The sequence below is a fragment of the Stegostoma tigrinum genome, chromosome 17 (assembly GCF_030684315.1).
Source record: "Stegostoma tigrinum isolate sSteTig4 chromosome 17, sSteTig4.hap1, whole genome shotgun sequence".
NCBI lineage: Eukaryota > Metazoa > Chordata > Chondrichthyes > Orectolobiformes > Stegostomatidae > Stegostoma > Stegostoma tigrinum.
This window is the reverse complement of record NC_081370.1, coordinates 25267113-25411093: the sequence shown is the minus strand read 5'-3', so window position 1 is coordinate 25411093 and position 143981 is coordinate 25267113. Positions and strand designations below refer to the sequence as shown.

Sequence of the window (143981 nt, the reverse complement as noted above, 5' to 3'; positions counted from 1 at the left end):
TCTCGAATATCTGCTTCTACTACCTCCTCTGGCAGCAAGTTCCAGGGACCCACCACCCTCTTTTTTTTAAAAAAATCACTGCCTTGTACATTCCCTTTAAACCTTGCCCTTTGCATTTTAAACCCATGGTCTTGATAACGGACTCTTCCATCGTGGGAAAAAGCTTCTAACTGTCCAGTCTGTTCATGTCATTCATAATCTGTAGACATCTCAGGTTCCCCCCTCAACTTCCATTGTTCCAGTGCAAATAACCCAACTTTCTGCAACCCGTCCTCTAATGATTTTTGTGGTACCGATAGGAAATAGGGGCATGAGTTTTAAGGGGCCAGTAGAGCTGTAGATATTGGTTAAAATTCCTGGAACATGTCAGATTGGAAATACATGAGACCTGGATGATTTTTGGAAGGGAGCAAGAGAAACTCAGTATAGCTACTGAGAAGCTATCTACATGGATTCTTGACACCAGCAATATAGAATTCCAAAAATTACTGAATGATTAAATTCCTGTAAGACTGAAAAGTCTTCAACATTGGTCTGAGAATTTTTTCCCATGCACTAATGCAAGTTAATATCTGCTGCATTTACCCTATTAAATAAAAGTTTCTTCTACATCCCACTCTACCCATGAATTTTGGCATTATAAACCTGGTGGATGAGTTCTGTAAATCTGCATCTTGATGGGTTGCAGCAAGTGGCTGCACTGTATGCAGTGTTTAAGTGATTTTTGAAGACTGAAGTTGTTAAGCTAGTTGTTAACCAATGAAAGGCCAATGCTGAACAGGATCACTGAAAAGTGCGATGCCTTGGTACAAAGAGACTGGGCAGACAGCTGAGGCTTCAAGGATGAACTCAGCCCAGCAGAAGGTTAAGAGTGCACTTCCTGAAGTTGTCAGATTAATAGTGCATTGAAGTAGTATTCTGGAAGCAGGCTTCCTCACATCCAGCCAGTTTTGCATGGTCCATATCAACTTTATTCACCCATATCTCCAGTGAATCTCCTGTCGATACTATGTCCAGGATATCATGAGAATGTTACCCAGGTCATCAGTGCCTGATTTGCTATTGTCAAGACCCTCCATGGAAGAGTACTGTGCACAATTGCTAGATATCCATGGCTTCAGCAGATGATTACATAGAGGGGGAAATCATATCTACCAATTAATACATTCATGGGTCAGAAACACTTTCACTTCCTTAATGTGCAGCTATTCTGTGATGATCCTGCATGTAGGTGTCAGGAAACCAGGAATTTCCATGCTGATGCATTTCTTTTACAATTAGACTTTCCACTGGTGTTTTCTCCAAAGAAGACTGTGTCCTGGGAGACAACATGAATGACCCCAGGAATTAACACCAACACTGAGCCACAGGAACCTTCTTCCCAGGCTGATGACACACTTAACATAGAATTCGAGTGACTGACTTGCTAATTGTCAAGAAGGAAATGTTTGCATATTGCTTTCCAAAAGCATGAGACAGGTCGTGTTTTACAGTCAATGGACTACATGTTATCACCGCTGTAATGCAGCAGCCAATTTATAAAGCAATACCCCTGCAACAGCAATCTTGTAATAAACAGAACCTTCTTCCTGATGTTAATTTAGGGATAAACTTTAGCCTGGACACCAGGAATATGTCTTCTGCACTGTTAAATAGTGGTTAGCATTGCAGCCTCACAGCGCCAGGGACCCGGGTTCGATTCCAGCCTCGGGTGACTGTGTGGAGTTTGCACATTCTCCCCGTGTCTGCGTGGGTTTCCTCCGGGTGCTCCGGTTTCCTCCCACAATCCAAAGATGTGCAGGCTAGGTGGATTGGACATGCTAAATTGCCCGCAGTGTTCAGGGCTGTGTGGGTTATAGGGGGATGGGTCTGGGTGGGATGCTTCAAGGGGCGGTGTGGACTTGTTGGGCAGAAGGGCCTGTTTCCACACTGTAGGGAATCTAAAAAATAGTACCCCTGAGCTATTTCTATTCGTTTGCACGAGCTTTGGTTTGATATCTCATCCAAAAGACAAGGGGGTGAATAGTTGGGTCCCAGTGATCAGATTTTTTCTACCAGTTGAATTTTGCTGCTGCTTAGGTCTTCACCACCATTAAAGACAAAGGTCCTCCTCAGAAACCCAATCAGAGGGCAGGTGGCTTTGAAGTCAGGAAAGGGCCAATCAGGCAGGCTATGATTCGTGGGAGGCAGCTGATGTCATTGGTACAGGAGAAGGCATGGTCACTGCTGGCCCTTTGTCTGGGCACCTTCTGGTCTATGAAGAGACTCTACTCCAGCCTGAAGCCTGCTGGAAGGAAGCTGATGGTGGTCTCCTCACATGGCACTGAGTCCTGATCCAAGCATTATACCCCTGTATAAGCAAGAGACCTGTGGGTAATCACCTGAGAGGTTTAGTTGAATTCTCGGCAGGTAGACTGTAAGCCACCTTCCCTGCCACTGGCAAAGTGGACTGGTGATGAGATTAGAGGCCTGATCGTCCATTGTGTGCTACATACAGCCTCCAAGCCTGTCCCTAAAAGGTTTGTAAAATGCAATCTTCCTCTGTACAGCTTTGGGGTTTCAGCCTTGAGTTTGTGTGTTCAAGCTCCAAAGAGGAACATCTGAAATGAGATTCAACATTGAGCACGACCAAATGAGTCACAGCTCACGATCTGAGTTCCAGAGAAGGGTCTATAATGAACAACAGATCCTCTTTCTGATTGCCTTCCTCTGACTTCTACATGGCATTACCCCTTTAGCTTCAGTTGGAAGGAGGCACTCTGATGGGTTGAGACAACCATGATGGACAACTTTCAATTTAGGATCTCTTTAAGGGCCCTCCCAATTTCTGCTCCAATTGTTTTATAAAGATTCATTATGCCTTTATTCATAAAGACCTGCAAAAGCCCAGGTTTCAATATTAAACACATTAATAACCACAGCTTTGACAAACAATTGCTCATAACTTGCTTGATCATATTATGTAAACAGCTCCATTTCTTTGAATTTGGAAAAATGTCAAAATTATTTTAGGGCCCCTAAGATTTTTCTCAGTGAGTAACGTTTCGAATTGCAGTGGCTCTTTCTCCAATTCCATCAACTTTTTTATTACATCATACAGATACATAGTAACAATCGTTCGTATTTTGTGATGTACTGAATTCAGAAACAGAATTAGAAGAATTCATCAACAGTAGAAAGTGCAGTATTTAAATAGCTATAAGACAACAGGCATAAGTCAGCAACAAAATGATTTCTCAAAATAACTGGCACACACTTCTGCATCAAAAATTGTACCATTCTCAACATATCTGCAGGCAAGCTGTAGCAATATGCATAAGCTAGAACTTGTTAATCAGACAGCCACTACTATTTTTGCTGCAACTCTGATCTCAATCTCAGATTCAAATTTGCCAAATGATACATTGTTTTGTGAAAACAGCATCCACCTTTTCTGCATCCCCTGCTCCACCCCACCCCCCAATTTGTTAGATACTGAACATAGGCAGCCTCAAGCTCAAGAATCAACATTCATTTGCTAGGAATTCATTACCTCAGTAATTTTGAGTGCTCTTGGTTTCCACTTAGTTGAGCATTCACTTAGAACATAGAACATAGAAAAGTACAGCACAGTACAGGCCCTTCGGCCCACGATGTTGTGCTGTGGAATAATCTCAATCCAAAAATAAAATAACCTAACCTACATTCCCCTCAATTCACTGCTGTCCATGTGCATGTCCAGCAGTCGCTTAAATGTCACTAATGACTCTGCTTTCACGACTACCATTGGCAAACTATTCCATGCGCTCACAATTCTCTGGGTGAAGAACGTCCCTCTGACATCTCCTCTTTACCTTCCTCCTAACACCTTAAAACTATGACCACTTGTGGCAGTCAATCCTGCCCAGGGGAAAAGTCTCTGGCTATCGACTATATCCATGCCTCTCATTACCTTGTACACCTCGATCAGGCCACTTCTCTTCCTCCTTCTCTCCAGAGAGAAAAGCCCAAGCTCAGTCAACCTCTCCTCATAAGACAAGCCCTCCAGTCCAGGCAGCATCCTGGTAAACCTCCTTTGCACCCTCTCCAAAGTCTCCACATCTTTCCTATAATAGGGTGACCAGAACTGGACACAATATTCCAAGTGTGGTCTCACCAGGGTTTTGTAGAGCTGCAGCATAACCTCACGGCTCTCAAACTCGATCCCCCTGTTAATGAAAGCCAAAACATCATATGTTTTCTTAACAACTTTATCCACCTGGGTGGCAACTTTGAGGGAGCTATGCACTTGAACACCAAGATCATGCTGCTCCTCCACACTGCCAAGAATCCTGCCTTTAATCCTATATTCAGCATTTAAGTTCGACCTTCCAAAATGCATCACTTCGCATTTATCCAGGTTGAACTCCATCTGCCATTTCTCAGCCCAACTCTGCATACTGTCAATGTCTCGCTGAAGCCTGCAATAGCCCTCGATACTATCAAGGGCACTTCCAACCTTTGTGTCATCAGCAAACATACTTACCCACCCCTCAACAGCCTCCTGCAAGAATGTGATCGCCTACTCCTAATTGCTCCACCTCCGCCATGTCTGCTCCCAAGATGGAGCCTTCCATTCCCAAACATTCCAGATGCCCTCTTATTTCAAGGACTATAACTTGCCCCCATTCCGTTCACTCCACACTCGCCACTAACTCCACTGCCCTGGGCACCTTTCCCTGCAACTGCAGGAAGTAATATACCTGCCCCTACACCTCCGCCCTCACCCCCCTCCAAGGCCCAAAACAAACCTTCCACATTAGGAAGGGTTCACCTGCACATCCATCAGCTTGGCCTATTGTATCTGCTGTTCTCAATGTGGCTTCCTCGACATCGGTGAGACCAAGTGTAAACTTAGAAACCGTTTCGTAGAGCATCTAAACTTTGTATGTGACAAACAATACCTTTCAGTTGCCAACCATTTCGACTCCCCCTTCCACTCTCTTGATGACATTTCCATCCTGGGCCTCCCTAGTGTCACAGCGACACCACCCACAAACTAAAGGAGCAGCACCTTATATTCCACCTTGGGAGCCTAAGCCCAATGGCCAAAACATGGAATTCACCAGTTTTAAAATCTCCCCACCCCTGGCCTCATCCCATGTCCAACCCGCCCCATCATCCTCACCTCCTTGACCTGACACAACCTGTCTATCTTGTCTCCCACCTATCCGCCCCTCCCTCCTCACTGACCAATCCCCACCACTCCCTACCTGCACTCGCCTATCGCCATCCCATCTACCTTCCCCAGCCCCACCCCTCCTCTCTATTCATTTCCCAGCTGCCTTTTACCTCTGTATTTTGGAACAAGGGTCCTGACCTGAAATGTTAACATTGTTGCTCTTCTGATGCTGCCTGGCCTGCTGTGTTCTTCCAGCTCAATACTGTGTTGTCTTTGACTCAAGCATCTGCATTCTTGCTATTTCCAAGGATATAAAAAGATGGATTTTTTTTAAGAGATAATGGGAACTGCAGATGCCAGAGAATTCCAAGATAACAAAATGTGAGGCTGGATGAACACAGCAGGACAAGCAGCATCTCGGGAGCACAAAAGCTGACGTTTCGGGCCTAGACCCTTCATCAGAGAGGGGGATGGGGAGAGGGAACTGGAATAAATAGGGAGAGAGGGGGAGGCGGACCGAAGATGGAGAGAAAAGAAGATAGGTGGAGAGGTGAGTATAGGTGGGGAGGTAGGGGCGGGTAGGTCAGTCCAGGGAAGACGGACAGGTCAAGGAGGTGGGATGAGGTTAGTAGGTCGGAAATGGAAGGTGCGGCTTGGGGTGGGAGGAAGGGATGGTTGAGAGGAAGAACAGGTTAGGGAGGCAGAGACAGGTTGGACTGGTTTTGGGATGCAGTGGGGGGAGGGGAAGAGCTGGGCTGGTCCCCACCTATACTCTCCTCTCCACCTATCTTCTTTTCTCTCCATCTTCGGTCCTCCTCCCCCTCTCTCCCTATTTATTCCAGAACCCAAACCCCATCCCCCTCTCTGATGAAGGGTCAAGGCCCAATCCATCAGCTTTTGTGCTCCTGAGATGCTGCTTGGCCTGCTGTGTTCATCAGCCTCACATTTTATTATCATGGTTTTTTTTAAATTCAGCTCAAACAGCAGTCTCTTAGCATTATGAGAGCTATGGATCTCTGTAAGGCCTACAGGATGGAGGAATGGTTGACTTGTGCCACAAGAAGTTTTCCTTTCTCTTACCTAGATGCTGAATCTTGCTGGGACACCCCCTCTAATATTGGACCAATAGATGCTTCCACTCTTACAAAAGTCATTTGGCTCAGGTACATTTTTGATGTTCCTATTTGGCATTTTAAGAGATTTTAAGACATTTTAAGAGATCAGTGTTTGGAGCTTGTAATGTGTGTTATGACTACTTTTACGGGCATTAATGCATGTGAGATCCTTGTTTAAAGCCAAGGGTTGCTGGAATGCTGCCTTGTGCTGCATAGGAGATCTGCTTGAAATTGGCAATGAAGTTCATTGTATATGCACATTGGCCTGGCAGCTTTGGTTGCATATATAAATCTTGCCTAATCTCATCGTAATAGCTGGGGGAAAGGCAATTACGATGAGATTAGGCAAGATTTAGGGAGCATAGAATGGGGAAGGAAACTGCAGGGGATGGGCACATTAGAAATGTGGAGCTTATTCAAGGAAAAGTTCCTGTGTGTCCTAGATAAGTACGTACCTGTCAGGCAGGGAGGAAGCTGTAGAGTGCGGGAGCCGTGGTTTACGAAGGAGGTGGAATCTCTGGTCCAGAGGAAGAAGAAGACTTATGTTAGGATGAGATGTGAAGGCTCGGTTAGGGCACTTGAGGGCTGCGAGGTAGCCAGGAAAGACCTCAAGAGAGAGCTCAGAAGAGCCAGGAGGAGACATGAGAAGTTGTTGGCGGATAGGATCAAGGTAAACCCTAAGGCTTTCTATAGGTATTTAAGGAATAAAAGAATGACGAAAGTAAGATTAGGCCCAATCAAGGATAGTAGTAGTAAGTTGTGTGTGGAGTCAGATGAGATATGGGAAGCGCTAAATGAATATTTTTCAACAGTATTCACTCTAGAAAGTGACAATGTTGTTGAGGAGAATACTGAGATACAGGCTACTAGACTAGGTGGGATTGAGGTTCACACGGAAGAGGTATTAGAAATCCTTCAGAAGGTGAAGATAGATAAGTCCCCTGGGCCGGATGGGATTTATCCTCGGATCCTCTGGGAAGCCAGGGAGGAGATTGCCGAGCCTTTGGCATTGATCTTTAACTCGTCATTGTCTACAGGAGTAGTGCCAGATGACTGGAGGATAGCAAATGTGGTTCCCCTGTTCAAGAAGGGGAGTAGAGACAACCCTGGTAATTATAGACCAGTGAGCCTTACCTCAGTTGTTGGTAAAGTGTTGGAAAAGGTTATAAGGGATAGGATTTATAATCATCTAGAAAAGAATAAATTGACTAGGGATAGTCAGCACGGTTTTGTGAAGGGAAGGTCGTGCCTCACAAACCTTATTGAGTTCTTTAAGAAGGTGACCAAACAGGTAGATGAGAGTAAACCGGTCGATGTGGTGTATATGGATTTCAGCAAGGCGTTCGATAAGGTTCCCCACAATAGGCTATTGTACAAAATGCGGAGGAATGGAATTGTGGGAGATATAGCAGTTTGGATCGGAAATTGGCTTGCTGAAAGAAGACAGAGGGTGGTAGTTGATGGGAAATGTTCATCCTGGAGACCAATTACTAGTGGTGTACCGCAAGGGTCGGTGTTGGGTCCACTGCTGTTTGTCATTTTTATAAACGACCTGGATGAGGGCGTAGAAGGATGGGTAAGTAAATTTGCAGACGACACTAAGGTCGGTGGAGTTGTAGATAGTGACGAAGGATGCTATAGGTTGCAGAGAGACATAGATAAGCTGCAGAGCTGGGCTGAGAGGTGGCAAATGGAGTTTAATGCAGACAAGTGTGAGGTGATGCACTTTGGTAGGAGTAACCGGAAGGCAAAGTACTGGGCTAATGGTAAGATTCTTAGCAGTGTAGATGAACAGAGAGAACTCGGTGTCCATGTACACAGATCCTTGAAAGTTGCCACCCAGGTTGACAGGGCTGGTTAAGGCAGCATACAGTGTTTTAGCTTTTATTAATAGAGGGATCGAGTTCCGGAACCAAAACGTTACGCTGCAGCTGTACAAAACTCTGGTGCGGCCGCACTTGGAGTATTGCGTACAGTTCTGGTCACTGCTTTATAAGGATGTGGAAGCTTTGGAAAGGGTGCAGAAGAGATTTACTAGGATGTTGCCTGGTATGGTCTTACGAGGAAAGGCTGAGGGACTTGAGGCTGTTTTCATTAGAGAGAAGAACGTTGAGAGGTGACTTAATTGAAACATATAAAATAATCAGAGGGTTAGATAGGGTGGATAGGGAGAGCCTTTTCCTAGGATGGTGATGGCGAGCACGAGGGGGCACAGCTTTAAATTGAGGGGTGAAAGATATAGGACAGATGTCAGAGGTAGTTTCTTTACTCAGAGAGTAGTAAGGGAATGGAACGCTTTGCCTGCAACGGTAGTAGATTCGCCAACTTTAGGTACATTTAAGTCGTCATTGGACAAGCATATGGACGTACATGGAATAGTGTAGGTTAGATGGGCTTAAGATCGGTATGCAGGTCGGCACAACATCGAGGGCTGAAGGGCCTGTACTGTGCTGTAATGTTCTATGTTCTATATTCCTGGAGGTTCCATTATATCACTTGCTTCTTCCCACAGTCCACTTCTATGCACCTTCTCTCAGTCATCCAGTGTGGACAACTCAATACTTTTAAGCAGACTTTTTGCCAACTCTTTATATATTTCAAACTAATTAACAAGTGTATTCAAAGAGAATTTTATCAATATTCCTTTTTATTTAACATTTGTGAAGCTTCCACCAGCTGGTGGAAGCTATGTTAAATTCATGAAGACTTCAGGATAATCATGGAGGACTCACGAACCAAGCTTCATGTACCTTTTTTATAAAATGAGTTGTGAATAACCACTGCATGATGCTTTCTGCATATAATTCAGGCCAGTACTTTAGTAAGGTACTGAGGAGAGTTTAACAGCTGGAGATGTCTTCCAGATTAAATTGTGGTCCGGTCTGCCTTGTCAGATGAACATAAGACTTCACAGCCCTTCAGGAAGAGGAGCAATGGATTGCTCGTGGCATCCCAGCCAACAGACTCATTCAGCCGCTAACAAAGGTGATATAGCTATTTATGCCATGAACAAACTGTGTACAAACTGGCTGCTAAGGATTTGTTCCTCTACAGCAGTAACTACTCTTCAATAATTGGCTGTAAGGTACTTTGGATGTCCTGATATTATGTGAGATACTCCATAAATGTAATGATTTTATGAACTATACTTCTTCTTTCAAGTGTGAAGTAGTCAAACTACTAGTTCCTAAATAATTTTAGATGTGGAACCTAGCCAGAGAGAGGTTTTTTTTTCCTTTTAATTTGTTCAAGGGATTTGGGCAATTCTGGCTAGGCCAGTATTTATGGGGGAAGTTAAGAGCCAGCCATATGCTGGGCCTGATTCATGTGTGAATCAGGCCAGGTATGGATGTAAGGATTCCCTAAAGAACATCAGTGAAACAAATCAGTTTCATGACAACTGACAATGGTTTGCCATTAGCCTGATTTTTTTAAAAATTCCAGATGTTTGTCAGATTCAAATTTAACCATGTCTCCAGAATATTAACTTCATTCTGGATTACAAGTCTAGCCGTAGTGTCTCCATAGTACCTCCCCCAGGAGAAACTACCTGCTGATTCACATTGAAGACAAGGCTGCTCTTGGCCACTGCTCACCTCCCCCTCACTGCTCACCCCCAACTACAGATAACAGTGTTAGTCATTGTAAGAGACTGGCCTACTTTATGGCTTCACATTACTCATTAACAAGTTTGTTGTACATATTGTCCGTGCTCCGTTTCTACATTCTAGAAGTATTTGGACATGGGTAAACTGTAGTTTAACGTCACAGGATCAATAATCTAAAGGCCCAAGCTAATCAAAGCATAGGTTCAAATCTCACAACAGCAACTGATGGGAGTTGGTTTATAAGTCTGGAATACAAAGTCATCGGTGATTGTAGCCATGAAATGGTCAGAAATTGTCAAAGCCCGTCTGGTTTCATTAATGTATTTTGTAACAGGAAATCTATTGTCCTCATCTGATCTGGCCTATATGTGACTCACATCAATGTGGTTAACTCAAATGAACTCTGGAATAACGTGGCAAGCATTCTGTTCAAAGGCAACTGGGGATGGTCTGACCTTGCCATTGATACCCACATCCCATGAAAGAACGCCATATTCCTGATTATGAAACAATGGTGTTAAAATAGCGCTGAGGACTCTGATGAAATAAAGGTATGGAGAGTTTGCAGGTTTCTACTGTTTCTCCTTCTGGGAAACTTGTGAAACTCTTAGGAAAAATGAAACTCTTGTGGTAGCAATAGGGCCAGGGTGAAAAATTCATGGTGAAAATATCTGCCAGTTTGCAACAGTTAAGGCATAAAGCTGAATATCAACCCTAAAAAGACTTCTAAAAAGTGGAAATTCAAAACAATTTTTTAAAAATACTAAATGACTGGATTTAACACTAGCTCATTGGGAGTTTGGAGACAAAAGGCACTTTAAGTCCAGCAGGTACTCACCATGCCACCTATTCCTACTCCACAGTAGTTTTACCTGTTTGAGGTAGGCAGTCCACTGACAGAATGAATTGAGGCCTTCATACCCCCATAAGGGCCCGATTCCCACAAAAATATCCTGGGATTTCAGGCGAGGCCTATCACAAGAAGTCAGCCAGGCAGTTGGTGGTGAGAAGGAGTGATTCCTTCTGAATGAGGCACCCAAGGCCATTAGTAGCTCTCCCTTTGCCCTGAAAAATGCACACACTATCCCCAGATTCACCTCCGCCCTCCCAAACCCCTTGACATTTCCAATCACCCCCACAACCCAATACCTGTGTTTGAGGGAAGGAATTCCAATCTTCACTCAATTAATGGCTAATCAGCTATTTTATGCTTCAAGAGGGATATATGGAGATGGAATGGGAGAAGGTGATCTCCATCATCGAAGTTTCAGTCCAACTGGGGAATACAGAGTCAAAGTAAACCTAGCCTGCAGAGTAAATTTGTCCCAGTCTAAAAGGAAAAAAATGTTAACGGACTGTGTGGAAGAACCTTTCATCACCGCACTCATAAAACTTACACATGAATGAAAACTTTGGGTCATTGAACAACTCCTGACAGTTAGCTCAACTCAGAAGGCTGCCAGGAATTCAGCCAATGTGACCTTTGCAAACGTTTCCTTTCCACAGCCTTCTCTCTTCCCATTCCAAGCAGACTCCTCCTTCCCCGCCACCACCCTGCCATCTTACAGCCTCCTTTCTCCTGCTGCCCCTCCCCCACGCCAACCCCAACCCTGCAGCCTCTGCTTTCCCACCATCCTTGCAGGCTGCTGTTTGTTCCACTATTCAATCAGCAATCTGATTACTTCACCTTCCTGCCTAACCCTGAACCTTTCACCTTGTTGCTTATCAAGAATCGATCTACCTTTGCCTTAAAAATATTCAAGGTTTCTGCTTTCGCCACCTTTTTCAAGAAAAGAATTCCGAAAAGTCGTGAGCCTTTCTGAGGAAAACATTCTCCTTACTTGTGTCTTAAATGTGTGACCCCTTCTTTTGAAATGGTGACTCCTGGTTTTAGAATCTCCTAGAAGTTCAATGTTTTCCATATTCACTTTGTCAAAACCTCCCAGGATGTTTTTATGGTTCAATCAAGTAATCTCTTATTCTTCTAAATTACAATGGATACAAGCCCAGCCCCTCAAATTTTCATCATGAGGCAACATGCCCATTAGTGCGGTAAAACTACCTGGAACTGTTTTCAGTGCATTTACAGCTCTCCTTAGATGAGATCAATACTATGTTTGGTTATGGTTTCACCAACACCCTGTTTAAGTGAAGTATAACCTCCCTGTTGTATTCAGTTTCCCTCACAGTAACAGGCTATTCGCTTTCCTTACAACTTAATGTACCTGTAAGTTAGCCTTCTGAATTCATGCACTAGAACACCCAGATCTCTGCATCTGTAAGCGCTGTAACCTCTCACCGTTTAGATAATGCTTCTTTTTATTCTTTCTGTCAAAATGTGCCATTTGACTTTTCATACATTATATTCCACTTGCCAGATTTTTGTTCACCCACTTAACCTATGTCCCTTTGTAGCCTCGTTATGTTCTTTTCACAACTTCCTTTCAACTGCCTTTGTGTCATCAGCAAATTTGGTAATCACACTGCCCATCCATTCATCAAGTTATTTATATACATTGTAAGAAGTTGAGACCCCTGTATCATACCTCCCGTTATATCTTGTCAACCAGGAAATTACCCAATTATGCCTACTTTCTGTTTCCCATTGTCTGACCAATCTTCTATCTATGCCAATATATTACTTCCTACACAAAGATCTTTTATATCAAAAGTTCTTGTGAAAAACAAACTTTATCAAATTCTCTTTGGGAAACCACGAACAGTGTGCCTTTATTCACAACACATGTTACTACTTCGAAGAATTCTAATAAATTGCTTAAACATTATTCCTCTCTCCCTCAACCATGTTGACTTTGTCTGATCACCTTAAATCTAAGTACACTGCTTTAATGACAACTTCTAATATTGTCTCTGATAGATGAAAAGCACAATGGGTCATAGCGTCCTGCTTTCTGTCTCCTTCCCTTTTTGAATAAAGGAGTCACACCATTGTTTTCCAACCTAATTAAATCTTCCCTGAATCTGGGGAATTTTGGAAAATTAAAATCAAGCATCAAATATTTCACTGGCATTTTTTTCAGCATTCTAAAATGACAAGTCAGCCCACAGCTTCAAAATTTGCTCAGAAGCATGTCCCTGGTTATTGGAATTTTCTTGATTTCCTTCCTCCTTTCCATTTCCTAATTTACAGCCATTTCTGAGATATCACTTATATTCTCTATAGTGAAGACTGATACAACTTACCTGCTTGATTCATCTACATTCTCATTATTTTCCACAATTAATTCACCAGGCCCACTTTCTAAAGGACCAATACTCACTTTGTTAATCCTTTTCTTCTCTAAATAACTCTTCCTGTTTTTATATTTCTTGACGTGTACTCTTATCTTTATTTCCTTCATTATTTATTGTTAAGTCATCTTTGCTGGTTTTATACTTTGACCAATCTTCTGACCAGCCGTCTATCTTTCCACCAGGCCAAAGGTTAGAAACTCTAATGTGAGTAACATACGTTATCAGTCAAAAACCCTGTCAACAATCCACAAATCAGGAGTGTGATAGACAATTATCTTTGATGTATGCAGCTTCCAACAACTTTGGCAGGTCAACCATCTAGTTCAAAGTAACCTATTGGGTCAGTTCTCCTACATCATCTGAAACATTCATTCTGTTTACCACTGATGTACAGTGGCAGCACTGTGTACCGTAGCCAAAATGCACAGCAGCAACTTACCAAGAATCCCTCAAAAGGATCTGCCAGACCAGCAACTTCTACCAATGACAAGGGTGATGCTTAGGGTGAAAAACTTGCAAGTGCTCCACCAAGGCTCACACCATTCTGACTTTGAACTGCAACGCCGTTCTTTTATTGTTGTGGGTTGACCCATGACTTCCAGGATTATTACAGAAATATTAGCATATTTTCATCAGCATGGATAACATTTTGAAATATGGAAGCAAAGTTTAAACCAAGCTGGACTCTGCAATTCACAAGCTGCAAAGCTAGAACAGACACAGCATTCTTGTAGTAATAATGGGAACTGCAGATGCTGGAGAATCCAAGATAACAAAGTGTGGAGCTGGATGAACACAGCAGGCCAAGCAGCATCTCAGGAGCACAAAAGCTGACGTTTCGGGCCTAGACCCTTCACCAGAGAGGGGAATGGGGAGAGGGAACTGAAATAAACAGGGAGAGAGGGTGAGGCAGACCGAAGATGGAGAGAAGAGAAGATAGGTAGAGAGGAGATCCACCCCTGAGCACCAAACCATCATCTCTAACACCATCCATGACCTCATCACCTCAGGGGACCTCCCACCCACAGCCTCCAGCCTCATTGTTCCCCAACCCCGCATGGCCCGTTTCGATCTCCTTCCCAAAATCCACAAACCTGCCTGCCCTCGTCGTCCCATTGTCTCAGCCTGTTCCTGCCCCACCGAACTCATCTCCACCTATCTGGACTCCATTTTCTCCCCTTTGGTCCAGGAACTCCCTACCTACATCCATGACACCACCCACGTCCTCCACCTCCTCCAGAACTTCCAATTCCCTGGTCCCCAACACCTCATTTTCACCATGGACGTCCAGTCCCTATACACCTGTATTCCTCATGCAGATGGCCTCCAGGCCCTCCACTTCTTCCTGTCCCGCAGGCCCAAACAGTCCCCCTCCACCAACACCCTCATTCGCCTAGCCAAACTCATCCTCACCCTCAACAACTTCTCTTTCGATTCCTCCCACTTCCTACAGACAAAGGGGGTGACCATGGGTACCCACATGGGCCAAGCTATGCCTGCCTCTTTGTAGGTTACGTGGAACAGTCCCTCTTCCGCACCTACACAGGCCCCAAACCCCACCTCTTCCTCCGGTACATTGATGACTGTATCGGCGCCGCCTAATGCTCCCCAGAGGAGCTCGAACAGTTCATCCACTTCACCAACACCTTCCACCCCAACCCCAAGTTCACCTGGGCCATCTCCAACACATCCCTCACCTTCCTGGACCTCTCAGTCTCCATCTCAGGTAACCAGCTAGAAACTGATGTCCATTTCAAGCCCATCGACTCCCACAGCTACCTAGAATACACCTCCTCCCACCCACCCTCCTGCAAAAATTCCATCCCCATTCCCAATTCCTCCCCCTCTGCCGCATCTGCTCCCAGGATGAGGCATTCCACTCCCACACATCCCAGATGTCCACTTTCTTCCAGGACCGCAACGTTCCCCCCGCAGTGGTCGAGAACGCCCTTGGCCGCGTCTCCCGTATTTCCCGCAACACATCCCTCACACCCCGCCCCTGCCACAACCGCCCCCAGAGGATCCCCCTCGTTCTCACATACCACCCACCAACCTCCGGATACAACGCATCATCCTCCAACACTTCCGCCATCTACAATCTGACCCCACCACCCAAGACATTTTTCCATCCCCACCCTTGTCTGCTTTCCGGAGAGACCACTCTCTCCATGACTCCCTTGTTCGCGCCACACTCCCCTCCAAGCCCACCACACCCGGCACCTTCCCCTGCAACCGCAAGAAGTGCTACACTTGCCCCCACACCTCCTCCCTCACCCCCATCCCAGGCCCCAAGATGATTTTCCATATCAAGCAGATGTTCACCTGCACATCTGCCAATGTGGTATACTGTATCCATTGTACCCGGTGTGGCTTCCTCTACATTGGGCACCAAGCGGAGGCTTGGGGACCGCTTTGCAGAACACCTCTGCTCGGTTCGCAACAAACAACTGCACCTCCCAGTCATGAACCATTTTAACTCCCCCTTTCATTCCTCAGACGACATGTTCATCATGGGCCTCCTGCAGTGCCACAATGATGCCACCTGAAGGTTGCAAGAACAGCAACTCATATTCCGCTAGGGAACCCTGCAGCCTAATGGTATCAATGTGGACTTCACAAGCTTCAAAATCTCCCCCTCCCCCGCTGCATCCCAAAACCAGCCCAGCTTGACCCCTCCCCCCACTGCATCCCAAAACCAGCCCAGCCTGTCTCTGCTTCCCTAACCTGTTCTTCCTCTCACCCATCCCTTCCTCCCACCTCAAGCCGCACCTCCATTTCCTACCTACCACCTCATCCCGCCTCCTTGACCTGTCCGTCTTCCCTGGATTGACCTATCCCCTCCCTACCTCCCCACCTACACTCTCTCCACCTATCTTCTTTTCTCTCCATCTTCGGTCCGCCTCCCCCTCTCTCCCTATTTATTTCAGAACCCTCGCCCCATCCCCCTCTCTGATGAAGGGTCTAGGCCCGAAACGTCAGCTTTTGTGCTCCTGAGATGCTGCTTGGCCTGCCGTGTTCATCCAGCCTCACATTTTATTATCTATACAGCATTCGTGTTGCCAGGCCTTGGACAACAAACTTGCCATCAAAATCAGACAGGCTGGAACTGCCTGGCCAGGTATTAACCGTGTTTCTACCTCCAGTGAAGCTGCTTTGTTAGAATGCTATGCAGATTTGGTGGCACCCAGCTTAGTAGAAGGCCAGGAGCATAGCGTGACAAGGTCAGCACTTGACAAGGTTCAAAACCATGTTCTGTGACCTCAAAGTGAGAATCAATCACCTCATTGGATCTTCCTGCCCTGTTCAATGCTAGTTTTGGACACTGGCTACAGAATCTTCGAGAAGGTCACAAAGTGGGGGATAACAGGGGGCGACCTGGAGTCCCAGCTCTCTCTACATTTTCCACCATCGCCAATGGCATCTTCAGAGAGATTACTTTGGTGAGTCGATGCGAAGACCAGAAACAGTCCCACAGGAGAAGCCCAAATCAACAACTCCAGATCCTGAAAGATCAACCAACCCTCACAGACTGAGGAATGGCACGTTTCAGTCTTAATAAAAGAGCATTAGTGGTCTTTTTGAAACAAAGTTCCAATGCAGTGGTAGAAGCCAGTGGATAGGGTGTAGCAAATCCTCAGAAGCACACATCAGAAGCAGGTAATTAGTGTAGATTTGAGACTTTGTTTAGTTACTAAAGAGTTCTGTGGTGATTGATAGTATTTGATAGAGTTTAATTAAAGTACAATTGTAGAGTTGTTTAAATATTGTTTTTCCCTGATAGTGATCAACAATGATGTCTTGAAACTTGCCCTGAATCTTGTCCCCTTTGTCTATCTCATCATGTAATGCCCTGAGTTAAAAAGGGTCACTGAATTAGTCAAGATTAGTCAGGCTACATTTACCCACACCTTTTTTTTGCTTTACTACACCTGGAACTCCCATCCTAACAAAACTGCATGTGTACCCACCATCATATTTTTGTAGTGATTCAAATCCAATTAGGGATGGGCAACAAATTCTGACCTTGTCAGTGATTTTTCACATCCTATTAAGGAATTAAGAAAACTTATAAAAATCCTTGATAATGGGAACTGCAGATGCTGGAGAATCCAAGATAACAAAGTGTGGAGCTGGATGAACATAGCACACCAAGCAGCATCTCAGGAGCACAAAAGCTGACGTTTTGGGCCTAGACCCCTCATCAGAGATTATAAAAATCCTTGGGTGGGTTAGGGAACACCAATGATTATGTTGCTGGAGTGGGAAAAGAAACTACTGCAGGTGAATCTCTAACCACAATTTGGTAGGTAAAATTTGAAGCAGGTAAGTGCAGACCCATTAGGCTGGATGACATTGAAGAACCTCTGGAGATTGACAGCAGTCAACTGTGTCCAGCCTGCAGATGAAAGGAGAATTTACTTTGCCACAGCCTTGCTATGCTAATATTATGGTCAATTAACAATGTAATAAACGCAGTATTAATATTTCACCCTGTGTGACGGTCTCAAACATTCCTTAATTGAGTAGCACCTGGTAATATTGTTTTTGAAGAATAAACATTGTCTGTTTTACAGTGTTCAATGAATATTAAAAACATGAAGGATCATCAAGGTCGAGTAATTTGGTGAAATGTTTAGTGATGCCAATTGGTAATCATGTGACATTGAAATAATTCTGTAGTAAGTAGTCTATTAGATCAGTGGATCAAAAAGATATGATAAAATAGTAGCTTAGTAGCTACATCACTTACACGATATGTTATCAAATAATAACTCGGAAAGGTATAAATACCTGCACGCATATCATATTGACATTCTTCAGATAGAAAAAGTGAGAAAAGTCACATCATTATCTATCTTGTCACTTTTCACTACTACCCAAACAGAGAAAGCAAATTAATCAACTTTCCTACTGCAGGGCAGTTCTGGTGAAAGCTCATTGAACTGAAACATTCATTCTGTTTTTCTTGTTGGCCTAATTAAGTGAAACAGGAAATGCTGGAAATATTAAGTTTCTAACATCTACAGAATTTTGCTTTTGTATCAGTGAAATCTAGATTGTGCACTCTATCAACACACCGCAGTCTTTGCTCTACATTCAGTCAATGATTCTTCAAACACCTGACTTCGATCAAATGAAATTCCGGTCTAAAATATTAACACAGGGGCAAAAAAATTGTTCGTCATTTTTGCGAGCAAGGATTGAAACTTGCAATCTACCCACATCCATTGAGATGGAGATAGGCACTAAACCAGTTTAGTGCTGCCACCTCACTTATTCATTTATAATGTATGTCTTGGTGTCCAGAGCACATGTACTCTGTGCTAATAGTGTAGGAAGCCTTCAGTTCTGAAAGACAATCTATCCTTCCTAAAGAGAAGTTGCATGGAGTTAAAAAATGTTGCTGCTGAATGCAGTTGCAAAGAAGGAAATTAACACCAAGGTAGATAAAGGGTTGGAGGTTTATGAATCCATTTTGGTGGGGTGGAGAGGAGAGAAGTGTTGTTTTTACTTATGGAGCTAGGGGGCCCTATGGACCACCCTCAGAAAAGACTGGGAGCAGGGAGCAGGAGCTTTAATTCTTTATCTGATCTAAAGAATCAGATAACGTAATGTCATAAGAAAACCAAGAACCTCAAGCTGGTAATCAAGGTCAGTGAAGGTATGTTCTCAAATATTCTACCCATCATTCCAACTCACTGAATGTACCATATCTCCAGCTACCAGCAGTCGCTCAAACCTCACGCCTAACAACCAGATAGCCCAACTCGCCCAGGTGTGGATTCTTTTATTACCAGCCTCAAATCCAGCTTCCTTTACTTCCGTACGCCTCCACCTATTCATCTTTGTCGGGCTTATCACCAAACATGTTGCAATAACTGCCTTGTGCAACAAAGAGATAATAAAGCAATTCAAATTCAAAGTGATTAGACAGGCTGGGATTGTTATCCTTGATGCAGAGGAAACTGAGGAGTGATTTGATTTGGATGTATAACATGAAGGTCATAATAGTTGACCTGACCATAGGGCTGCGCTCTCATTAGAGAGTGAGACAGCCAACTGGTGGTAGTTTAACCTGAGGGTCACCAAACTTCAAAAATTAATGAGAATCTTTCACGGTAACCTCAGCCAACGCAGGAATTGAGTCCGTGCTATTGCCGTCACTCTGCATCACAGACCAGCTAACCATTCGACTGAGCTAAACTAACAGTTTGTATAAAGTAATGAGGGGCATGGATAAGGCAGACAGGAAGGAACATTTCCTCTTGTAGAGGGATCAATTACTAGGGGCATACGTTTAAGGGAAGGGGCAGGAGGTTGAGAAGGGATATGAGGAACCATTTTCCTACCCAGAGGGTGAAGGGAACCTATTGTCTTTCAGGGTGGTAGAAACAGAAACCTTCATAACATTTAAGAAGTCTTTAGATGTGCACTTGCCAAGTATTGGAAAATGGGATTAGAATAGTTAGGTAGTTGCTTTTGACCAGCATGGACTTGATGGCCGAAGTCCCTGTTCCTATGACGTAGACCTCTAAGACTTGAAAGTGGGATACAATAGAAATGAGCAAAACAAGAGTAGTGGGATCAAAATGTCTGAAATCTGTGCACCTTACAGAGGAGATGGTTCCCCACATTGTGGGGCAGCTGTGACAATTTTTAAAATTATTCACAGGATAAGAGCCTTGGTCAGCCAGCATTTATTGCCCATCCCTAATTGCTCACAGGGCAGTTAAGAGTCAACCATGTTGCTGTAGGTCTGCAGTCACATGTAGGCTAGACCAGGTGAGGATGGCAGTTTCCTTCCCTGAAGGAAAGGACTGAACCAGATGGGTTTATCCAAAATTTACCAATGGATTCATGGCCATCATTCAACTCTTAATTCCAGATTTTTACTCAATTCTAATTCCACCATCTGCCATGGCAGGATTTGAACCCAGGTCCTGAGAACCGTACCTGGGTCTCTGGATTAACACTCTGGCGATAATATCACAAATTGAAATTAATAACCACAGTTTAAGATACACAGCTGTTATGTATTCAACATGGGTGCATTTAAAAATAACATTCATACTTTATGTTTACAACAGAAATTCTTAATATTACAACAGGGTCGAAGACATGAACTGTCACTCTAGTTTCACTCACTACTCCATGGGTTAAAACATAAAACAATGATTTTTTTCAGTTACCAGATGACCAATTAAATATTTTCTCCATATCAGGCTTTAAACAGTAAAGCTATTAATCTGGCTTTTAATGAACATAGTTACTGGTTTATTATCAGAACAAAGCTCTGAGCTGGTTCTTTGCCAGCTTCCCCGCAACTGAATCAGTTAAAACAAAAATCTTCTCAAGCCATGATAATAAAATGTGAGGCTGGATGAACACAGCAGGCCCAGCAGCATCTCAGGAGCACAAAAGCTGACGTTTCGGGCCTAGACCCTTCATCCTCTGATGAAGGGTCTAGGCCCGAAACGTCAGCTTTTGTGCTCCTGAGATGCTGCTGGGCCTGCTGTGTTCAGCCAGCCTCACATTTTATTATCTTGGATTCTCCAGCATCTGCAATTCCCATTATCACATGTTCTCAAGCCATCATTGTTCCAAACAGCCCCAGCAATTATCACCAGTCATCTGATTTACAGAATGCAAAAAATCCAATGTCAGAGTGAACATTCAATTACACCTTTCAAAGAAACCACTGTAGGTGTTTTCACAAACCTTAAAAATCCATTTCCCACTACTCTTCAAAACTTACATCCACCAACCATTATATTTAATAAATATAAAGTTTCTTCATAGCACTAAGAATATATTTCAGTGTAAGGTGGGAAAAGGACCCATCTTCCATTCCCTGTTATTATTATTCAATTTTCACAGATCAGAATAGTTTTTAGGATTCTTCTCTGAAAGTTTAAATTGATTAAGAATTCTTCCATTTCCCACACTAAATTGCATACTCAAACTAAGCTTGGTGCATTGAATCTACATCACAGAAACAGGCCATTTGACCCAACCTGTCAGACCCTAGTAACAGATCAGCCTATTATTTGCTATCAGATAATATCTAACTCCCTCTTAAATCTATCCATGCAATTTGCATTGACCACTCTGCACTTACAGGAGCAAATTCCACATTCTTTCCCACTTCTATGTAAAAGATTTTTCTTTTGCTTTGCTTCTTGAATTTACTAATTACCATATTTATGATTTATCTTCCTTGGTTTTTGGATTTCACACAAACTGCAACAATCCTATTGAACTGCCCTTGTCATTTTGAAGATTTGTGTCAGGTGATCTGCCAGGCTTCTGACTTCTAAAGAGCCATTGCTGACAGTTTTAATCTCTCAGTTCTGCTAATGTTATTTGCACTTTCCCTAGCTTTTCTGTTATCCTTTCAGTGATATAACAACATTCTACTCATGTATGTGAAGACTTCACAGCACCATCCAAACCAGAAAGGAGGGAAGTAAAAGGTCAGACACAGAGGCTCTGACAATTCTCTTTGTTTAATTTCTGTATGAAGTCAGAAGGAAAAATGAGATTGAAAGGAGAGCAGGAATGTGAGCAGGGTGAGGAATGAGGTGAGGGAGATGCAAGGAGGAAATGCAGTGACGGACAGAACAGACAGGAAAGGCAGAAAGAAGAAATAATAACCCTGGGCATGGATAAAAGAATGGGAGGAAGCAGTATGGGGAGCAGATGAAAAATAAATACCTATTATTTACTGATTTCAACTTTATTTAAAATACATTCTCAGTAGAAACACTTGGTCCCACAATTTTGAATCAAACAGTCAAGAACTTCTTTGAGATAACACGGTGTGAGGCTGGATGAACACAGCGGGCCAAGCAGCATCAGAGGAGCAGGAAAGCTTGACGCTTCTGGTCGGGACTCTTCTTCAGAAACCATTTCTGAAGACGGGTCCCGACCCGAAACATCAAGCTTTCCTGCTCCTCTGATGCTGCTTGGCCTGCTGTGTTCATCCACGCTCACACCATGTTATCTCAGATTCTCCAGCATCAGCAGTTCCTACTATCTCAAGAATTTCTTTGAAATCTTTTGGGAAGCCTTTGTCCACTACATCATAGGGGCTTTCCCATACCACTCAGCATATCATGTTGGTCAGTCAGGATCTTGCCCTTTACATATCCACTCCACAAAATCTCAGGATTTGCACCTTGGAATAGACTCTTCCCATCTACAAGTACTGCCTTATACTAAGTGCAGTCTTTCCTTGCAAGCAGGTATAAAAGGCAGACTTGTTGGAATGTGGGGGAAGAAAATGTATATCATCCAAATGCATAGGATAGTAATTACCTTTATATGTTTGTGTCAACATGAAACGCCAAAGAACCTGTTTGGAAAGATCTGTTACAATAAATTCCCACCCACTTTTGGATCAGTCTGAATTTTACTCCAATTTTTGTCTGTTCAGGAAACATCTGGCAGTTTGTGGCCAGATGATGTAGATAAAGCTAAAATTATACCATGACACTCTACAAATGACTTTCTTTTACTTCCAGTACATTAGCAGTGCTCACTCACTCATGGGTTACTAGATACTGAGTTTTTAAAGTAATAAGTTCAAGGAGCATAGTTAAACAATTGTCACATTGTAAAGCAATTTATCAGAAGTTTAGAGATAGTAGGAACTGCAAATGCTAGAGAATCTGAGATAACAAGCTGTAAAGCTGGATGAACACAGCAGGCCAAACAGCAACAGAGGAGCAGGAAGGCTGACGTTTCGGGCCTAGACCCTTCTTGCTTGGGTGTATTGACGAAGGATTCTATGATAGGTTCGTTTGCATTCACCAAACAGAACTGGAGCAATACTGCTGCAAAGGGTCATGCTGCAAGTCATTCCATCAAGGTCACAACTGCCCTGAGCTTTTGTGCTTTAGGGTATTTTTAATCTTTCAATGAGGATGTCAGCAATATAAGCCAATCGATAGATGTTACAAACAACTGCACGGTTGACTAAACAGAACATGGACATATGTTCTGATCAAGAACTTCATGCAGTTTTATAGAATTACCAGGACTTCCAAAGGTTGAAAGAGTTTAAAGACTGGGTCGTTTGGTCCTATATATTGTCGAGTCAAACCCACAACCACTACTATTTGGAACACACAATGGCAGCAGATACACCATCACCTGCAAGTTCCCTTCCAGCTGACCACCATCCTCACCTGGAAATAAATCACTCTTCCTTCAGTGTAACCCACATCCTTTGAATGATGGTTTAAAAAGTGACATAATCTGCGTGGCTATTTGTTTGACAAAAGCAAATTTCTTGTTGACAGATGGTCATCATAATTCACAACCCATGGCACCTTTACAATATCCCAGGACACAAGTTGAGCACAAGAATAATGTCATTATTGTGACCATCATGCCTATTCACTGGCATATTCAAGCTGTGCACCGTATCTGAGAAAATTCTACAATACTCGTTGACAAAGGTTTCAAAGATTGTTGCTAACTGCTGTACAATTTTATCTTGCAAGGAAAATCAAGATGTGGAGGTCACCCAGCACATCAGGGAGATAGAGAAATGAAAATATAAAGAATAGTAGGTGGACATACAGCATTGGTATCTAATTTAAAATTAATTGCTATAACCTAATGTTTATATTTTCTCACTCATTGCAGACAAGAGCCAGCTTGGGGAAAAAAGTGATGTATAATCACTTTAAGAGTGATGACGTTTAAGAAGCTTAACATACTAATGAACCAATTACTTGAAATGTATTCACATTATTGGAGGCTACAGCCACTTCACACTGTAACATTCTAGACAATGTTTTGGCCTCAGTTGCTCTCTCTGTCAAAGAATTCCAAAGGCTCACTATTCTCTGACTGAGGAAATTTCTCCACATTATCAGTCCCAAATGGCCTATTCAGTTTCCTTAGGCTGAGTGTCCTGGTTTTTGACTCCCCAGTCATCAGGAGCATAATTTCTTTGTTTACCCTGTCTAGTCCTGTTAGAAAATAACAGTTTACATTCACTCCAGTGAATGTAACCCTAATGAACATATCTCTTTCCATATATCAGTCTGACCATCCCAGAAATCAGTCTGGTAAAACTTCATTGCATTCCCTACATAACCAATTTATCCTTCCTCAGATAAGGAGACCAAATCAGTATACAATACTCCAGCTGTAGTCTCATCATGCCTTTTACAATTGCAGCAAGAATCCCCTGTCTTGTGCTCAAATCCTCTCACTATAAGGTCAACAGACCATTTGCCTTCATCTTCACCTGCTACGTAGACCTGTTTACCTTTAATGACTGGTATACAAGGACACCCAGGTCTCACTGCACCTCCCTTTTCTCAATCTATCACCATTCAGATAATAATCTGCCTTCCTTGTTTTGCTCCTAAAGTGGATAACCTCACATTTATCTGCATTATACTTCATCTGCTATGTAATTGCCCAAACTCTAAACATGTCTAAATCACATTGCATTCAAAACATTTCTGCATCCTCCTCAGTGTTCACCCTCCCGCCAAGCTTTGTGTGATCCACATTTTGAAATATATTACATTTAGTTCCCTCATCTAAATCATTAACATATATTGTGAATAGCAGGTGTCCAATCACCGATTTCCGTGTTACCCCCCCAAGTCACTGCTTGTCGCTCAGAAGAAGACAAGTTTATTCTTAATCTTGCTTCCTGTCTGCCAACCCAGCTCTCTATGCATGTCAGCATGCTATCCCCAATTCCACGTGCTTTCATTTTACATGCCAACCTTTTATGTGGGACCTAATTGAAACTTCCTGATAGACAAAATAAACCACGTCTACCACCTCCCCCTCATCAACTCAGCTAGTTACATTTTTGAAAAATTCCAGTAGATTTGCCATGTAGAATGGACTAGGTCATGGACTGGACTTCATAGATTTAAAGGATTGTCACAATGTAGGAAAAAATTGATGGACCAAGTGTAATGAAAGCCCCACAGGAACACCATCAGTTTCTTTAATAGTAACCATTAATGACTATCAAGCCGAAATGTGTTGCTATTTATCTTATCATTCATGTTATTACCTCTGCACTGGGAAACTGTTTTTTCCACAGGTTTTGATGACTCAGACTGTATATCAGGATTGTTTATTTGGTGATCAGTATGCCCTTGTTGTCATGGACTATGATTCCAATAAAATATTTATAGAGGAAAGGAGGGAGAACAATTATAATGAGGCCCATGGGACTAGTAGAATTTTAATAGAACAGGGTCACAATTATTTTTAAATCAGCCAAAGGTAACAAATTCAACGTGTAATCCAAGAAGATTAGTGAAACATACACATCGAACTATTTAACCTTTTTATTTTTGTCATCAATGTGGTTACTTTAGCATGATCTTCCCAATAATTAAGTAATAGAAATGAATCACACCCAGCAAAAATAATTTTTCTGTTGCCAAATAGTTAAGAAAAATGTCCATTTAAGTGGCTAAAATTGGAAACTACTATTGGGGAATAATTTGAAAGCATGTCAAAAATGGAAAATCACAGCATTTCTTGGATTGATTTTTAACAGACTTATATTGTAAGAATGTGCTATTTATTACCTTCAGCAAACCTGTTGCACAAAAATACGGTTTAATGTTTAACAAACTACATTAGCAGTGGTCAATACTGAGGCAACAACTCAAGCTTGTGTAGCGTCTTTAATGTTAATAAGTCTCAAGGTTTTCCTGGGACAGAAAAATTAGATGCTGAGCTAGTAACAGAGGGGGAACAAGAAGGGGAGTTTAAAACCTTGGTTAGATAAATGAACACTTAGAAGATTTTTAAAGATGGGCACAGGTTTACATAGCACATAGAACATAGAATAATACAGCGCAGAACAGGCCCTTCGGCCCTCGATGTTGCGCCAACATGCGAACTAATCTAAAGCCCTCCCGCTACACTATCCTGTCATCATCCACATGCTTATCCAAGGACTGTTTAAATGCCCCTAATGTGGCTGAGTTAACTACATTGGCAGGCAGGGCGTTCCAAACCCTTACCAATCTCTGAGTAAAGAACCTGCCTCTGACATCTGTCTTAAATCTATCACCTCTCAATTTGTAGCTATGCCCCCTCATACAAGCTGAAGTCATCATTCTCGGAAGAAGACTCTCACTGTCCACCCTACCTAATCCTCTGATCATCTTGTATGTCTCTATTAAATCCCCTCTTAGCCTTCTTCTCTCCAAAGAGAACAGACCCCAGTCCCTCAGTCTTTCTTCATAGGGCCTGCACTCCAGACCAGGCAACATCCTGGTAAATCTCCTCTGCACCTTTTCCAATGCTTCCACATCCTTCCTGTAATGGGGCGACCAGAACTGCAGGCAATACTCCAAATGAGGCTGCACTAGTATTTTGTACAGTTCCAGCATGACATCAAGGCTCCGGAACTCAATCCCTCTACCAATAAAACCTAACACACCGGAAGCCTCCTTAACAGGACTATCAACCTGGGTGGCAACTTTCAGGGATCTATGTACATGGACACCAAGATCCCTCTGCACATCCACACTACCAAGAATCTTTCCACTGACCCAGTATTCTGCCTTCCTATTATTCCTCCCAAAGTGAATCACCTCACATTTATCCGCATTGTACTCCATTTGCCACCTTTCAGCCCAATTCAGCAGTTTATCCAAGTCTCCCTGCAACCTGCAACATTCTTCCACACTGTCCACCACTCCACCGACTTTAGTGTCATCTGCAAACTTACTAACCCATCCAACTATGCCTGCGTCCAAGTCATTTATAAAAATGACAAACAGCAGTGGTCCCAAAACAGATCCTTGAGGCACACCACTAGTGACCTGACTCCAGGCTGAATAGTTTCCATCAACCATCACTCATTGCCTTCTTACAGAAGCCAGTTTCTAATCCCAACTGCTAAATCTCCCTCAATCCCGTGCCTCTGTATTTTCTCCAATAGCCTACCATGTGGAACCTTATCAAAGGCTTTACTGAAGTCCATGTACACCACGTCAACTGCCCTTCCCTCATCCACATGCTTGGTCACCTTCTCAAAAAACTCAATGAGGTTTGTGAGACACGGCCTGCCTTTGACAAATCCATGCTAACTATCTCCAATCAAATTGTTGCTTGCTAGATGACTATAAATCCTATGTCTTATAATCCTTGAGAGTTGTCGAGAACCGGAATGAAAAGAGGGGGAAAGATGAAGATTCCAATGTCAGAGGTATTGCAGAGAGACAGCTGAGAGAGGCAACACACAATTACCTCATTACTGGTACATTTCAGGCAGACAGCACACAAAAGTAATGCTGGATGGTAAGTGTAAATGTAGCATGTAGCCCACTGCAGTGCATGCTGCTGACTAGCTTTATGATCAGCAAAGAATCCTGGTGCAAGTGTACACAGTGAGCATGATGTACAGGTAACCCATACTTGTTAAAGGGACAGGTGCCTGGTGAATTCCTGCAGTTGTTGTAACAATTTCGGAAAGTCATTGGCAGAAAGAAAAAGACCAGGAATGGAGTAAGAGGCCAGAGAGAGGTCTCCAAGTCTCTCTGATGGGTTCAATAACCTCACACAAATGATTGAAGTCCATGAATAGATCCACAAGTGCTATCTCTTATCACAACAACAGTAAGCTCCCAGCAATCACTCAATACACCACAGCATCATTACTCACCCATTATCTATCAGGATGTTCAGATCTTTCACCTCAACATTACACAGGTGCCATTGCTTCAATTTTTGCACCCACCTCTAAAACGTAATCTTTGAGACAAGTATATAGTATTGGCAGGATCAACCAGGTAACCTCTCCAGCTTACACTTACCTCCACTATGCATTTTTGGCAGATGCAACATTCAAACACATTTGAACACAAACATTGAGATCTTCCTACTTGTTCAGGACAGTGTTGTACATGGAGAGAGCAGCAAAAAACAGGAGGAGGAGATAGATGTACCTACACCTCCTGAACTCTTTGGAGATGATGGTGTGCTGCATTAAAGTGTTGGCATTGACTGAAATTGATTGTTGTATCTGATGTTGCCAAGAACATTCAGTACAATGGAGTGTTCCTGCCTTATGCACTTCTCATATTCATTTCAGTTCCATCCTGCTATGTGGTGTGAAGTTCACACTGCATATAATGTCAGTGTCCTTCCTGTTGCTTAATGCCACCAGAATACACTGCTGGCACCATGTCAATGTAGTACAATCCAACATCAGGCCCTCAAGGCATAGCCACCAGTCACGCAGCAACCACTGGGGTAGCACTGTATCAGAGCCCTAAGCCAAGTAATGGCATTCACATGACAGGAAATGCACAGTTTGAGGATAATCTGTATAGTGAGATAAAGGTAGAAATAAGCAACAAGTGCAGAGATCAAAGAAGGCAGTCTTGGTGCTGGGTGAAGTGTGAACTTAAAGTAAAAATGGGAAAAATTGAACAGGATACAAAGGTACCTATGCACTGGCTTAGCTTCAGAAATTGGGTGTTCAGGAGAGGCACTATGAGGGGTGAAAGCCAGAATGTTGTGGGAGGTAAAAAAGACAGTGGTTTTGGTCTGATTGATCTTAGACTAAAGGAGGTTATACATCCTGACCCAACATTAGTCAAGCAGTCAAACTACACAGAAGCAGTCAGTAGGTGGGTGCGCAGAAGGGAAATAACAGAATTGGTGCAGAGATAGCATTGGAAGCATTTGCCGTACATATGAAAGCTGGCTTTATATCTTGAGATTGTTATCTAGCTGCAGTAGGTAACCAAAGAGAAAGTCAAAGAAACTTATGAAACAAGTGCAATAAAGGAAAATTTTGTACATTCTCTGGGTGAGTTTGGAAAGGAATGAATGACACCATGGGAATAGAATCCCAAGGTTCAGGATCACAGAGAGCGGATACAAGAGGAGAATGTCATAATTAACCAACTCTTGGCAGTGTGGAAGAGGAGACAGATCTTGGGGTTCATGTCCACAATTCCCTGAAAGCTGCCACCCAGGTGGATAGAGTTGCTAAGAAGCTGTGTGTGATGTGTTAGCTTTCATTAATAGAGGGATTGAGTTTAAGAGCCGTGAAGTTATGCTCCAGCTATACAAAACCCTGGTTCAGCCACATCTGGAATATTGTGTCCAGTTCTGGTCACCTCATTACAGGAAAGATGTGGAAGCATTGGAAAAGGTGCAGAGGAGATTTACCAGGATGTTGCCTGGAATGGACGGAAGGCCACACGAGGAAAGGTTGAGAGAGCTCAGGATTTTCTCTTTAGAACGAAGAAGGATGAGCACTGACTTGATAGAGGTGGACAAAATGATCTGAAGTATAGGTAGAGTGGACAGCCAGAGACTGTCTAGGGTAGAGATAGCTATTACATGAGGGCATAGTTTTAAAGTGAGTGGAGGTAGATATAGGGGAGACGTCAGAGATAGGTTCTTTACTCAGAGAGTGGTAGGGGCATGGAGTTGCTAGAGAGGGCAGTGAAGTTGGCCTCAAAAGGGGCATTTAAGTGGCTATTAGATAGGCATAAGGATGACAGTATAAGGTAGGGGTGGAGGTTAGATCGACCTTAGGTTTAGGGTAAAAGTTTGGCACAACATTGTGGGCCGAAGGGCCTCTACTGTGCTGTACCGTTCTATGTTCTTTGCAACTAGGAGGCATAATGCAGCAGGATTACTTGATAACCTACTTACATTGGCAATTGCTGTATGTGACCAGCAAATGCCTGATGAGATAAGCACAAAGTGAGGTGATAAACTGGATTAGAAATGGCCCAGGAATTGATTCAAATGAATTCTCAAAAATGACTGCTAGAAAACAAAACTGCTGACCCAAACCAAACTCTGAAGGTTAACGAAACTGTAACATTCCTTACCAGGACTCAAAGCCCTCAGGCTGGGAGATAGCACATTAGGCAAGCACAAGTACTTCTTGCCTTAACTGATTTAAACTGCTACCTGTGGAGCCCTTTCATGAGCAAAGGCTTGGGAAGCTAGGAAGTAAACAAGGTCAGAAGTCAGATGACACCAGGTTATGGTCCAACAGGTTTATCCGTAATTTCAAACCTGATATCGTCTGGCTTCCGACCTTGTCCATCCCAGTCTACCTTCAGCACTTCCACATCAGGGAGTAAACAAGCTGTGATAATTATTTGGGTAGAAAGAGCTGTGAAACAGCTTTGTTTAACCTAGGTAAAAAGAAGTTGCGGTAAAATAAAAATTGCACTTTTGACCAAAAGGTTATGAACGCTAATTCCATAGAAGTTCTCAGTTTCTCTGAGATCAAGGGAGTGAAGATTCAAGACAGCTAGTCCAGATGCAGCCGTTGCTGTCGGAGGTGAACTTACCTCAAGCAGAGGATCTGGAAGAAACTTGGATTATCTTTGAAAGAGCATTGGAGGTTGAGAGGCGATTGACAGAAGTCTATTTAATTATGAGAGGCAAGGATAGGGTGGATAGTTGGAGTATTTTTTATCCCCAGCATGAAGAGGTCAAATAACTGAAAGAACTGTGGATGCTGGAAATCAGGAACAAAAACAGGAATTGCTGGAAAAACTCAACAGATCTGGCAGCATCCATGGAGAGAAAGTGGAATTAACATTTTGAGTGCAGTGACCTTTTTCAGAACTGTCAAAAGTCAAACATTAGATTTAAGATAAGGGAGGAAAAGCTGAAGTGAAATGTGTGAGTAAAGTATTTCACCCTGAAGATGACAGGTGCATGGTACACGCTCGCAGGTTAGGTGGTAGAAGCAGATAGAATAGCAAAGTTTAAAAGTCATTTAGTGAGACACGCAGGCAGGGAATAGAGAGATACAGACCATGTACAGGCTGGTGGGATTAGTTTAGAACAGCATCATGGTCAGCGCAGACATGATGGGCCAAGGGGCCTGTTCTTCTGCTGTATTGTTCTATGTTCTATCACATATTAAATACGTTGGAATATATTTTGTGCAGTTTTATGCAAGATGACAACAGATAACATAAGTATCTTAAGCAATATAACTTCTTCTTGAAATAGTTAAAAAGAATTGTAGTACATCCTGTAATATAGGATTCAATTTCCTTGACCCTTCCTGTTGTGCAATAGCACAGAGTGCAGAATGTCTCAAAATGAGTCATGTCCCACGAGGTACGCAAGTTTGTAATACAAATAGAATTTCAAACATAATATCTACACAAGCTCTGTAGGAAACAACATGTCAAACGAATTTTTAATGCTCCACTTTTCTGTCAAACGTGTTCAAAAAGGTTTTGAGTTACTACAAGAACTCGTGGCAGCTTTGGGATAAATTACCTCTAGCAGAGATTTATTTAGAGAAACTCTCAGCTAATAAACCCTGATAATCATTTGGTTTGATTATATGGGCACTTTAACATTTTACGTTCAGAAAATACTTCAAAAGCTAATTGGAATTTCTGCAGTTGTTAAGAATATAATTTTAAAAGTCAGTGGGAACCTTTCTCGACCTATTCTGAAGAAATGCTCGAATGGTTACATGGGTTATCAAATCACTTCGATAATGTGATTTCAATTGAGATGAAAATGGATTAAAATTGAGAGGGTGAAACAAACGTCCAGCTGTCGAATTGGAGGGGGCGGGGAAGAGTCCTAAATAAATTGAGTTAAAATTGTTGTTGTTAAATTGTTTGTTTAGAAACAAGAGCCTGCAATGCAGTCGCAGTAGCATTGACCTTCCTAGTGCCTGAAAAAGAGATAAAAGCTGAAAATGGCTCTTTCACAATACTTCAACAGCTTCCAAATCTCCCCTTCCCCCACCGCATCCCCAAACCAGCCCAGTTTGTCCCCTCCCCCCACTGCACCACACAACCAGCCCAGCTCTTCCCCTCCACCCACTGCATCCCAAAACCAGTCCAACCTGTCTCTGCCTCCCTAACCTGTTCTTCCTCTCACCCATCCCTTCCTCCCACCCCAAGCTGCACCTCCATCTCCTACCTACTAACCTCATCCCACCTCCTTGACCTGTCTGTCTTCCCTGGACTGACCTATCCCCTCCCCACCTAAACTCTCCTCTCCACCTAAGATAATAAAATGTGAGGCTGGATGAACACAGCAGGCCCAGCAGCATCTCAGGAGCACAAAAGCTGACGTTTCGGGCCTAGACCCTTCATCAGAGAGGGGGATGGGGTGAGGGTTCTGGAATAAATAGGGAGAGAGGGGGAGGCGGACCGAAGATGGAGAGAAAAGAAGATAGGTGGAGAGAGTTTAGGTGGGGAGGTAGGGAGGGGATAGGTCAGTCCAGGGAAGACGGACAGGTCAAGGAGGTGGGATGAGGTTATAGGTAGATGGGGGTGCGGCTTGGGGTGGGAGGAAGGGATGGGTGAGAGGAAGAACAGGTTAGGGAGGCAGAGACAGGTTGGACTGGTTTTGGGATGCAGTGGGTGGAGGGGAAGAGCTGGGCTGGTTGTGTGGTGCAGTGGGGGGAGGGGACGAACTGGGCTGGTTTAGGGATGCGGTGGGGGAAGGGGAGATTTTGAAGCTGGTGAAGTCCACATTGATACCATTAGGCTGCAGGGTTCCCAAGCGGAATATGAGTTGCTGTTCCTGCAACCTTTGGGTGGCATCATTGTGGCACTGCTGGAGGCCCATGATGGACATGTCATCTAAAGAATGGGAGGGGGAGTGGAAATGATTTGCGACTGGGAGGTGCAGTTGTTTGTTGCGAACTGAGCGGAGGTGTTCTGCAAAGTGGTCCCCAAGCCTCCGCTTGGTTTCCCCAATGTAGACGGAGCCACACCGGGTGCAGTGGATGCAGTATACCACATTGGCAGATGTGCAGGTGAACCTCTGCTCAATGTGGAATGTCATCTTGGGACCTGGGATAGGGGTGAGGGAGGAGGTGTGGGGGCAAGTGTAGCATTTCCTGCAGTTGCAGGGGAAGGTGCCGGGTATGGTGGGGTTGGAGGGCAGTGTGGACCGAACAAGGGAGTCATGGAGAGAGTGGTCTCTCCGGAAAGCAGACAGGGGTGGGGATGGAAAAATGTCTTGGGTTGTGGGGTCGGATTGTAGATGGCGGAAGTGTCGGAGGATGATGTGTTGTATCCGGAGGTTGGTGGGGTGGTGTGTGAGAACGAGGGGGATCCTCTTTGGGCGGTTGTGGCGGGGGCGGGGTGTGAGGGATGTGTTGCGGGAAATACGGGAGACGCGGTCAAGGGCGTTCTCGATCACTGTGGGGTGAAAGTTGCGGTCCTTGAAGAACTTGGACATCTGGGATATGCGGGAGTGGAATGTCTTATTGTGGGAGCAGATGCGGCGGAGGCGGAGGAATTGGGAATAGGGGCTGGAATTTTTGCAGGAGGGTGGGTGGGAGGAGGTGTATTCTAGGTAGCTGTGGCTCCCTCTACATTGGGGAAACCACGCGGAGGCTTGGGGACCGCTTTGCAGAACACCTCCGCTCAGTTCGCAACAAACAACTGCACCTCCCAGTCGCAAACCATTTCCACTCCCCCTCCCATTCTTTAGATGACATGTCCATCATGGGCCTCCTGCAGTGCCACAATGATGCCACCCGAAGGTTGCAGGAACAGCAACTCATATTCCGCTTGGGAACCCTGCAGCCTAATGGTATCAACGTGGACTTCACCAGCTTCAAAATCTCCCCTTCCCCCACCGCATCCCTAAACCAGCCCAGTTCGTCCCCTCCCCCCACTGCACCACACAACCAGCCCAGCTCTTCCCCTCCACCCACTGCATCCCAAAACCAGTCCAACCTGTCTCTGCCTCCCTAACCTGTTCTTCCTCTCACCCATCCCTTCCTCCCACCCCAAGCCGCACCCCCATCTACCTACTGACCTCATCCCACCTCCTTGACCTGTCCGTCTTCCCTGGACTGACCTATCCCCTCCCTACCTCCCCACCTAAACTCTCTCCACCTATCTTTTCTCTCCATCTTCGGTCCGCCTCCCCCTCTCTCCCTATTTATTCCAGAACCCTCACCCCATCCCCCTCTCTGATGAAGGGTCTAGGCCTGAAATGTCAGCTTTTGTGCTCCTGAGATGCTGCTTGGCCTGCTGTGTTCATCCAGCCTCTCATTTTATTATCTTGGATTCTCCAGCATCTGCAGTTCCCATTATCCCTCATACAATTTTCTCCTCTCCACCTATCTTCTTTTCTCCATCTTCGGTCCGCCTCCCCCTCTCTCCCTATTTATTCCAGAACCCTCACCCCATCCCCCTCTCTGATGAAGGGTCTAGGCCTGAAACGTCAGCTTTTGTGCTCCTGAGATGCTGCTGGGCTTGCTGTGTTCATCCAGCCTCACATTTTATTGTCTTTCACAATTCTGTTGGCTAAAGCAGCACCAGGACTTGTTTGCTCATCCGTCGCATTTCCTGTCATGTAGTACTTGCTCTACGGTGAACCCAGCGGGGAAACAACCAGCCTGTTTTTAAAAAAAAATCCCTATTGCCTTGACGCCAGCTGCTTCCTTTGTCCAATAGTGAAGCCGTGCTCACAGTATATCCAGTTTTTCAGCCATGTTTAAGATGAACGTGATTTTGTTCCCTCCCGCGCTCGGCATGTCAGAGGTTGCAGGTTGGGAAGGAATTAATTTTAAACTTAATTCAGGCAGCTCCGGGCAATGTACAGGGTACTGCAGGCTACACTGACACTCTCTCTCGCTGCAAAGGGAGGGCAGACAGTATCCAATTCCGAGCACATTAAGTTTATGAACCCAAATCGCATCCGCGTTTAAAAACCCAGACTCTTGTCGAAGCAAATAATCATTTATAAATCCGCCCACTCTCCTCGTTGTGTATCATACTGGATTATATATGAAGCTATTGTATGGAGAGCTGGTTGTTGATTGTAAATACTGAGCCTGTAATGTGCTCATGTATCAGAGGTCCGTACTGATTCCGCCATTGACCTGCAAAGATATCGTTCGGACTCGTAAAATGGCTGTGTTTGTACCAGCCAGCAGGGACTGCTCACATCTAATAGATGTGGAACTCAGTATCACAATCACTTCGGCACCAGTTAACGAGGTGGAGAGATATTGAACGTTATATTTATTGCACTCCGCATATCGAAAAGAGCCACGTATGCAACTGATGTTTAAAAATAAAAAATGTAACACTGAAGCTTTTGGAGTGTAACATTTACTGGTACGTCCATGTTACATGTCCAGAGCTTAGTTCATTTAAACTAACCTCTCCACGGATTTTTCTAAAATCACTCGTTTTCAAAGTGGGTAGGAGGCAGCCAGGAGGCAACTTGCTGAAGACAAGACTAACTGTAGGAGAAGAAAGACACTTAATCAGCACAGCAAAACTTCAAGATGGAGTAAGAGCTGGGCGATCGTCCATTCTAGTAGACAGGACTGGAGGTGCAGGCTGCCATGAGATTTATGTGCCACATACACAGATTTAAGATTCTGAAATACAACACCAACAGGCTACAATCACCCCTGAAGTGGGATAGCTATCTCTTCATAACCCACAGAAGATAACAGAGCGGCACCTGATACATTAATTATCTAGAAATCACTCATCAGGCATTGATTAACTCTACAAGTTAGTTTATTTAAAACAGTGAATCACATTCTAATAATGAAGCAGATACTATAACGGCCAACCGATCCCTGTGTGCAGTCTGCAGACCCACACACACTGGTGTCTGTCAGGCAGAGTCACAACATTGTATACACACAGCGCATCGAGTCCCTAGGGTGAATTGTCTTAAAGGTAGGTTAAGGATTCAACAGGGTGGTGTGGTCTGAGATCATGTGGCACAATGGTAGCATCCCTACCATTGCATTTAGGAGTCCTGGTTTCAAGCCCCACCTGCTTCAGAGATTTGTCATGACATCTCTGAACAAGTAACTATTAAAAAAATTGAACAGCATTGGATGTGCAACCTAAAAACAAAAGTCAGTTCATTCTGATATTTATGTTTCACTCAAGCCTCCTCTTTTCCCATATACATCTGCCACAACTTGTCTATGTTTTGCACAATATAAAGGATATCTTGCAAATTATTTGAGAGATTCTGAATCAAAGATGTTATAGTGAGAAAATGTACATCCAGAATTGCTTTGCATTTATTATATGTAATTAAAAATCAATCTCAGCACTGAATGTCACATGCCCTACTGTTACAAACTCACCCAAACCAAATTGTCCAATCGCAACAGGGACACTGAACAGAGAGAAGCAGCACTATCACAGACTTGGAAGCATTACTGCATCATTTAGTAAAATTTCAGTATTTTATCCCATTGTTCAAAACATTCCATTCACCATGTTTAAAGCATTTCCAACGACAAGTTTAAAAAAAATGAATAAGTGCATTTCAACACAATAAAACAAGGCCACAAGATGCATGTGTACCAATATAAAAATAAACCGGATAGACAAACAAACAACTTTAAAAATCAATGATGCAGTTCCCAAAAAGCTGACAACTCAAAACAATTTTACGTAAAAATTTGTCGCTTGGAGGTAAAAGGTTAAGTTGAAATCATTGTTTGTGACGTGGTATCTGAAAATTCTTACCAAAGCAATTGATAACATTGAACAAATATGTCAGTCACAGTTCAACTGTTAGCACACTCACCTCTGAATCAAAAGGCTCTCAATCACATCAGAACACAAATTCTGAACTGACACTGCAGTGAAGTATTGAGGGACCAGCCCACTTTTGAAGGCCATGTACTGACCTCTGTGATCCAAGTTGTGTTTTGTGGAGGGATTCCCACTGCAAGACCGAGTGAGTTTTCTCGCTGTATCTGGCCAAACTTAGCTCAATAACTACACTGCACCCCTGTGTTGGCCCTCCTGTTCAATTCTGACCCCATTTACCATGCATTATTCTCAGAATAATTAATCATTCATTGAATATCTCAGAATCTTTTGGGTATCCCTTCTGGATCCAGACAGGCATGGATAGTTCAGTACACAGTCTTGACGTTGTCCTGAACATGGCAGCCAGGGGAATTTTGCGCTAAGCTGTATGGTTCAGAAACCTGGATGTCCTGCTGGACATGATGGTGCTGGTGTGATTTTTACTTCCACAGGACCAGCAGTAGATGTCACGACACCAGACAGTCCTATCTGCTCTGAGGAGGCCTCCTCCACTCCTCCATCTTGTCTCTGAAACCTCATACTCACTTGAGCTTTGCCACTGTACACATCTCCCAACAAGGCTCATGCTCTAATGCTTTGCTATTGCCTGTAACATCTTTCCTCATTTGGTCATATCCATCCCAAACTCCTATGGCACTAAACCTGCATGCCCTCTGTACTGCTCATGCACTTGTTCCAGGATATCTCCCCACCTGCATCAAAAGTAATAGCTGTGTCACCTACTTTCATCTCCCAAACGCCTCCCTCACTCTCATTCGGGTTGTGGTGGGGGAGGGGGAAGGAGAAATCACCCCCAATAGGGCAGAAAGAGTCAAGGTCATCCTGGGCTGCCTGAGATTCAATTCTATCCACCACCGCTCCCCCCTCCCCAACAATGTGGAGACCATCCTGACTGTGAATATCCTGAGTGGCTGACTGACTGTTTCTGAGCCTCTGTACTGGTATTGGAAGTTGTCCTTGACTTATCACGCTAGGATCCCCTGAGTGAAGACCATCTTGACTGAAGCCTGCTGACAAACATGATCAGAACCCTTTTTTTGTGTCTGCAACAAGGGTACAGACAAGGCATTATAATTTATCTCTGAATAAATCAACAAAGCACAAAAATGCAAGGAAATGCTACACTAAGCAGGGCTGCTGCAAGTATCCAGGTATGTTCGGAGAGAGTAAGCAGTATGATGGTCAGTGAAGTGCCCAGAGATGCAACCTGGTCCATTTCAGCGAAGTTGGATGTGTGCTCCTGAGTGCACAGAGTCCTTGCTACAGCATTACAATGACAGTGCAGTCCAAGGTACGACATTGAAGTGCCGAAGTGGCCTTTAAGTAGTTAAGAAATCTGTCATGAGTATTCTTAGAAGTTTTTTTAAAATTCATTCATGGGATGAAGGTGTCACTGGCTAGGCTAGCATTTACTGTCCATCCCTAATTGCCCAGAGAGCAGTTAAGAGTCAACCATGTTGCTGTAGGTCTGGCGGCACATGTAGGCCAGACCAGGAAAGGATGGATAGTTCCTTCCCTAAAGGGCACTAGAGAACCAGATAGGTTTTCTTTCAGACAATTGGCAATGGATTCATGGTTATCACTAGACTCTTAATTCCAGATCTATATTGAGTTCAAATTCCACCATCTGCAATAGCAGGTTTCAAACTTGTGTCCCCAGATCATTACCTGGGTTTCTGGATTAAAATTCAGTGACAATCCTCTAAGCCATTGCCTCCCCCTATCTGGCACATATCAAATGCCAATGTCTTTGAATTTGGGGGCATGTGGCCCACAGACTGTGGCCAGACTTGTTGGTCCCTGGTGTCCAACACGGAAGTTGTTTGAACAAAGAAAATTTGCAGCACAGGAACAGGCCCTTCGGCCATCCAAGCCTGCTCTGATCCAGATCCTCTATCTAAATCTGTTGCCTATTTTCCAAGGATCTGTATCCCTCTGCTCCCTGCCCATTCATGTATCTGTCTAGATACATCTTAAATGATGCTGTTGTGCCCGCATCTACCATCTCTGCTGTCAACGTGTTACAGGCACCCACCACCTTCTGCATAAAGAACTTTCCACACATATCTCCCTTAAACCGTTCCCCTCTCACCTTGAAATCATGACCCTGAGTAAATGAGTTCCCTACTCTGGGAAAGAGCTTCTTGCTATCCACCCCATCTATACCTCTCATGATTTTGTAGACTAAATTTGGATTAGGCGGTGAGTTGAATTTGCCAGGTACATGCTCTTGTTTCCATATTAACCTTTCACAATGTGTAGCTTGTATGGTGACTTTCTTAAGATAGAAAGTGAAATATTAAGGAGGTGAGTTTGGCCACAAAGAAAGTATTTGTATAGGGTCCTCAGAAAAACACTCTGGCAAATGTGGGCATTGAGTCCACTACCTCTTCCATGCTAAGCAAGTGATCTACCTTTTGAGCTAATTCCCCGTGGGGCAGCACGGTGGCTCAGTGGTTAGCACTACTACCTCACAGCACCAGGGGCCTGGGTTTGATTCCAGCCTTGGGCAACTGTGTGGAGTTTGCACGTTCTCCCCGTGTCTGCGTGGGTTTCCTCCAGGTACTCCAGTTTCCTCCCACAGTCCAAAGATGTGCAGGCTAGGTGGATTGGCCATGCTAATTTGCCTGTAGTATCCAGGGGATGCATAGGTTAGGTGGGTTTGGAGAATGGGTCTGGGAGGGATGCTCTGAGGGTCAGTGTGGACTTGTTGGGCTGAAGGGCCTGTTCCTGCACTGTAGCGATTCTAAAAAAAATTCAACAAGCAATAATCTCCTTGAAAAATCACCGACAAAAGGAATTAATCTTGATGCATCATCCGGTATTGGCCTAGGTACCAGAAAAGGCACCACCAGACACTGACCAGTCAATTCAGTGAAGCCCTCCTTAATCTGGGGTGTAGAGCCAAACTTGAAACAGTTCTCTCACCAGCTCATCAAGCAGTGGCCTCGTACAGTCATACTCAACGAATCATACTTTCCAATCAATGTTGCAGAGCACATGTCATCTCTCCTGGATACGTCCTCTCCGTCCAGCAGAGATGACAGTACAGTGGCATATATGAAGGAAGGAGTTGCTGTGGGAGTCTGTGACATTAAGAAAGTCACTTGTCAGAGAGATTGCTACATACACTAAGTGAAGAAAACGCACATAAAGTGAAAGTAGCAAGACAAAAATTAGTTCAAATTGTCATCATCATATCAGCTTAAGCAAAATGGTTGGGCTGTCCTGGGAATTTATCTTCAGGGACAGGGTGGCAAAAGTTGGCTAATCTGAGAGAGCGAATGTTAGATCATGCCTGACTAATCACTAGGTTGGTGATTAGAAGGGTGTCCATGGAAGCGGTCTAAATGAACTTCTACCTAAAGTTATTGTGTGGGGAAATAATATGTAGTTATGTGATGTACCCCAGTAACAGTGGGTGCTGAGAAAATAGTTCATTTTGTGGTGGGTAGGATGTGAGAAGTGGTGTTTCCCAGCTAGAACATAGAACATAGCACATAGAATATTACAGCACAGTACAGGCCCTTCGGCCCTCGATGTTGTGCCGACCTGTCATACCGATCTGAAGCCCATCTAACCTACACTATTCCATGTATGTCCATATGGTCATCCAATGACGACTTAAATGTACCTAAAGTTGGCGAATCTACAACCGTTGCAGGCAATGTGTTCCATTCCCTTACTACTTTCTGAGTAAAGAAATTACCTCTGACATCTCTCCTATATCTTTCATCCCTCAATTTAAAGCTATGCCCCCTCGGGCTCGCCGTCACCATCCTAAGAAAAAGGCTGCCCCTATCCACCCTATCTAACCCGCTGATTATTTTATATGTTTCAATTAAGTCACCTCTTAACCTTCTTCTCTCTAACGAAAACTGCCTCAAGTCCCTCAGCCTTTCCTCGTAACACCGTCCCTCCATACCAGGCAACATCCTAGTAAATCTCCTCTGCACCCTTTCCAAAGCTTCCACATCCTTATAATGCGGTGACCAGAACTGTACACAATACTCCAAGTGCGGCCGCACCAGATTTTTGTACAGCTTCACCATAACCTCTTGGTTCCGGAACTCGATCCCTCTATTAATAAAAGCTAAAACACTGTATGCCTTCTTAACAGCCCTGTCAACCTGGGTGGCAACTTTCAAGGATCTGTGTACATGGACACCAAGATCTCTCTGCTCATCTACACTACTAAGAATCTTACCATTAGCCCAGTACTTTGCCTTCCGGTTAGTCCTACCAAAGTGCATCACCTCACCCTTGTCTGCATTAAACTCCATTTGCCGACTGTCAGCCCAGCTCTGCAGCTTATCTATGTTAGGTCCTCAGCTTCTCACCATGTATTTCAATGCCATGGATGATAAAATAGATATTTTTATATCTGTGTTTTCACTCAGTTGGTTAGGGTGTGGTGCTACTAACAGCAAGGCTCTGGATTCAGTCACAGTATCAGCCAAATATGCTACCAGATGATTTCCCTGAAATGTAGCAATTTTGTCTAAGTGAATTAATTAAACTTGATTGCGCACAGGGCAATTTCAAAATGTGGTGATAACACAGAACATGGAAGTGTAGTAAATGCTGTGAAACTTATCAATAAACTCCAAATACGGATACGGAGACAAGTATATTAGGAGAATAATTGACAGGTAAAATTCAACGCAAGATGGCATAAGATGTTTCAGAGATAGTAGGAACTGCAGGTGCTGGAGAATCCAAGATAACAAGGTATAGAGCTGGATGAACGCAGCAGGCCAAGCAGCATCAGAGGAGCAGAAAAGCTGATATTTTGGGCCTGAAACATCAGCTTTCCTGCTCCTCTGATGCTGCTTGGCCTGCTGTGTTCATCCAGCCCTACATCTTGTTATCTCATGGTATAAGATGCTATGTCTTTGTAGGAACAATGAGGACAGACAGTATAAGTGAAAAGGTACACAGTTGAAGGGGGCAAGAGAAGGAAGAGATTGCCCATAAACCTTTGAACTTGACAAGACAGGGGAGGCAGCCATGATGTCACTGGAACAATATTCCGCAAACGTAGGCTGAAGTTCTGGTGGCAGAAATTTGAATTATGGCAGATGATGAAATTTGAATTTGATAAAATTCTGTAAGAAAATTCTTGTTTAATGGTGACCATGTAGCCAGTCGTCATAAAACCCCATCTGGTTCATTAATGTCCTTTAGAAAAGGAAATCTGTCATTCTTACCTGATCTGGCCTACACGTAACTCCAGATCCACAGCAATATGGTTGACTCATAACCGCTCTGAGCAATTAGCGATTGATAATAAATGCTGACCCACATCCCACAGATCAAGTTAAACACAGGACAGGTATTCAGGACCCTGGACTTTATGAATAGGAGACGAGAATAGTAAAGTCAGGAAGCTGAGCTAAACTATAAAAATATTAATTTGTCCTGACTAGGGATTTTGTTGTGTCTAACATTAGATCTTAGTATTGATCTAGAAGGTACTGATGTGAGTTCCTCAAATGGTTTCTAGAATGAGGAGTTGCATTATGCGAACAGATTGAAGACACTTGGTTATTCTCCTTGGAGTAGAAAAGGCTACAGAGAAATTTGATGGATGTGCTTAAAATCGTGAAAGGTTTAAATAGGCTCAATAAAGAGAAAATGTTTTTAAAGGTGGAAGAGTTGACAACAAAAAGAGATAACAAGGTGTAGAGCTGGATGAACTCAGCGGGCCAAGCAGCATCAGAGGAGCTGGAGAGCTGACATTTCAGGCCTAGACCCTTAAGGGCCTAGGCCCGAAACATCAGCCTTCCTGCTCTTCTGATGCTGCTGGGCCCGCTGTGTTCATCCAGCTCTACATCTTGTTATCTCAGATTCTCCAGCATCTGCAGTTCCTACTATCTCTGAAATAAATTCAATGTGAATGGCAAAAGAACTAAAGGTGACATGAAGTAAAACTTTTTATGCAGTGAATGATTGGGATTTGGAATGTGCTGGTTGATTCAAATTCAACAACAATGTTCAAAATGAAATGGCGAACTACACAAAGGAGAAAAGATATCAGGGACTTGGGGAAAGCAAAAACAAGGGGGTGTGGAGCTACTGAGATTGCTGTTCAAAAGATTTGGTGCAGACTAGACGAGTTGAATGGTTTCCTATGTAACTCGATGACTCACTGTTAAAAGGCAGAGTGAATCTCTATGGACAGTTACAAAGGGATAGAGATAAATTAGGTGAATGGGGAAAAAAAGAGAAAAAAGGTCATTGCAGGGAGATGTTAGATAATCAATTCGAGATCTGAGAATGATACATAGGAATAATTTTTAATGGTGAGGGACTTCTGGATGGAGGAACACGATCACTGAAAGTTAATGCCCATGTATAAAAAGGAATGAGGAAGTAGAATGAAATGTTGGCTTTTATAACAAGTGGACTGGAATTCAAAAATGAGGAACTAATGCTGGATTCAGTTTCAGCTTCATGGTGGGCTTGGAAGGACACCAGGCCTGTTTCACCAGAATGATGCCAGAATATACAGAATTAAATTGGAAGGACTAGATAAGGAACCAGCATGTATTCTCTTGAGTTTTGATGGTTATTCCAATAATCTAATCATGCTGTTGAAAATAGTAAAGGTTTTTGATTGATACAAAGAAACAACTTTCTCTGTCAAAAAAAAATCATAATACAAGACGGAATCTTGAATTTTGGTCTTTGCTTTTTGAAAGCGAAATCAGGAAACACTTTATCATACAAAGGAAACATGAAACTCATTCTTAAAAACACAATGAATGCTGGACTAAATTTTCAAGACTGTGGTAGGTAGATCTTTGTTTTGTAACAATACCAAAGAGTAAGGAACCAGGGTAGGAAAATGGAATTGAATGTGGAGCAATCATGATCTCATTTAATCTTGAACATGCCTGGGAGAATGAATGACGTTTTCCTGTTTCCTCGTTTCTCGGTAATTTTAATGAAATTAGACTCATTTAAATGAACAGAAAGAAATCTGATACGGGCCTAAATGTTCTGATGTGAGTATGGTGCAGCATATTTTTCTAGGCCAAATTATTTATTGCAATGCCTGTGTAACAGAAATAGTAAACAGTTCCACCTAGTGTATGTAAAAAATTACTGCATGGATTTCCAACACACTGACATGGAGGAGCCTTGTTCCCCAAGTTATGTCTAATTTTGTAAATTACACAACAAATTCATAGATTGTTTTTAGTGGAATTCTGTGTGGCCTGTTGATATTGGAACTTGATGATATAACACATCAAACATAAAATTTTATTATAAGGCCTGAACATGTAAAGACCACAGTAACAATGTGAGTTGAGGGAAGGATCATAGAGTTAGTCTGTCTGTGAACCTAAAAGGCAAGGGGTGGTCCTTAATAAATACTTTTTGTCAGTCTTAACAATAGTAAAGGGGAATACAGGATTAGACATCAAAGTGGAAGACAGTGAAATATTAGAACAAATTTAGTGGAAGAGAGAGGAGGTTCTAGTGAGTTTAGGAGTCAAAAATGTGAACGAATCCACAGGCTTAGACAGGCTTAGAAAGGGTTAGGAAACCATGGATGACAGGTGAAATTGTGAGACTAGAAAAGAGGAAAAAGGAAGCATACATAAGGTCTAGGCGACTGAAAACAGACGAAGCTTTGGAAGACGAGAGATAACAAGGTGTAGAGCTGGATGAACACAGCAGGCTGAGGAGCAGCAAAGCTGAAGTTTTGGGCCTAGACCCTTGTTCAGAAATGGGGGAGGGAAGGGGATTCTGAAATAAATAGGGAGAGAGGGGGAGGCAGATAGAAGATGGATAGAGGAGAAGAGGGTTGGAGAGGAGATAGACAGGTCAAAGAGGCAGGAGTGGAGCCAGTAAAGGTGAGTGTAGTTGGGGAGCTAGGGAGGGGATAGGTCAGTCCAGGGAGGACGGACAGGTCAAGGGGTCAGGATGAAGCTAGTAGGTAGGAGGTGGGGTTGGGGTTGAGGTGGGAGGAGGAGATATGTGGGAGGAAGGACAGGTTAGGGAGGAGGGGTGAGCTGGGCTGGTTTTGGGATCGCTTTGTGAAACACCTACAATCGGTTCACAACAAACAGCTGCACCTCCAACTCGCGAACCATTTCAACTCCCCCCCCACTCCTTGGATGACATGTCCATCCCGGGCCTCCTGCAGTGCCACAACGATGCCACCCGAAGGTTGTAGGAACAGCACGTCATATTTCACTTGGGAACACTGCAGTCCAATGGTATCAATGTGGACTTCACAAGCTTCAAAATCTCCGCTTCCCCCATTGCATCCCAAAACCAGCCCACCTTGTCCCCGCCTCCCTAACCTGTCCTTCCTCCCAACTATTCCCTCCTCCCACCTCAAGCCCCTCCCCCATCTCCTACCTACTAGCCTTATCCTGTTCCCTTGACCTGTCCATCCTCCCTGGACTGACCTATCCTCTCCCTAACTCCCCACCTACACTCACCTTCACTAGCTCTAACCCCACCTCTTTGACCTGACTGTCTCCTCTCACCCGATCTTCTCCTTTATCCATCTTCTATCGGCCTCCCCCCTTCTCCCTATTTATTTCAGAATCCCCTTCCCCTCCCCCATTTCTGAAGAAGGGTCCCGAACCAAAATGTAAAGCTTTCCTGCACCTCTGATGCTGCTTGGCCTGCTGTGTTCATCCAGCTTCACACCGTGTTAGCTCAGATTCTCCAGCATCGGCAGTTCCTATTATCTCTGTAATGAGTCAGAAGTGTGATGGAATACTTCCCACTTGCCCAACAACACTCAAGAAGCTTCACACCATCCAGGACAAAGCAACACGTTTGATTAGCACTACACCCACTCCCTCCACCATGATTAGCAGCAGTGTGTATTATCCACAAGATGAACTGCAGAAATTCACCAAAGATCTTCATACAACACGTTTCAAACCTATGACCACTTCCATCTAGAAGGTCAAGGGAAGCAGATATATGGGAATACCACCACCTTCAAGCTCTCCTCCAAGCCACTTCCAATCCTAACTTGGAAATATGTCACCATTCCTTCACGGGGAGGTGGGTCAAAAACCTAGCATTCCCTCCGGAATGGCATAGTGGGTCAACCCACCGGAGGTGGACTACAGCAGATCAAGAAGGCAGCTCACCACCACCTTCTCAAGGGCAACTAGGGATGGGCAATTAATGCTGGACCAGCCAGTGATGCTCACATCCCACAAAATGAATAAATAAAAAAAACTTAAACATTAAGATGAGAGTTTGAAATTGGAGGCAATAGGCAACAAAGAAGCAATGAAGGTCAGCAAAGATGGGCATGATGCATAAACCTTAGAAAGCATAAAGTTCAATTTAATAACTTTAACTTTCTAAGTTTCCTTGCATTTGAAGTACTTTTCTTTCAAATGTACCTCCATGTCCTTTATGATTTGGAGTAGGTAAAAAGCTTTCACTGCCTTTTGTGGAAGCCATATGTTATTAGATATTGAAACTAGCAGATTCCACAAGTGTATAATCAGTAATCACGACCAATTAACAATTGTATTGTACACATCAAACCATCTCAAAATAGTTTGGGCAATAGTTAATGCATTGTAATAATGCAGTCTCAGATAGACAATAGAGTGTTGATTGAGCTGAGGTTCACAAAAGATGGGATGACAAAGTTAGAGCAAAACACTCAGAGCCTCTTAATTCAGTCAGGATTTTTGTACAATATGACATGATCAATTATACTGAAAAAAGGTATGTGAAAATTTTGAGAAACATCTTGTTGTGATCCAATTTTCTTTCTTATGCGTAATTTTTTTTAATGCAGTAACAAAGAAATAGCAATAACTAGGATGTAGTAAAATATAATCTTTTCAGCACTATACCAATTTACAATTTGTTATCAGTATACATGTTATTTGTTCTTTTTGCAGGTTGCATCAGGTGCAGAGTGCAACATGGAAGCCACGTTACATTGGTTTGTGTGTTATTGAGTAGGGTCACAAACCAGGTTGATGCCTTGATTTGGAATGGATATTCTCCAATTTCTGAGGTGCTGAACTGTTGTTGCTAATTCCAATTTCCAGCACTTACTTTGCTGCTGCAAAGCTTCATGATCACAAGAGCAAATCTGGTTCACTTGGTCGCCTTCATTCTCCTTGATCAGGAAGTTATGGAATTGACTTCAGAATCCAAACTTTGATTTCAAAGTAGCATTCAGGGCCTTCCATATTGTCAGTAGTGCTGTCTTTTGTGTGAGCTACCAAAATAGTGCTTCATTAGTCATGATGGATATTGAAGGACATAGGGTTGACCTACAGCTTGGTTAAGGAGGAAATCATTAGCGAAAAAGTTGATGATCAAATACACCACCTGAATTTCTCTTCCATTGAAACCTTGGCCACTCAACATCACCTAAAAGAGGATAACTGGTCACTCAGCTCATTGTTGTTTTTGAGTTAGTGAAGGGGTAGAATTTTTGTTCTATTCATGTTTACAGCTGAAATAACTGGAAAGTCAAGTCATTGCACAAACTGAAAGCTCTGAAGGTTTGAATTGTACAATATAATTTGTATTTGTTACTAACTGACAATTAAGCAGCACTGGAGAATTTACTAGTTCAACCTGAGGCAGTGAAAGCTTTTCACTATCTTGACCAACTCCATAACACACTGAGGAAGAATAAATTTGAGGAAAAGTACCTTAAGTGAAAGAACATTCAGAGCATTGAAGTTACTAAATTATGCTTAATGCTTCATTTAAAGATTTTATTATGTGCCTGAGTTTGCTGTGATACTTAATGCTGCCTGTGTTAGTTAAAACATGTCTTTGTGCCTTCAGATTTTAACATTTGTGCTTAGTAGATTGCTGAAAATACAAGTTCTATTATTGAAAGTACAAATGAGTCAACGGGGGGAAAGTGTGTATTAACTCACATTAACTTCTTGAACCTGAAGGATTGTGAAATTAACAGTGCAATGACTGACAAAGAAGTATCAGTTAAAGCAGGAGAATTCAATATCAAGTCAAGTACAGAAAGAAAGGTAAATGGAGTAGAAGAAAGATTGGATTAACAGAGATTAGGGAAAAAAGAGACTGAAAGGAAGTAAAAGTAAACTTTCGATTTTAAAAATCTCCACAAGCAATTAAATTGTTATTGAATGAAACTCTACACTTGCAGACATTTTCCAATCAACCTGTTCGAAGATATTATTACACGATTCCTGGAGCAGGTAGGACTTGAACACAGGCCTCCTGGCCCTGAGATAGGGACCCTCTCACTGATCCACAAGAGCCCTTGCTGTGCTTCTCACTATTTTTCATAGCCACTGAGGTTGATTGACAGCAATTAACACATCATGTTTTTAAAATGGTACAGAGAATTGAGGTGAGTTGACAGTGGTCTGTTCAGTTTCTATCGATTTAACAATCTTCCCACCATTGCAGTAGTCAAGCTGATGACTAAATGCTTGCATTTTAACAAAGTCAGCAGCAGCTTCTGGAATTTTGACAACAAAGTGTGAAGCTGGATGAACACAGCAAACCCAGCAGCATCCCAAGAGCACTGCTTGGCCTGCTGTGTTCATCCGGCTTCACACTTTGTTGTGTTGGATTCTCCAGCATCTGCAGTTCCTATTATCTCTGGAATTTTGAGTTGGATTGTAAATTTGCTTCTTGTCTGAAATTGCTGTCCCATTGTACATAAATAATGATGGGTGTCATTAGCATCACCTTATATTGATAGATCATGGTCTGACACTGTCAATTTCACATACAACGATTTTCCCTCACTCTCTCTCATTCACACTAAACGCTAAACTACTAACCTTACATGTCTGCTGCACTGCTTGCTTACTCACTCAGCACACCTTTCTTCCACCTCCACCTACAGGCTTGCCAGCTACTTTTATCTCACTCCATCCCTGCCCTTGTCTCACTGAGGGAGAAAATGGCCCACAGGTGGGTGGATATAACCAAGATGGGTAGTTGGTCACACAACATTCATCTCCTTCCTCACTTCCTACTATGTCTATCACTCTGGTGATACTGAAATCTCCATATCAAGACGACTGAAGAAGAATCACTGTCTATTGTTGCAGTGTCCTCCCATTACTGTCATTGTGAATGTATTCCTTACACGTTCAAACTTCTACTTTGTTCCCCAACTCCTTCTCTCTTTCCTTTCCTGCAGATACCATTGGCATCTGCAGGCTGTTACTTCAAAAGGTTAGTCCCACAAGGTATCATATCCTTCTCCAGTTCTGAGGAAGAAGACAGAGACCCCCCAGTACTGGTAATCTGTCTCCTGCAAACCACCCCAGCTGAGATATTGATCCCTCGGTGGGCACTGCAGTTAGGTTAGAGTTGGAGCATGAGCTGGCGAACACATCACCACCAAGCCTCTGCAGCTGGTCAAGGAAGAAATGCCTCAGGCCGCTAGCGTTCGCAGAACTGCTGGAGCCTAAGCACCTGCGCAGCCCCAGGCAGGAGAGGGATCTGTGATGCCAGCCATCAGGGACTTTATGTAAATCAATAGCTAACGGCAGGGGCAGCAAGCAGGTTTATTTAGAAGCACAGGGCAAACTGACTTGTTTCTATCCTGCTGCCTCTGGCATGGGAGTGTCTGGCTGCCTCCATAGAGAGGTTAGCAGCTGCCATAGAGTCAGGTCCAGCACAGTCAGAGTCTGCCAGATTTAGGCACTGACCGACACTCCACTCAAATGCATCATCTACAATTAACCCGGGAATTTGGACATGATCAGTTAGCCATTTTAGGTAGATAGGATATGGGGAGAGGGCCATGGTCAGTCCAACAGATCCAGTTCAACCAGTTCAGGGCTTTACAGTGAGTGGTCAGAGAGCTCACAGATATCAGTTAGGGGCCTATTCAGTCATTAGCCAAGGCTACATCTTGAAGTTGGTCAGGGATTGGATCCTGCTCAGTCCTAGGGTCTGAACACTGTAAGTCAAAGTGATTTATCAAGGGCCATAGCTACGGAAGGGAAGCTGGGGAACTCCATTCTGAGGATTGGAGGCAGTTTGCTGAGATGTAGAGAGGGCTATATGTGAGATTAGCTGCTAATGGATGCTAATACATGCAAATAGGCCCCATCAGTGAGATTCTTACCTCACCACTCGAAACATCATTACAGTTTCTGCTAATTGAACATGATTTGAAACATCCAAACTAACTTCACACCAAAGCCACCAGTGCTAGGATGAAAGGTTTTTTTCTTGTTTTGCACAGATGCAGCACAGATAGTTCTAGCAGCAAAAATATTCACCTAGCCTACAAATCCCTGGACACTATTGGCAATCTAGCATGGCCAATCCACCTAACCTGCACATCTTTGGACTGTGAGTAGAAATCGGAGCATTCAGAGGAAACCCATACAGATGTGGGGAGAGTGTGCAAACAGAATTTGTATGATAGTAGCATCAATAACAAACATTAGAAGCATCATTTTAAGCTTTGTTGAGGAATGTGTAGATGATAGACTGATAACTCTATTTCGAATTGATAAAATTAATAATTAATTAGTAATGTGTTGCATCATTTTTACCAGCAATGTCGTTTTTGTTATTGTTTCTGCAATGGACAAGATCATGAGTTTTAAAACAAATTGTTCTTCCTATTCTCATGACCTGTCCATAAGCAGATTCATTTCCCTGTTCTTAAGCAGTGATTTTTTTAAAAAATTCAATCATGGGATGAGGGCATCACTGGCTATGTCAGCTTTTATTGCTCATTCCTAATTGTTATGGTAAATTACAATGAGTTTGGAGTCACATATAGACCAGACCAGGTAAGGATGATAGCTTTCCTCCCCAAATGTGGGCTTTTCTAATAATCCACAATGGATTTGTGGTCATCATTAGTCTCTTAATTTCAGATTTTTAAAACATTCAAATTTCAGCATCTGCCATGGTCGGATTTGAACCTTGGTCTGCAGCTAAATCTCTGGATTAACAGTTCAATGATAACACCGCTAGGCCTTCACCTCTCCCCATTATCCCACAAAACTCCTACTCCTTCTGTTTGTGAGCTCTGAGTTCACAAGAACCACAATAACACTGTTGTAAAGTGAACTAGAAGGGTGGTTTCCTTGGCACAGGGGAATATTTTGCAACACAGGCATGTTTGTACCCATACAAGGAGAAAGATCAAATTGTATAGGGGATTATTCAATTAGTAACAACTTAATTACAAAATAACTTAGGGATACCATTTTATCTTTGATTTTAAGATCAAGTTCAAATCAAAAGGTGGAGTTAACAGTCTGAATTCCTTGGTTGGGGATTGGCTAGTTGGCTCACCAAGTAGTTCAACAGCTGTAGGCCATTTCTTTGCTTTCAAAATCTCTTCACATGTCTGCTGAGGATTATTTTTGCTGAAATGTAACTTCTACTTCAGTGGTTTGATGAACAAAAGTTGCCAAGAGCACATATATGGGTCATTGGCTGAAACTTACAGACCAGTGACGTTTCATTTAATTGAGAAAGCGGGGTTTTGATGTTGTCAGTACACAATTGACCTCTTAAACTGTCTTCTATTTTGAACGTGTACAGTTAAAATGTAGTTGGGTTCAGAGCTGTGAAAGTCATGTGACTGAGCATTGTTGAGGTGAGAGAAGGTGTGGGGTGGCAACCATTGAGACAAAGGGTGTGAATTGCAGATAAACAAATACCTATGGGCTGTCCCTGAGAGTAAGTGGAAAATTACTAATACATCTTCCTACCAAAAGATGTAACTTGTTATTCTATTGTGTAAGATTTTTGTTTTGAGACTATAATCTCTGTAGCAGGTTATAATAGTTAATATTCCAGGCTCATTAGGAGTTACGTGAGGCATAAACTGTCTGGCTGACATTGACTTATAAGAACTTTCTGGAATGTTACTGCTGAGCCATCAGCCTGGTTTCTGCAATAGTGGGAAATTTGTGAAGTAGACCTAAATTGTTTCAGAATTCAACCAAGCCAACCCTCCATTGGAATGCAAATATATGAAGTGGAATGAGGTTACAAAAGCAGCAGAGGGACGATGAGGTCAACCCTGTAGTCCCAGAGGTTTTTCATTGTTTGCTAGTGACTGCACGCAGTATCAAATTCCACTGGCAAGCAATGATTTATCGCGCAATGGAATTACCGACACTACTGGAAACTGTTTCTTCTAAATATCTCCCAGAGGAATGCTACTTCTGTTGTAGTGAGGCAAGGTTACCACCTTGGATCAGGACTTACTGACAAACGATGGTGAGATTAATGCACATGTTGTTATTAGTGTGGGGAAAATCCATCAACTTGTGGCAGGGAAAGGTTACACCAGGAGTTGGAAATCATCACAAATTGCTGGATGACTTTCTGCTGCCGTGCATTGGTCTTGCAAAAATGACGGCTTTCTGTCAATTACCAGGTGCATTTCAGTACCAAAACAGAACTTGCTGGAAAATCTCAGCAGGCCTGTCAGTATCTGTGGAAAGAAATCTGATTTCCAGCATCCACAGTTCTTTTTTTTTATAAGATAACATTCAGTAAATTGCCATAGAAAATTACAGCTGGTATTTCACTTCGCAACATTTTAAAGATGGAATCGATGTTCCTGGAAGCCATTCAGACAATCCTGTTACAGAAAGGGAAAAACTAAAGCTGTAGAGTTTCATGTAAATAAATCTGTGAAGTTTTCAAAATATTTCTCTTTTATCAAACTTTTCTTTATTTTTTCACATTTTTTGAACTGCCTCTTAAGCGATTGATCGTCTTCACCTTTGTTGAGTTCCCCATATTTTCTTCTCCAGGTTTACTGCTTTTTTCTGTATTCTTAATTGTATTAAGGAATTTCACTTTCGGTGCCATTGTTCACCAAGTTTCCCTTCGCACTATCAACCTGCATTTGCAGCAAGTCATGACAGAAAAATGCTTGGAGCTGAAAAATGAGGCACTCAGCATGAGATGCCCTGCTTCAATAAGTGCAGGGTCGTTATCTGTATTGCTGTTTCAGCTAGGATATCAAATATCATTAATAAGAACAATACTGTTTTAAACAGTTGGTTTGGTTGTACTGTATTCTTACAATTATCTGGAAGTATTTGATTTGAATGATCGTTGACGTGAAAAGTTAACTTCTTTTCTCCTGCTGCAGATGCTGCCTCATTGCTGAATGTTGTGTTCTAAGCCATTGCTGCCTCTAACCATGCATTCTGGTGCCCTAATGTGTGTTTCACGTAAGTATGATATCTGCATGGCAGAGCTTTATGGGCCACAGGTCAAAGTGTCAATGAAAATCAGTCAAGGCCTACAGAAAACAGATGGCCAAATCATGTAGTACACTAAAGAGGCAAATAGTCATTTCGTTGGACTGTGAAAATAATGGATTTTTATTCTGGAAAGTTAGAAGAAGTAATAATCTGGCCAAGTTAAGAAAAACACTGCCAACATGTCCATGGAGAAACATCCTTGAGGTAAGCATGTTTCTCTGGTATTTACATTAATTTAAGAGAGCTGACTTTTACATAAGATGCTGCTTGGCCTTCTGTGTTCATCCAGCTTCACACTTTGTTATCTTGGATTCTCCAGCATCTGCAGTTCCCATTATCGCTGACTTTTACGTGAAATTGTGTTTAATTTATTTTCATCCTAACTTGTACTCCACAAATTTTAGATTATATTCCCTACAGTGTGGAAACAGGCCCTTCAGCCCAACAAGTCCACACTGCGCCCCGGAGCATTCTGCCCAGACCCATACCCCCACACCCCTGAACATTACAGGCAATTTAGCATAGCCAATCCACCTAGCCTGACATCTTTGGACTGTGGGAGGAAACCCACACAGACACGGGGAGAATGTGCAAACTCCAACCAGACAGTTACCTGAGGCTGGAATCGAACCTGGGTCCCTGGTGCTGTGAGGCTGCAGTGCTAACCACTGAGCCATCGTGTTTACACATTTGAAATCCACAGGTTTTTCTATCTAGCTATTTGGCGTAAAAGCTGTAAATTGGATCTTGTGATTTGATTTAATAAATTTAAAAATACAAAACATGATTGGGGTCATTGGGGTCATTTAAGAGACTGCTGGACATGCATATGGTCACAGAAATTTGAGGGTGCATCCATGAGGATCAATGGTCGGCACAACATTGTGGGCTGAAGGGCCTGTTCTGTGCTGTACTGTTCTATGTTCTATGTTCTATGATGTCATGATCAAACCTAATTGAAAACAGTTGTGAAAATACTGCTAACACATTAGTGATTGTCAAGCTTTCAGTCAGCATTTCCAGTGGAAGTTTTTCTACAACTGCTTAGCTTTGTGTTTTTCTAGCACACTTGGCAATTTCTAAAATTTCCAGAAAGAAAGTGACGATTGAACAGAAATGGTGGATTCTCTTTGTGCCAAGATTAGTTAACTGTGCAGACTAATCCCCAAGCATAGTGCCGGTTTGTAAAATTATTAGCATCCAGCTGCTTTTTTTTTTGATTCAGAATTAATCTTCTGATTCCATTTAATACTTAATATTTCCTTTTGAATTCATGAGGATTTCTAAATATTTCAACTAAGTCCAGTTGATATTTTGGCATAATAATGAACCCAAAATAGAATTGGGTGAGCTTGAAAGGAGTGTGCTTTGTGCTCTAGGCACCTGGTGCCACATTTCTGCTGTCTTTAAAAGATAATTAAGGGTGATGGCAAGGCAGATCCCAGAGGGCGTGCTTAGATTAAGAGGGGATGCCATTTTGACACAGGCTGCCGTAAGCATTGCAGCATAGAGAGCCAGTGATCATCCTCTTTGGATTTCTTCCTTCCCAGATATGCACGGCCTAAGAGATGCCTTGTACTGTCCTTGGAGAGCGACGTTTCATAAACAGAGGTTATAATCATGGACTGATTAATAACAGAATCTGCCACAGTGAAAAGCATAACTTCATTAAACACAGTTATTTCAGACTTCAGCTTTGCTGGTGTTTTCTGGTGCTTCACTCTGTGTTGATTGACGTAGAAATCTACTCTTGTGTAAATACCTGAAAGGAAAAAAGAAGCAAGTAATGTTGGTGTGAACCAGCTGCAATTATTCCAGGCAACTGCAAACCTCTACAGAGATAACCACAGCCTCGACAGTGCTTTAGTATGTATATTATAAATTGATAATTCACAGGTTAATAAAATTAATTATTTTAGAAGATAGAACATAGAATAATATAGCGCAGAACAGGCCCTTTAGCCTTCGATTTTGCGCCAACCTGTGAACTAATCTAAGCCCCTCCCCTACACTATCCCATCATCATTCATATGCTTATCCAAGGACTGTTGCCTCTAATTTGGCTGAGTTAATTACATTGGCAGGCAGGGCATTCCACACCCTTACAATTCTCTGAGTAAAGAACCTGACCCTGGCATCTGTCTTAAGTCTATCACCCCTCAATTTGCAGCTATGCCCCCTCATACAAACTGACTTCATCATCCTCGGAAAAAAACTCTCACTGTCCACCCTATCTAGTCCTCTAATCATCTTTTAAGTCTCTATTAAATCCCCTCTTAACCTTCTTCTCTCCAACGAGAACAGACCCAAGTCCCTCAGCCTTTCTTCATAGGGCCTGCGCTCCAGACCAGGCAACATCCTGGTAAATCTCCTCAGCACCTTTTCCAATGCTTCCACATCCTTCCTGTAATGGGGCGACCAGAACTGCATGCAATATTCCAAGTGAGGCTGCACTAGCGTTTTGTACAGTTCCAGCATGACATCACAGCTCTGGAACTCAATCTCTCTACCAATAAAACCAAACACACCGTAAGCCTTCTTAACAGCACTACCAACCTGGGTGGCAACTTTCAGGGATCTATGTACATGGACACCAAGATCCCTCTGCACATCCACACTACCAAGAATCTTTCCATTGACCCAGTATTCTGCCTTCCTATTATTCTTCCCAAAGTGAATCACCTCACATTTATCTGCATTGAACTCCATTTGCCACCTTTCAGCGCAATTCTGCAGTTTATCCAAGCCTCCCTGCAACCTGCAACATTCTTCCACACTGTCCATCACTCCACCGACTTTAGTGTCATCTGCAAACTTACCAACCCATCCACTTATGCCTGCGTCCAAGTCATTTATAAAAATGACAAACAGCAGTGGTCCCAAAACAGATCCATGAGGCACACCACTAGTAACCTGACTCCAGGCTGAATATTTTCCATCAACCACCACTCGTTGCCTTCTTACAGAAGCCAGTTTCTAATCCAAACTGCTAAATCTCCCTCAGTCCCATGCCTCCGTATTTTCCCCAGTAGTCTACCATGTGGAACCTTATTAAAGGCTTTACTGAAGTCTATGTACATGTACAACTTTTTCGTTAACTTCATAGAAAGGTTGTTTTGCAATTTAAGTGCAGATTTAGTTTAAAACAGCAGGTCAAATTCACAGTTCTCAGGATATTATTCATTTCAAATTACATCATGGGCTCACATATACAGATCCTGCATTTATATAGCACTTTAATGTAATAAAATGCTGCAAGTTCCCTGAAAGAAGATAATCTGTCAAAACTTTTCATCAGGGCAAAGAAGAAGTGACTAAATGTTTGGTTAAAGAGGTAAGATTTAAAGATGCAAGGTGAAAAGGTGGAGAAGGGTAGGGAGGGAATTCAGACATTTTGACCCAGTCAGCCAAAGGCACTGCTATCAATGATGTGACCTAGAAAGAGGAGGGTGCGCAGAGACTAAATGGAGGGAAGATGCAGTTCTCAAGAAGCCAGGTTGGAGGTGGGGTGGGAAAAGGATGTAAACAGAAGAATGACAATTTTAAAATCAAAGCAAACTTATAGCGGCATCTGCAAGGACAAACTAGAGCACACTAAATAGAGGTGCACAGTTACATACAGACACACTTGCAGAAACGACCACGGGCAGAATTACAAATATACATCTAGATATTAATACACGTGTACAGTGACACCAGATGTCCACACATTGGCAAATGCATGCGTATGCACATAAGAATATACCCAGATATGCAAGCTATCAAATAGTTATAAACAAGGAAGAAGTCAGAGGGTGATGGTGGAGGATTGCTTTTCAGACTGGAGGCCTGTGACCAGTGGTGTGCCACAAGGATTGGTGCTGGGCCCACTGCTTTTCATCATGTATATAAATGATTTAGCTGTGAACATAGGACGTATGGTTAGTAAGCTTACAGATGAAATTGGTGGTGTAGCGGACAGTGAAGAAAGTTACCTCAGAGTACAACAGGACCTTGGTCAGATGGTCCAGTCAGATGGTCCAAGGGCTTGAGAGTGGCAGGTGGAGTATAATTTAGATAAATGTGAGGTGCTGTATTTTGGAAAGGCAAGTCAAGTCAGGACTTAAACACTCCATGGGAAGGTCCTGGGGTGCGTTGCAGAACAAAGAGGCCTTGGTGTGCAGGTTCATAGTTCCTTGAAAATAGAGTTCCAGCATGGTGAAGAAGGCATTTGTATGCTGGCTTTTATTGGTCAGTGCATTGAGTGCAGGAGTTTGGAGATCATGTTGCTGCTGTACAGGACATTGGTTAAGCCATTTGTGGAATACAGTGTGCGATTTTGGTGTCCCTTCTATAGGGAGGATGTTGTGAAACTTGAAAAGGTACAGAAAAAATTTTACAAGAATGTGGCCAGCTATAGGGACAGGCTAAATAGATTGGGGATATTTTCCCTGGATTGTCAGAGGCCGAGGGGTGACCTTATAGAGGTTTGTAAAATCATGAGGGGCATGAATATGGTGAATAGCCAAGGACTTTTCCCAAAGGTGGGGGAGTCCAAAACTAAGAGCATAAGTTTAAGGTGACAGTGAAAGGAGTTAAAAGGGATCTAGGGGGCAACGTTTTCACACAGAACGTGGTGCATGAATCGAATGAGCTGCCAGAGAAAGTGGTGGAGGCTGGTACAATAACAACATCTAAAAGGCATCTGGATGAATATATGAATACGAAGGGCTTAGAAGGATATGGGCCAAATGCTGGAAAATGGGACTAGATTAATTTAGGATATCTGGTTGGCATGGACATGTTTAACTGAAGGGTCTGTTCCCATGCTGTGTGGCTCTCTGATTCTACAATTCTATGCACCTCGACAAAGAAATTTGCATACATATACAACTAAATTTATACACTTGATGATGCAAGAAATGCACACCAACTCTCCAAGTAAAAAACTTGTACAGATGCTCACAATCTTATGGATAAGAGGTATGATATAGTATTGTATTTTTTCAGGCCTTAATAGTACTCAAATGTAATAGAATCTATGTCTTCAACATTCATTATTGTTTTTCATATGAAACATATCAATCCACACTGATGGAAGTATCTTTTCCTTCAAGTGTTGTCTTATTTTATATATGGAGCATTTGATTTGTAGCATTTGAACATTGATCCCGTTACATAGTGTAACTAGATAAATTTGCATTGGTTTTTAAAAAAATCACTATTTATCATGTGCATCGGGGTAATATTTAGTTTGATTACGTCTAAAAAAACTTAGGTGTTTCAAGAAAAGGGACTAATTCACATAATTCTTCAAATTAAATTGTTTCCTGCTAAAATAGATGTTGCTCACATAGGTTTTCAGACAGTTATATGTATTTTTTGACAAATGGGAAGATGACAAATAAAATTCAAAACAGGTTGAAACTCAGGACTTTACATCATATGAAAGTATTTGTAGAGAATGATATTTGATACCTACAATGTACTAAATGATGTATTGTAGACCATACGTAATGAACTAAGTAAGGATAATGATCTTGTGACCGTTAAATTCTTCCCACTAAGTGCAATTAATCACTCACTCTACAAATAATTAACTGATTTTCCTTTTATTGTCATTCTGGTATGTTGGTCAACTGGTTTGCAGACGGTTTAATTCCAGCCTCTGGTAACAATTATGCTAGAACAGAATGAGAAGTCACACCAGTGTGAATCACGAAAAAGTACAGAACAGATCAGTTCTGGGAAGGCAAATGGAGGTTGTCCTTTATTTAAAGGGGAATGAAGTATTGAAGTAGGGATGTTTTGTATATGGATTTAGTATACAAAGCACTACTCAGACCACAGCTGGAATACTGTGAACAATTTTGAGCATCTTTTCCAAGGAGAGATACACTGGCTTTAGAGGCAGTCCAGGGAAGGTTCAATCGGCTGATACCAAATGTGGAGGGACTGTCTTATGAGGAGAGGTTGAGTGGATTGGCCCAGAACTTATTTAGAAGAATGAGAGGCAACCTTATTGAAACATATAAAATCCTTAGAGAACTTGAAGGCTAGATGCGGGCAACTTTTTTTGCCCTGTGGGAGAGTCTAGGACAAGAGGCAACAATCTCAGATTAAAGAGTTCCTCATTTCAGACATTATTCCCTCAGAGGATGGTGTCGGTGGAATTTTTTATTATTACGGGGGCTGTTAAAACTGGGAGGTTAGGTATATCCAAGGCTGAGATAAACAGATTTTTAATCAGTAAGGGAATCAAGGGTCATAGGGAAAAAGTAGGAAAGTGGAGTTGCAAATTATCAGAGCAACTATGATAAATAGCAGAGTAGACTCAATGGCCCGAATGGCCTAATTATGGTTCTACATTTTGGACTTAGTGTATCATTAGTGATATTAGTGATGTCAGATGACATGGATCAGTAGCCTGATGAAAGAACGTTCCAGTAGAGACAAAAACGAAGTTGCTGGAAAAGCCCAGCAGACCTGTCAGCATCTGTTAAGAAATAAACAGAATTAACGTTTTGGGTCCAGTGACCCTTCCTCAGAACTGGAGGGTCCACAGTTCCAGTGGGGCCCTACTAAAGTCTGTATAAATAGTGTAAATAGTCAGTGAATATGTCCAGCTGTGTTCTATCAAAGGCACTGACAATCCAGTCATGATAGCAATGCACTGAGCTTGGAGGAAGGTGGAAGATGGATGGCTACGGTAAGGAAAATCCAGATTATTGCTGTCCTGCTGTTTCAACACTCTGTTTTCTGGCTGTTTCTGTGGTTGTCCCACCAGAACAGGTCCGGAGAAGGACAACAAAGAAAAATTATTTCTCAGTTCTAAACCTGACTCCTTGGTGTCACATGTTTTCCCTGTTTTAACGCAATATTAGCACTGATAATTATAATGCTTTGTAACCTAAAGCAAGGGGTGATACAATGTTGTCCATAGGGCTATGTTTTCACACAGAGGGTGGTGTGTGTATGGGTCAAATGCTGGAAAATGCGGCTAGATTTATATAAGGTAATAAAGTGTGGAGCTGGATGAACACGGCAGCCAAACAGCATCTTAGGAGCTCAAAAGCTGACGTTTTGGGCCTCGACCCTTCATCAGAAAAGGGGGAAGGGGAGAGGGTTCTGAAATAAATAGGGAGAGAGGGGAGGCGGATCAAAGATGGATAGAGGAGAAGATAGATGGAGAGGAGACAGACAAATTAAAGAGGCGGGGATGGACCCAGTAGAGGTGAGTGTAGGTGGGGAGGTAGGGAGGGGATAGGTCAGTTCAGGGAGGATGGACAGGTCAAGGGGGCAGGATTAGGTAGGTAGGTAGGAAATGGAGGTGGGAGGAGGGGATAGGAGAGAGGAAGAACACGTTACGGAGGCAGGGACAGGCTGGGCTGGTTTTGGGATGCAGTGGGGGGCGGGGAAGAGCTGGGCTGGTTGTGTGGTGCAGTGGGGGGAGGGGACGAACTGGGCTGGTTTTGGGATGCAGTGGGGGAAGGGGAGATTTTGAAGCTTGTGAAGTCCACATTGATACCATTGGGCTGCAGGGTTCCCAAGCAGAATATGATTTGCTGTTCCTGCAACCTTTGGGTGGCATCGTTGTGGCACTGCAGGAGGCCCATGATGGACATATCGTCTAAAGAATCGGAGGGGGAGTTGAAATGGTTTGCGACTGGGAGGTGCAGTTGTTTAGTGCGAACCGAGCGTAGGTGTTCTGCAAAGTGGTCCCCAAGTATCCGCTTGGTTTCCCCGATGTAGAGGAAGCCACAACAGGTACAGCAGCTGCAGTATACCACATTGGCAGATGTGCAGGGGAACATCTGCTTGATGTGGAAAGTCTTCCTGTGGCATGGGATGGGGGTGAGGGAGGAGATGTGGGGGCAAGTGTAGCACTTCCTGCGGTTGCAGGGGAAAGTGCCGGGTGTGGTGGGGTTGGAGGTGAGTGTGGAACGTACAATGGAGTCACGGAGAGGGTGGTCCCTCCAGAAAGCAGACAAGGGCGGGAATGGAAAAACGTCTTTGGTGGTGGGGTCGGATTGCAGATGGTGGGAGTGTCGGAGGATGATGAGTTGGATCCGGAGGTTGGTGGGGTGGTGCCCAAGATGCTGCTTGGCCTGTTGTGTTCATCCAGCTCCACACTTTGTCATCTCAGATTCTCCAGCATCTGCAGTTTCCATTATCTCTAGATTTATGTAAGATATCTGGTTGACAAGGACAAGTTGGACAGAAGGGTCTGTTTGTGTGCTGTATACCTCTCTGACTGTATGAGCTGCACAAAATTGATAGAGCTCCTTCTTTCCCAGTCTATTATTGAATCAGTGTTAATGATTAGAACTCCATTTTTACAACTAAAATTTTGTTAAACTTGGAAGAGTACGGAAAGACTTACAAGGACGTTGCTGAGATTGGAAGATTGAGCTGTAGGGAGATGATGAATAGGCTGGGGCATTTCCCCGAGAGTGTCAAAGGCTGAGGAATGACCTTATAGAGGTTTATAAAATCAAGAGGGGCATGGATAGGGGGAATACTCAAGGTCTTTTTCCTAGGAAAGTGAATCCAAAACTAGAGGGCGTAAGTATAAGGTGAGAGGGGAAAGATTTAAAATGGACCTGAGGGGCAACTTTTTCACGCACAGGGTGGTGTGTGTGTATGGAATGAGCTGCCAGAGGAAGTGGTGGAGGTGGGTACAGCTTCAGTATTTAAAAGGCATATGGGTGAGTATATGAATAGGACAGGATGGGTTTTGAGGGATATGAGCCAAATGGGACTTGATCAGTTTAGTGTATTTGGTCAGCGTGGATGAGTTGGACCAAGTTGTCTGTTTCCATACTATACAATTCTATGACTCCAAAAGAAATCAATCCACCAAAAAGATACATACACATCTTGAAATACTCTTTACATAGACAAGACTGGCTTGGCACAGAAGATAGGGGATAGTAGACACCAGGCACCAGATTTTGAATTGCAGACAGGCTTTGAAAATTAGGTTTTAGAGATTGCCTTGCGATCCTGACCACGCCAAGACTTTGGACTTTCAAAGAGATCGAGGAACAAAGGTGCAGGAAGGCACTGATTTCTGTTAAAGGCATCTTAAGCTTCATAACAAACTGATTGGACAGAGAGCGGGATGATGTGAAGTCGAGTCAAATTTTCATAAGTTTTTTTGTGCCAACTCAACCAGTTTTTTGCACATTGGGAAAATATCAGATCACAGAAGTAAAGATTGAATTTGAAATGTATTGTTCAGGTTATAGTGAAGGATAGTTTCTCTGTTTTTTAACCATACTACACCCAGCCAAGGAGGTATTGGGAGTCTCAGATGAAAAGTGGTCTATTCCTAGTGCTTGCATTCTTTAACAAATATATCAAAGAATGAAACAAAAGCCTATTAATCCAAGTAGGTGTTGCAGTTAATTCTCCTTGTGACTTCACACATAGCTGGCAACTTAACGACTTTCTATGTGCGTAGCAGACTAATGGTGGTATAGGTACAGTGGAAAACAAACATATTATCAAGGTGTAGTTCAACCCAAAATTAAAATTAGCAGATTTGTAAAAAGCTTCAGCATTTTCCAATTGATCCAAACTTATCCAATTTTATGTCTAATATTTGCATTTGATTGTTTCTCATGCCTACCTGACAAAAGCACAAATTCCTCAATATTTTACAAGATGTTTTCACCACCCACCCCCAATCTGCGGTTGCTGATGCTATGATCATCTGAAATTTATTCATAGCCAGCATGAATTCCCACCTCCCCACTGCATAACATTTGAACAACAACTTTATTTTCACAAATTCCAATTAATCAACCCCCAATAACGTTTTGGATATATTTTCCAGATGTCTATCAAATTGATATTGGAAAGAGTTTTGTGCTTACACTTCCCATGCTGTGTAGAACCTTAGTCTTGTTCATCTGGGAGTAAAGCAACTGGTTGATTAACTCTAAGTGGAACTAGCTGGACTAAATTATACAGTGTAACATCAAATGACGAGATGCTGTTAGAGTATTAACTGCATCATAAAGTTGTACAATGCTTCTGCACAGGGAGAAAGAGGCCTTGAAGAAAATATTGAAATTGATTACAGAATTTCTAAAGCTGAAGTTATCTTCTTACATTTTCTTGTATTTAGATAACTTGTTACATTTGTTTCCAAATGCAGAAGATATGTTGGTTTTTCAAATGGATACAATTTCCTGAGAATTCAATGTACAAAATTTCCCATCGACTTGCTCTCTGCACAGGAATTATCCTTCATTTTCACAGACTTCCCCAGAAGCAATATTCAAACCTAAATTACCTTTGTACTCTTTTGTCTCGGTGTAATATTAATCTTGAATCAGTGATAATTAGTGCAGTCAGATTATACTGGTTGATTTCTCATAATATTACACATGGAAGGTAATTGAAAAAATATCGGTTCATTCTAGTTTTAGGCCTTTGTCTTTTGGTTTATCATGATAGTGGTAAAAAAAGGACTGTTGATTTTTAAATTCCATCATCTGATGAATACCTGGAATGGTTTTAAACGGGAAAAACACTGACTTTGAAATGGCCACAACAATCACATGACCACTGTTAGCAGCCTTAGTGAAATAAATGCAGAATGAACAAAAGTCTGAACTGAAGTTAACATTTTCATCAAAATATATTGAAACTAATCCAGACAGTCAGAAAAAAACCCCACATCTTCTGTTTTGATCTTCACCTGTATGATAGGTTTCATATATATATTTGAGATAAAAGAGACCACTTGTTATTATCAAGCTTGGAAACAATGAACTCAGACTTTGGAATACACAAAGCAGCTGTATGTTGAGGAGCTGTTTTTGGTAGAACTGAGAAGATGGATTTAGGATAGGAACTAGCTGGACAAGGTGCTCTCGGTCTCAGCCTCTCTAAAGTGAAAAGATCCTGATTTTTAAAAAAAGCACCAGAACACCAAGAATTTGAAGTGAAGGTGAATGATTTGCTATTGCTGTGATACAAGACATCAATTAAATAAATGTGCTCTCAGGTTAAAACCAAGCACCTCAAGGTCACCGGAATGATTGTACATTGGTTACTTTTGACATGGACACAATCCTTTTATATCTTTGTACCTGTGTGTACATGCGTGACATCATTTCTTTATTACATTCACATCTGTCAAAACCTTGGCCAGAATTTTCCCTTTTGGGTCTAAGTGTGTGGGGAGTGGGGCGTTGGGGGTAATGTTGATTAATTCACCAAGTCCACTGTGAAGAAAACCTGACCGATTGCGTGCTAATCAGGTTGTTAACTGCTAACAGCAAGCTTGTATGATTAACTTAGCCAATCACCGGTCTCGACAGTAACATACTGGCTCTCCAGGAGCTGTCAGCCAATCAGAGGTGTGCAGCTTCTGGGTCCTTAGGACCTACTGTTTGGGAAATCTGAGGGCAAGATGGTAGGTTTCTTCCTTACACTTCTCACAAGTTCGGTGTCATGGGGAGAGGGATGGAGGAGTGTGTGAGGCAAGAGAGGGGATTGACTTTGAGGGCTCAACTCTTTCCCCAATCCAGGTCTCCAACTGGCAATTGGAGCCCCCTCCAATCCCCCAAACCCACAAGTGGGTCTCCCTAGTTATGCACTTGGGAAACTAGCCACTCTTCTGCTGTTGGAAAAGCAGAGAACAGGGGAGGTGGTGAGTTCAAACCCACTGTTTCCATAAATTGACCACTTAGGGGCTGAAACTGGTGGCACATAAAGAAAGTCCCCAGTGGACTTCTCATGCAGAATATAATCAGTGAAGTGGAAAGATGGGAGCCAGTGAGTGAGTATCGATAGAGGGCCAACTCGCCCAAGTACTTCCTCTCTCTCTCCCCACCTCTAAGAAGGAACATGCCAGACTTTGTAATTGGTTTCTATTTTTGCTGGTGAAGCAGTTATTAACATTTTAATTGGGGAGAGGTATAGCCACTTGCTAAAAATAACACAAATGTTTGTTGCACCCACCGGGGGAGGTCGAAAGGAGAGACGCCAACCTCACCTGTTTGTACAACAATTGGAGTTTTCCAGGATTGTTCCCATAGATGAATGAAAGATTTGTAAGACAAATTATTCTTTGAAAAGCAATATGTCGTATTAAAATGCATGGAAAATTGTGTGTCACAAACTGAGTTTTTTGAAGAAGTAAGAAAGTGGATTGATAAGGGCAGAACAGTGGGCTGACCGATGTAAACTTCAGTAAGGCATTTGACAAGGTTCCTCATTGTAGACTGGTTAACAAGGTTGGACCACATGGAATAAAGGGAGATACAAAACTGGCTCAAAGGTAAAATGATGTGGAGGTGCCGGTGTTGGGCTGGGGTTGACAAGGTCAGAAACCACATGACACCAGGTCATGGTCCAACGGGTTTATTTGAAAACACAAACTTTTGGAGTCTTGCAGGAGCTCCTGCGAGGCTCCAAAAGCTTGTGTTTTCAAATAAACCAGTTGGACTGTAACTTGGTGTCCTGTGATTTCTGACTTTGTTAAAGGTAGAAGACAGAGCGGGGTGGTGGAGGGGTGCTTTTTAGAATGGAGGCCTGTAACTAGCAGTGTGCCACAGGATCAGTGCTGGCTCTGCTGCTTTTTGTCATTTATATAAATAATTTGGATGTGAACGTATGAGGTACCGTTAGTAAGTTTGCAGATGGAGATTTAATGGGCAGTAAAGAACTGTCACTGTCCAACGGGATCTTGCTCAGGTGAGCCAATGGGCCAAGGAGTGGCAGATGGAGTTTAATTTAGATAAGTGTGAGGTGCTGTATTTTGGAAAATCAAATCATGGCAGGACTTATACAGCTAATGGTAAGGTTTGGGGAATGTTGCTGAATGAAGAGACTGTGGAATGCAGGTTCATAAGTTCCTTGAAAGTAGAGTCGCAGATAGATAGGATAGTGAAGAAGGCATTTGGTATGCTTGCCTTTATTGTTCAGTGCATTGAGTATAGGAGGTGGGAGTTCATGTTGTGGCTGTACAGGACACTGTGTGTAATTCTGTTCTCCCCCGCTATAGGAAGGATGTTGTGAAACTAGAAAGGGTTGAGAAAAGATTTATGAGAATGTTGCCAGGGTTTGAGGCTGAATAGGCCGGGGCTATTTCCCCTGCAGTATCAGAGGTTTATAACATCACGAGGGGCATGGATAGGGTAAATAGGCGGAGTCTTTCCCCCTGGAGTGGGGAGTGCAAAGCTAGAGGGCCTAGGTTTAAGGTGAGAGGGGCAAGATATAAAAGGGACCTAAGGAGCACCCTTTTCAGCTAGAGGGTGGTGCATGTATGGAATGAGCTGCCAGTGAAAGTGCTAGAGGTTGGTACAATTACAACATTTACAAGGCATCTGGATGGATATATGAATAGGAAAGGTTTAGAGGGACATGGGCCAAATGTTGGCAAATGGGGCTAGATTTATATACGATATCTGGTTGGCATGGATGAGTTAGACTGAAGGGTCTGTGCTGTATATCTCTATGGCTCTATGACCATATCCTAAGTTGTCCACATTTAATGTTCACTAATGGCTTCCATGGGATAAGAACACACCACAAAAGATGACATCTGGATGTACCTTTCACACAATATTCAAGCGTATGTATCGTATAATATTTTATTGTTTTTCATCCACTGCAGCTTTCTGATGATACTGGAACAGCTTTCATTCAGAACATGTTAACAACTAATTTCCCCATACCACACTGTTCTTATTAATAATGCACACATACAATCACAGCCCCAGGAATTGACATCTGTACCTATTGATGCTAGCATACTGCTCATGTATACGCTCTAATGTCTTTTAATGTTCCTCTCCCTCTGCAGGAGAAAAATCACGCCCATTAAACAGGAATGTACCCAGAGCCTGACCTCATTTCAGGAGCAGGTCACTGAGCTGGCGTGGTACATGCCTCTGCTGAAAGCTATGTGGATACCTTACAGACATCTAGTAAGGAAGCCTCCAATCTGATACTCCCAACTGCACATCCAGCACCAACGTCTTAGTGAAACCTTGGGTAACGGTAACAGCTCACAAGTGCAGACAAATTGTTATATTTTATTTTACAGCTTCTGGATCCTACTCCAAAGCAGAAACAACGAAATAAGCCCTCACCCTCAGGTCCTTCACGACCAGCCCCTTGACCTACATCTGTGAGAAGGAAAAATCTCAAGCCCTCATGGATGCACCATCAAGGCCTACTTCCACACTGTCCAGCACCACAGAGACTACACCTCTGTGGGTAATCCATCCAGAGTACATTAACGTGTCCCTTTATAGTGAGCACTGCACTAACATGAGGCCACAGCTAGGTGAAGATATAGTTGAGGTTTCTGACACACTGCTGACTGCTGCAGAACAGGGTCCCATTATAGGTGATGAGCTGGTAGAGATGCAGAGACTTGCAGGGGAACCATTGAGTAGAGATACCAGAGACCACATACTGACTGGAGCAAAGCGCCAAGGAATCTGTCCAAGTTCTGTCTGATATCATTTCTTCAAAATGGCAGAGCTCCATGGATGACAGCTCTGTGGAGTGTCAACTCTAACAGAACAATCAGTATCTGCTAGATTTCCATGGGAACCTACACGACATCGCTGAAGCCTGGATAATATTTATTTACTGGCTCATGAGTGGAGGCCAAGGGACCTTGACCTTCCTGCAGGAGCCCTATCCTCTCAAGGAGTGAAGGAGGTTCCATCACCCAGATGCCAGGAGAGTCAAGCAGGTATCCAGGGATTGTCACCTCGGCACTTGTCATCTTTCTGGCACCCAAATACAACTACCAGCTGAGGACAAGGAGGTGATGCCCTCACATCTGGTGCCAAAGCCCCTTAGCCCACGAAGCCCCAGGGTATCTGGCATCTAATATGAGGAGGAGTTTGTCCTGTCAAAGGGTAGAGAATCTGTGGAATTCTTACCAAAGAGGGCTATTGAGGCCTTGAAGTACATTCAAGGTTGAGAGAGACAGATTTTTTAATAAGTCAGGAGAATCAAGGCTTATGGGGATAAGCTGGGTAAGTCGTTTTGAGGGTCATCAGGCCAGCCATGATCTTATTGAATGACAGAGGTGGGCTAATGGGCTACTTCTGCATTACATTGTTTGTTCTGTTCTGAGCCCAGCCACGAAGTGGTCAGCAGGCTTCTTCAAGCTCAGCTGTGCTGCCAGGGTGACACCAAGATACAATAGCAGGAAAAGAAGATTAAATAACATTGAATTCACTTTAAGCTCCCAGGTGACAACCTTCAGTACAACATTACACTTCACACAAATATAGTAGTTTGTAATTGTGACACTTTGTATGCCACCAGACCTTAGTCTCTTTAAAATCTGTTAAAGCTTCTGATTATTTGTTTTCCTTGTAGAATACTTTGATGGGCGCTGACCTTCACACACACAATCCTGTGCACATCCTATGAGCATTGCAAAAACTGGTGAGGCTATCCTTCTCGGCGCAACATCGAGGGCCGAAGGGCCTATTCTGCGCTGTAGTGTTCTATGTTCTATGTTCTAGGTTCTTTGTTGTTCTTGGGAAGCATGTAACCTCTGGAAAGTGGGAAGACCAGTTAGACATTTGGGAGTCAATCAGCGTGGAATAATCCCTCTGTTAATTTCCCTCAATTTATGTTAATTATATTAATCTAATGTAAAGTTAATGGCAAGCCAAGTATATTAATGTTGTAAGGTATAAAGCAAGCACCCTCTTGAGGGCAGGAACATCTTTACACCATAAGTTGTTCATAATTCTGATTATCTATATATATTAATGCAAAAGGGGTTCTTGTGGCACAGTGGCAATCTCCCTACCTCTCGGCTAGGAGGTCCATGTATAATTCCCATCAGCCACAGAAACATGTCACACAGCATGTCTGACTAAATTAATTAAAATACTTTATGTTAGTGCAAAGTCTTTCTCCCTCAAATCTGCTATCAGGCTCTCTCTGGTCTGTCTGCCTGATTTCAGTATGGTCTTGGCTTCTTCAACACCCTCATCATCAACATTGACTCCTTCAGCACCGCCATTGGATTCAACTTCTTCCTTCACTCAGAAGAGTGGTCCATCTCCCCTCTTGGTGATCACCCACTTGGTGGAGTTGGGTAGTGGACAGTGCAGCAAACAATCAGTATTCTGGAGACTTTGTTTGACAGAGAGGTCCTCCTGACTGGTCCAGGACAAAGCATATCTTCAGAAGACCAACGGTCTGCTCAGTAATGACCTTGGGGGTGTTGTAGACAGCTTTGTAGCACTGCAAGCATCAGACTGAGGGTTAAGGAGTGGCTGTATTAGTTATGCCATCTGGGGTATTACTTGTTACCCATAAGCCAGTCCTGGCAGTATTGCAGGGGATGTAAGCTTGGGGGCAACTGCCCGGATAGTGGGTGCATGGGAATTGTTTCCTGTAGTCACAAATGAACAGGACATTGAGGCAGTTAATTCCCTCTTGCTCAAGAACCTTGCTTGATGATGCCACGGAGTTTTGATCACCACATGTTTACAGATGATGACCCCTTGTATCTACGAGAAACCGGTGTTGGCTATAAGTGCAATAGCCTGGCACTTGGCTCACTGGGTTCGTGGTCAACTGGGCAAACTGTATTGTTTCCCGTTAAACAGCATCTGTAAAATCACGAATGTTCTTGTGAGCTGCTGACTGGTAGATGCCAAACATGGGGATTTAAGGTTTTAAAGGAACTGGTGGCAAGGAAGTTCAATGCTGCTGTGACGTTCATCACCTCAGGCACAGCGCTGTATTCCACATCTGCTGATCTGCCTGTGGGAGGTGGCAGGTGTAGGTGATGGCGTTTCCAGTCAACTGACGAAGTCTCCAGCCTTCATTCATCTTCAGGTACACACTATCTCAGTACATTGCTTGATGTAGTCATGGCATTGGTACCCCTCTTCATGTGTTGTTTGTTCATTCACAACCTTGTTTCATGGATTCTGTTGGCATTTGGCATTCCTCTTATTTCTCTGCCTTCTTAACCTCAGCAAAACTAGGGCAGATGCTGGGTTAAACTGGTCAAACATCTGTGATGTACTGATCTGTGAAGATATATCTGAAATTAGATGTTTATTTTCCATATGAGATCTTGAAATAGTTAAGCTACCCTTTGGGCCCTTGTCAAGTTGCTCATGTGTTGCACTACAGCCACATCTATATGATGAGGTCCAACATGAATGAACCATGACTGCTTTCCTCTTCCCATTTTTGCCAAGTGCAAAATGCTTCTAACCTTGATTTTTACAGTCCTTTCCATGCATGTGACAATTAGCTCAAGCTGATTCTTGGTTTTCTTCCCCTTATTCCCTGCTATACAGCCCTATAACATTAGAGTCTACAGGCTGTGTAACAGTTTCATCTCCATATCCTTGTCTGGGCTTGTGAATGCTGCTGCATTTGTGCACATGGTATAACCACTGTCATAGGTGCCCTTCTTCTCAGAGTTAAATGAACCATCGAACATGGTCGAGATGTTGGTGTTAGGAGTTGAAAGATCATATTGCCCCTCAGTGTGACTCTCTCCTCTGTTTACCAGCCTTCACTCTCCATTTCTCATGATCCCTCCAATAGCACTGACAACCATGCCTTTTATGTTGCTTTCTCTAATGTTCTTTTCAACCTAATGCTCCTTTATCTGAACTTTTTGAGTAGAGTTCTGATTGCTGGAGTCAGCCTGTGCGACTGCCTCACTTGAGCAGGCTTGTTGACCCAACCAGGCTTAACCCCTTGCACTGTAAGTTTTTGTGCAAATAAACACCTTGGTTATAATGGAGCCAAGTTACGGAAAAGGTTTGTACGCAATGGAGTTTGAAGGAAGAAATCTATACTGCCAAGTACACATCTTGTATAGTCAGGTCTGTGAACACATGTGTTTCCTGGTTTTGCTCCTGTGGCTATAACCCAGCAGGCTGAGGTGCTCCTGAGCATTCATGTCATGTCCGTGCACGTACAAAAGGATCACAACCATCATAATCAGGGAAGCTGACCTACTGAAACGTGAGAATGTAATACCAAATGTTTAACCCACTATCAAGAAACTGAATTTTTGCCTTTCCCTCACTTTAATTCCCTACTGCCTGTCCTACTGAAAGCACATCTTCCAGGTGGACCCAGAAGTGTTGAGCCATTGACTTTATTTTTTTTTGTTTTCTTTTACTCGATCCTCACTCTTTCAGGTTAATGTACAGTTTTAAGAATGAGATTCAACCTGATCCAAGGCTGTGCAAATGCTCCTCACACCAATTTGATAATTGGTTCCCCGTATTTTTGAGTCTGTGAGGAAGAAACATTCATTAGGTGATGCGGTTTCCTCGCTCAAAGTCTGCATTACTGCACTAATTGATTGCTGAGGGGTTTGTCCTCCTATAATGAAAATGGCAGGACCACTAACATAAAAACTAGGAGCAGGAGTAGGCAATTCAGCCTCTCAAACCCGCTCCGTCATTTGATATAATTGTGGCTGATCTCATCTCGGCCTCATTTCCACTTTCCTGCCTGCTCTCTGTAACCCTTCAACCCCTTCCTAATGAAAAATCCATTTATCTCCTCCTCAAATTTACTCAATGTCTCAGCATCCACTGTATTCTGGAGTAATGAATTCCCGATTCACAACCATTTGAGAGAAGTAATTCCTCTTCATCTCTGTTCTGATAACTATGTCAATTATACATCATTGTGATTAATTTAGCTTCTCTTTGGGAGTATGAGTAATTCTATCATTACTGGGATGATGGTGTTTACTAATAAGAATTACTTTGTATAGGTCACAATGAAGGACTCTCCTTCTCAACCTTTCCGTCTCCTGAAGTGTGGTACCCCTCAGATTAAACCACCATTGGTCATCTCTCTGCAAAGAGAGAGCAACCCTATGATCCAGTAGGGCTAAGGTCACTTTACCGTTCTATCTTGTGTATGAATCCAGCTGCTCAGTCATACTATTCCTTCCTCCTGGCTCTCCTTTCCTGCTCAGGGTTTTATATGTAATTCTGTGTGACTCATACGCTGTTCCCTCGTGAAAAATTAAACTTTAATAAATATCAATATCTTTGTTCGGCCATCAATCTTATACAAAACTGAAATCACAGTGTGTGCTAAGATTCCACACTAGGATCTCATTTTTTAAAGTGTTCAGACAAAGGTACCAGTGTTCTCAATGTGCTCCACACAGTAAATCGAGAGGACAATTAGCTCTTTTGTCTGTGAACATTTAATCAGATAATCCTTTAAATTATGTATAAGCAAATTTCCTCAGATTTTGATGTGAGGTCGCATGAAATTCTGCTTTCACAAGTTTCTTCTGCCTTTCTGCAGTTCCCTGACAAGCTTTATTTCCTTTTACCCACGAGCATTTTATTATCCATTAATTTATCACTTTTGTGCTGCTTTGGGCTAATATCTCGTCTATCAATTATGAATGGGAGGAATTTCTATTTCTCGAGTTAATATATGAGAATTCCTAGTCTGCTTCGACTGTTGTGGTTGTGAGTATCATGTGAACAAAGGTCAAAATATTAGGAAATCAGGTCTAGACCTGTTTCACGTTCATTTCTGACAAAGTACGCTTTCCTGAGAATGCTGTCACACGTGTGTTTCTTATTAAAAGGTACCAAACAATTTTAAGATATTTAAATTGAGTGAAGTTGTACCTGTCTGATTTTAATCTTGTGGGAAAAATGCCATTTAATTGATTCTGAGTCCAATGGAAACTCCCTGTGTAATAGATCTCCTATGGTGAAAATTTTTACTTTTTAAAAATTTCTATGTTTACAGTGTATTTTTAGCATTGAGTGTTAGATTAAGATTTTTTGTCAAGTGTAATTAGGAGAATCAGATATTTGTTCATATTTCATTGTTTATTTTGCTAGAACTGTAGGTTAGTTCCAAACCAAACTAATAGAAGCCTAATATCTGCTAAGCCATTACTATTTACTAAATATTACATGTTAAATTGATGGATACAGCTCAGATACATGCCACTTTGTCTATAGGATTGAATCTTTTTGGATTTTTGTCTAAGTCTTAGTTTCATCATGTTTATGGAGAGTTTCTCTCCATGAGGCCTAGTGAATTTTTTTGACTGTATCTTACCAACCTAGCCACATTAGCTACCTCATGGCACCCTTCTCCCCAGATCCTAGCTCCGTTCTATCACCAAACATTTCCAGAAAAACTCACCAATCATTGGATATCCCCCAGCTTCCCCAGCATCTACCCCATCTTTAACACATAGCTGCACCCCCAGATAAACGTTGGCAGTTGGTGATCACCAACAATGTAATGGCACAGCGGCTACAAAACCACACTGTTCGTGGCATTCCTAACACTCCCTTGCACATTCAACCCCATTGTCTCACTCTTGCCACTGTTTAACAACAGGGCACACAGTTTGGCTGTCCTCAGCTACATGCCATCTAAATGCCCTCACAAGGTCACTGCGACTTTGCTTCCAATACCCACTGGAAACACGCAGCTTCTCTTTGAAAAGGAGGGGATTATGCTAGCAATCAGACAAAGACAATTTTATTTGCTGTCAGCAATAGCAATGACAAACAAAACCAACAGAAGCTGCAGTTCAGCCCCACAATAGAAACCAAATGCTGCCAAGCTGACCAACAACTATTTTACAGTCCACGATCGCTGCACCCAGCTGCCATCTGCTGGAATCGGGTGTTAATCAGGTCCTGTCAGGTTTGTAACCATTGATGCAGCTGAGCTCCGTCGTGGACAAGGACAGCTTTCTCCTCCCCACTGTCCTCATCATCCTCCTGGAAGGTTGCTATCATTCTCGGCATCTGTCACATCGCCCTGTTGTCTGCTCCAATTGTGCAGACCACAGCATGTCAGGATGATGTGGCACCCTCTGTCCAGGCTGTACTGGAGGGACAACCCTAGCGTTGAGGCACTGACCACCCTTGATCAGTTACAAAGGACTGGACATGTCGTCCGCATGACCATCACAAGACTGCCTAAGCAAGTGCTCTACACCTGGCCCCAAAACTGCAGTGAAGTCTCTGTTGGATAGAGAAAACACATCAAAGATACCCTCAAGGCCTCACTGGCAAAGTGCAGCATTCCCACAGACACCTGGGAATCACTGACCCAAGACCGTCCAAAGTGGAGGAGGAGTATCCGGGACAGTTTTGAGAACCTTGAGACTTGCTGCCGGAAAAAGCAGAAGTCAGGTAATCCCCCTTTCTGATGAAGGGTCTAGGCCCAAAACGTCAGCTTTTGTGCTCCTGAGATGCTGCTTGGCCTGCTGTGTTCATCCAGCCTCACATTTTATTATCAAGGAACCTCACTCACCCCTTCCCATGACCACCCTCCTCCCCAAGTGTAACAGCCTACAGTAGCCGTATTGGTCTGTACAACTACCTATAGACTCACCCAGAAAGTGGAGGAGAGTCATCCTTACCTGCGAGGGACCTCCAATGAATGAATGAATAATGCCCTGGGACCTTAAGTGCTCAACCAGATGCTTCTTAAATGTTGCAAGAGTTCTTACCACTTCATCCACACAGACAACACGTTTCATATTCCTACCACACACTGAGAGATTCTTTTTTCAGATCTCTTCTAAGCCATTTGCTCCTCAAATTAAACTTGAGCCCTCTGGTCTTAGTCATACCTGCCATGGGGAAAAAGATTCTCACTATCTATTCTGTTAATGCCTGTCATACTTTTTCACACCTCAGTCAGATTGCCCAGTTAGACTCCTTTGCTCCAAGGAAAACAAACCCAGTGTATCCAGTGTCTCCTCATAACTGAAAATTTTTATCCCAGGCAACATCCTGATGAATCTCCACTGCACCCTCTTCAGAGCATTCATGTCTTTCCGAAGGTGTGGTGACCAGAACTACATACAGTATTCCATTTGCAGCCTAACAAATTACTTAGAATCACTTATAAAATTGTAACAAGTCTTCCTTGCTCCCATATTCTATGGCCAGCTCATGAAGGCAAGCATTCTGCATGCCTATTTCACTACGTTGTTTATCTATGCTGATATCTTCAGGGGATCTGTGACTTGCACACCAAGGTTCCTTTGTTCCTCAGTACTCCCTAAGGACCTACCATTCATTGTGTATACCCTTTCCTCATCAAACTGCCCAAAATGCAGCACCTCACACTTATTAGGATTAAATTCTATCTGCCATTGCTCTGAGCAATTTACCAGCTGATCAAAAGCAGACCTTCCTCCTCAGTACCAACAACACCCCCAATTTTCATGTCATCTGCAATCTTACAAATTAAAATAGAACCAACAATCGACTCGCACACTTCACCCTGGATTTCGCCTCCTACTGAAAGAACTCCCTCCTTCTCCTGCCCTCATGGTTGGACCCTTCTCTCACCTGACCTCTGCCACCCTCACAAGCTGACTCTGCTTTATATGTTCTGCAGTCTTTACTGGGTGGCTCCCCAGCTCACTGGAGGCAATCAATCAGGCTCATTGTCGAACATAGAACATAGAACAATACAGCGCAGAACAGGCCCTTCGGCCCTCGATGTTGCGCCGACCTGTGAACTAATCTAAGCCCATCGCCTTACACTATCCTATCATCATCCATATGCTTATGCAAGGACTGTTTAAACGCCCCTAATGTGGCCGAGTTAACTATATTGGGAGGCAGGGTGTTCCACGCCCTTACCACTCTCTGAGTAAAGAACGTGCCTCTGACATCTGTCTTAAATCTATCACCCCTCAATTTGCAGCTATGCCCCCTTGTACAAGATGACTTCATCATCCGAGGAAAAAGACTCTCACTGTCCACCCTATCTAATCCTCTAATCATCTTGTATGTCTCTATTAAATCCCCTCTTAGCTTTTTTCTCTCCAATGAGAACAGACCCAAGTCCCTCAGCCTTTCTTCATAGGGCTTTCGCTCCAGACCAGGCAATATCCTAGTAAATCTCCTCAGCACCTTTTCCTATGCTTCCACATCCTTCCTGTAATGGGGCGGCCAGAACTGCATGCAATATTCCAAGTTAGGCCGCACTAGCGTTTTGTACAGTTCCAGCATGACATCACGGCTCCGGAACTCAATCCCTCTACCAATAAAACCTAACACACCGTAAGCCTTCTTAACAGCACTACCAACCTGGGTGGCAACCTTCAGGGATCTATGTACATGGACACCAAGATCCCTCTGCACATCCACACTACCAAGAATCTTTCCATTGACCCAGTATTCTGCCTTCCTATTATTCTTCCCAAAGTGAATCACCTCACATTTATCTGCATTGTACTCCATTTGCCACCTTTCAGCCCAATTCAGCAGTTTATCCAAGTCTCCCTGCAACCTGCAACATTCTTCCACACTGCCCACCACTCCACCGACTTTAGTGTCATCTGCAAACTTACTAACCCATCCACTTATGCCTGCGTCCAAGTCATTTATAAAAATGACAAACAGCAGTGGTCCCAGAACAGATCCTTGAGGCACACCACTAGTAACCTGACTCCAGGCTGAATATTTTCCATCAACCACCACTCGTTGCCTTCTTACAGAAGCCAGTTTCTAATCCAAACTGCTAAATCTCCCTCAATCCCATGCCTCCGTATTTTCTCCAGTAGCCTACCATGTGGAACCTTATCAAAGGCTTTACTGAAGTCCATGTACACCACGTCATCTGCCCTTCCCTCATCCACATGCTTGGTCACCTTCTCAAAAAACTCAGTGAGGTTTGTGAGACACGAGCTGCCCTTGACGAATCCATGTTGACTATCTCCAATCAAATAGTTCCTTCCTAGATGATAAGACCATAAGACATAGGAGTGGAAGTGAGGCCATTTGGCCCATCGAGTCCACTACACTATTCAATCATGGCTGATGGGCATTTCAACTCGACTTCTCCGCACTCTCCCTGTAGCCCTTGATTCCTATTGATTATAAATCCTATCTCTTACAATCCTTTCCAAAACTTTTCCTACAACAGACATTAGGTTCACAGGTCTATAATTACCTGGGTCATCTCCACTGCCCTTCTTGAACAAGGGCACAACATTTGCAATCGTCCAGTCCTCTGGTACTAAGGCTCCGCCACCTCCTCCCTAGCTTCCCAGAGAATCCTCAGAAAAATCCCACCCAGCCCAGGGGATTTATGTGCCTTCACACCTTCTAGAATTTATAACACCTCCTCCTTACTAACCTCAATCCTTTCAATTCTAGTAGCCCGTAACTCAGTCTTCTCCTGTACAATATTCTCCTTTTCCTGAGTGAAAACAGATGAGAAATATTCGTTTAGCACCTCTCCGTTCTCCACAGGATCCATACACAACTTCCCACTTTTGTCTTTGACTGGCCCTATTCCTAACCTTGTCATCCTCTTATTCCTCACAAACCTATAGAAAGCTTTAGGGTTCTCATTTATTCTATGTGCTAACGTCTGCTCATGTCCCCTCCTTGCTCTTCTTAACTCTCTCTTTAAATCCTTCCTAACTAATCTGTAACTCTCCATCGCCTCATCTGAACCATCTCGTCTCAACGTCTCATAAGCCTCCCCCTTCCACTTAACAAGAGATACAATTTCTTTAGTAAACCACGGTTCCCCTACCTTATCACTTCCTCCCTGCCTGACAGAGACATACCTATCAAGGACACGCAATATCTGTTCCTGAAACCAGCTCCACATTTCGATTGTCCCCATCCCCTGTATTTTGCTACCCCATTCTAAGCCTCCTAAGTCTTGCCTAATTGCATTATAATTGCTCTTCCTGCATCTATAACTCTTGCCCTGTGGCATGTTCCTATCCCTTTCCATTGTTAAACTAAATGTAACCGAATTATGGTCACTCTCTCCAAAGTGCTCACCTACCACTAAATCAAACACCTGGCCTGGTTCATTACCAAGTACCAGATCCCCTCTTGTCAGCCCTTCGACATACTGTGTCAGGAAACCCTCCTGCACACATTGGATAAAAACTGATCCATCCGACGTACCACAGAATCGTACACTTCAGGAGAGGCCCTAAAGTCTGTACTGCCAAAGCTACACTGAATCCACTCTTGCCCCACCTTCCAGCAGTAGGCTCCTGGCCTTGAATGTTATGATGTTTAAAGTGCTCATCCAACTACTTTCTAAAGATTGTGAAATTGTCCACCTCAACTACCCTTCCTGGCAGTGCATTCCCACCCTTATCTGGGTAGAAAATCGTTCCCTAAAATCTCTTGCTTTTCACTTTAAAATTATGCCCCCTTGTTATTGACTTTTCGCTAAAGGGAGCAGCTGCTTTCTATCCACCCAGTCAATGCCCTTTTATAATCTTATACATGTCAATCAGCGCCCCTCTCATCCTTCTCTGCTCCAAAGAAAACAACCTGAGCTTATCCAGCCTCTCTTCATAGCTTAAAGTACTCCATCCCAGTCAACATCCTGGTGAATCTCCTCTGCACCCTTTCCAGTCCAATCACATCCTTCCTAAATTGCAGTGACCAGACTGCAAGTCCAGCTGCAGTCTAACCAAAGTTCTGCACACCTTCAACATAACCTCCCTACTCCTATAATCCATGCTTAACTGAGAAAGGCCAGTGTCCCTCTAAACTATCCAGTAACCTACCTCTACCTTCAGGAATTGGTGGACAAGAACCCCAAGATCCCTCTGTTTCTCTGAGCTTCCAAGTGTCCTGCCTTTCACTGAGCTAACTCTATGGTGGGAAACCAATCAGATGCTGGACTCATTAAAGCCCAAATACATGTGAGAAAGTCCAAACTGTGGATTCCTATGGTTTTCTCAGCAATCCTGTGCATCAGGTAAGTAAAAGTTCAGCCCAGTGTTTCATGGTTGAAGTGATCAAGAAAAGGGGATATGCAGAAGAGTTCAGCCAACATTGAAACAACAAATCCACAACCCTTGTTATGCAGGAATTGTATGTGTAGTATTTTAAGTGGAACATTCTATGCCCCGCTGAGTCAGCAGAATGCTATGAACTGACCTGTTCCACCTGCTACAACAGGCTTGACCAATAAGCAGCCTAATTCCTGATAGATAACATGGCCTGCTAGGCCTTTGCTCAAAATACAGGAAAGTGTCGCTGGAAGATATTGTAACGACTTACTGCTCTAATCCGCAATCATTTCTCTCCCGTGTAGTGAGCCTACCAACAGCAAATGCAAGCAGGATTCTGTCAATGATTTGAGGAACAATGGGCAATGCAACATGAGTGGCTTCACTCAGTCCAAGACCTGGATTCACGCATGTGAGTCTACAGGTCAAGGCCAGAAATTGTTTCAGGGAGACACTATCTTTGGGAGGAGGGCACTAAGAGTCATGGAGTGGATAGTGATAGGGTAGAGAGTTGTGCTGTGGTCTGAGGAGGGGCAATGTGAAAGAGGCTGCTCCAGCCTGGGAGGGCAGGAGGACACAAGGAGGACGTGAGCAGTCACTGTAGCAACAAAAAGTTTTACTCTGTGACAAACCATAGCTTTCCGAAATTTGCTCATCAGTACCCTGAGTGAAAAAAAAATCAAAATATGACCTCCACCAACCTCATGCAAAATGGTTGGACATCTCTCTGCTTCAGGGCATTGCAGCTGTGAAGTTGGCATTTAATTAGTAGTGAATGTCACCTAACCTCTAAACCTTTAAGCTTCAACCTCCATCTAGGTAAGTGTAAAGATAAACTGCAAATGCAGTCTCACCATTGCTCATACAAGAATCCCACAGCTAACTTGTACATCAGGTAGCCGAGCTAATATCCACAAGGACAAAAACATAAATTGTTGGAAAAACTCAACAGGTCTGGCAGCATCCATGGAGGTAAAGCAGAATTAACCTTTCACATCCAGTGGTCCTTCTTCAAAACAGAGCTAATATCCAACCAGGAGATTCTTACTTAATCTCTACCAGCACCACATTCCCTTTCCGTACCATCACTTCCCCAGTGCAACAATATCCAGTTTGTTCACTACTTTCTACAGAATGCTTTTGAGTTGGTGTTTGCCATATCTTTCACTAACATTGACAGAATTCAGGAAGAGCTGATTTTCTCTTCGAAGGGGAATTAGTGAACCTTATAGATCTTTAGGACAATCCTTTAGTCACTGACACAGCTTTTCATTTATTTTCTTCTACTTTAATTAACTAAGTTTAAATTCTCCAACACCTGTAGTGGGATTTGACATTTGTGCCTGTATCGTTAGTCCAGATCTACTCTCTTTGGAGAGCCGCAATGCCACTGTACTCCCCCCATAACTACTGATACAATAACTAGATGTTTTAGCAAGGTTATCCTTGATTATTTGTTGTAAGTCTTTCAGTGAAACATCATATATTTTCTCAAGTGACATCTTAACTTAACTAAGGTCCAAAGTTAGGAACTTACTGACCAGGTCATAAAATTCTGATCTTTATTTGGCTCCATGACACAATGGCATGGAAACATCAATGCATGAGCTCAAAAATCTCTCCTTCAAAATGAACATTTAATGAGTCAGGCTTCAATGCCCATTACAAACACATCAGTGCTAGAAAAACATTAAAGGTATGATCACCGAGAGGCAAAGAGTTTATTTTGATGCATCCTTAAATTTAAGCATTTTTCTTAATTCTTTTATCATAAGGCATCATTCACAAATGGCCAAGGAACAACATTGTGTCAATGGTATAACTGTAAATACCTATATCTGGACTGGTGCTCGAGCAGCCAGTTTTCACCTTCAGCAGGACAACTTCCAACTTCCGGGCTGTTGGAAGATACTTAAGCGATAGAAAAATTTCCCCAATGACCTCCTGAAAGAAGCAAAAACAAGTAAAGTTATACCAGACCTGAAGTAATTACATCAAAGATATTAAATAAATATAAATTCTTGTTGTTACTGTTTGCGTGCATGATTTAATCAGTTCACCTTCTATCAATCTTAAGCAGTTAAATAATGTGGTGATCTGTAGTGATGTTCCCCGGCCATCAGTGTTTGTTTGATTTTCCATATTAATGACCTACACTTTGGGGTACAGGCATATTTTGAAGTTTCCTTATCGTATGAAACTGGGAAAAGTTGTATGCTGTGAGGAGGACAGAGTGGAACTTCAGAAGACATGGAATGATTGGTAGAATGGGCAGACTGGTGGCAGATGAATTTCAAAGTGGAAAAATGTGAAGTGACTCATTCTGAGATATTAGGAACTGAAGATGCTGGAGAATCCAAGAAAACAAAGTGTAGAGCTGGATGAACACAGCAGGCCAAGCTCCTCCTATTCTGTTGGGTAGAACATGAAGTGACAAAACAAAATAAAAGACAGCATCCTAAAAGGGGTAGAGGAGTTGGAAGACCTGGTTGGATATGTGCGTAAGTCATTGAAGGTGGCATGACTGGTTGAGAGAGCAGTTAATAGAACATATCGTATCATTTGGGCTTTATTAAGAGGTGCACAAAGAATCACAACAGGAAGTTATATTGAACATGTATACCCAGGTACTAGTACATTTGATTCCTGACATTGCAATTTGGGATGGATGTGGGGGCATTGGAGAAAGTGCAGAAAAGATGCATAAGAATGGTTCCAAGAATCCAGAACTTCAGTTATAAACATAAATTGGACAAATTAGGACTGCTTTCCTCAAAGAGAAGGCTAGCAGAAGATTGATAGAGGTAATTAAAATCACGAAGACAGAATAAATAGGGAGAAACTGCTTCTATTCATGAAAAGCATCAAAAATAAGAAAACAATGGCTGGAAATGGACAGTAAAAGCAATACAAAAGAAAGCCTTTTCATGTAGTGAATGACGATGATCTGGAATACACTGCCTTGGCTTGGATGGAATCAAGTGCAATTGAAATATTTAAAAGTGACTCAGATTGTTATCAGAAATCGAAGAATGTGCAGTGTTACAGGGTGAACACAGGACTATGACATTTACTGAATTGTGCTTTTCGAGAGCCGGTGCAAAGAAAATGGGTCAAATGGGTCAAATCTTCAAAAGGATCTCGACCTGAAACGTTAGCTTTCCTGCTCCTCTGATTCTGCTTGGCCTGCTGTGTTGATCCAGATCTATTCCGTGTTGTCTCAGATTCTCCAGCCTCGGCAGTTTCTGCTACCTCTGGGTCAAATGATCTCCTTCTGCACTGTAGCAATTCTATGACTCTGATGATATACAAGCTGTATCTTCATGTTACAATTATTGGAGCCATAGAATTGTAGGTTCTTCAATGACTTCTTTCTAGCTCCTTAGCTCCAAGGACAGAAATCACACTATTTTACATTATAGTGTGATGGTCTTTCTTGTTTTTATTCACTTGGAGTCTCACCTGTAATTTACATGAAGCTCATTATGTAATTATTACTTCGGACTTGCTGTGAGATGTTGATTTTCCACTCCTCATAGTGTCAAAGTCATGAGAATAACAGCTATCCCATATTGGAATTTGTTACAACCAGGTGAGAAGGGTTCATGGCTCCTCTCTTTTTTAACCTTCCCTGGGTGGCTACAGGAAATAACATTTTATTTTCCTTTTCAGCGCCGAGCTGCCACTCTTCAATTAAACTTCGTTAACAAGATTAAAATGATGGTGAACAAGTTCAAAGGTTTTTCAGAGAGAAAATAAATTTTTATTATTTAATTTAACAAAAACAAAGCATAACATGCAACACACACGCATACACACAATTCATGTATTGAGCTTATGGAAATGATGAGGACAGGGATATTGGGTATAAACAGAAAAAATAAGGGCTTTACAATTTAAATTTTTTTAAAATTTAAGTTGAGAGATTGAAGCCTGGCTCTCAACTGTTTTGCTGCCATTCTATTTCCTCAGGAATTGTAAAGTTAGCAGATATTCCTCATTATTGAGTAAACAGAGCTCTTCCATATTAGTTTTCGAAGGCATCAGAGTATTGAGTTTGAAGATGAAACAGAGCGAGAGTGAGTCATAGGTTTTATCCTTGACATGTTCAGTCCATGTTGCTTTCTGTCTCCTCTATTTCCGAAAGTGAATGATTGAAATGTGGTAATTCCCAGGAAGCTGGTTTTATATATTCCATATGGGCTATCTGGGTTTGGAAGTGATCACAGCAGCCATTTTAGGTCTGCAGGCCATTTTCTTGAAAAGAATTATATTCCATGATAATTTCAGTTATTAAAATCAAATGATGGAAGTTGGACATTGACAGTCCATTTTCCCCATGGTCACAACATCCATCTTCCCACCAGGAAGAATGGAATGCGAATGATATTTCTCCATTGTAATTATGAGGTGCCATTTCCCACATGCACACTTTTTGTCTTAACTGGGTTCTGAATCTGTTTTGTTATTAGCAGTCAGACCTATTTACTGATCTGTGCCGCATAACCCTTCAAAGTTCAGTTCTATAATCAATGTGCCAGATTCAGACATTTTTGTCAATTTAATTTCTAGGAGATTGATGGGTGGCAATCTGAAAATTCGAAGAAGGGTCCCAACCCAAAACATCAACTTTCCTGCTCTTCTGATGCTGCCTGGCTTGCTGTGTTCCTCCAGCTCTACAATGTGTTATCTCCTTTCCTCTAATCTCTTCTACTTTCCTTGGATCACTTGAGTGTTCAGCTTCTGCTACATTACTCTACAACTCTTCCACAAAGTGTGTCTTCAACTTTACTTATTCCTCGTTTATTTGAGAAATCCAATGACCCTCTTATAGCTTTAGCATTAAGTTATCTGTTAACTAGTTCTCTGACTGTGACCTGAAATCTTTCATTGCCTTCCCTGTTCCTTTCTGGCCCATATTTACAGCTGTTAACCTAAGTCTGGTGTTTTTAACTCATGTGGATCTGTCCCAACTCTTTGTGTCACATCCGGATTGGCTTCGGCCCTGTTTAACTTGAGCAACATTTCCCCAACCACCTCAAATCTTATAGAATTTGCTGCCCCCTCCTGGCCTCTTTGCAGCTTCCCAGTGGTTTAATGCAAGTCTTTAATTCAGTAAATTCAATGCTTTAGCCAGTCCAAAATGGATGAGTTTTGCTGCCCCCTATAGGGCTTCTGATTCCCTTTCAGTTTCCAGCTTTCCTGCGGCTTTTTCTCCTTTACTGTTTGAAGGGTTTATTTTGCTGCAAGCCGAATCCTTTCCCACAAAAATATCTATGGCTGGTATTGGCAAGCTTGAAATGACATCCACTCTTAACAGCCGCAAGATTCAACAGCTCTCACTGACTCTCTGAGCAAACTCTAACCTATGACACCTCTAGATTCTTTCCCAAGAATTTGCTCCACAACTTGTTGCTCCCCGAGCCAATATCATCCAGTACAGTTACAACACTGGCATCTACCTTACAATATGGAAAAATGCCCAGGCTATCAAGCAGCATCGGCTCAACAATAACCTGCTCAGTGGCGCCCAGTTTATGTTCCACCAGGGCCACTCAGCTCCTGACCTCATTACAGCCTTTGTTTAAACATGGACAAAAGAGTTGAATACCAGTGGTGCTGTGAGACTGACAGCCCTTGACATCAAGGCTGCATTTGATGAAGTGTGGCTACAAGGAACCCTTGTATAACCGGAACCAGTGGAAACCATAGGGCAAACTCTCCATTGTTTGAAATCATATTTGGTACATAGGAAGATGGTTGTGGCTTTTGGAGGTCAGTCATCTCAGCCCTAGGATATCTCTGCCATAGTTCCTCAGCAGACAGTCCTACACCCAACCATCATCAGCTGCTTGATCAATGACATTTCCTCCATCATTAGGTCAGAAGTGAGGATATTCGCCAATGATTGTGCAATGTGCAGCAGCATTCACAATGCCTCAGATACTGAAGCAGTCCATGTTCAATGCAACAAGATCTGGACAATATCTAGGCTTGAGCTGACAAGTGGCAAATAGCACTTGCGCCACACAAATGCCACGCAATGACCATCTCCAATAAGAGACTATCTAACCACTGTCTCTTGATAGTCAATTGCAACACGAACACTAAATCCCCCACTCTCAACATCTTGGGGGATAGCATTGACCAGAAACTCAACTGGGCTCACCACATACACGCAGTGACTACAAGAACAAGTAAGAGTTCTGCGGTGAGTATCTTGCTTCTGGACCCCCAATCCCTGTCCATCATCCAAAACACAGAAGTCATGAGTATGATGGAATATTCCTCACTTCCCTAAATGACTGACACTTCAACAACTCTCAAGAAGTTTGGCACCGTTCCGAACAAAGCAACTTGCTAGACTAGCAGCACATCCACAAACATTTGGTTTGGCACAGGTAGAATGTGCAAACTCCACACAAATAGTCACCTGAGGGTGGAATTGAGCTTGGGTTCCTGGCATTGTGAGGCAGCAGCGTTAACCACTGAGCCACTGTACCACCCCTTGAATCACAAAATATATCACCATTCCTTGGGTATTCAATGAGATTGTAGCCAGTGGAGAGTTTTCCCCTGATCCCCATTGACTCCCATTTTGCTAGGGCTCCATGATGTCGCACTCATTCAAATGAGGCCTTGTTGACATTGGCAGTCACTCTCACCTCACCTCTGGAATTCAGCTCTGTTTCCCACATGTGAAAGGTCAAAATCCTAGAATTATCTCCTTGACAGCATTCTCTCCCATCCACCTCTATTGCACCTAATGTGAAAAAAGAATACTGCATTTCTTAAATCTGTTTCCCTCACCAAAGCTGCCTCCATTCGATATTTTCAGCTTGAGCTGTCTCAATCAGAAATCCATTTGAACTTTAGTTGGTCCAGTTTTAACTTATTCCGTTTGTTATCCCCAATTTCTAGCTCTGGATATTTCCCACCTACCTTGAAATTCCTGTTTCTGGTTCTAGAACTCCACCACTTAGTACAGAGCAATCACTATTAGTTCTTCCAACAACAAAGCTTTTAATTTCTCAGAGGTTATTTTTCTGCGGTATGAAAGAATAACATCTAATGCGGTCATCTTTGTAATTTTAGATCTTTAGGGACTTGAATGATATTTTTGCAGTTTTTTTTAACAGGTTTTGAATGAACTGTTCATTTCTCCATTCCATTCCTTTCATTGGTTCGTCATGGACCAAGTTCTCAAAATTCTTAAAAGCAGATGAAAAGGGATGACAGCTCCTCTTTTTTATTGAACCCTCTCTCGGTAAATTGCAATAAGTATCATATTTTGTTTTTGAGCTATCACACTTCAGTTAAATGTACTGTAGTGAACCAGGTCAAAAATGAAAATGAGCTCATTCCATGGGGTTGTTTTGTGTGAAAAAGAATGAAGTTTTATAAACTGAAGAAAATAATACATAGAGACAAATACACACACACAAGACATCACGATTGGACTTACACTGAAGATAGGAGTTGAGGAGGTGAGGTATCTGACACAGACAGGAAGATAAATGCAGTTGTAGTTCAAAGCTTTTCATATGCTTTGGGTTGCAATAGTGAAACCTGAGTCCCAACTACTTAGCTGTCATCCTGTTTCCTTGAGAGTAATGGAGTTTGCAAATACCTTTCATTTCACAATCATTGGAGGTTTTCCTAGTTTTTTTTTATGATGCTGATGTCTGAGCTTGTAGGTGAAAAACAACCAAATAAAGAGGGAGATGGGAACTTTCTGGAGCAAGAAAGTCGACATTTCAGTTCAGGATGAAGGCTCCCGAGCCAAAATGTCAATTTTCCTGCACCTCTGATGCTGCATTCCTCCAGCACTACACTGCATTGACTTGGACTCCAGATCTCCAGTTAGAACCCCTACAGTATGGAAACAGGCCCTTCAGCCCAACAAGTCCACGTCAAACCTCAGACCACCCTACCCAGACCCAGTCCCCTGTAACTGACCTAATCTACATATCCCTGAACATCATTGGCAATTTAGCATGGACAATTTATCTAACCTGCACATCTTTGGACGGTGGGAGGAAGCCGGAGCACCCAGAGGAAACCCATTCAGACACAGGGAGAATGTGCAAACTCCACAGACAGTCACCCAAGGGTGGAATTGAACCCAGGTTGCTGGCGCTGAGAGGCACCATGCCACCCCATTCTTGCTATCTCCTTATATCTGGGAGCTTTCATATTTTTGCTGTGATCAGTCCACTTTGCTTTCTCTCTTGTTTGTTGCTGAAATCAAGCTATTAAAATGTGGTTCATTTCTGTATTCCCAATTAAGCTCCATTGTTTTTTCCAAACTGAATACTCCACACATATCCTTTCATTTTCAACATGTCCAGTTGTTACCCAAGCATAAGTAAAACAAGAGATGCAAATTCCCTAATACCTCACTGAGTTTCAGAGTCTCTTGATAAAAATGGTAACTCTGAGGCAGCTATTGTGTACTTTCTATGCATGTTGCCAAGGCTTGTCAGATGATCACAGTCACCAATTTAGGCCAGCAGTGTCCTTTCATTAAAGCCATTTTCAGATCATGAAAATCTCAGGTATTAAAGTCAAATGATGCAAATTGAATATTGCAAGTCCATTTTTATTCTGATCATAACAAATTGAAAGGGTTCAATGACTCGATGCAGAAAATGGGACTAAAATACTTGTAATCCTTCTCTTCCTCTGGGAATAGTCCTCTATCTCAACTTAGCAACACCCTATTATGGTACAATTCAAGCCTGTGGTAAACTACAATTCTACACCTGCATCCCTTCACATCAGCATAAATTTCCAGAACATTCCATTCATAAAAATTTTTTGTATAAATGTTGTGCTAATCAACAAATTGCTACCGAATGCTCTGGCAAAGTATCTTACAATCATGGAGAGGCCAGATAATGATTAAGTTTGTACCTTTTGGACCTTCTGTAACTTCTCACAGAATTCAGCTGTGCTGGATAACTCCAAGTCACTAAATGACAAGCGCACCTCTCCTAAAACATCACGCCGAGAATATTTGTCAAAATCCCAAACCTGGAAAAAGAATATTTGCTCCGAATTAGATTGTAAAAATACAAAAGACAGACCACTGATTATCAGTAAGAACTATAGACAGAGACTGTTGATTTTTGTTTCTTCGCGAATTACAAGTGTTTACTTTTGTCCAGCTAGACGTGTGAAGTTTAGATAGTGCAGAAAATTATTGGACAATGTAATCAACTGATTGATGATATGTGGAGGAAGGGAATTAAATACCAAAACTGTGCACAGATTAGGAATTTTGAGCATGAGCAGAGAATACTTTGAATGGTGAAATATTTCACATGGTCATGCAATTTCCTCCAATTTTTTAGAAATTGCCACCAATAATATTGGATCAGAGCAGTGTACAGAGCAAGTGATTTGTGTTCTCTCCTGTTACTGTCCACACTTCTGGATAACAGTATCAGAATTCTGGGAATCTGTTCAAACTCTTAGCCAGTGAAAAGTGAGCTGTGCTAGGGTAGCTAAATCCAGGAGTGAGGCAGAATGTGGAAGAGGGAAAATTATGTTCAATTAAAATAATCACTTCTGTTTCCTACAACCTTTTCGGAACTTGTACAACTTGTCCAAATACAGGACTTCATTTGTTCATTAATACTAATAAAAATAATAATAATAACAATAATAATAGGAAAAAGAAGCAGGAGGAGGTGCTGCCAAAGGAACATTTGTAAGTTATTGCATCCCTTAGATCATACTTACTGTTGTTGCTGGTGAAACATGTGTAAATATTGAGATATTGGGCAGAACTTTTCATGGATAGCAGTTGGGCAACTCACATCCACCATTGCCCTCAGATGCCATCTAGACTCTTGTGATTATAGTGCACAGTAGGCAGCTGAATTAATGCAGAGTATGAGATAACAAAGTGTGGAGCTGGATGAGCACAGCAGGCCAAGCAGCATCTTAGGAGCACTAAAGCTGATGTTTCGGGCCTAGATTCTGTTGAAGGGTTGTGTTCATCCAGCTCCACACTTTGCTGTTTCGGATTGTCCAGCATCCGCAGTTCTCATTATCTCTAATGCAGAGTAGGATTTCAGCCATTCAGGGATAGAAAGTCCCGCCAGCTGGAGCTGATTGGCCACTAGCTTTTGTTGTCCCAGCCATATAGTGGGCACTGCCAGGACAGCATCCAGCCCCTGGATAGAGGCTCCAGGTAAGTACAGGGATAATGGGAACTGCAGATGCTGGAGAATCCAAGATAACAAAGTGTGAAGCTGGATGAATACAGCAGGCCAAGCAGCATCTCAGGAGCACAAAGGCCCGAAACGTCAGCTTTTGTGCTCCTGAGATGCTGCTTGGCCTGCTGTGTTCATCCAGCTTCACACTTTGTTATCTTAGGTAAATACAGGGCATTGCTTGAGGAGAGTTTAGCCACCTGTGATGGGGGTGGAAAAGTGGGGTTGAAAGTCAATGCAAGGAGGAAGCAAGGGTTGGATTCCATCTTCTGGGGTGAGGCAGTACCCCTGACTTGCAAAAAGCATCCTTGAAAGATATTACCCTCCTTCCATTCTGCATTTTCCAAAGATTGTGAAAAGAAGTGGGCTACTCACTCCTGCCTGCCTGCTGATGCTGATGGCTTTGTGGCATGGAGAGGGTGATTTGAAGGTAACCTGGGTCTTAGAATGGAGGTGAGCTTGGGGGTGGTGGGCTTGGCACTTGCCCTCTTTTAGATGTGCCCCCTGCCCAAAAACACATTCCACCTGGACATAAAATACCCATTCACCAAATTGGATGTTACAAGGTTGCAGCTTGGAGGACACACAAGATGCATAATTATTTCTGTGAAAAATCTGGAGTGATATCATTTGTAGAATGCCTACAGTGTGGAAACAGGCCCTTCGCTCAACATGTCCACTCCAACCCTCAGAGCATTCCACCCAGAGCTATCCCTGTAATCCATCTAATCTACACATCCCTGGACACTACAGGCAATTTAGCATGGCCAATTCACCTAGCTTGCACATCTTTGAACTGTGGGAGGAAACCGGAGCACTTGGAGGAAACCCACACAGACACAAAGAAAATGTGTAAACTCCACACAGAGAGTGGTCCAAAGGTGGAATCAAACCCAAGTCCCTGGCACTGCACCATCCAAACAAATTTATACACAGCTGAAGTTGGGCCAAGGTGCCTAAATACAAAGGGGGCGCCCAGATTTGAACTGGGGACCTCTTGATCTGCAGTCAAATGCTCTACCACTGAGCTATACCCCCAGTAGTGTAGTTGCAACATACAGTCTTCAAATGAACAGTGAATGTAAATCATTTATATCATGTTTCATTACTATTTTGGTGTTTTTGTACTGAGAAGCCCAGAAAAAAATGTATACTGATAAAACTGTTATTCCAGATTAGTAAGTGTAAAGCAACACAACTTCACAATAATTCAAAGTTCTGAACTTTGACAATTGTGATACAATGAACAGAAGCATTCAAAATCAAATTCAATCTGTCACTGTGTTCATTCAAACACTTTAATCTCTCCTTTGATAGATAGTACACTGCAGTAAACCACTCAGTCCGTGATTGTCAGACAAAACTAAAGTCCATCAACTGGAAAAGGACAGTGAACAAATAGTAGCAAAGAGGGAGCAGAGTGCACACTATGGCCATGATATTAACAAAACAATTAGACTGAAGATCAAACTCAGCGCTTTGACATAAAATAACATTTTGAATAAACATAACAAGATAGCAAGATGATTTAAAATAAGTACCTCAAGTTTTAAAGTAGCCTTCCTGTAGGCAGTCTTTTCAATAAAACAGGTAAATTGGTCTCCAAAAGAGGGACTTCTCGTATTTTTCACAATCTTTGTGTCCCATTGGTGAAGGATGCATTGGTATCGAGGTAAACTGGTAAATAGCTTTATCCGAATGAAAAAATTGGTGTGCTGATTGAAGTGTCGAGCAGGAAGATTAGAAGCTTCTTTAACTGTCAGTTGTAATTTTGACTGTTTTTTATTATATAAGAGGGAAAATTTCAAATTGCCTGAAAGCTCAACTTTTGAGTCAACGACAAGATCATCATTTGACTGAATCAGTTTAAAATCAACACTCCTTTGAAGATAAAGGCTTAGCTCTTGTATACTCTCTTGGAGCTTGTACACCTTAAAAAGACACATATGTAAAAGTCAAAAGATTGTAATTAAACAGTGTGCCGTGTGTACTTTTAACTGTGTGGTTAAAGAATAATATATCAACAAACCTGAGAGTCACGTACCCTATAATCATACTCCTTCGTGCCCGAATACTCATCTTCATCGGACAAACCCAGGAAATCTGTGGAGTTGCTGCATGTTGATAAGTTGCTTTTTTCCGTATATTGTTTATTGGGATCAGTCCCACTCACAGCAATTTTTTCTACAAGCAGAATATTAATTGAAAATTACACAGGAACAATTTATTATTGGAATAATAAAAGTAGGTACTCATTACACGCAAATTCTCATCCCAAACCTAGTGATCCCATCACACCCTTGTGTACCTGTTGGAGGGCTTTGAGGTTATCTTTGCAGAAGATACAAGCTTTTATTTAGCATTCAGAGATAATGAGAACTGCAGATGCTAGAGAATCCAAGATAACAAAGTGTGGGAGCTGGATGAACACAGCAGGCCAAGCAGCATCTCAGGAGCATAAAAGCTGACATTTCCAGCCTAGACCCCCTCATCAGAGAGGGGGATCGGGAGAGGGAACTGGAATAAATAGGGAGAGAGGGTGAGGCGGACCGAAGATGGAGAGAAAAGAAATTTCCCCTTCCCCCACCGCTTTCCAAAAGACTTCACAAGCTTCAAAATCTCCCCTTCCCCCACTGCACCCCAAAACCAGCCCAGCCTGCCTCCGCTTCCCTAACCTGTTCTTCCTCTCACCCATCCCTTCCTCCCACCTCAAGCCGCACCTCCATTTCCTACCTACCACCTCATCCCGCCTCCTTGACCTGTCCGTCTTCCCTGGACTGACCTATCCCCTCCCTACCTCCCCACCTATACTCTCCTCTCTACCCATCTTCTTTTCTCTTCATCTTCGGTCCGCCTCCCCCTCTCTCCCTATTTATTCCAGTTCCCTCTCCCCATCCCCCTCTCTGATGAAGGGTCTAGGCCCAAAATATCAGCTTTTGTCCTCCTGAGATGCTGCTTGGCCTGCTGTGTTCAACCAACTCCACACTTTATTTAGCATTACTGTGTGAATAGTTGGCAGCCTTTCAATGCCTTCATGCAATGTTCAGTAGCATGCAAAGAATCATTTACCTTCCTATCATAAGGAAAGGCAATTTTAAATTCAGACTTGATATCTTAGGCTTGGCTTTACAAAAACTAAAACATACTTGTGTTACATTACAGCATATTATGTAAGGTCATATGATAATTCTGGATAGCCTTTGGATCATCGAACTTCCTAAGGATTTATAGAATCCCATCATGAAATCTAGCAGTTTCTTAAATGATTCCAGAGATTGTTTCTACTGAGAAACCCTGAGTTGCATACTATGTGTTCATCTTTCTACACAAGGAGAGCTTCTTGGAATTGACTCTAAATTTGACCTTTGCTATTCCAAATCATGCCCTACTGGCATTTCAAATCTATTCAAAATGGTCTTCCAGCTTTGCTGTTTTTCTGCTGTTCACTATCTTTTATAGCTTTAATCAATGTTGTCCCATTCTTTTCTTTTGTCCCTGAATTAGGGAATAGGGTGAAATTCAAAAATTCTAATTGGAATTACAAAGAAGAAAGGCACAGATCTAGAAATTAGACAGAGAAACATAAACAAAAATTATAAAGGAAAAACCTTGAATTCCAGAGAGGAATGGGCATACAGAAATCTAATTTTTACAAAAAGAGCTTAAATTACACAAACAGGCGGAGCAGGAAATGTTGATTCTATTACTGACTTTACTGTTTTTGATTGTGTTAGTATAACATCAGTAATACTTGTTTCATGCCTAAATTCAATAAGGAAGAAGTCGAAATGTGTGTTGCGTTGTTTGAGAAAATTGCTATGGAACTGCAATGGCTGAAATAAGCTTGGGTAGTATTTTTTACAGAACTTGTTCATAGGGATGGTTTTAAAGCTGCATTCTTTCAGATAAACAATAAAGTGATGATTAAAACTAAAGTTTTCAATACTCATACGAGGGCTTTACAGCAAGAAATTTAGCTTTTCAGGAAAAGAACTGGGTCAAACCTCCGTGAAATATGTGAGAGAACAAAGATGATATTTATTAGGTTGCATAGATTTATAAGGTTAGAACAAGACTTTGAAAATCTTAGAGAAATAATGTTAATGGAAGGAATTCAAAACTGCAGTTTTTTTTCAAATTCGTTCATAGGATACGGACATTGCTGGCTAGGCCAGCATTTCTTGCACATTCCTAATTGTTCAGAAGGCAGTTAAGAGTCAACCATATTGCTGTAGTGTCACATTGTAGGCTAGACAAGATAAGGATGGCAGATTTCCTTTCCTAAAGGACATTAGTGAGCAAGATGGGTCTTTACAAAAATAATTATCTTGAGCAGATATTCATTTTTCCTTCCTGGGAAGAACTTTGAAAGGTTTAATCCCTGAAAAGAGCTTAAATAAAAATTATCTTGAATTCAAGTAGGATAAGTTCAATTCAAGTATATGACTAATTACGCTTTATCCACAAACTTGGACATTAAAAGATCCACAAATTGGGAAAAGAATGGAGAACAGGATTTAAAACCTAAACAAATGGATCAAAAACTGCAATAAAAAGTGAACTCCTTGCTGCCAATGTCATTCCTGTCAAAGTTAATCAGGCCAAACCATTGTGAAATTGTTGATCCTGTCACATCTGCTATCTCAAGATTCAAAATGTGTGCAATAGAACAGATTTTAATAAAAGAATCTAAACACTGCAAAACAATAGGACAATCTTTTAACTAAAGACAAGAGAAAGTGGGAAAGACATTGCAAATTGACAATGGAGATTTTCTGTGATGAGGGACAGAAAGCAAAACCACCAGTAGTGATAGATAATGGGAACTGCAAATGCTGGAGAATCCGAGAAAACAAAGTGTGAAGTTGGATGAACACAGCAGGCCAAGCAGCATCTCAGGAGCACAAAGGCTGATGTTTCGGGCATAGACCCTTCATCAGAAGAGGGGGATGGGGAGAGGGTTCTGGAATAAATAGGGAGAGAGGGGAAGGCGGACCGAAGATAGATAGAGGAGAAGATAGGTGGAGAGGAGAGTATAGGTGGGGAGGTAGGGAGGGAATAGATCAGTTGGGGGAAGACAGACAGGTCAAGGGGGCGGGATGTACCTACTAACCCCTCTCTACCTATTTATTTCAGAATCCTCTCTACATCCCCCTTTTCTGATGAAGGGTCTAAGCCCGAAACATCTGCTTTTGTGTTCCTAAGATGCTGCTTGGCCTGCTGTGTTCATCCAGCTCCACACTTTGTTACCACCAGTAGTGATGAGCACTGTTGTTTGCAATAAAGTTGGAACTCAAATTGTACTTTATATCTGAAGTGTCAAATGAAATTCATTGCAATGGCATAAGCTTTCAAATGTTGTCGGTACAGAATGTTAAACCTTGAAATGTGGAATAAGAGGGAAAAAAATACTTGTAATATATGAATACATTAGTTGTTAAAGTGTTACCAATATTATATCTTAATAATAGTACAAAAATGTATTACAGTAAATTTTTTTCATTTTAATAGGGAATATGTTATGTTTCAATTATGTTTTAAATTGTCTCCTTTCATTTAAGCTAAAATGGGATAATTTGAAATGGGGAGTAACCTAAGTAAAGCCCAAGTGACCAGGTTTCAATCTGCATAAAGACTCAGTTCTGAGCTTATTGCAAGGTGTAAACTTTAACAGCTTGACACAGTAATACACAGATAATGGACGCGTCTTTTTTGCACAGGGCTCTTAGGCAAAAATGGAGATCTGAAGAGGGAAGCAAAAAATGGGTGCTACCATGCCAGGTAGATGCGAAAGGTTAACCATCAAACATCTGGCTTGAAGAAGAATCAGGAAGTGTTGAAGAGTGCAAAATGAGCAAAAAGGTATCTTGTCATTACAATCCCATTGGTTATTGAACAAAGCATTTAGTGAAATAGCTTTCTTTTAGAAGGATGGTGGAGAACACCCTGGTGGGTCGGGGGAAGTTATCATGTTAATACTGAGAAGAGTTTAGCACTTTAAGAACAAAACTACATGTCTGCTGAGAGTGCATTGTAATGTGTAAGCAGGGCATTGGGTTTACAGTTGTATTCAAATGTTAATAAGTAATACATTTTTCTCTAATTTGTTGTATCAGTTGAGTGTTAAATAAGGTTTCATTTATGTTTATTTTAGTATGTTTACTACAGTAAAAGAACTAGGTATTAAAGAGAGCCATACATCTCACTTCTAGAATTTAGCATGGACTCACCTTTAATTTTCTTCGCTTTTCTGTGTTTACAGTAAAGGTAGATCTGCCAACCTAGAATTATCATGGATACCAAAAGGAAAAGGCCTGCTGCCCCCAAAAGAATAATTTTCCTTGTATTACCCAGATGAATACTGATGTTTTGAATAACAGCTAAGAATTTCCTGGTAAAACCCATGTTCCTTTTATAGCTGTAAGATAAAACAGAATTGATTAAAAAGAACACCAGTGACTGCAAATGGTTTGTTCCTACTGATAGATTTATAGATTACCCACACAATATTGCACAATTTTTAAAAAAGCATATTCACGGATGTAGGCATCATTTACAAGGCCAGCATTTATCAGCCAGCATTAATTATCCTTAATAGAATGGTTTACTAGGCTATTTCACAGTGTAATTAAGAGTCAACAACATTGTTGTAAGTCTTGAGTTACACTTATACCAGTCTCGGTAAGGCCAGCAGATTTCCTTCCCAAAAGGACAGTACAGGGATCAAGATAAGTTTTGTAACGATTCTGGAATTACATAGGCATCTTACTGATATCAGCTTCTTTATCTGGGTTTATTTAATTAAGTGAATTTAAATTCACCAGCTGGTAAGGTAGAATTTGAACTTATGTCATCAGATCATTAGTTCAGGCCCCTGGATTACTGGACTCCTAGTATATCCACTGTCTTACTATACCCTAATTTATCAGATTTACAGTACAATGTAGGAAATCGTTTTGGCTGCAGGTTACTTTGCAGCATATGGTACAATTCAGTCATGTTTTTTTTTCAAACTGCAGCCTGTATTGGCATTACTGGTACTTTAGATAGAAAAAATTGCCTCATTTTATGAATGCAAGGCAGGCATTTAGTAGATACAGAACCAGTCTTGCGGCTTTCCATACTGTCATAAAGCTGGCTACATTGTTCATGTTGGAAGAATAGGATTCAGGCTCTTCACAATACCACGTGTCATTTTGGGCCACATCACCCCAATGCTCCTCAATAACGATAGGAAGTTATGTGGGAGGCCTACCAATGTATCCAACATCTCAGTGTGCATGTTCGTCAGTGTTATCCTCTGTGCTGCCCCCAACAAAATCTTTATCTGATTTTCCTCATCCTCCAACAGCTGGCAAATCATTTACCCCTGTTTGGCTACAGCCACTCATGTCTGGCAACTCACCACTTACAGGACCCAAGCCTCTAAAATAGCCTCTAAAATCCTCACAGGGCCAATATCTGACCTGGAGGCTAGGAGTATAAGATTAAGTGACGATGCATTTTATTTCCTTACATGGATAACTCTTCATGGGAAAGAGGATTTAGGAGAAGGAGCAGGTCATTCGCCTTTCAAACCTGCTCCACCATTCAATAAGATGATTGCCAATCTGGCTGTGGTCTCAACTCCACTTTCTAGTCTGGACCCCCATTGCCCTGTTCTCTCCAGTTTACTAAACTCTATCTGCCTCAACCTGAAATAAATTCAATGATCCTGTCGCCACTGTTTTCTTGGGAAGAAAATTCCACAAAATAGTGGCCCTTTAGGAGAATGTTTTTTTCCACATCTCCATCTTAAAGGCAAAAGTTCTTATTTTCAAACTGTGTCTCTTTGTAGTCTTCCTCATAAGAGGAAATATATTCCCAGCATCCCTCCTAACATGTCCTCTCAGGAGCTTATATGTTTCAACAAGATCATCTCTCATTCTTTGAAACTGAATGGATGCAAGCACAACCTATCCAATGATTCCTCATAACAGTCCCATTGGTCCAACGCATCCATGCCAACCAGGTTTCCTAAAATGAACTAGTCCCATCTGCTTGGCTTTGACTCTTATCCCTCTAAATCTTTCCTATCCATATACCTGTCCAAAAGTCTTTTAAATGTTGTAACTGTACCTTCATCTACCACTTCCTCTGGCAGCTCATTCCATATACTCAACACCCTCTGTGTGAAAATATTGACCCTCAAGTTCCTTTTAAATCTTTCTCCTCTCACCTTAAACATATGCACTCTATTTCTGGATTCGCCTACCCTGGGGATAAAACCTTGGCTATTCACCTTATCTATGCCCCTCATGATTTTATAAACCACCATAAGGTGAACACTCAGCCTTCTATGCTCCAGGGGAAAAAAAAGTCCCAGCCTGTCCAGCCTCTCATCATATCCTTATACCTTACACCTATTAATGGGAATTTCATTGAGGAGAATGTTTTTCTTTTATAAGAAGATATCACGTCATGAGACTGAAAAAGAAACATTTCCGGTAACAGATTTCTGGTAACTTGAGGGAAAATAAATTCATTTGACCATGTGGTTGGAACAATGCACAGACAGAGCAGCCTCCGTGACAAGGAAAGTTGAAGGATTTGTCTGTAAGGTAAAAGGGCAATATCCTGACATTCAGGTTATTCATTGTATCCTCCACCTTGAACCTCTTCCACCAAACCAATGCCACCAAATTAAGGTGCAGAAATAGACTAAGCCATGAAAATCATGAATTACATAAAACCACAGCTGGTGAAATTATGTTTGTTCACTATTTTGTGTGCAGAAACTGGAGCCAAGCATCAGAATTTACTTACATATCAATGATTATTGTGGTTGAAAGTTCTGTACTGTGCTCATGAGCTCTGGAGAAAAAGGATAAATGGTTCAACATGTATGAACTGCTGTACAAAGAGTTACTACCTGATGATTACTGGTGGGCTAAGCTCACATACCTTATCTGACATCTGATTGAGCTGAATACTACAGAAGAAGAACAAGACAGTCCTGGCTATCACAGATAAACTTCAAGGTTTCAGGTTAAAACTAGGGCTTTGGCAGAAGGCAATGACAGGGATTTCACTTGCGATGTTTCCAATAAACAGCAGACACAGCTGTCAAGATGTACAGCCTCACGTTCAAACATCTCAAAGCACCTCCAAGAGAAGTTCAAACACAGCTTCAACATCAACAAATCTGGAAAATTATGACTTGATACGTGATCTGCTTTGCTCACTGTCTTCTGATTCATCTCAAAAGCTGACATTAAAAGAAAAAGAGGAATACGCCGAGCTACAGATAGATTGCACATTGAAGCTAAAGTTTAGATAGGCGTCTTTGTGTATGTTTTGGCTGCATGAGTAATTTGATCTCTGACCCTGCTATTACTGTACTCTTGCCGTTTGCAACAACAAATCTCTGCAAGTGAGCATTTTCAACACTGGTATACATGAAAAATAACAGGAGGGAGTGGTTGTTAACGGAGCAAGATGTGCAGCTGCGCCTTTCATCAATTCCTCCCTGGATCTGCACATATACACAGACCAAGATTTCCCATTAACCCTGTAAATTATAATATGCTCTACATTGTATTTTGTTCTGACCCATTGCTCATGAATAGTTAGAAATAGTTGAGTTGAATAGATTTTGAACATTTGCCTGTGTTCGCAGTCGAAGACGGTGTTGATGCTGATGAATTTGGAACACTAATGAGTTTAATCCTTCTTTAGCTTCTTGTATGCACCACATTGCAAGCCTGTCACGTGAGATCATAACCATAGTAAATGCAAGGAAATATGACATTTATAAGCAATCAATTCTGCAGAAGGTTGGTGTGATGTGGAATTGTTTGTCTCACTGAAGCATGCAACCATTACAATGGTTGGGATCCACTGTTCTAGAGAACCAGCAAGAGCTTTTGTTACTCTTTTTCTATTTAAAAACTTGTACAAACTTTTTTACTATCTGTTTTAATATTAATGGCAAGTTTTCTTTTATACTCCACTTTCTCCCTCTTTTAAATCATTCATGCCGAGCACAGTTAAGGGCAGTAGCTATGTGGGTTCTAAGTGAAACTGCCCAGCGAATTAAAATGGAATTAAATCCTTAAAATGTGACTTTGGGAACTGCAAATGCTGTAGAATCCAAGATAACAAAGTGTGGAGCTGGATGAACACAGCAGGCCAAGCAGCATCTCAGGAGGACAAAAGCTGACGTTTCGGGCCTAGACCCTTCATCAGAGAGGGGGATGGGGACAGGGAACTGGAATAAATAGGGAGAGGGGGGAGGTGGACCGAAGATGGAGAGAAAAGAAGATAGGTAGAGAGGAGAGTATAGGTGGGGAGGTAGGGAGGGGATAGGTCAGTCCAGGGAAGACGGACAGGTCAAGGAGGCGGGATGAGGTGGTAGGTAGGAAATGGAGGTGCGGCTTGATGTGGGAGGAAGGGATGGGTGAGAGGAAGAACAGGTTAGGGAAGCCGAGACAGGCTGGGCTGGTTTTGGGATGCAGTGGGTGGAGGGGAAGAGCTGGGCTGGTTTTGGGATGTAGTGGGTGAAGGGAAGATTTTGAAGCTTGTGAAGCCCACGTTGATACCATTAGGCTGCAGGGTTCCCAAGTGGAATATGAGTTGCTGTTCCTGCAACCTTCGGGTGCCAACGTTGTGGCACTGCAGGAGGACCATGGTGGACGTGTCGTCTGAGGAATGGAAGGGGAGTTAAAATGGTTCACGACTGGGAGGTGCAGTTGTTTGTTGCGAACCATTTTAACTCCCCCTCCCATTCCTCAGACGACATGTCCATCATGGGCCTCCTGAAGTGCCACAATGATGCCACCCGAAGGTTGCAAGAACAGCAACTCATATTCTGCTGGGGAACCCTGCAGCCCAATGGTATCAACGTGGACTTCACAAGCTTCAAAATCTCCCCTTCCTCCACTGCATCCCAAAACCAGCCCAGTTCTTCCCCTCCCCCCACTGCACCCCAAAACCAGTCCAGCCTGTCTCTGCCTCCCTAACCTGTTCTTCCTCTCACCCATCCCTTCCTCACACCCCAAGCCGCACCTCCATTTCCTACCTACTAACCTCATCCCACCTCCTTGACCTGTCCATCTTCCCTGGACTGACCTATCCCCTCCCTACCTCCCCACCTATACTCTCCTCTCCACCTATCTTCTTTTCTCTCCATCTTCGGTCCGCCTCCCCCCTCTCCCTATTTGTTCCAGTTCCCTCTCCCCATCCCCGTCTCTGATGAAGGGTCCAGGCCCGAAACGTCAGCTTTTGTGCTCCTGAGATGCTGCTTGGCCTGCCGTGTTCATCCAGTTCCACACTTTGTTATCTTAAATCCTTAAAATGCTGGCTCAGCACCTGGAATGCAGTCCATAATTAAAGCAGGCAGTTAAGGATTTAGAATTGAAAACTGATCAACATCCTGTCAACCAACTAGAAAAACTTCAACACGGCTTGAGTTTAAAAGAGAGCAAAGGAGAAGGAAGAGAGAGTCAAGGAAGAGAGAGAGAGAAGGGAAATGGAGAAGGAAAGAACTTGCCACCTCCAAGAGCTGGAAATGGCTTTACAGGCTCAGAAAGGACTGACTCAGATTGAAACTGCTCATCAAAACCCCTCTTCATATGTTAACATCGCAACCCAGAACCGGGTTAGATGCATTTAAATACATTACGTATGTTTCTAAATTTGAAGATAGTGATATGAAGTTCTTTTCCACTACTTTTGGAAGGGTAGCAGCGTTGTTGCAAGAAATATGACTCCTTGTGATTCCGAGTCAGTTACCAGGAAACTTTCAAGGGGTCTGTTCCACGCTAACCCCTGAACGTCTGCTGACTCGAAGAAGACAAAAGTTACCATCCTTACTGTGTATCAGTTGGCCCTGGAAGTACATCAGCAGTAATTCAATCATATTCAAAACAAATGCATGTAGACCTGTCTGGAGTTCAAAAAGATAAAGGTAAATTGCTTTTGACTGGTGAGCCCGCTCTGTTCGAAAAAAAATGCACCTTGATCAATTACATGCAATGATACAGCCAGAAGAATTTAAAAATTGCCAATTCCATAACCAAGGAATATATTTGGAGGAATAGAGAGTTCACAGAGCTAGAGAAACCACAGCTGCTGCTATTGATTTGAGCCTCCAAAGTCAGTGGGTTGGTAAGAAGGCAAAGACAGAAATAAAGGCGAGTGCATATGAGGATATGCAAAGTCCACCCAAACCCAAAAGGAGAATCCCTGGAAACCCATGTGTTCTCACTGCTGTAAAATGCAGGAATGTTGCAGGTTAAAAGGAAAGTCGGTAGGAATGGTGGAAGTCCAATAATCAGTCCTGAGAGCAATATCCCAGCAGGGGAAGCAAAATCTAGCCACCTGGGAGAATTTGTCTTATGTGTGACTTGCTCAGGAAGCTTGCTGAAAGCTGTAAGAGTTTTATCCTTGTGGCATTAGTGTACCTATTTCTGTCCCCAAAAGTGAACAAGCTTTACTCAGAGAAATTTGGGACTAACCAATCCTTAATGTCAAATAGGATTTCAAACCTTGCCCTTGCTCTGAAAGCCAAGGACTCACTCAGGGAAGTGAGTGAAGAGTGTACTTCTGTTCCCCTTAACCATGTTTGCCTGCAATTTAGTCTTGGGACCTGGCATCAGAAAAGTGATTCCAAAGATACTGGTTGCAGTGATAAGCTTCCCACTCAGGAATGCCTGGCCACCAAATGAGTCGTAATAAAGCCAAAGGGTTTCCACAAAGGAAGTTAAGCATTCATAGGAATTGAAGGCCCACAAGCTAGAGCCTGCCAAAGTTAAAAGGGTCACGAGGAACCAAATGAAATAAATGTGTTAAAGGGACCCACTGAATAAAGAGATCTCCACCTACCTCCTAGGGAAAGGGTTGGAGTGGCTCAGAAATTGCTGCTTCAGCAAGGTTCTGCAGGAAGTTAGACGCAGTTAAATGGTCCTGCAGGGGTCAGTGGCATCCAAAATTGTTTCAGGAATTAAAAAGGCTGAACTCAGACCAAGAAAAAGAGTAGAAGGAGTCATGGCAGAGTGCATAGAAATCAAGAGTTGGATAGAGGACACCTGAGATTGTACGTGCAGACCCCTTCATAGCTAAGTTAGATGGGAACCTGGAGGGCTCCCAAACTAATGGGCAGATTCTGAGTAGGATGTTTCACTCAGAGTCAAAAGACAGCTAGGGTACTAAATTGCAGCAATTGATGCAGATGTAGCAAAAAATAGCCAGGTGAGTTCTCTCCAGACTTACAAGGCAAACAGGAAGTTCTGAGAACAGGTAAATAATTGCAGATGAGAAGAATCTCATCTTCTCTGAGTGAGAGGTTAAGCTAATGAGGGCTTAGACAAGATAGGAAGATGCCTCACATGGTCGAAAAGCGATTGATCAGTAAAATAGGGACCAGACAGCCATTTGAGGGTAGTAGTGTTCCAATAGATCTGAAGGCAGGTTGTGGTTGACTAACCTGCTTAAGTTTCAATAATATCACTGGGGGACTTGAGTTTAACTATCTCTGAATTAAACACCGAGCCCTCTGATGCATTAGAGTGCCAACTACATCATCCTGAATAACAAACTGTGGAGCTGGATGAACACAGCAGGCCAAGCAGCATCTCAGGAGCACAAAAGCTAACGTTTCGGGCCTAGACCCTTCATCAGAGAGACTCTTTCTGGTGAAGGGTCTAAGCCCAAAACGTCAGCTTTTGTGCTCCTGAGATGCTGCTTAGCCTGCTGTGTTCATCCAGCTCCACACTTTGTTATCTTGGATTCTCCAGCGTCTGCAGTTCCCATTATCACATCATTCTGAATGCTGTGTTCAGTCAGGAGCGACACACAGATGTCCACAGAGTCCTGAAACCATTGTACCTTCACCATCACCCAGAAGCCTTAGGTCTTGCACTCATCAGGACAGTCCCATAAAACACGAATTCAAGCGAAAATAACACATGTATATTGTGTGTGAGGAGAATACCGGTTGTTTGGAAAGTTGGCTCTGATTTGTAGGAACGTTGCTATGGACAATGCACCCATTAATGCTCTGCTTCAGTTACTCAAACTGTAGTCAGTTAAGGCCTTAAAACTACTTCATGCAATATTTTCTGACGATATCAAAATCAATGGATTATTTGTGCAAGGGGAAAATTGGAAGGGAATTCATTTTTCAAACATGTGCAAGGTTACGTATTCGGAAAAGGTCAACAAAAATAAGGGAATGCACAATAAATCAGAAGTTACTGAGAGAGATAGAGGAAGTGAGAGACCTTGGAGTGTAGTTCCATTAGTCCCTGAAGTTGCCAAGATGAGTAAGGTACAAGAGGAGGGATGAATGCTGGAACCACATATGACACTGGTTAGGCCACAGGTACAGCTTTCTGCATTGTTCTGGTCACCACATTACAGGAAGCATAAAGAGACAACACATTACGGAGCTGGAGGAACACAGCAGGCCGGGCAGCATCAGAGCAGGAAAGTGGATGTTTCAGTTCACAGGAGGGATATAATTGCTCCAGAAAGAATACAGAAGAGATTTACAAGAATGATGCCATGGCTTGAAAATTGCAGATACAAGAGAAAATTGGTTAGGCTTATATTGTTATCTTTCAATACAGGAGGCTGATGGGTGACTTAATCAAGGTGTACAAAGTAAAACGGGGCTTGGATACAGTGGGCAGGGAAAACCTATTTCCACTAGCAGAATGGTCAACTAGCAAGTGGCACAGAATTAAAGTGACTCATGGAAGGATTAGAGGGGTCCGAAAGAAAAGATTTGTTCAGCCAGAGGCTGGTATCCAAAAGGAGCCTGGATCTGCACCTGAAGCATAAGCCTACAGGCCATGAGCTGGAAGGAGTACAAACAATGGGCAGATTGTTTATTCAGCTGGCCCAATCATAATTGGCTGATTACCCATGATGTCATGATGGGCTCTTTCCATGCTGTAACATTTCTACAGTTCTGTTCCCACTAACCGACAGTCCCAAACCTGCCTTCCCTCTGCCACTAACATGATACTCACTTGGCCACAATACAAAAATAAAAGCACCAGTGAACAAACATTTCAAACCAAACTTACAAATTCAATCATGGGGTATTGCATAAAAATGTTAACTGATCCCTCTTGAGCATTCATTTAATGCCTTTGCATTGTCTAGTGTACATGCTGCTAACCCAAGTAACTTTAGGCCAGGCTGGTGGCAAGTTGCCGACTTTCAGAGAATGTAGATAGCCTTGGGAAAACCAGCTTGATCAGATCTAGGTCTAAGATTCAGACTCTTTCCACACAAAGTGGTGTGCGTTGGCTTGCAGGTAAAAGCAATGGCATTGGAGGTGTGCCAGAGGTGAAAGGATGAACGCAGCCATCCTGAGAGAAATCGGCAGCTTTGTGATCCATAGAGACATTGGCGCTCCTTTGGGGAAGCACCTCATTTGTCCACTAACTTGTCAGAGGACAAATTGGCAATATTTTGCACACTGGTATTAACAGCCTTAATGACACCAATATGATCTGCAAGGGGGGTTCAGCATTATGTAATTTCAGTCTGAATTTCACTACACCAGGCAGAGATTGGATGGATTTTGGTTGTGTTATTACAGAAACTAAGACATCAGGTGCTGAACCATGGTTAAGTCCACAGTATTCCTATTGAGTTAAACACCAGTACCATACCAAAAAGGATGGGCTCAAAGCTCTGCGCAGATCCCTGTGTTTGAATGGGTGCTGTATTTATCCAGACACCTTGATGGTGATTGCAATCATCAAGCAGGTTGCCAATGCCTCAAGCACCTGTCCCAACAAAATCCTCATCTGTACCATCTGTAATAAGGCACAAGTGTAATATTGACCCCTGGAAAACCGACATCTCTTTATGAGCCTTGTCCTGTTCCCTGGTTGTTTCGGATATCTAACTATATCCTCACCCAGTCCCCAAGTTCACCTCTAATGTTCTTAACTTTTGGTATAGAATTGACAAAAAGGCTGATACAAGCTAAAACTGATGCTTAAAATCAGTGGTTAGGTACAGGATAGTATTCTCACCTAATGGCTCTGAAATGAACTGCAGCTATCATGAGATAATGGGAACTGCAGATGCTGGAGATTCCAAGATAATAAAATGTGAGGCTGGATGAACACAGCAGGCCAAGCAGCATCTCAGGAGCACAAAAGCTGACGTTTCGGGCCTAGACCCTTCATCAGAGAGGGGGATGGGGGGAGGGAACTGGAATAAATAGGGAGAGAGGGGGAGGCGGACCGAAGATGGAGAGTAAAGAAGATAGGTGGAGAGGGTGTAGGTGGGGAGGTAGGGAGGGGATAGGTCAGTCCAGGGAAGACGGACAGGTCAAGGAGGTGGGATGAGGTTAGTAGGTAGCTGGGGGTGCGGCTTGGGGTGGGAGGAAGGGATGGGTGAGAGGAAGAACCGGTTAGGGAGGCAGAGACAGGTTGGACTGGTTTTGGGATGCAGTGGGTGGGGGGGAAGAGCTGGGCTGGTTGTGTGGTGCAGTGGGGGGAGGGGATGAACTGGGAGGGGATGAACATCCCTCAACCAGCCCAGTTCATCCCCTCCCCCCACTGCACCACACAACCAGCCCAGCTCTTCCCCCCCACCCATTGCATCCCAAAACCAGTCCAACCTGTCTCTGCCTCCCTAACCGGTTCTTCCTCTCACCCATCCCTTCCTCCCACCCCAAGCCGCACCCCCAGCTACCTACTAACCTCATCCCACCTCCTTGACCTGTCCGTCTTCCCTGGACTGACCTATCCCCTCCCTACCTCCCCACCTACACCCTCTCCACCTATCTTCTTTACTCTCCATCTTCGGTCCGCCTCCCCCTCTCTCCCTATTTATTCCAGTTCCCTCCCCCCATCCCCCTCTCTGATGAAGGGTCTAGGCCCGAAACGTCAGCTTTTGTGCTCCTGAGATGCTGCTTGGCCTGCTGTGTTCATCCAGCCTCACATTTTATTATCTTGCAGCTATCATGATCTCATTTTGAACATAGTTTCAAACATTGATTTATTTGCTCACAGGTCCTCAAATGTTTATCACCCTAAACTTCACAGATATAGATTGTATCCAATAGGCAATTGCTTGTCCATTGGTGCTATCCCTCAGGTTGATCTATTTATGTTGTGTTTTCAATTAGACGTACAAATACTTGAGTCTGTTCTGCCAGGCAATAGATCAGGAGAAACTATAACAGAAAAATATGACACCTGAAAATAGAAAAAGCAAATGTTGACAATACTTAGTCTGAAAACAATTATGGCAAGAAAGAGAGTAAATGTGTCAGGTTAATGATGACACCATTTTCTTGAGTATTTAAGTGTGAATAGTAGTCACTTACCCCTGAAGTACAGAACTGCTTTGCCATCCATAATAAAAAGAAACCCTATGACAAAGCTTATTCTGAGGCACACCACTTCAATTTCACTGGAGCATCGGATAATTGAATTTACAGCCTCTAGGAGAACTTAGTTGTGACTTCTTCAAAAGTCAATCATTGACAAAACCTTTTGAATACATTTTAGACGAAAGATTTATTGTTTGAAGGGGCATTGCTTGAGGAACCCTCCCTTTAATGTCACAATCACTTATTTTCCTTTAATGAAGTATCTACTTCACATGAAACAAACACAGAGAATGTTGGAGAAACTTGATAGCTCTGGTATGACTCTTCTTCAGATTCTTCCAGAATCTGCTTTATGTAACTATGTGCAGTTTAAGCCAAGGTAATCTCGGCACATCCTAGTAATGCACATTGCTGTTAAAAACTACATATTTCTGAGAACCATGTGCTGATTTACACATCACCTTTACAGCCATCTACAGCAACTCACCTGTAGTGATTTGTAGGATTGCATCTCCATGCTAATGATGGTTTAACCAATCAGCACACTCTTCTCATGCTATACAAATAAGTGTCCCTTTATCAAGTCTGGTTTCTGCACTTCTATCCAAGTGCACGCCAAAAGCAGAAATAGTAATCTCTGCAGAGTACAATAACATTTGATCAGATTTTTCCACTTTAGAACATTTTGGAAGATATATGTATTGAACAGAGAAGAAGGTTCCTTCCTCTTGAAGAGCTTTGGATACAATGTTGTGCCAGTTGCTTACACTGTAAGCTGTTTGTACTGATAGCTCAAGTTTACTCATTCTGTGATGTTGCTTATTTAGGAAACTCTTGGACTTCTTTGGCTCTGTTAGATTCTGTTAGATATGTTTTATTCATGTGCCCTGTGTATAGTTTTGTGTCTTAACAGCTGACCGAAGTAACTCCATTTCCGAATCTTGATGATGTCAATCGGATTTCTTCCATATTTGATTCTTGTTAGGACATCCTTATTGCTTCTTCTTTGCCTCCACATAATAGTGAGTGTGTAATTACTGGCATGATAAGTTTGCCCTTAAGCAAAATCATTCAAGGGCTATCTTAATGCCTTTTGAGGACACAGTAGATCATCAGCTTGTCTGTTCTTTCCATGAATGTTAACTGATCAATTAGGTGTTTGCAAACTGTGCTGTTTTGAGTCTGGCAGTAGAAGAATCATGTCAGGCCCTTTGGGAGTGAGAGGGTTTAGATTGGGTTGGGTCTAGTGATGGGAAGGCAATGGGTGGTCAGCTCTAGGGGTATGGGACAGTTTGGTTCAGGGTCAGGTCCTACAGTGGGTGGAGAGAGGTGGAATGGGTCCAGTGGCAGTGACAGAGTGGGGTTTGTCAGGTTCTGATGCAGGGGCAGGGGGTGCTGGATGCAGGGGAGTGTGGTGACATTACACTATTGTGTAATTAATACTCTAACATTTCTTGAGTAATTATTTAACTAAATTTCATTGGAACCACCAGAAGTCTCTTATTTTAATGGAATCTTCAGTAAGGTTTGAGGCATAGGGGAGTTGCTCTCGGGGAAAATATAATTCCCCAGGCAATTCCTTCAGAATCTGCTACAAAGAGGATTCTTCAGTGTCCCTTGTGCAATTCCCATCTACGCTGGAATAACAACTGTCTGACCAAAAGAAAATCTGCCCTATTGTTTCAGTCTACAGATTTACAGTATCAATTTAATGTCCAGAATCCTCCTACTTGTGAGTGCATTGGTACACTCAACAGTTGTGTTTGTCGAGGTCAGTTCAGTTGAATCCTATTAATTCGTGTGATAACATTTGACAATTTATTGTTTGAGAACATTATACTTTTACTGACATTCACATGACATAATATTTAAGAGCGCAATCAAACCTAAAACTTGTAGAACAGCGATTGAGATTTTGTTTGTAATCTCTAACAATATTAACACTGTGGGCTATCAGGAATTATACCAAGAAAAGAGCACAATCACCCTCCAAGAGGGAACATAGATGGAAGATATACATAGCAACCCAAGAGTGTAAAAAAGGTTACAGAGATAGTAGGAACTGCCGATGCTGGAGAATCTGAGATAACACGGTGTAAAGCTGAATGAACACAGCAGGCCAAGCAGCATCAGAGGAGCAGGAAAGTTGATGTTTCGGGTCGAGACCATGTTATCTTAGTGTAAAAAAGGTTGTCCCTTTATCTAGTGATGTTATGTTGGTTTAAATAGTGCAGTGAAAATCATTCTGTAAATATATTTATATCAGGCAGATGATTTTAATTCACTTACATCTAGTTTCAAAGCAAAACAGAAAGTAACATTGTGAAATAGATAATATTTTTAATGGCCAAATAGTCAAAAGAGATTACACCCCTACTTTGAGAGACCTTGTGACATGCAGCAGTAGCATATTACACAATAGTAAAAAATACAATGAAAAGCCCAACTCCCTTTTTAGGATTGAAAACATTGGGGTGGATAGTTTAGTTCATACTCTCCGATGTGGAAGAGTATCTATAAGTAATAGTCTTTGATAGATGGAGTTAGTTGGGTTGCCCTTAATTTGAAACGGTGTCCACAAAGCAAAAATGCTTTCATCTGCCTGTTTGGTATAATTAAATATCAATTTAGCATGTGATCTTACATGGGATTAAAAAGGATTAATTGAACACTGATGGTCATAAGAGGAAGACAATTTCCTATATTTTCTGCTTACACAGGAAAAAACAGGTATTGTGTAAATACCACTGATTAGAAATTCAAACATCGTATTTTAACCTGCCCCATAAATTTACAAACTTTTGTTTCACCCCATGCCATATCTGTCCAGCTAGGAACAGAGGTTTTCAATGACATATACAATCATCAACCTCGAATATCAGAGTTAAAGTTGATTTAAAGAATCAGTTGGATCAATATATTAGATATGATTTCCTTCTATTACTTGAACATCTTTTGAATTATATCTTCCAGTTCATATTTTTTATTCTGGAACAACAAGGTGCAGAACTTAAAGTGTTAAGCAATATTGGCGCAAGGTTTGCTAAACAATTGGGACACCAGCACAATTTAACACAAAATTATACAAGTTAGTTGTAATCCTACTAACTGTTTTAATCAAAGCAATTATAACTTTGGTTAATACAAAAAGAACCTTTATATTTCAAGGTAAGCCTAGAAACTATGTACTTCAAGGTCACAATGTGCTAATGATTAAAGATATTTGCAGCAGTAACCATAGCAATGTAATTGGATACTCGCCATTAAAACAGATAAAAATTCAAACTTTCAGTTCAATTATTTCATATATTTTAAAGATTAACAATAATCGTCAACTCCATAATAAAGGATCCATTTTAAACAGCAGTTATATTAGGTTTGCTTTTACAAAGTGTTTTATTTTAAGATTAATTTTAAACTTTGTTACGTTCTTTAGTTTAGAAAGTAAAACTTAGAATTTGAAAGCATGAAATGGTTGTAAGGAATGTATTTTAATAAACGTTTTAATAAAAATTAGAAACAAATTATGTGAAGATATGTGCTCTAAATCAGATTATGGAAAAGAATTGAACAACTTATTGTTTTATCGTCAAGCTGAGAACGCATCTCAAAAACCATCCGCAAATTTTGTCAACTTAATTAGGGAAGGGTGTAATGACATTGAAGGCAATTCAGAGGAAATTTACTAGATTGATACCTGGAATGAGCTGGTTGTCTAATATTGAAAGATTGGAAGACTGGGCTGCTTTTCAATTGACATTAGAACAACAAGATATAGCTTGATTGATACTTATAAGATTCTGACTGGTCTTGGCCAGGTGGACATGGAAATGATGTTTCCTTTTGTGGGTGTGTCCAGGACTGGGGTACACCATTGTAAAATTAGTTGTTGTTCTTTGGGACAAAGAGGTAATATTTTTCCTTTCAGGAGGTTGTGCAACTTGGGAGCTCTGTCTCAGAAAGCAGTAGAGATGGGGTCATTGAATATTTTTTAAGGAGGAAGTAGATACTTTTTCCTAAGCAAGGGAATCAATTATTATCTGGGATAGATGGAAATGTGGAATTTAGCATACAAACGGATCAGCCATGATCTTATTAGTGGTAGAATAGTGTTGAGGGACAATAGTGTTGAGGCCCCTAATTCATAAGTTTCTATGAATATTTTGTCTACCGTTTTGGTTAAATGTATCACTTCAAATGTAGCTCCAATCACATACAGGAGCAATGGATAGATTTCCATTCTGATAATACGTGTTGACAGTGATCATGAGTCTGTTGATGTTTTGTTCCTATGTATCAATGATAGGGAAATTGTCATGACTCACTTGGGCAATATGCTTGAAATCAAACCCCACTACTCCTGGACTCATAACAGATGTGAAGATTTAATGAAACTACCAAAAAATTCAATAAAGGAAAAAAATAAGTCAGAAAATAACATAGTTCTGTATCGCCAGTCCAAAGCACAAAACCGGTCTCAGTATCCTTTGGATTTTTCAATGATGTTAATTTTTTAAAATCATTCATGGGATGTGGGCATCACTGGCATTTACTGGCTGTCCCTAGTTGCCCTTGAGAAGGTGGTGGTAAGCGGACGTCTTGAACCGCTGCAGTCCACATACCATAGATTGACCCTAAGGGAGGGAATTCTGGGATTTTGACCCAGCAAAAATGAAGGAATGGCAAGAGATTTCCCAGTCAGGATTATGAGTGGTTTGGAGGGAACTCGAAGGTGGTGGATGTGGTGCCAATCAAGTGGGCTGCTTTTTCCTAGATGATGTGAAGCTTCTTCAGTTTTGTTGGAGCTGTACCTATACAGGAACGCGGGGAGTATTCCATTACACTTCTGAATTGTGTCTTGTCGATGGTGGACAGGCTTTAGGGAGTCAGGAGGTAAGTTACTCACCACACTATTCCTAGCTTCTGACTAGTTTTTGTGGCCACTGTGTTTATGTTTATGTCCAGTTGAGTTTTGGTTTAGAGGTAAGCTCCCCAGGATGTTGATAGTGGGGGGATTCAATGATCATAACACCATTGAATGTCAAGGGACAGTGGGTAGATTGTTTCTTATTGGAGATTGTGTGAATGTTACTTGGTATTTGTCAGCTCAAACTTGGATATTGTTCAGACTTGTTGCATTTGAACATGGACTGAGGAGTTGCAAATGGTGCTGAACATTGTGCAGTCATTAGCCAACGTCCCCATTTCTGAACTTACAATGCAGGGAAAGTCATTGATGAAGCAGCTGAAGATGGTTGGGCCTGGGATTGTACCCTGAGGAATTCCTGCAGAGACGTCCTGGAGTTCAGATGACTGACCTCTGACAACCATCTTCCTATATGCCAGGTTTGACCCCAACCAGCAGAGAGTTTGCCCCCTTATACCTATTGATTCCAGTTTTGCTACGGGTCCTTGATGTCACACTTGATCAAATGCAACCTTGATGTCAAGTGCTGCCATTCTCACTTCGCCTCTAGTATTCAGCTCTTTTGTCCATGTTTGAACCAAGGCTGTAATGAGGTCAGGAGCTGAGTGGCCTTGGTGGAACCCAAACTGGACATCACTGAGCAAGTTATTGCTGAGTAGGAGTTGCTTGATAGCATGGTTGATGAGAATTTCCATCACTTTACTGATGATTGAGAATAGACTGATGTACGGTATTTGGATGGGTTGAATTTGTCATGCTTTTTGTGTACTGGAGAAATGTGTGTGATTTTCCACATTATCGGGTAGATGCCAGTGTTGTAACTGTGCTGGGACAGCTTGGCTAGGCGAGTGGCAAATTCTGGAACTCAAGTCTTCAGCACTATTGCTGAAATGTTGTCAGAGACCCTAGCCTTATAGCATCATGTGTCTCCAACTGTTTCTAGATATCACGTGAAGTGAACTGAGTTGGCTGAAGACTAGAATCTACACAGTGAAGACTAGTCTATCATTCACTGATTGTTTGGTTGAACCTGGAGTCTTTCTTTTTGTCTTTGGATTTTGTAGTTATTTCTCTCACCATTTGCATATGTCACTTTTCTATTATTTTGAACAAACGTTGGAGAGTCAGAAGAGAGAAAGATTGATGAAGATGACTTCTGGACCTCTCCTGGTTCCACTTAATTTTACTCCCCTCAGAATCTGTGTTAAACCTGACTAATCAGATGATTGTTACTATGCTGAGCTTTCCTGAAGCCAAATTGGTGCCAATTTATGCCCCCCAAAATTAACATTGTTTCAACTGCATCTATTAATTTTCAAGCTGCAGACATCTCTTTTTACAGTTTCCCCATTTTAAAGACTGTACCCATTTTTCTCATTTCCAGTTGATAGTTCAAATATGTAGTCTCTTAAATAACTTCAACTTTGAAAGCAGTGAAACACCATTTTTAAATGCTTTTCATGACCAGCTATGTGAAAGGTAGACAACAAAACTTACATCCATTCAACTGTATTCATTTCTTACAGTATTCAAACAACTTCTGGTCATCTTTTGTTTAAATTCTCAATTTACTCTCTTGTTTTTACAGTTTGGAACATCCATCTGCTGTGATTCTATTTTCACATATATTACATATGAAACATAGATACTCTGCAAACTCTACAACTGCGCAAAATAAAGCTTACAAAATTTTACAATTAACAATATGACTCTGTTAGACCCTTCTTCAATTTTCTCAACAAATATTTTTCAGAAAGAGAGGATTCTGTTATCTGTCCACCCAATCTTTTATTCCAAATTAAAATAATGTTAATTTAAGATAAAAACTCTGAACATCTGTATCAAAATTTTCACTTTAAATAGCGGAATCAACTTCATTTGGTTCCACAGTATATTCTTCTACATTGTGTTTAAAATTATAATGATTTAACTTAACACTTAGGTCAACACCGTTGGAATAAAATCATTGCATTTCTTCCTGTGATGCTAACTCTAATAAATACTCTAGCATTCCTGCTTCAGAAAATCATCATAAAGGCATGAAGGAAAGACTTTTCCCCACACATCTGGTGAGTGAGGGGTTTTCTTACATGTCCTGCCCTTGGAAATTTATATTCTCATTGTAAGACCTCCTCATGATGTTACTATCTGACAAGCAACACTCCATTCCTCATCTGCAGGTCAGTGAGGCTCTCTCCATTTCCTCATCACTCTGCTTTTAACATAATGTCACTCTGGAAGGCCGTCAACCTCAGCTTTAGTGTGAGCTGACTGTGTCAACTTGTTTGACTCTAGATCTGCTTTCTGAACCTTCATTAGTGAAGACATGCCAAACAATTCTTTTGAATTCTCTCCTTGGTTAAATAGAGTTTCAGATACTCTATAACATCTGACTGTGATATAACTTTGACCTCTGGTGATGAACTTTGTTTTGCCCTTACTCTGGTCACCGCACACAATGGAAAAGTACCTGGAATTATTTCCTGAAATTGTTGTGTCTCTTTATACTCATGTGGATTTTTCTTAACTATGGGTGATCTTGAATCCATGCAAATTCTTTCCTAGGTGAAAGTCAATTCCATCCACAGGTTACCTGTCTCCTTTCCAGTCTTCCATTTTCTATCTTTACTGAATTTAGAAGGAGAAAAGTTTAATTTTATAGCACATAATTATTAACAATTTCTGGTGTCAGTCTCACATTTGCAACACTTAGATTTTCAACATGGATTCTTAGAAGGAAATGTAGCGACTTTATAAATTCTTCCAAGCCAATGATCTCTCTGAGAGCTTTATAAGTGGCCTCAATTCTTTATTCTCATGTCAACCTATCAAAATTACTTCGTCTACCCCTTTCAAGTTCAACGTAGATTTGTCTAGTGTGTTCCCTCAAATTTTGAAGCTGTTTCCTGAATACTTTAGGAACTAACGTGTGCACCCAGAATAGCCTTTGTTTACATGATCTGTGGAAATCCCCTCTGTCAGTGAAGCATAAATTTCATGGGCTCCATCTGTCAATTTGCTTTTCATGAACAATGTCCAGTTTTCCCTCAGCCAATTGACCTGTTTCACTACTTTCTCAAATGATATGAAGAATGCCTCCACTTTGAACAATTTCTCTTTTTAACCCAACTCACTTTCTCCAAGTCGAAGATGTGGCTATGGGTACCCACGTGCATCTCAGTTATACCCGTCAGTTTATGGTGTAAGTAAAAACCCCTTGTTCCAGTTCTTTTTGGGACCCCACCTCCATCTCCTACTCAAGTATATCAATAACATCATTCATGCCACTTTCTTGTCTCATCCAGATTTGGAAAATTACATCAATTTTGCTGCTAATTTATATTGCTTTCTACATCTCCATTTGGTCCATCTGTGAATCTTCCATTCCCTTTCTTGACTTTTGTGTTTCCATTTCTGGGCAAAAGGTGCCCACCAATAGCCATTAAAAACCCACTAGCTACCAAGGTTAACTTGATTATACTTCCTCACACCCAATTTCCTATAAAGAGTCCATCCCATTTTCCGGGTTTCTCTGTCTCCATTGCATCTGTACTGGATGATACCACCTTTCACTGGGGTTCGCTGAAATGACCACCTTTTTCTTCAACCAAGAACTCCCTGCCATTGTAGTTGACAGGGCCCTCAGTCATGTCCAACCCATTTCCTGCTAGTCTGCCCTCATCCATTCTTTTCTCTTCCAGAATAATGATAGGGCTCACTTTCCATCTTACTAGCTACCAACTTTGGAGTATCATCCTGAACCATTGTTGTTACCTCGAGCCGAATGCTGCCATCAAACACATCTCCCTTCCCTTCTGAAGAAGGGTTTAGGCCTGAAGCGCACATTTGTGCTCATCTGATGCTGCTTGGCCTGTTGTGTTCATCCAGCTCGACACCTTGTTATCCTTTACCTTCTTTGTCAGCATTGTACAGGCACTATTGCCTCTGTGACAGTCTGATCTACTCCTACTTCAGACGAATAACTTTTCATCAACCTTACCATGGCACCTTCCCACACAAATACAGAAGGTGCAACTCTTGCCCTTTTACGTCCTCCTGCCTCCTTACTATCTGAGAACCTAAACACACTTTCCGGGTGAAGCAGAGATTTACTTGTACTTCTTTCAATGTTGTCTACTCTATTTTCAGCTCACAATCAATGTTCCCTCTAATCGCTGTGGTTTCTCATGTGTGTAGCTTCTCCAAGGTTCCATACTCAGTGATTGGCATCAACACACTGAACACGACATTGACTTTCATGCATGGATATCTTGGTGAGCCATGCTGCTGGAAAGAAAATTAGAGGGAACGCTACGCAAAATGCAGACTCCTCCACATTGCTGAGTCCAAATGCAGACTGGGAAGAACATCTCTAAGGTAACAAAGTGTGATGGATTGCCCCCCTTCCGTGTTTCCTCTGTAGTGGAATGTATATGGGGTCGAGTTCAATGGGTTTATTAATAGCCTGCTTTGTGGAGTGCCATGCTTCTAGGAACTCTCATGCTTGTCTTTGCCTAGCCTGTCCCAGGATCTTGGTGTTGTCCCAGTCGAAGTCATGGTTCTCCTTGTCCATGTGGATTGAGATGAGTGAGTACTGGTTGTGACTTTTTGTTGCCAGTTGGTACTCATCTACTCTTGTTGTTAGTTTCCTTCCTGTTTGTCCAATGTAGTGTTTCTCACAGTCTCTGCAGGGCATCTTGCAGATGACATTGGTCCTGTCCATGACGGGGAGTGGGTCTTTAGTTCGAGTGAGCACCTGTGGGGTTGTCCCAGAGTTTCAAAGCCAGGCGGGAAAACACATCGATGATTCATCAGAGGCTGCACTGAGGATGTTACCAAGTATTGTAACAAAATGTCTGCGGAATAACAGGCCAGCTCAGCGAGCGAGCAACCAACCTCAACACCCACAACCCGAGCTACAAATCTACTCCTAAACCTTAGAGATACATATTCATTTTGAACGGTGATTGAACATTTATTGAAGCCTCATTTGTAATTTAGTCAGCCCTCCTCAGTGGTAATCATCTCTTCTGTTTATTTTCAACATATTTAGAAATTTGATTGCAAAGCCTGAGTTGTTAATAGAAATAATGGTCCCAGTATTGACCCTTGTATATCCCACTTCCAACTGTTAGCATTGTAACTAGCTATCCTTACCCTCATTGCTTTTGACCTTGTAGCCAGCTAGCTGTAATTCCAATCTGTTGACCATTTCAGAGATATAACTTAGGTAAATTTAATGACTTTCATGTCTCAGTCATGGCACTCCTGATTGTCTGATCATTTGAAGTAATGCAAGGGTGTTCCTGCTGAATATAGCGGAGACTTGTACCCCCTGTATTATTTTAATTTTCAATGACCTAGAGTGGACATTCCCTGTTGGGAGAATGTGTTGAGAGTCCAATATCCACATCCTTTCTGAGGTGAAAATATAAACTTGTAAGACTGGCTGTGAAATTAGCTAACTGACTTTATCTTTAAAATTGCATCTAACTTTGGATCAAAAAACACTTGCACAACTGTCTGCAATTAGTTTCATAACCGGATTACCCCAAGTCATGTTACATGTTATTATCACCTATAGTTTTGACAGTGATTGTCTTAGTAATAGAAGCAGGAGTAGGTCATTCAGATTGCAGGGCATCATCTTTTATTCACTTAGATCTTGGCTGATCTGTAAGTCACTTCCATCTTTGGTCCACATTTTTTTGATGTTTTTTTGCCTGGCAAATATCTGACAATCTCTCTTAAAACTTGCAATTAATCCTATATCTGCAGCCAGTTAGGGAGAGAGTTCCAAGTTTCCTATAACAGCAAAGCGGTTTTTTAATGGGCTCCATTAAACTTCTAATTTCTGGCCTTGATATCTCTTAATACAAATGTACAAATCAATCATTGGAAAGTTAACAGCTTTGCTTTATATTTCCAAGTAAATATTATCCATGAAAGCATGCATACCTATGTAAATTGAATAGCATGCACTTTTCTTGACATGGATGATTTACATTCAAGGGTTTTATGTTGGTCGTGACATGGTTCTCTGCTTTAATGCCTGACAAATTATAACTTACACAATCAGATGAAATTAATATTTTCAAAACACAAACATTCATCAAGCCACAACAAAATTATACTCATCGTTTTGTCCATTTTGCTGCCAAAAAATTTAGTAGAAATGACTCTTTCCCAAATGATTAAACAAATAGGGTGCTTCAAATAAGTGTAGGATCAATATTTTACAGATTGAAAAAAATAACAAGTTGAGGTGACACATCCATCACACACAATATTGTAACTTAATTCAATCGTAGAGCACCAAGTATAAGATTGGAAAACAAAATATAGCAACAACATTGTGCACTGGAAGGTGGAGTGGAAAAAAACTACTTAGTTTCAACCTTTGGGGACTGAGTACATCTACTGGATACTCAGTCTAAACAAATTAAATCTAAAACATGTATGGCAGCACACAGCATATGTTCAGGAGAAGCAAGGTGAGAATTATATGTTAAAATTATCGAGCAATAGAACAGTTACTTTGAGATTGAAATTGAATGCTTTATAAAAATCTTCTTTCAGTAATTGAAAAATAAGGTAATCTTTAAAATTATTCTGAACAGTAATTTATTAATCCCAAGCACAGTTTTCATCTATAATTTTAGCAGTCTGTTCATTGAGTGGAAAATGTTTATGTAAATTTTCATTTTAAAGTGATTTAGATTCAGAATGGAATATTTTAATTTGTTGCTTCAATATTAAATGTTCACATTCACATTTTATCTACATGCGGTTTAAAGTTACCTTCTCCAATCCTGTTATCTTTAGGATGTTCAAAATAATTAACATGATGATTTTCCCCACAGTTCATGAAGAACTTTGATATTGATACTGCTCTCTCGATTATTAGTAAGCCAGTAAACGTGTGAGTGAGTGTAAATTTATTGTGACTTTTCTTTATTAATTAGCAAAAGAACAAAGTGCTAAATGTTTGTATAACAGTACAAATCTTGTCTGAATGGCCATGCTCTAGTTTTGAACTCCTTCCTTTTTTGGGATCCCCCACCAGAGGACATAGTTTTATACCCTACCTCCACATGGAATCTTTTCATTACTTTAAACTCCACAATTAGATCTTCTGTCGTGTTATAACCAAATGAACAGAAGTCTTGACTTTGAAACCTGTTCTTCTAGTTTAGCGCTTCAACTTCAATACCATTATGGTGAATATATGCTGCATGCATCTGTATGGCAAATATTTTTCTTTGTGTAATACCCAGATCTGAGCGCTTCACTTAGTTAAAATTTGTGTAAGCTCACTACTGCTTAGATTCAAATTGGAAGTTAGCTTCCTAATGTTTTGTTTCAGTTGCAACTAAAACTACAGACAAACTTTCAATTGCGTCTGTAAAGCTAATTATATTTTCATTGCGATACACCAGTGTTAGCTTGATTTGTCTGTATTAGAAGCTTAATTGTAACATTTTGGGGAGTTGTGTGCAGAATGGCAAAAAGTAATAATTAAGATTGCTAATTGATTAGCGTTTTCATTAAATTTTTAAGACGTTTAGTATTTTTTAGAGCTGAGTTCTGTATTTTTATCATGGTACAAAACTGTTTTTATTATCCAGTAGTGCTGTATCAAAACATGTTGTACACAATAAACTGAACAACTGGTTTTCTGCTCTATTCTGTATAAAAATGTTCATGTGGCTCGTCATTGCTGGCAATTATTATTGTGTCTCAGTCTGAGAAAACTGAATGCAGGTGCTAGCTTATTGACACCTGTCTCTTCTCATTTTTCAAATTGACAAGAGTCAGAGTCATACAACACAGAAACAGATCCATCAGTCCAACCAGTCCAGACTGACGATAATTCCAAACTAAACCAGTCCCACCTGCCTGCTCCTGGCCCATATCCCTCCAAATCTTTCTTATCCACGTAGTTATCCAAGCGTATGTTAAATATTGTAATTGTACCTGCATCCACCTTTTCCTCTTAAGTTTATTTCACATGCGCACCATCCTCTGTTTTTTAAAAAAAACCTGCCGCATATATTTTCTAAATCTCTCTCCTCTCACCTTAAAAGTCCCCACCACGCACCCCCCCCAACTTTAAACACACGATCCTAGTGAAAAGACAGCTGCCATTAACTCTGTATCAGTGATAATGGGAACTGCAGATGCTGGAGATTCCAAGATAACAAAGTGTGGAGCTGGATGAACACAGCAGGCCAAGCAGCATCTCAGGAGCACAAAAGCTGACGTTTCGGGCCTAGACTCTTCATCATCTCTATTCTGTTTGAAGAACGACACTGACCTTCCAGTTGTTTGCCATTTCAAAATGCAATGTCTTTTTAATTCTAACATTTCTGTCTGACGCCTGTTGCAATGTCATAGCAAAGCGCCTCATTTTCTGTTCAGATACTTTGCAGTTTCCAGGACTCTTAATTGAATTCAAAAACTTCAAAGAATGAACACAGTCTTCCACTTTTATTACACGCCCTTCCACCTCCAGTTTTTTGTTTTTCATGGGTTTGCTGACAACAAAGTTGACTTACCTTCCATGATTCATATGTACCATGAATACATTCACACCAATTTTGCATCTGTATCTCTCCTCTACTACCCTTTGCACTCCCTTTGTCGTTTGTTCTGGGCACTCTCTCCGTTTGTTCCCTTCACTCCTCCTTTTCCTTCATCAACAGCATAAAAAAACTATTATTTTCCAGGCCCCTTCAATTCAAAAAAGGAGCCATATTGGATTCAAAATGTTAACTTTGTTTCTTTCTCCACAGATGCTACCAGGCCGAACAAATTTCTCTAGCTCTTTTATAATGTACTATGTTTAATTTCTACTTTAAAAAGGGGATGAATTTATTATGATCCAAAATTCTTAACAGTGGAAATGTTTTAAGTAATTATTAGATTTGAGTTCTTACACAACAACATTTCATGTGTAGTTTCACCTCCAGTAAAGGGCTACAAACAGGATATTGCACAGACCTTTGCAAATTGAGATTCTGTCTTACAGGTTTATTCAAATAACTGTAAACATGTGCCAAGAAAGAAAATGGGAATAATGAAATGCCAAGGTCCCTGAGGCTTTTTGAATTTTATCCTATACTTGACACACTGTGTATTTTGGAAAAGGCCACAAGATCATAAGACATAAGATGTGCGCTGTCTTTGGTAGCATAGTGGTTAATATCCCTGCCTGTCACACAGGAGGTCGGGGTTCAGTTCCCTGCCGGGGTGGTGCTAAGTGCTTCCCGAGCAGCACGTGGCTCATTGATTAGTGCTGCTGCCTCACAGCGCAAGGGACCTAGGTTCGATTCCACCCTCGACTGTCTGTGGGGAGTTTGTATGTTCTCCCCATGTCTGCATGGGTTTCCTCCAGGTGCTCCAGTTTCCTCCTACAATCCAAAGATGTGCAGGGTAGGTGGATTGGCCGTTCTAAATTGCCCATAGTGTTCGGGGATGGGCCTGGGTAGGATATTCTGAGGGTTGGTGTGGACTTGTTGGGCTGAAGGGCCTGTTTCCATACTGTAGAGATTCTACGATTCTATGATTTAGGAGCAGAATTAGGCCATTCCGACATTGAATCAGTTCCATCGTTCAATCGTGGCTAAAATATTCCTCAATTCCATTCTCCTGCCTTCTACCCTTAACCCTTGTTCCTGTTACTAATCAAAACCCTATCTATACGTGTCTTAAAGACAGCCAAAACCTGCTTCCACAGCCTTCTCTGGAAATGAGTTCCATAGATTCGCCATCCTCCGACTGAAGAAATTCCTCCTTGTATCCCTTCTAAAAGTTCGATCTTTCACTCTGAGGCTGTTCCCTCATGTCCTAAGCTCTCCTACTAGTGGAAACATCTTCTTCACATCCACTTTATCCAGGCCTCTCAGTATTCTGTATGTTTCAATGAGATTCCCCATAACCTTCTAAACTCCGAGTACATCCCCAGAGTCCTCAACTTCTCCATATGACGAGCCTTTCATTCCTGGGATCATTCTCATAAACCTCCTATGGACCCCTCCAACCCTAACACATCCTTCCTTACATAAGGGCTCAAAACTGCTCACAATATTCCAAATGTGTTCTGATCAGAGCCTTATGCAGACAGGCTCAGTAATGCATCCCTTATCTTATATTCTTGCCTTCTTGAAATGAATGCTAACTTTGCATTACCTTCCTAACTGCCAACTGAACCCGCATGATAACCTTATGAAAAGTGTGAATTAAGACTCACAAGTCCCTTCATGCTTCAGATTTTCATCACCTTTCCCCGTTTAGAAAATTGCCTATGCCTCTAGTCCAAAGTGCATAATTTCACACTTTATCCACACTGTATTCCATCTGCCACCTCTTTGCCCAATCTCCACATCTGTCCAAGTCCTTCTGCAGCTTCCTCTCTTCCCCATTAGTACCTATCCCTCCATCTATCTGTGTGTCATCTGTGAACCTAGCAACAATGTCCTCAGTTCCTTTGTCCAGGTCATTAACATAAAACTTGAAAAGTTGTAGGCCAACAATGATCTCTGTGCAAATTCGCTAGCCACTGGCTGCCATCCTGGAAAAGATCCGTTTATCCCCACTCTCTGTTTTCTGACAGTCAGCCAATCCTCTATCTGTACCAGTACCTTGCCCCTAACACCTTGGGGTCTTATTTTATTTAGCAGCACCCTGCACAGCATCTTGTCAAAGCTCTGCTGCAAACCCAAAGAGATCACATCCACTGGTTCTTCTTTGTGTAGTTTGCTTACTACAAGTTAGCCAACACTTGACATTTGCTAACAACAAAGGATTTTCCAAGAAAGCATTTCTGATAGTTTAATGCAGAAATAACTGTTTACGCAGCATTCATATAAAACTTGCAAAATGTACTGTCTACATGCAAGACGAGGATGATGATATTACTCAATGGTTTCAAGCTTTAATCATCATGGGTCACTCAGAGAATCAGAAATCTTGCAAAGGCGCCTACTTAAGATCCTACAGCAACATGAAGAAAACCTATGCAGAAATTTTAATTGTGAAATAATAATGTACCTCATATAGCCGAAGTGACTACCTGTCTCCCTAACATATATAGTAGGGTAGAGCAAGGCCATATAACTTTTATCTAGAATATGTTTCACATCATGGTTTATTGAAGGAAAATTTTCGATACAACATTTTCTATTATGTTTCTCGTTCCATCAGATGTGGATTCAATAGCAGCAGTTGACAAGGAAAAAGAAAAGCAGCAATATGGCAGCTTCAAGCATTTGGTATCTCTGTGGGTAAATCTAACTTGTGAAAAATACATACAGATCAGGAAGATCAAAATACAGTACATCATGTCGGGTACTCACTCATACCATCATCCTACAACCAATGCTGAAAACATTTTTTTGAACATTGGGCCAAAATCGTCAACAAGCACTTAGTGCCTGACTGCATTTATTGATAATGGTGATGAAGAATGATGAATGGGATATGCTGTTGAAGCTCAAATCTGGGTTGAATGAAACAGCAAAGCTAGCATTTCATGCCCAACTTGAGTAAGCAGCTTTTGTAATGTCAAGATGCAATTGAAGAAACTTAGGAAATTTTAATATGGAATTAATGGTACTGCAGAAATGTTGAACTGTGTGCCAGCAACATAAAGATATTAATTCTAATGTACTGAATGACGTCAATTAGAATTAACTGAAGGTAAAAGACAAGAGAATAATTATGTGATTTAAATAAGTGGCTAAAAGATGTCAATTTTATATATTTAGTTTTTCAAAATAATGTGCATAATACCACCAAAATCTTCTAAGCCTTAAATGCCAATCACATGGAGCTCACAGAAAACTACACTTTGTTTCCTCTTTTGGAGTTCATTAGCAGATTAATAACTCCTCACTTAAGTGAAATACTTGTCAAAAGCCCATTAATGACCACAAGTGAATTGGTCAATTTTTTGTGGAGATTATTGCTTTTCACATGTTCACTCAAATTTGGACAAGTTGAATTTTTTCACTGTATTGCCACTACGCAGAAAACTTATGTTATACCTAGTAGTAACCACATTTAGTTCCAAGTCATAAAAATATTTTTATTATTTCATAGCACAATAGTAAGTAGGATGATCATTTTTCACTGAAACTAATGCATTTCAAAACAGAAATGTATAGCTGGTATGTAATGCACAACATTCTAAAACGTGCAGACAGATGCCCAAAGATATATAGTTTGAAGCCAGTTGCATTCTGTACCAAAAGAATACAGCATAAAACATTCAACTGACTCTATACCAATATTGTATCAAAACATCAACGTTAGCAACATGACCTTCTTATTAGCTTTTATCTGATGTACAAATGCTAGAATTAAAAAGAGATTAAATTTGGTTTCATATTGCAAAACCAAACTAGTGTTTGTACACTTCTCAATCAAATATGCTATCGGCCAAGTTCTCTGGTAAGGTTGTATCTGTATCTGTAGCTGATTCATAGTTGAAGTTGGGCTAAAATTGCATTGTCCACCACCCATCACACACGCTCACTCTATGGTTGCAAGCAGGCAAAAACTTTTTTTTTCAGTAATTGTAAAATCAAATTTACTTGATCTTGGAAAACATTGGAAATTGTATTCATCAGGCACCACAAATGAAAACTTGCTGTATTACTGACAGGGATGGGTTTGTAGATTATAGCATGTTTGTAAATGAAACAGGGGAGAATTATATGTCATTGCTAATGAACTGATAAAGGTGGAATTGAAGAAAAGGCCTCAAATAGGATAGTGGCATAACTGTCTCCTGCAGTTAGCAAAATATCATCTTTTGTATCCTCTTTAGGCTGCTGTATTTTACTTCCACCTCTTGTGCTTCCATGAAACTTTCTCTAAGTCAGGCAATGTGGGCAGAAAGAATTCATCGTAAGATCAATTGAGGCATCTGAAACACTTTGTAACCAGGTCAATCTTGTCTTAGTTTTTATTGCAGTTTTGAAAACTATTGCATTATATTCAGCTTATGACAGATTTCATGAGCCCCTGATGCGAAAGGCCACCTCAATCCCTAGAATCTAACACAGACCTTGCTTTTCTGGGTTAAAGCAAACAGGTATAATTAACCAAGTTAAATAGAGCCAAGGTGGCTCTTATCAAAGACGACATCCTGTGTGACTGTGACACAGGTAAGCATCCTTGTCTTACTCCTCGCAACCAGGACTCGAAAGCTGTCATGAACTGAGTTGAAACACACCACCCTCCTTCAATACATCTCCATTGTCACTCAGCTCCCACGTAGTTCCAATCTTATCCATCTAATTGTCACCGGAGAATTACATGCAATGCATTCTCTACCTGTCCATATAACGTTATCTCTGGCCCCCTTCCCCAACTCTTACTTCTCAGCTACACACTTCCTTTCAGTGACATCACCCAAAGACAGAGAGTTAGTTTTCATTTGTGCAGTGACAACACCCAGCTCTAGCTCACCATCACCTTGCCTCACAGTTCCACAATTATTAATTAATCAGACTGCTTAGCCAACATCTAGGACTGGATGAACAAGTATTCCTTTCAAATATTTGAAAGCATTGAGTGGATTAAAACAATTATTTCCAGTCCTTGCTACAAATTCAATTTCCTGTCTCCTAACTTTATCCCTCTTCCTGATAACACAATCTGACATCAGGCAATTTCTTCACAACCTGGGTGTCTGATTTGGTCCCAAGAAGACGTTTCAAATTCATATTTGCAGCATTACCAAGAGCTTCTTTCTGCATCTCTAATGTTTGACTTCACCTCTATCTCAGCTTCTCTGCTCATCTGTGCTTTTACTTCATCTAGATTTGACTATTTTAACACATTCCTGCTGGTTTCCTATGTTCTATCCTGTGTCAACTTAAAGTCATCCAACTATATGCTGCCTGTGTATTAACTCACAGAAAGTCCTACTTCCCGTACATTGGATCCTGGTCAAGCAACGCCTTGATTTTAAAATTTTCACACTTTCTATGGTAATAAAAATATCACATGGTTGAAAGGTTAATTTCACCTATTGACTGGAAGTAACAAACGTCATCATACTATTTTTTTTCAAAAGATTTGCACTCTTTTAACTTACCAAATCCTATTTGGTACAATACAAAAAATCCAAGCTGACATCTGACTTAGAGGCTACACAATGCACAGCTTACCTGATCATTTATATTTTGGCATCAAGACAAGAAACTTTGCCAAATATTTGACTTTGCTAAAATCTACAAGAGGTGCAGCTTTCGAATCTGAATATGAGTTAAAACATACATCAGAGAATTTGTCACGTTAGTAACATTATACTCTTTTCAACTGTGACTTGAGACAATCCAAATATTAGCAGGACTACCAAACGTCTTTTATTTATTCTCCTGTGGGATGTGGGTGTCACTGGCTGGCCAGCATTTATTGCTGGTTCCTAGTTGCCCTTGAGAAGGTGGGAGTGAGCTGCTTTTTTGACCCTCTGCAGTCCACATGCTGCAGGTTGACTCACAATGCCCTTAGGGAGGGAATTCCAAGAGTTTAAACCAGCGACAGTGAAAGAACGGCAATATACTTCCAAGTCAGGATGGTGCGTGCTTGCAGGTGATGGCATTCCCAGGTTTTTTCTGCCCATGTCCTTCCAAATGGAATTGGCTGCGATTGTGGAAGGTGCTATCAGAGGATCTTTGCTGAATTTCTGCAATGCACTTTGTACGTACTACACACTGCAGTTGGTGCAGTTGGTGCTGGAAGGAGTGAAGGTTTGTGGATGTGATGCCAACCAAATGAGCTGCTTTGAGTTGGATGGTGTCAAGCTGCATAAGTATTCTCATGGTTACGCTCATCCAGGCAAGTAGAGAGTATTCCATCACATACCTGACTTGTGCTTTGTAGATGATGGACAGTCTTTGGGGAATTAGGAAGTGAGTTAGTCACCGTAATATTCCTAGCATCTGAACTGCTCCTGAAGCTACTGTATTTATATGGCAAATCCAACCGAGTCAATGGTAACCTCCAGCATGTTGATAGTGGGGGATTTAATGATGGTAACATCAATGAATGTTAAGGGGTAGTGGTTGGGTTGTCTCTTATTGGAGATAGAGATAGCCTGGCATTAGTGTGGTCTAAATTTGACTTGCCACTTACCAGCCTAAGCTTGGACATTGTCCAGATCTTGTAGCATGTGAATATGGACTGCCTCAGTATTTGACGGCCCGTGAATGGTGCCAAACTTTGTGCAATCATTAGCAGACATCCCCACCTCTGAACTTATGATGGAGGGAAGGTCATTGATGAAGCAGCTGAAGCTGGTTGGGCCGAGGACACTTGCCTGAGGAACTCCTACAGAGATGCCCTGGGCATGAGGTGACTGACCTCCAACAATCATGGCCGTCTTCCTCTGTGTCTCTTATGACATCGGCCTCCAGAGAATTTGCTGCCTGATACCCATTGCTTCCAATTTTCCCAGGGCTTTTGATGATACACTCGGCCAAATGCAGACTTGGTGTCAAGGGCTGTCATTTCCACCTCAACCCTTTTGTCCATGTTTGAACCAAGGCTGTAATGAGGTCAGGAGCTGAGTGGCCCTGGCAGAACCCAAACTGGGCGTCACTGAGCAGGTTATTGCCGAGCAGGTGCTGCTTGATAGTTCTGTTGATGATACCTTATATCACTTTACTGTTAATCAAGAGTAAACCAATGGGGCAGTGATTAGTTGGGTTAGATTGGTTCTGCTTTTTGTGTAGAGGACATACCTGGGCAAATTTCCACATTATCAGATTGGTGCCAATGTTGTAACTATACTGGAACCACTTGGCTAGGAGAGTGGCAAGTTCTGGGGAACAAGTCTTCAGTCCTATTTCCAAAATGCTGTTAGCCCCATAGCCTTGTAGTATCCTGTGCCTCCAACCACTTCTTGATATCATATGGAGTGAATCAAATTGAGATGGGTGTAGAGTGATAGCAGATGAATTCCAGATGGTTTGGGAGTAGGAAGCCACGTGAGTAGAGTGCCAGGTGGGTAGGACACCAGCCAGAAAGGTTGCCAGCTGGGAGGATTGGGGTTCCAGAGATAGGATGTCAGATAAGTAGGAGGTAGAATGTAGTGTGATTATAATGTCAAACAGGAAGGGATAAAGTTCTGTGGGTGCAAGGTGGCAAGATGCAGTGTTAAGTAGATCAGTTGAGTGGGAGAAATCGGGTTGAGCAGGGCCAGGGTATGGTTTGGGTGTTGGATCTGGGAGAGGGAGGGTCATGTCCAGCACAGGTCAGGGAAATTTGGAATTGTGTCTGGCAACTGAGGGGTCAGGTTAGGTTCAGCAATGGGGGTGTGGTGTCAGGTTGAGTCCAGTGGGAGGGGAATTGGCTGTGGTCTAGTCCGGCAGTGGGGTGGGGTGGGGTGAAGAGGCGATGGATTTGCATTAGTTCATACAGATGGGGGGAGGAGTAAGTGAATTTGTGGCCCAGGGATTGTCAGGTCAGGGACGGAGGGCTGTAAGTGATTTGTAAGAGGTGTCATTGGGAACTATTTGATAGATAGGGTGGTCTATTGATTAGTTACTCAAAAATTAGACTGTACTAATGGCCTTTGTCTCAGTAACTGCTTTATTTAATTTCTTCAGAACAACTTGAAGTCTTTGCCTAGCAGAATATTCAGTTTCAGTTTGCTCAGCAATTGCCTTGGAGTCTGCTACGATGGGGATTCCACAGAGACTTGTTTGTAACTCTCAGCTATACTGAAAAATGACTGGCCACAGGAAAATTCAAGCCAACAGTGAATCAGCACAAAAGTCATAATTTTAGCGTTTCAACTTAATAGGCTCATTATTGTCAGATCAAAGGTTTACAAATAATAGGACTTCACATTGCTATGAACAGTAAACATACCAGCAAATTAATATCATATTGTCAAGTCTTGAGTAACAAGTTTCATTTAAACTTAGTTTAGATTCTGACAGGCACAATAAAACTCAGAGTCACACGTTAAGTTTAGGAATAGAGAAAATCCATTCACTGTACCTGTGAATTAATGTCTAATAGGAAAGAGAATCATCACTGATCTTGTCAGCTATCTTCTGTTACTGGGAACTAAATGTATGTGAACGCAAGTGGAATGAGTGAAGCAATATTCAAATCAGCCAGTGAACGCCTTAGTTAATATTTAAACTGCTCTCCTTTAACTCATCTTGTGCTTAGATTCCAGTTAAGCAAGAATAAAAATGTTTTCCTAGTGTTTTGGAAGTTATTTGACACCACTTGTTAGTGAACTGAGTCAGGAAATAAGATGCAAAGTAGGCATGTGATGGATTTTGCTGACAATAACAATAGTTGAGTTGATTGATTACATGTGGTTTACAAGGATGAATGCACAGAATCCAGTTCTATTTTATTTATGGAATATGTTCTAGGATTTGATTCAATCAATAACACCAAAAAGCTTTGTCTGAAAATTGTACGAGATTTTGTCACTTAAATGGAGTAATGCCAACAAGTCCTTCAGTGTGTTTCTTCCATTTGGTCACATGCAATGGTTCAGTTAGTCTAACACAATTTGGATGTTTTCCAATAGCACCTTTGATTTAAGTTTGTCAAAACTTAACTGAATCATACTTCTATTTCACTTGTAGGTACAATCTTTCATGATTTTCTGTAATGTAGCGGAAATAGCATTTTGAGAGCTTGACAACAATATTGCATTTGGTTTACCAGAAATTCAAGGTCAATCTTATTTATGAACAAGCACCTGCATTTTTAAAGTGCAAATATACTTATCTCATTACTCAATGTACTCATACAACTTGGTTCAAGGTAAATGCAAGGTTATGCTACTCCCCAAAGTTACTGGAAATCTGAAGTAGTTCTAAACATCCAGTAACTTCTTCAGTCATTAGCCTATGGCTGAGGGTAAAATCAAGCAAATTTGCAAATTTCTGATGAAAGATGACTGAAGGATGTGAAATGTTTGGAAGAAACAACCATAGTTTTTCTTTATTTGTGCAGGATTTTCAACTATGATGTGACATCTTAAATGCATACGTTTGACTAAACAAAACCACCGTGCTTTGGGCCATTTGGAGCCTGATTTGGCTCAGGCTTGTTGGACTGTGAATGTCTCACAAACTACATTTCTCACATGGAAGTCAGCACTATCAAGCAGGCACAAACAACAGTTATTTTAGAAAAGGCTTAGAACAGACCTTGAATATCTGAAAACCAGATCTGTGTGAGACAGTATTCAAAGTATTACAAGTGCAATCAATTACTTAATCAATAAATAAAGCTTCATATCTGCTTCATTTGGTTTCATATCTGGAAAACATGCACACATAATCCAGCAGAACTAAACTGAGTTCAGCTGAAGAAATTTGGACAGTAAGAATCTACCATCAGCTATAACTGATTGTAATGGAACTTTAACTGTTCAACTGACAATCTATTTTGAGTTTAGGTACTGTGATCCGTAGAGAAAAGGGTTATACATGCCTTTATTCTAATAATAGCTACTGAGCACTTGCATAATGAATTCTGTCATTGATGGTGACTGCACAAGATGAAACTGGGCCACGTGTCTGAAAGGTTCCAGGGATGTCCTCTCTTATAGTTCCTTGCGTATAGGTGTAATAAAACTGTTCACTCACCTGAGTGCAGACCTGACCTTATTACAGTATAGAGACCAATGGTAACCAGGCAGTAGTCAGGAACACAGGAAAAAAGAAACCTGAAAAAAGGAACTCCTTGGAAGAATTCCTGACTTGGAAAGTGGAAGGACATCAATCAGGTAGAATTCTTGAGGAAAAGCCTCCAGCAGGCTCAGTGAGAGAAGCTGTTGCCTCAGACAGCCCATTATGAGTGCACAGAAAAAGTCTGCAGAGCAGCAGGGCACCTGGGCCAATTGGCCACGGAAAGGCTGCATTGGAAGGGCTACCGCAAAAAACAAGTGCAGTCAGTCAAACAAAGGAATGGCCACAGCAGGGCAATGAGCTCTGAAGTGAACGCTCAAGTGCACAGAAAAAACAGGAAGTCTGAAGCAGGAAATGCAACAAGCTGCCAAATCACTCAGGTAAACAGTAAAATTTTTACGTCATTTAAAGAGGGCCTTATGAGACCAAATCTGCAGTTTTTTTCCCTCATAAAGGATACGCATGCCATACAGGGAATGCAGCAGAGGTTCATTAGGCTGCCATTGGTAATTGCAGGACTGTCCTATGAAGAACGATTGGTTTGACAGGGCCTGTATTCACAAACATTTAGAAGGATGATAGGAGATCTGATTGAAACATACAAAGGTCTAACGAGACTAGACAGACTAGATTTTTGGTAACAGAATGCAGCAGGTGAACATATACAAGGGTATAGATATGTATTGTCTTACCACTCCACCATCAGCACCTTGGCTTTCAGGGAGGTACTGGGGCAGGCTTAGGGTTTTCTCTAATATAAAGGATTCATTGGACTTTGTGTCCTCGAACTGCACAATAGTCTAGCTCATGTCTTGGGAGGCATGTGGGAACATAGGCCAGTGAGGACAAAACTGCGGTGTCTCCAGGGGTCTGTTTCTGGCTTGGTCACACAGAGGCCAATACGTCAGAAGGGCCAGTTTCTTCTGTGAAGGTTTCTGCTGATTTTTTTTTGTGATGTCTTCCCTGAGACTTCTGCTGTGGAGTTCTACAGGACACCAGGCGTGCCATTCAGCATCTAGCATCTAGGCCTATATTTAAGCAATGGGAACACTCCGGTCTCTGGGGAATATACTTTTCCGACTTGGGGTGATCATCATGCAGCCTTATTTCTACCTCCCCTCCCTTCCCAGCCACTTTTCCCCTCTTAGCCGCCCACTGATTTTGAGGGTTACTGTGAAAGGGTCCACTTAAGTTGCTCAGCTTATGTTTATGTTCTTAGCTATTAGCAGTGGTTGTGGCTTTTTGAGTTGTGAGAATTCTTTTTCCTTTAAGGGTGTGTTCACAATCACCAGACATTTCAGGGATTAGAATCGGAAAAGCATCTTGGGCCTTCCCTTTTACCAGATCTTGAATCATGAGAGTTCCCATTTCTTCTAGTCATTTTAACTCTCCTGCTACATTTTTGAAGGTAGTGAAGAAAAACTCTGCACCACCCTGTTCAAATATAGAAATCAACCTCATTTAAAAGTGATTCTAAGCTTGGATTGGGGTAGAAGATTTAAACTGATAGCAAAGTGGAGCTGACCTTTTCTGAGTAGCTTCAATCTGCAGTTTTCTCTGTAGTGTAGTTTCTCTATAAATTTACAACCGCAATTTCAGTTTTCACAGCTAGCGTAATCCTTTCCTTCTCTAGTTTTCTTCCCTTCCTCTTCTCTCTCTCCTTAAACTTAAGCTCTATTTAAAGTTTTTCCGGCTTTGATGGTGATAGGTTATTAATCTGTTTTCAGTTCTAATTCCTTGTATACCGATATATTGGTGGACTGAGTCAAAAGTGTTCAAGCAGCAGATTTCATTCCGTTTTAACATGCTAGGCAGATTTTCTTATAATTCATGAGTTACAGCTTTAACTGCTTTGTGCTCAGGGATACTAACACTTCAGCAGGTAAACTGTCATAGCCTAGAGATTCCTATGATTCAAAGTGTGCCATTTTCTGACAGTGACATTATGTTGTGGCTGTTTATTTTTCAGACTTCCAGTTTTCTCCATTTGTTTTCCTGGCAGTTTATTTTGGCTCATTTCTCATAGTTCTGTCAAATTTCATAAGTCTTGGTCACATTTTTGACACAGTTTGTTTGATCTAATTCCAGATACGAGTCCCCATTTTCTGTTGCAGGCAGACTGCAAATTTCAAAACAAAGCTCAATTCTTCTATCTGTCTAAAGGCAGACTTTTTAAAAATTTGCCCCCTTTTTGACACAATCACTCAGGGCATATTTCTCCCATTCTCTCTGTTTGTGTGTTTTGACTTTGCAAGAGCCAGAACAACGCTGACGTAAAGTTAAACAGAATTTATTTCACACACTCCTACAAACACACAAGAAGGTGTAGAATTGGAATAGATGAAGAAATTATTCAATTAGTAAGACCTTAAGCATAAAATTAAATAAGGGACACCAATTTATCAATGCTCTTGCTTTAAAAATGGAGTTCAAATCCTGGCATACACCTATCAGGTCAAATGACCTACTTCTGTTTTGTAACATAATTGTTACTGTGACGTAAAACCTACAGTATGATTCTAATGCCAAGTACAACATTAATCAGTTACAGAATGTGAGTTTTTTTTGTTGGATTATGGATGTACAAGTTATCCAACAGCATCATAACTTGTAGAGTTAAGAACTAATGTATAATCAAGTGTTATACCTCACTAGGATAGTGCACTGGAAATCAAGCTATATTATTTCTGGAGTCATCACAGAAGTTAAAAATTTTGTAAAAATACTCAAATTTCCCCAATTTATACCTTGTTTTAGACCCATGTTGACAGAAATTATGGGCCAGGTTTCTGTATTTAACAACTATTTGTTACAACAAATAAATCGATTGTATAAATTTAAACTATAAATCTATCAGAAAAAGAATTATGATCCATTGACATATAATTCTACTTTCTAAAATTCTAACCCCCTTATAAACTCCGTCCCCACTCATGATTAGAGAGACACAAACAGGAAAAAGCATGGTGTTAATGGACGGACGGAAAGACTGGGATGGGTGCTTAATGGTCCCCATTCATAGGATCTGCTGAGTTAGTCCTTTTGGCTTGTCAGGGTGGGATTTTCCTTGACCTCCTTCTTCAGATACTTTCACTTGCATGAAGATGGTATGGAGTGGCTGGTTCAAAGACAAAAATTCTGTCTTACTGGTTAAGAGCTATAGTTTACAACAACTGCTAAGAAAAAAAAAATTGGTTTTATTCAGTCTTGAGGTTATTTTTGCTGCAGAACAGAAGCATAGCTTCTTTCAGATGTCTGATTGGTTCTGCCAAATATTCACACACAATCAAGCTGTTCAGTTATCTGGGAGCCAATCGTGTAGTTATTGGCAGGCAGGAGGCCTTTGTTGACGATAACTGGTCACATTGATTTCTGGCCAAATGTCCATTCAGATAAAACCCATGACTCATCTGCAAGTAGACCTTTTTCCATTGTTTGCATCAACAGCTGTATAAACAACACTTAAAATGAGTGTCAAGTTACTTGCTTTTAAAACCTGCAGCAATCCTTCAACAATCCTTGGCTGTTAAACAGTTCTTTTCCCATTTCAATCCACAATCAATAAATACAAAAAAGGGCAGAATCTTTTCACTAGTTCTGAGTGGAAGAAAGAGAGCTGACACTTAATACTCAACTGTGAAAAGATGATGGGAATTTTGTTTTTCTCTCATGTGGTTATATAACTTTGAAACCCTTCTGCCTCAGAAAACGACAGAGTTTGGATCATTGGGTGTCTTAAAGCAAAGATCCTTGTCGGGGAGAGGAATCAGAAGTTATCAGGGTAGATAGGAATTCATAACATGAACAGGTCGACTACGGTCTCATTGAATGGTAGAGCATACTAAAGGGCTGAAAGCCCTGATTATGCCCTAATTGGTATGCTCATAATTTATGTCAGCAGAATATCTATGTTTCAGAGATATTTGAACAACTTAATGTAGCAGTCAATGAACACCTAAACATTCTTCTCAATGATCCCATTCCATTGTGTGAATAGCCTATAAAGTATGTAGTTATTTATTTACAGAGAATGTTACAATTTTGCTTCATAGTATATATAGTTTAACATACTTATTAACATTGGTGAATATGGCATACATTACAGTAAGTGATAAAGGTAATATGTGATCTGCTGATTGGCACTGTATTGATCAGCAGGTAACACAAGTATGAAGTCTTCTGAGATAATAAAATGTGAGGCTGGATGAACACAGCAGGCCAAGCAGCATCTCAGGAGCACAAAAGCTGACGTTTCGGGCCTAGACCCTTCATCAGAGAGGGGGATGGGGGGAGGGAACTGGAATAAATAGGGAGAGAGGGGGAGGCGGACCGAAGATGGAGAGTAAAGAAGATAGGTGGAGAGAGTGTAGGTGGGGAGGTAGGGAGGGGATAGGTCAGTCCAGGGAAGACGGACAGGTCAAGGAGGTGGGATGAGGTTAGTAGGTAGCGGGGGGTGCGGCTTGGGGTGGGAGGAAGGGATGGGTGAGAGGAAGAACCGGTTAGGGAGGCAGAGACAGGTTGGACTGGTTATCTATGAAGTCTTCTCCTGGAATTTTATCATTCTTTAATAAATCATCTTAGTTTAAATCATAGTCTTTGGCATATTTGTGTGAAGAATCAACAACAGAACACACTATGCAACAGTCAAACATCCCCACTTCTGCTTTACAAAGGAAGGGAAGTGATTGGTAAAACTGTGAATGTAGCTGGAGCTCAAATCTACACTGAGAAACTCCTGCACCATGGTCCTGGATCTGTGATGGTTAGTCTCAAATATCCATTTTCCTGTGTGTTAGGTGTGATTTCAAACAGTGACAAGTTTTCCATCTGATCCCCATTAACTTCAATTTTACTGGAACTCTTTGATGCAACATTTGGTTGAATAGGACTATGTTAACATAGTTGTTATGCTATCTGACCAGACATACTGAAGCCTAGACGAATAATCCGGAGATCAGCATTCAAAATGCATGATAGATGGCAAGTAATGAATTTAAATTCAATTAATGAATTATGCTCCCAATTGATATGTTCATACTTTATGTCAGCAGAATATCTATGTTTCAGAGATATTTGAACAACTTAATATGGCAGTCAATGAGCAAAAATATTCTTCTCAATGATCCCATTCCATTATGTGAAATGAAATGAAACTGGACTTAAAAACCTGGCATGAACAACAGTGACCATCAATTGACTAGAGTGCCATCAAAACCTGTCTGGCTCACTAACATCCTTCAGGGGAGCAAAATTACTGCCCTTATCCGTCTAGCCTATACTTAAGCCAGGCATACAACAACTGCCCTAGTTCGCCACTCAGTTTTATTCAGGAAGCAATTATTTACCTTCCCCCTCTTTAGGACAAGTAGCATTAGATAATAAATACTTGCCAATGGTGCTCTTTACCTGTACTGAGTTGTTTTTGTAATTCTGCCTTGATGTTAAGGGCAGACACCTATCTCAATACATCACTAGTGCTGCTGTCTTCACCTGGTTGTTGCCAAGACCCTCCTCTAGTACTAGTTATCTGCTGGTAGTTTCTTCCATGAAGTGGAGGGACACAAATTATTTATTAACACTCACAATAAATGAAGGGACCCTGCATTTGCACTCAGCATCCATTCAGCATCTTATTTTCCTCAACGAAATCAGGGAGGTTTATAAAATCCCTGACAAGAATTTCTGCCAGCAATTATTGAGGGCTACACATTACCATACTTGCAACATGAACAAATATATGTAGAAAAATATAAGTCAATTTCAATGTTTCATCAACTTTTTCAAACTAACAATTTTAGAAGTCCAGATTTTGCTGGCTAAGTCTATGCATCATTTATGTACCCATTTGATATTGTGTAAGTTAGCATTGGGGGTTGAGTTTAGTTGAAGAACAGAAAATTTGGCATGAGATCTGATTTGCATTATTTTGTAACTGAAATGAGACATGTTTGGCTATGTGAGCAGCTTCAATTTCCCTGCCCATTTACTTTGCTCTGCTGCTTATGTTCATAACAAAAATGATGCAACTGGAATTTTTAAATTAGTGATTGAGTTTTGATCTTAAAACATTATATAGATTCACCTTACTTAATTTTCTCTACCATGGTTTTGGCAAACTCACACCAACACTTGTAGCTGCTTATAGAGACAGGGAGCATTAAACATAACAGTAACACTATTTGCCTTCATCCTAGTGACCAAATTAATTAAAGTGCTTTCTTCTGGTATCCTCTTTTGTCTAGCAACACTGGCATCAGTTGTGCATATACATGGGCAAATCTTGCATAGCATGATATCATCATGCACACTCTGCACCCTTGAATGTATTGATAGGGAATGGACCTGATTGCAAACATGGCTCAGCTCCATCTGTGGGCCAGACAGGAAGCAGTCCTCAGTTATTAATTTTCAGGTTGGCATTACACAAATGAATTTAGCACCCACACCTTTTAAATGCTAAACTTTACGCATGATAAGAGCTGCTGCTCTTTAAGTCAGCTCCCAATAATCTGCTGAAACGTCTAAACTTTAATCTTCCTTCAGAAAATGTGAAGTTTCTTTGTGCAGCATGTAATTTCTTAGAAATACCCACAACTGCTGTTGGAGCCTTGCAACACATAAAAAGAATGGTTTTCTCCTTTGATGGCCTTTGAATATTGTTTCATATTTAATTCCAATTACCAAAGCTGTAGAAACTTGATTGACAGCAACATGTCTCATTGTACATTTACAGTCTTGGATTATAGAAAATAGAATAAAAGCAGCAATTAGAGCTGAATAACATTTGAATTTATTGTATTCTGATTGTCCTATCATGTGAAAAATCATGCTCCAAAGCTTGAAGATTTAATTGCTGCAGCATTATGAGGCACGATATTATACTCCTGTCCTGGCGACAGGGCTGTGCGCATTTCTCTCATGAAAAAGTCTTAAGTTTGTTCTCTTAGGTCTTAAAGTAGTGCAAGATCAGATTGAAGGAAATTCCTTGGCATAAAAATTCCTTCATGAAGGCATAAGGGAAGCATTCAGAGTAGATTAAAAAGCACAAAAAATGTAGAGAAAGTAGGATGTTTGATCATTTAATCCTTCCATCTCAGTGTAAATTACAATGCTTCAACCATAAACAATTTAAAGTTTTGCTTCAGAGTTGCAGTGGGAGAGAGATCCCCTGAGGTTGGTCCGGAGGGAGAAGTGTAACTTCTTCAGGTTAGGCATCCCTGGAAGAGGCTTTGCAGTGAGGTTAAAATTGTATCAGAGATAATGGAAACTGCAGATGCTGGAGAATCCAAGATAACAAAGTGTGGAGCTGGATGAACACAGCAGGCCAAGCAGCATCTCAGGAGCACAAAAGCTGACGTTTCGGGCCCAGACCTTTCATCAGAGAGCTCTCTGATGTGCTCCTGAGATGCTGCTTGGCCTGCTGTGTTCATCCACCTCCACACTTTGTTATCTTGGATTCTCCAGCATCTGCAGTTCCCATTATCTCTAAAGTTTTGCTTCCATTGTTCTTATTTTTTTTGATATCACCTTAAACCACTGGTCTTATTTCACTGTCAAAATTTACCTCAAATAGATTTTCAATTTCTATCATTCATATCTTACACACTGTCTGGCTTAGGGCTCACTTATGAGTTTAATTCTAAGATGATTTTCATTCCTTCTTGGTTGTCATTGGCAAGATCAACATCTGTTGGCCATCCCGAAGTTCCCTTGAAATGAATGGCTTGCCAGGCCATTTCAAACAGCAGTTAAAAATTATCCACATTATAATTGGTCTGGAATCATACATATGCCTGAATACATAATGAAGGCAGTTTTTTTCATAAAGGACATTATTAACTTTTTTTTACTGCATTCAATAATTTCATGGTTACCACTACTGAGACAAGCTTTCAATTCCAGATTTATTTGTTGAATCTAAATTTCACTAGTTGCTGTAGCAGATTTGAAACTGCACCTGCAGTGTACGAGGTTGCAGGTGCCCTTATAGAGGTGTGTAAAATCTTGAGGGGCATAGGTTTAAGGTGAGAAATGAAACTTTTTAAAGGCATCTGCGGTAGCAACTTTTTCACACAGAGGTTGGTGTGTGTATGTTACAAGCTGCCAGAAGCGGTAGAGGCAAGTACAATTGCAACACTTAAAAGATAGTTATGTAAATAGGAAAGGTTTAGAGATGTATGGGCCAAGCACAGGCAAATGGGACAGTTCAGTTTAGGAAACCTGGTTGGCATGGATAAGCTGGGCCAAAGGGTCTGTTTCTGTGTGGTATGACTCAATGATTCTCATGAATGTTTCTGGATTACTAGTCCAGTGATAGTACAACCACCATTACCATTGCCCCATTGACCTAAGTCAAATACAATCATAGACTGAACTGAGAGCACCAGAGAGGACTACTAATCCTGGCTTGTTACAAGATCGTTCTGGTGGAGGTACGTTTTCCTGGGTTTCTTGTAATTTATTGTTTATCATACACAATAAAGTCAGTGGATTCAGTTGATTCAAATTAAATATTATATGCTTATAACGCTTGTTTTGGTCTGTGGACTGAAATTCTTCTTCTGTCTTCCTACTGCACGCTGGCCTGGCAGGAGTTATCTAAGGCTTATTGTTCCTCGCTATCAGCTTTTCTCTGTGGATTAGCAGAGGCATCCGGATCTCTAACTGGGTTGTCAACACATGCTCATCACATAATCAATCTGGGATGGCTAGGTATTGTGTGTCCAATTTACAAATGCTTTGTTTACTATTCATCGCACTGCTACCACTTTCTATTATCTCTTGACTAGAACCCTGAGATAAAATCAGGAACTGCAGCTGGTGGAAATCTGAAACAAAAGTAGAAAACTGCTGGAGAAACTCAACAGGTCTGGCAGCTTCTGTGCACAGAAAGCAGAGTCAAAATTCCATGAGAACTAAATATGTCTATGGGCATAAAAATCAGAAGAACTGTGAATGCTGTAAATCAGGAACAAAAACAGAAGTTGCTGGAAAAACTCAGCAGGTCTGGCAGCATCTGTGAATTAAAAATCAGAGTTAACGTTTCCGGTCTGGTCACTGATTTCTTCTTTACAGATGCTGCCAGGCCTGGCGAGCTTTTCCAGCAATTTTGTTTTTGTTACGTCTATGTGTATAATGCTCAAATGAGATATGTGATGTTTTTATTGCATTTTCTGTAATTACCAACTTAAACCGGTTTTGAAATGCACCTATAGACAATTTATGAATAAAGTGTACTCTTGCAAAAAAGACTTCATAGATTTTCAATGAAAGCACCACAGAGTAATTTGTTGTCTATTTAGAGGATATGTAGTCTCACACCTTAGTGATTCATATTAAATATTTAACTGACATCTTAATTTTTTGGACAATTCTAAAGCCTACCAATATTTGTTAGTTAAATGAGCTATTTAACAAGTTAACTAAAGTCATTTTCAAAAGACTGTTCTGAATCCCTTGTTGTCCAAAAGAATTTACGTTATTAAAATAATTATCATGGCAATTTTACAAGATGCAAAACACATGACGTTCAAAATAAGCACACAAAGTACAAACACGAAATTACAAACTAAACCAATTTAAAATATAGCTGCATCTTGAAACCCAAGAGTTGTTTTCACTTTGAACCAGTTTAATATTTGTTAGCCTGAGTGTGTTTGCTGAACTGTAAAAGCATGTTTGAGCAATTCTTTATTTAACCAGAGGACACGATACCTTCCATTAAACACACAGGTGTTCAAAGACAGGCCACATGACACTTTCATTATCTTTCATCGACCACAGTTAGACAGAATATTATTTAATACCTCACCTGCTGAATCAGGTCAAATTTATTTTTAAAATTTCAGTCCTACCGCCTCATTACAATTCTCGATGAACCTGCTGAATGACATGGTTAGGCTCCAGTACTATTTTTTCTTAATTTGCTGGAGAAAAAGTTTAGGTTTTAGGTGCTTAATAAGAAAATGGTATTGGAGGTAATGTATTATGTGGATATGGAACTAGTTGACAGACAGGAAGCAGAGAGTTGGAATAAATGGGTCTGTTTCAGAGTGGCAGGCAGTGACGCGAGGGGTACATCAGGGTTTGGTGCTGGGATGTCAGCTGTTCACAATATACTTCAATAATTTAGATGAAGGAATTGAATGCAATATTTGCAGATGACACTAAGCTAGGTACTGTGAGGAAGATGCTAAGAGGCTGCAGGGTGATTTGGACAGGCTGGCTGAGTGGGCAAATTCTTGACAAATGCAATATAACGTGGATAAATGTGAGATTATCCACTTTGGTTGCAATAACAGGAAGGCAGATTATTATCTAAATGCTGGCAGTTCAGGAGGTGAAGTGCAATGACATAAAAAAGTATGGAGCTGGATGAACATAGCAGGTCAGGCATCAGAGTAACCTGATGTTTCAGGTCGGGACACTTCTTCAGACCTGGGTTTCATGGTGGAACATTCACTGAAGGTTGACATGCAGGTGCAACGGAAAGTGAGGAAAATTAATGGCATGCTGGCTTTCATGGCGAAAGGAATTGTATATAGAAATAAGGATGCCTTGCTGCAGTTATACAGGGTCTTGGTGAGGCCACACCTTTTATGAAGTTTTGGTCTCCTGGTCTGAGGAAGGACATTCTTGCTGTTGAGGAAAACCAGCGAAGGTTCACCAGACTGATTTCTGCGATGGCAAGTCTGACATATGATGAAAGGTTGGATTGACTGGGCTTGTATTATCTAGAGTACTCATTAGAAGAAAGAGGGGGATCTCATAGAAAGGTATAAAATCTTGAGGGGACTGGACAGACTGGATGAGGAAAGAATGTTCCCAATGTTGGGAAGTCCAGAACTAATAGTTACTGAGAATAAGGGATGAGCCATTCAGAACTGAGACAAGGAAAAGTTTCTTCAGAGAATTGTGAATGTGTGGAATTCTCCATCACAGAAAGTTGTTAGGGCTAGTTCATTATATATTCCAGAGTGAGCTGGATGTGGCCTACCCCTGTATCTATTTTCCAGGTTTCTACATTTTTAAAGTTAGAATAAAGCCACAAGATTTCTTATTTAGTCTTTACTATACACAGTCAGATTTGAGCACATATGCCCCAAGGTCCCTTTCCTCCTGTATCCATATTAGAATTGTTTCTTTTCTTGTGTGTTGCCTCTCTCTGCTCTACCTAGTAAAATAAATCACTTCACAGTTTTCTGCATTAAATTTGATAAGCCATTTGCCTACCCATTTCATCAACCTGTCTATATCCTTTTGAAGTTTAATGTTATCTGCTTCATAGATCACAATAATACAGGTTGTTTGGAACTGTACATTAATTATTACTGTTATATTTATTCTTGCTATATGGCTGTCAGTGGGAAGGTTAGCATTCATTGACTCCTCCTAATTGCCCTTGAAAAGGTGGTGCTAAAGGATCCTTGAATTGCTGCAGTTTATTCCCTGTAGGTGCTGTTAGAGAGGGAGTACCAGGATTTTGGCTTAGCAACAAAGAACAAATACATCCCAGTCAGGATGCTGTGTAACTGGATAAGGAAGTTGCAGGTCATGGTGTTCTTATGCATCTGTCGTTCTTATTTTAAGCTGCACAGGTCAAGTCATATGTTTAGTAGGTGCTTTTGAAGGAGCCTTGGCAAATTGCTGGAGTGGAATTGGAATTGAATTGAACCCGGGTCCCTGGTGCTGTGAGGCTGCAGTGCTAACCACTGAACCACCGTGCCACCTTGTATATGCCACATGATACTGCCACGATGCGTTAATGGCACAGGAAGTGAATGCCAAAAGTGGTGAATGGATGCTGATGAAGCAGGCTGCTTTATCCTGGTGGACAGCAAGATTCTTGACAGTCTTTGGGAGATGCACTCATCCAGCCATCCTGACTTGCTCCTCATTGATGGTGGACAGGCTTAGGAGAAATTAGCCATTTTCAGATTGTCAGGCTATAACTATTAGAGTAGACAGGAATTAGTGCTATGGCTCAACTATTTACAAACTACCTTAATTAATTCGATAAAAAAGGACTGAATTGTAGCCAAATATGACAGTAAAAAATGACCAAAAAAGCAAGTTGAAGAGGATATGTAGAATCTGAAAAGGGATACAGTTAGGTTTTCAATGGGCAAAAAGTTAGCAGCTGAGGTATACTGTGGGAAAATGTGTGGTTGTTTACTTTGTTAGGAAGAATACACAATACTATTTAAACAGAAACAGAATGCAGAATACGACAGTCTAGGGGGATCTAAATGTACATGAATCAGAAAAAGCTAGCATGCAAGTACAGCAAGTAGGAAGGTAATGTTTTCTTTACTGCAAAGAGAATGGTGTACAAAATTAGAGAAGTCTTGTTACAAATGGTACAGCTTGGGGACACTGCATCTCGAGAATCCAAGTTGTTTTGGACTCTTTACATAAGAAGGGATAGACTTGCATTGGAATCAGTGCAGAGGAGGTTCATTGGGTGACTCCTGTGTCGAAAGGTTATCTCTGATGCAAGAATGAGTAAGTTGGGTCTGTACTCATTGGAGTCCGGAAGAATAAATAATAGGCTTAGTGAACACAATGCTGACAGGATAATTTCCCTCAGAGTAATCTATAACTAAGTGGCAACAATTATAAATAAGAGAGTTGCCCATTTAAGATGGAGATGAATTGCTTTTCTTGAGAGGTTTTGTTATTAAATATATTCAGGGATGGTTTAGACAGATCTTTATTCTACATGTCAGGTGAGGATTTTGAGGAGTGGGCAGAAAAATGGAGTCAAGGCCAAATTCAGAATTTCCATGAATTTATTCAGCGGTGGAACACTCTTAATGGGCTGAGTAGCTACAACTGATCCTACTTCTTATGATCATACCGACATTTCGGTGGTGTGTAGATTGTGTTGCATATAGTCATAGACTGGTTTAGTATCTAAGGGTTTAAGAATGGAACTGAGTACTTTGCATTCATCGGTAAACACCCACAATTCTAACCTTGCGTTGAAGCAAAGTTAATTGATGAACTAAAAGAGAAGTTGCTGGAAAACCTCCGCAGGTCTGGCAGCATTGTGAAGAAAAATCAGAGTTAACATCGCAGATTCAGTGACCCTTCCTCAGATCAGCAACTATCCACATTGTCACCAGATCCTCAACATTAACTCTGATTTTTCTTCACAGACACTGCCTGACTTGCTGAGCTTTTCCAGGAACTTCTGTTTTTGTTCGGTTTTCATTGATGAACAGCTGTAGACGTTTGGGCATAGGGCAGGAACGCGAGGATTTTTATGCCAGAGAGATAGTGTTCCTACCTCTGAACCGAGGCGCGTGGGTTCAAGTCCCACCTACTCCAGAAGTGTATAATAACATCTCTAACAGATTGATTAGCAAGTATCTACCCTCAAGAACTCCTGCAAGGTGGCCTCCTTTGTACGAGGTATGGCTCCATTCCCTCTAATTCATTCAATCTTCCTCCACATTTATTAACTTCCAGGAAGTCAAGACTCTGTGGTCTTTGCACAGCTACCCCCAGTTGATAGTTGCAGTTCAACATCAGCCAAAAATTATCAAAAATGTAACAAAGACATGTTATATTGGAATACACCTTACATAAGCATTATTTTACAGACATAATCTTACAATACAAAATCTCACTGGATGCAAGTGTGGAATTGAGGATTAGACAGTAAAGTCAGAGTAACTTATTTGTACTACTCTTAATTCTTCAGTCATTACATCAATAAAAAGAAAGTTGTGAATGTCAAATTGGGCAAAATAACCTTTGATAACAAGGTGGAGAGCTGGATGAACACAGCAGGCCAAGCAGCATGATAGAAGCAGGAAAATTACCTTTGTTATATCTGAAGAAGGGTCTAGGCCCGAAACAGCAGCCTTACCGCTCCTCTGATGTTGCTTGGCCTGCTGTGTTCATCCAGCCCTGCACCTTGTCATCTTTGTTAAATCTAATCTGGTTGGAAACTCAAGTGAACATTTACCAGAACTTCGATTACCCATTTCAAAGTGAACAAATTTAAAATCAAATTGTGCCATCTAGTGGTTTAATTCTGTCAACAAAATATTCCATAAAATTGTAGTTACTTCAGTTTTAAACCCTGACTAGTGTGGAAGAA

General features: G+C 41.7%; 1 protein-coding gene and 1 non-coding gene across 8 annotated transcripts; both read right to left on the bottom strand.

Annotated features, from left to right (window-relative positions):
* Window positions 1-52417: 52417 nt before the first annotated feature.
* On the bottom strand, window positions 52418-143760 carry syt19 (synaptotagmin XIX). Of its 7 annotated transcripts, none has more exons than XM_048545200.2 (8): window positions 129830-130210; window positions 97726-97773; window positions 95151-95338; window positions 90950-91104; window positions 90462-90851; window positions 87614-87733; window positions 80530-80641; window positions 52418-54691 (listed from the first exon to the last, which is right to left on the bottom strand). In XM_048545200.2, the coding sequence occupies exons 3-8, from the start codon at window positions 95323-95325 to the stop codon at window positions 54384-54386; spliced, it is 1260 nt and encodes a 419-aa protein (XP_048401157.1). In that variant the 5' UTR covers window positions 95326-95338; window positions 97726-97773; window positions 129830-130210; the 3' UTR covers window positions 52418-54383. The 7 variants fall into 7 exon arrangements, with proteins under 7 accessions (XP_048401157.1, XP_048401155.1, XP_048401160.1 ...); XM_048545198.2 differs by lacking the exon at window positions 129830-130210 and adding an exon at window positions 128211-128290; XM_048545203.2 differs by lacking the exon at window positions 129830-130210 and adding an exon at window positions 128211-128290 and having other exon boundaries at window positions 90965-91104.
* trnac-gca (transfer RNA cysteine (anticodon GCA)) lies at window positions 89887-89958 on the bottom strand. Its single transcript has one exon. It is a non-coding gene; the product is annotated as a tRNA-Cys (tRNA).
* Window positions 143761-143981: the final 221 nt, after the last annotated feature.

Excerpts from the sequence above, each read along its gene's own strand:
- syt19 (XM_059652030.1), bottom strand. The coding sequence starts at position 95,325 with ATGGGTTTTACCAGGAAATTCTTAGCTGTTATTCAAAACATCAGTATT. Across the intron at positions 91,105-95,150 it reads AAAAGCGAAGAAAATTAAAG|AAAAAATTGCTGTGAGTGGG; the intron begins GTGAGTCCATGC and ends TTCTGCTTGTAG. Across the intron at positions 54,692-80,529 it reads GAGCACCAGTCCAGATATAG|GTATTTACACAAGAGTAGAT; the intron begins GTATTTACAGTT and ends TTTTCCTTTCAG.